Source organism: Apodemus sylvaticus, chromosome 1 (genome assembly GCF_947179515.1).
Source record: "Apodemus sylvaticus chromosome 1, mApoSyl1.1, whole genome shotgun sequence".
NCBI lineage: Eukaryota > Metazoa > Chordata > Mammalia > Rodentia > Muridae > Apodemus > Apodemus sylvaticus.
The window spans coordinates 206,789,723-206,924,283 of NC_067472.1; the positions used below are offsets into that span (position 1 = coordinate 206,789,723).

Here is a 134,561-nt window from a genome sequence, read left to right on the forward strand (position 1 = left end):
CAGGACAGCCAGGGCTACACAGAGAAACCCAGTCTAGAAATATTAAATATCTGACTGATTTATAGCTATTTACTTATAGTTAATCAATCTTTTTTTAAAAGACTTATTTATTAATATGTAAGTACCCTGTAGCTGACTTCAGATGCACCAGAAGAGAGCATTGGATCCCATTACAGGTGGTTGTGAACTCCCATGTGGTTGCTGGGATTTGAACTCAGGACCTTTGGAAGAGCAGTCCATGCTCTTAACTGCTGAGCCATCTCTCCAGCCCCAGTCAATCAATTTTTTTTTTTAAACTTCATAATTCTTTTTTTTTTTTCCTCGAGACAGGGTTTCTCTGTGTAGCCCTGGCTGTCCTGGAACTCACTCTGTAAACCAGGCTGGCCTCGAACTCAGAAATCTGCCTGCCTCTGCCTCCCAGAGTGCTGGGATTACAGGCGTGCGCCACCACCGCCCGGCCAGTCAATCTTAAAAGAATATGGGCATTAGCCAGGTGTGGAACGGGCACAGAGCTGTGACACCTCAAAAGGCTGAGGCAGGAGGGCTGCCTGATCATTTTAAATATGTCCATACAGAGAGGTGGGGGAGCTATGCGTAGGGGACACACCCACTCCCAGACCCCAGCTCCTGGGAGATGGGGTTGGCAAGTCAGGCTGAGTTCAGGGCCTTCCTCAGTTCCACAGAGCTCAGACTGGGAAAGAGGGTAACCATTCCTGCGTGTCCGAGCGTCTCCAAGGGCCTGTGGCGCGTAGGCCAAAGCCCTTCCCCTTCCCCTTCCGACCGCAGCCGCCTCTTGGCTGGAACAATATCCCCAGGGACCGACAACCTTAGAGAATAATATCCACTCCTGAGCCGAGGGTCGAACTCCTGGCCCATGCCTGCTCTGCAGGCAAGTTCTACCTCAGAGCCGCATCTCCAGCTCCTACACACCCATCGATCCACCCACTTTCCTAGTTCCCTCTCTGTAAGTTTTCATGTAGCCCAGGTAACTGAGGGTATCCCTCAGTGTCAGATCCCCTTGCCTGTACCCCCCAAGCGCCCAGGTTACAGATGTGCACGGCCATGCCTGGTTTCTGGGTGCTGAGCTGTAGCCTAGGGCTTCATTTATGCTAGGCACACGCTCTACCCACTGAGCCACACCACACCCCATCATTTCCTGTTACTTGTCTCCTCTGTCCCCACTACCGTGGGGCAGGGACACTCTTTTGTCCCCTGCTGTGTCCCCCTGGAGCATGGCTGTGCCAGAGATGAACACAGTCCTGGAGTCTTTCCTCTCAGGGTTGTAAGGGACAAAACCGGACACACACACATCACATTCTTCCTGCTGCGGATGCAGGTAGAGGCTGAAACCAAACCCTGCCTGTCCCAGTGACCAGGGCTACTAACGACCTCTCCAGGACTCTATTTGCCCACCTATGAAATGGGCATTATCTCTGGGATTAACCAATAGCAAAAGTCAAACCATGCAACAGGCAAACGCTAACTCACGCAATCCTCATCACTGTGTCCCGTAATGAACATGACCGGAAGATATAGCGAGGCAGGCCTGTGTTTCCAAACCCCAGGCTGAGGCAGGAGGATGTCTAGCTTCAGGCCAATATGAGCATATAACAAATTCATGGCCAGCTCGGGCTGCTCAGGGACACCCTATCTCAATAAAACAGGGCGGTGGTGGTGCACGTCTATAATCCCAGCACTTGGGAGGCAGAGGCAGATGGATTTCTGAGTTCGAGGCCAGCCTGGTCTACAGAGTGAGTTCCAGGACAGCCTGGACTATACAGAGAAACCCTGTCTCGGAAAAAAAAATCCAAAATAAAATAATAAAATAAAATAAAACAAAACAAAACAGGGTGGTTGCTATCACTAATAAATGTTATTTTGACACAGGGTGTGAAGCCCAGGCTGGCCTGGGACTCACGACGTAGAGCAGGCTGGAGATCTGTTTACCTCTACCTCCCTGGCTTTCCCCGCCATGCCGGGCTGCTACATGACTGTAGGTGATTCAAGCTCGGGTCTTGATGCTTGCACGTGACCTCTTCATGATTATTTAATGTGTGTGAAGCATGAGGTAAGCACACACAATGCTTTGTGTGCTGTGGAGGCCCGAGGACAAGCCTTCTCCCTCAGCAGTCTGTTGTTTACCACTTGACGGTCCAGGGTGGCCGGCCTTCGAGCTTCCTTCCAGGGAGCCTCCCCGTCCGTCCTCCCCGTCCGTCCTCCCCTCGGTCCGTCTCTGCCTCCTCCCGCTCCCCGGGAGCACGGGGGCCGCATATGAACACCAGTGAGCCGGGCTCCCGAGGGTCCTGAGGCCCAGGACGCACGTCCTCACAGCTGCACGGCAGGCCCACGGCCCCCGCACCAGCCCTCGTCTTGACTGGCCCTTCTTAGGGATACAGAACGACGTCCAAACATAACCAGGCGCTCAGAGTCACTGGGCAAAAAGAACTGGCCACGGAGTGACGTTCAGATTCAACCTGGCACCCGACGCCTGCCTCTGCCCGCAAACTGAAGGCGCTCCACACGGGACAGGACCCAGCTCTCATTCAGTGCAGAACAAGAATCCAGGGACTATGTAACATTGTGCATTTATTTACAAAGAGGTTAGAGAAACACACAGAATCTGGCCCCCCACGCGCCGGGGAGTCACCATTGTCATAATAAATACAGTAATTTCTTTAAAAAAAAAAAAAAAAACAAAGTAAAAAAAACCCACTGGATTGGAACAGCTGAGGGTCATTCAGCTTCCCCACTCCCCGTGGGGAGAGGCACGAGATTGAAACCATCTGCCTTTCTCTCTCTAACCTCCCAATCCTCCATGACTGTCCAGGGATGGAGCAGAAAGAGTCCTTTCTGGGTGTTGGCAACTCCTACTTGACCCTCAAAGCCCCTAAGACAGTGCCACTTCCTCTTCCAGGGCAGGGCACTCGGTAGGCATAACCTGAGTCAGACGGTGTCTGACTCAGGGCCCCAGGGGGTATCCTAAGGGTCCAGGGACATGGAGGGGCACTTTGTGAATGAGAAGGGAGCCCTATCTGGGCAAGGAAAAGAGGAATGAGAAGGCTATGTGGGAGAAGTGGCGAGGAAACAGACGAAGCTTTTAAACTTAAACCGGGAGCGGGGGAGGGGAGACCCGAACGGAATTACTGCATTTGCATACATGGACACCCATTGTACAGATGGGAAGAGTGTGGCCCTCGGAGGGGCGCCTCCCGGTGGGGAGAGGGCGGGGCGGCCTCTCCAGGACGGCTGTGGACGGCGGGCAGTGGGCGAGGAGGGTCTTTGGAAGCAGAGAAAACCGGTGGTCTTTGGAAAGTGGGTGTGGGAGGGGTTGGAGGATGAGAAGCGTGGGGTGCGGCGGCCATGGAGCTGAGGCTGACGCCCATCCGCCCCGACTCACACAGTCGTCATGACCTTCAGAGAACCCGACCTAAAACGAAGGATCTTCTTCTTCAGCGCGTGCGATGCCTTGATCTTCACGAAGACCTTGGCGGGACCGGCGGGCGTCCCTCCACCCGCGGCACCCCCGGGCCCCGACGGCGAGGCCCCGGCGGCCGCCACCAGTTGCTGCGGCCACACGAGGCCTCCGCTGCCGTCGGAGTCGCTGGAGGCAGAGCTGAAGGCGGGCGACTCGCCCTCGCTGGCGCTCGACTCGCTCTCGCCGTAGCCTCCCGGAGCGCAGGCCGACGGCACCCGACGGCCGAGCGGCACGGGCCGCCCCGCCGCCGAGCACTCGGAGTCGCTGCCCGCGCAACCGTACAGCAGGCGGCGCGGGGGCGCTGACGGCGAGGGCGCGGGGCCGCGCGGCGCGGGCACGCGGGCTCGGGCACGGCGGCCATCGGGCGCGTCGATCTCGGCCGTGGAGCGCCACCGACGGCAGGCCTGGACCGTCGGCGTGGGCGCCGGGCCACGCCGGGGCCGGGGCGGTCGGGGCTCATCGCGCTCGGCCGTGGGGTACTTGGGTGGCGGAGCGGCGTGCGCGCGGCCCAGAAGACTGGTCTCGGACTGCGAGCGCGCCGCTTTGCGCGCCCTCGGCGATCCCCGACGCCCCGACGGCTCTGCCAGGCGACCCCGACGGCCCGCAGCGCGCGGCCGCTCCCTGGGCGGGGACTGCTCCACGCTTCGACCCCGCGTGAGCGGTGGAGCCCGGCGGCGCGCGGCGCGGCCCGGGAGGCCCCTGGAGGCGGCGGGCGCGCCGGGGATGTACTGTGCCTTCACGAGGCGGCCCTCGGCCGGACTGGAGGGCGGCGACGCGGCGGCCGGAGGCGCGGGTTCGGGTGGAACCTCCGCCTCCCACGCCGCGGCCCAGGCGCGCTCGGTCGACGGCTCCCGCGCGGGTCGCGCGCCTCCGGGGGGCGGGGACGCTTCGGGCGGCCGCGGGCGCGCGCCGTTCTGGCGCCGCGCGCCCCCGTCCGCGCCCCCGGGACTCGTGCGCGGTTGGCCCGCCCCCCGGCGGCGGCGCCTGCGCAGGAGCGCCGAGATGTAGCCGTCCAGGGGCCGGCCGGCCGCCCCGTCCGGGGAGCCGCACGGTACGCGTCCACTCGGCCGTGGGCTGCGCAGAGCCACCGCGTGCAGCGGGCTCGGTGTCAGGAAGGGCCCGGCACGAGCCCGCCGTTCCGCGGACGAGCAGGTCTCAGCTCCGGCTGCTGCCGTCGGATAGGGAGCTGAGAAGGATCGAGGCACTGCAACCCGGGCACCTACCGACTCCGGAGCGCTGGGACTGGCGTCGCCTGCAGGAGAGGCAGAGGAAGAGAAAGGAGGGGTTCTCAAACCTAGAATTTATATATATATATAATGGAGATAAGACGATCAGGAATTTAAGATAGCCCTCAGCTACATAGCAAGTCTGTGGCCAGCCTGGGCTACATGCCAGCCTGCCTCAAACAACAATTAAATTGGGTGTGGTGGCCCACACCTGCCAACACTCCCAACACTGGAGAGACTGAAGCAAGAGAACTGCGGCAAGTCTAGGGCCAGCCTGGTCTACACCGGTAGTTTCAGGTTAGCCAGGTTACATAAAGAGAGCTGAATAAATCAAGCCCCCCCCCCGCCCCGCCCTTCCTGAAGGCCCCGCCTCACTCATCCCTGTCTGTATGGTTGAAGACAAAAATCCCTTCAGGTCTCCATCACTTGTCTTGCTCTGACCTCTCTCCCGCGGCTTCACTGCGCATTCATATTCTTGCATCTGCAGCTGCATTGGCCTAAATGCCCCAAATCGCCACACTCTGGCCCAGGGCCTTTGCGCTGGTGGTTTCTGCTTCCTGGCCTGTTCTCCAGTGTCAGTTCAGCCTATTTCTCTCAAATGTCAGGGGTCGGGCCCAGGGAGGCTTTCTTTTTTTCTTTTTTCTTTTGGTTTTTCGAGACAGGGTTTCTCTGTGTAGTCCTAGCTGTCCTGGAGCTCACTCTGTAGACCAGGCTGGCCTCGAACTCAGAAATCCACCTGCTCTGCCTCCCAAGTGCAGGGATCACAGGCGTGCGCCACCCCCGCCCGGCTCCAGCGAGGCTTTCTAAAGCCAGCTCCCTCCTGAGGACAGGCTTGGTGGTGCAAACCTTTAATGCCAGCACTCGGGAGGCAGAGACAGGTGGATCTCTGTGAATTTGAGGCCAGTCTGGTCTATCTAGTGAGTTCTAAGATAGCAGGACTACATAATAGACAGAGACCCCTGTCAAGGTGGAGAGAGATAGAGACAGAGAGAGACACACATAGGGTGTGCGTATTAGAGACTGGCCTGGAACTCGGAGACCTGCCTGCCGTTCCTCCTGAGTGCTAGGATTCAAGGTGCACACCAGTGTCTGGCGATGTGGCCACGCTTAGGACTGCATTAACTAATGGACGCTCAGAAGGAAGGCAGATGCTAAAACTGCACCCAGACTGACAGTCCAGCCAGAACTGGGAGTCCAAACTGGGCCCAACTTTATGTTCAAAGCTATCTTCTGTCACAGGGCCCCACCCATCCACCGTACCTAAGGACTTGGGTCTCTCGCTGGCATAGATGCCCCGGGGGTCCGAGGGACCCAGTCGCCCATACGAGCCAGATCCAGAGAAGCCACTGTCCCCGCAGAAGGTGGAGGGTGGTGAGTCTGGGCCTCCCGTGGAACTGGGGTCTTCATAGAAGCCTGGATTCCAGGAAGAAGCTGAGATAATTAGGGGGCTGGGGTGGGGGAAGGGAAGAGGTAGGTCTGGGGGAGAGGGACTGCAGAGATGGAGGATACGGAGAAAGACTGGGGTGTCCTGGAGAGACCCCACCCCTCACCTGAGCTGCGCCCACTCTCCTGGTCCAGGCCACCAGACTCCAGGCTCAAGTCTCCCAGCTGCTGGCCCAGGCCCCAGATGAGCCCAGGCAGGGCCTCCTGCAGCACAGGGGAAACAAGGCCGTTGTTAGAAGGCCCCAGAGCCCGCCTGCCTCCTCTTCGTGAATTCCTAGAAGAGACCCACTTGGGAATGTCAGCCCTCTGCCCCTCAGCCCCATTAGGAAGTCTAACTTCTAGCCACGGCCTCAGACTGGCCCATCACTTGCTCTTCTCTGTTATCTACGCGTCATCTGCTCCTGGAGCCCTGTTAGAAGACTCTTTGTTTTGTCTTTTTGTGGTGGCTGGTGGAGGTGGGTTGGGTTTGTTGTTGTTTTTTGTTTTTGTTTTTGGTTTTTCAGGACAGGGTTTCTCTGTGTAGCCCTAGCTGTCCTGAGCTCACTCTGTAGACCAGGCTGGCCTGGAACTCACAGAGGTCTGCCTGCCTCCTGAGTGCTGGGATTAAAGATGTGCACCGCCATGACTGGCATCTGTGTTAATTCATTCGTTAATTGGCTAATGAATTAATTATATGTAGATGGGTGTTTGGCCTGAATGTATGCCCGAGCACTGTGTGTGCAGTGCCCTAGGAGACGGGAAGAGGGCATCAGAGCCCTCAGAACTGGAATTACAGATGGTTGAGCCACCATGTGGTGGCTGGGAATTGAACCCGGGACCTCTGGAAGAGAGGCCAGTGTTCTTAACCACTGAGCCATCTCTCCAGCCCCGCTATCTTTTTATTTGGGGGTGGGACAACCACAGGATGATCAGGTGTCTTTCTCACTGACTCTCCACATTATTTTTTTTACACGTGTGGGTGTGCGCGCGTGCGTGATGGGTGAGCGTGCACATGCACACATGTGGAGGTCAGAGGGCAGCTTGTAGGAAAGAGTTAAATCTCAGCTCCTTCTACTGTGTAGGTCTCAGGGATTGGGTCAGGTTGTGAGGCTTGGCAGCCAGTGCCTTTACCCACTGAGCCGTCCACTGGCCACCCCCTTTTAAAGGATTGATCCCATCGCCCACACACAACTTTTTTTACATGCGCACGTTTTGCCCACACCTATGGCTGTGCACCAGGTGCCATGGAGGACGGAGTAAGGCGCCCGAATCCTTAGAACTGCAGTTACAGACACACGTGAGCCACACGGGCGCCGGGAGCCACACTCAGGTCCTCTCCAAGTGAGCCAGTGGTCCCAGCCCCTCCTCCCTCCAGCCCTGTTCGTGTGTCCATTATCAAGAGAGGGTCTCCCTATCTAGCCTAGAACTCCCTGTGTAGACCAGGCTGGCCTTAACTTGAAGAGATCCTCCTGCCTCTGCCTCCTGAGTGCTGGGATTAAAGTTGTGCGCCACCATGCCCAGCTCCCTTATTTTTTAAAACAATTATTTACCTGTGTATGTAGGTGTCTGTGTGTGCAACTGTACCTGAGTGTAGAGGTCAGAGGAGGGGGTAAGGTGTACTCTGTCACTCTGTTCCTGCGAGGCAGGATCTTCCCCTGAACCTGGGCGTCAGTTGCCCAGTGACCTTGCTGCCTCCACCCTCTTGAGAGCTGCGGTTAGAGGCACGTGGAAGGCACTGCTTACCACATGATGGTGGGATTCGAACTCATGATTGTGCAGCAAGAGTTCTGAAGCACTGAACCATCTCTCTAGCTCCATTTGCCTTACGGTTTGAGGCAGGGTCTCACCTTCTTAGGCTAGCCTTGTACGATGACCTCCACGGTCCCCCCAACTCTCCCAGGCTCACCCCAGCCTCTTGCCTGGCTCCTTTATTTATTTATTTATTTATTTATTTATTTATTTATTTATTTATTTTTGGTTTTTCCGAGACAGGGTTTCTCTGTGTAGCCGTGGCTGTCCTGGAACTCACTTTGTAGACTAGGCTGGCTTCGAACTCAGAAATCCGCCTGCCTCTGCCTCCCAAGTGCTGGGATTACAGGCGTGCGTCACCAAGCCCGGCCTTGCCTGGCTTCTTATGTCAGGTTTTCATGCTCAGCTGACAGGCACCTTATTGAGACAAACTCCCTAGATGTACCTCAGCGCCCTCTTGAGCCAGAGTCTCACTCGCACAAAGCCCAGGCTGGCCTCAACTTGCCCTGTGTGCGGAGCAAGACCTTCAATCCATGGCCTTCCGGCCTGCACCTTCCTGCAGGCTGTCGCTGGCACACTACACAGAAGACGAGGGCTTTAAGCTCAGGTCTTCTTGCTGTGGGAGGGCTCAGGGGTAAAGGGGTGTGCGCAGGAACAGGCAGATCCTTTCTGAGGTACTACACTTCCCTTTATCACCAAAGGGAAGTTCTTATGGAAGTCTCCTCTTAGTGCTTCCTGCTGCTGCAGCAGACTGGCTACCTCATATAAAAAACAAACAGTGCAATTCACACAACCACACCCTTCATGCCTCTGTAAGTCCCTCTGTACATCTAGCTTTCCTGGTGGCCTCAGCAGTGATTACAGACCAACATCCTCAGGACTGGGGTGGGGGAGGAGCTAAGTTGGAAGAAGTCATTGCCTGGCAGGACACGGGTTTTAGTCCCCGGTATTGTAGAAGAGACCTGCAGTCCTAGCACTGACAGGCAGCGGGTAGCGAGTTCAAAGCCATTCTTCCTACCTTAGTCTGAGGGCAGCCCGGTCCACAAGACCCTGTCTCTACAATCTAGGATTTTATCTTATTTTGGAAGCCACAGACGCAGGGCCAGGGAACGGCTCACAGGGGACGCAGTGAGACCAGAGGTAGCGGCTGCCAGGGGCAGACAGTTGACCCTCAGACAAAAGCGGCTTGTCTGGATGCTGGCGGGAGGGCGGGACCAGCACCCAGCCCTGCCTATTTAGGGCAGAAAGACTGGCCTAGCTCTAGGCAGCAGCCACAGTCCTCCCCCTCCCCTCCCCCCTTGTCTCTTCCAGGCCTGGCCTCTTCCCCCCACCCCGGAACAGAAGCCCCCATGTGGCCCTGTCTGTGCAATGAAGGTCAACAAACGTCTCCCACTCTGGGTTTGTTCAGATGCTCATGGCCTAATCAGTCAACCTTAATTTAAAAAGAAAGTAACAAGAAAACTCCGTGCATATAGTATCAGGAGGCATCTGAGAGAAAAAATACAAAAACCCCAGAGGCTGCCCTAAGTTTCCTGTGTCATGTGTCACGCCAAGTGGGGCAGACTGGTCTGCTGCCTGACCCTCTGGGCGCCACCGCACCCCTCGTGCAGTGTGAGCTCTGCCCCACCCCCATGCCGTGCCTGGGCTCCTCTAATGTGACCTCTCATCCTCCCTGTCACTCTGCCTTTTCTCCTGCTTCCTCACGCACATGGGCACACATCTAGCAGAGTGTCACTTGCTTATCTCATCTCTCAACAGGAAATGATTTCTCACTAGGACAGAAGTTTTTCATTCACAGTGGCAGTCTCCTCCCTTGGGCTTAGAGCTCAGGAAATGTCTGATGAATGAATGCCAGAATGTTCATGGTGGAATACTATACAGCCGTTAAGAGGGATGAGGCAGTTGTTTGTTTGTTTTTTTCCTGTGATACAGTACTAAGCAGAAAAAGAACATGCAAGGGAAGAATACGCCAGACTCACAGTCATAGGAACACATTCTTAGCAATGTATCATCCTGTAACTTTATCATGATGGGGGCATAGTAGACTTCACCCCAGTGAAGACAACTACAATACCATCTTCCTTTTTGGGTTTGGAGACAGTCTCAGGTAGCCCAAGGCTGACCTTGGACTCCCTATGTAGCCAAGGACTCCAATCTTCCTACCTTAACCTCTGGAGGGCCTGAGTGCTCATATGAGAGCCCTCCTGAGTGCAGACCCCCAGAGCTAATGGGGGGGATACACCATGTTATATGCATGCACCGCTGACGGGAGTTTGCAATGGTAATGAGCCTGACCAAACACGGAGGATCTTCAAAACCCGAAGTTACCAAGTCCCAGCTTGTGAGCTTCTGGACACACTTAGATTAGAACCCCCAAATGTGTGTATCTTCTGGTTGTATCTATCCACCTGTGTCACTTCCGGTTGGAGAGGTCACATTTCAACGACCATGGGCAAAGCCTTGGGATCTCACGCAAAAAAATGGAGTTTTATAAAACAGCAAAACCTTTGAGACAGGCCAGGGGTGGGGTTTGACATTCTTCAGTGCTCTGGGGAAAAGAAAAGCCTGCCTAGGAATCAGAAATCCAATCTCAAAAAGAGGGCTAGGGTCAGACAAGAAGCAGAAGCAGGAGGATCCCTGTGAGTTCCAGGGCAGCCAGGGTTTACACACTAGGATCTTGTCTCAAAAACAGAACCAAAACTAAACTAAAAATAAAAACGGAGAGAGAGCCTGTGAGGGGCTGGGGGCGTGGCTCAGTGGTAGAGCTCCGTGTAGAATCTCCAGGGAGGGGCTGGGGGCGTGGCTCAGTGGTAGAGCCCCTGCCTAGAATCCCCCAGGGAGGGGCTGGGGGCGTGGCTCAGTGGTAGAGCCCTGCCTAAAATCTCCCAGGGAGGGGCTGGCACAGCTGACTAGTCCAGCACTTGAGTATCCTGCGCCTCACCCTTAGTTCCACCCCTGGATTGGTACATTAAAAAGCAAAGCTTGGCCGGGTATTCTCCCGTTTCTTTCCTGGCATGGACACTGATTTTAAGAAAAGTCAGAACAGACTCAAACCAAATCAAACGGTAGTGGCCTTCTCAGCGTAGGAAATCAAATGGAAGAACTGAACTGTGAACTGTGCGGCCCAATGAATATTTAAGGTGAGACTTGGCACCCAGTGTCCAAGATTCAATCACCTCTTCCACTGCCCAGCTGTACGACCTCAGGCGGGTGCCGTGACCTCTCTGGGCTTTTCCTTTCCTCTTCTGCAATATGGCCTCACAGGACTCTGACTTTCATAAGCTTACTCGCAGGAAAAGATACAAGGAGTTGAAAGAGCAGTTTCTTTTTCAGCACTTCATCAAGGCCAGTTTACATTAGTACAAGAAAGTATCTCACAAGGGATAATTTCTAATAGTGCTGGCATAATTAAAATTAAATGTAAAACGATGGACTTTTTGGGGAGCGATGGATTCCACAACTGTCATTTCAATTTCTCCACCAGGGGGAGGAGTCAAGAGTTGGGGAGCAGACAGCCTGAGTTCATCTCTAAATGACCTGATGTCCCGGAGACTCCTTTGCCCAAACTTCTCCATATCTTTTTTCCTCTCCTTACATTCCAGTGCCCTTTCATCTATGTTAAGTCCGTCTGCAAGTCTAACCCAAGTCCTCCTTGCTGGAAGGGATCTTTTTCCTTCCTAGGAGCAAACAGAACCCCTCGGTACACAATACCCAAGCCCCTGTCTCTGCAATACCTCAGCTCTGAATGTGACATGCCCATACCACGTCTCACACAGTCACCATGTCTAACTTTGGGGTTTGGGTTTTTTTGTTTTGCTTCATAGGGAGCCTGTTTCTGAGTGGTGGATGGAGCTGGGGGTTATCTTATAAGACAGAAGGTTTCTGGAATCAGGGGTGACCCTACTTCCTCTTCAGAAACACCCAGGGACCCTCATCTCCAGAGATGTTTATATTTAGCTTTCCTACTCCTCCGGCAGCCAGGCTCCTGCCCCCGGCCGCCACCGCCTCCTCTTTGAGGCTGGGTTGAACCTTGACTGCTTACAGTGGGGATGGGGCGGAGTGTGAGGATCGGGTCCTCTCCCCCATGACCACGTCACGCCAGCCACGAGGAATAAGCCCTGAGAAGTGGGGCAGAGAGCGAGGAGGGAGAGAGGCCAGACCAGCCCTGGTCTGCAATGGCGCCTTTTCCTACCCTCTTAGTGGGATGGATGGGGGGTCTGGCAAAGCCCAGGGCAGGGGTAGCGGCTGACCACCTCCCTCGTCTGAAACTTTTGGAGGGGGCGGGGCCTCCCACAGCTGTTTCTGCTCGGCGAAGAATGTTTAAGGCCCTACTCCCTGCAGGGTCAGGCGGGTTGGGGGTGGGGCTGGGCGTCTGGCCTCAGCCCCTTTCCCCATCTCCCATCTGGGGAGGGGGCAGCCGAGGTCAGCAACAGCCAGAGCCCCCTCCCCACCCCCACAGCCTCAGCTCAGGTTTCCCTAAACGGGAAGCTCTGACCACAGACGCGTACACACATAGAGGCTTAGGGACCGGGATGGGATGGGCCAGGGGAGTGCGCTGGGGGAAGGGAAGAGAGATGGAGACAGACGTTAGGCAGAAAAACACCGAGGCCTACCGCGACCCCATCTCTAATCTCCCCTGGTTTTAGAAGCTTTACAGGTCTTGGAAGACCATAGAGACAGGAACAGGGTTAAGAAAATGAAACAGAGATGCTGCCTGCCGTATGGAAAGGTTGGAGCAACAACCGGAAAGGGGTCTCCAGACTCAGGGAGAGATGTAGAGAGGGAGAAAGAGCCGGGGCCTTTTCAATTTGAAAGTCATCATTAGAGTGCCACGGAATCTTACGCTCTCCCCCTCCCCAGTTTCCTTCACCTGGCCTCCGCATGTTACTGAGACACAGGACTAAGTAGTAGAAAGAAGTGTCATCGGGTTGATCAAAATGCCCCCGGGGGTCCTCCGGGACTGTAAGCTTCTCAGCAATGGGTCTGTCTCCCTTTCCAGAGGCCTGAAGATTCCCCTTCCCCCACCCCGCCCCCTCCAGGGATCTCCAAGCACCCCGAGACTTAAGGAAAGATGGATCCCGGGTAGCGGGGGCCCAGAGGGAGGTTATCTTTGAATGCCGGCTGTGTGACCTTGGGTGAGTCGCTTCCCGTCTCTAAGCCTCAGTTTCTTTCTCTGTAAAATGGGGACTTTCAAACCCTCATGAGATGGGAATTCTGCAAGAAGCCGAATGTTCGGTTTAACACACACTAGGCGTCCAGGACGGTGAACAAGGTCCATGCTGAGTCCGACCGAGGCCGTGCATCCTCCCCATCAGCTCTCTTTGGGGGTAGGGGAGACCAGGTCTCCAGTCTTATCTCTCGCCTTTCCCCCCTACCCTAGGTGTGCTGAGCATACGCTAACAAGATAGACAGACGGACACGCGAGCAGGGAGGTGGGGGAACGGGATGGGGGAGGGAGGGATGCATGGATGGACGCACGGACAGGCGACCCCTCACCAGCTGTTCCTCCAGGGCTGCCGCGGCCCTGCGCGCCGCAGCCGCATCCTCGTCCTCCTCGGCGTCCTCCTCGTCCTCGGCCTCGGCGCCCCCCATCCCGGGCTGGGCCAGCCGCAGTGCCTGCTGCACGCGGTACTCCTGCCTCTCCCGGAGCCAATGCAACTCGCAGAGCCCGGCCAGGCTGCCTTCCAACCATCCCCGCAGCCGACCCCGCTCCGGGCTCACCGGGAACGAGAAGGCCCGGATCATGGCTGCGGCCCCCCACCCCAGCCCGGCCGGGCCCCACGGCCGCCCCTCTCGCCGGTCCCACCTCCCCGCCCCAGCAGCCCGCCCGCCCGCTGGCCGGGCTGTCACCGTCTCATCTGCATAGACGCCCGCCCATTGGGCCGCCCACCCGCGCTCATCTGCATGACCACGCCCCTGAAAGCACGACAACGACCTACTATTGGCCGCTGCCTTCCGTGACACACGGCTCTGCCCCGCCCCATTTTTTTCCTCCTTAACGCATGCCCGTGACTACCTACAGGGTATCAGACTCGCCACGCCCCTTTGAGCGACGACTCAAGGTCTGTGGCCACGCCTCCTTTATATCACAATGAAACAAGCCCGCCCTTGCTCCAATTCCATTGGTGCTGGCCTCTTGCTTCTGGAGCTGCTCCCGCCCCCTTGCGGGCGAGCTCTGGCTGCCATTGGACTCTCCAGGTCGAGGGTGGTCTATAAATAGAGACTGGATCCACGTGACAACTCCTCAGCTGCACTTGCCGCCCCTCCCGAGCTCTCAGCTTCTGAGTCTGCGCAGAAGGATCATCGGCGAGGCTTGAATCCGGATCACGCCTCCTCTTCCAGGCAGCTTTCCTAGACCCTCAGAAGTAAAACGGACTGAACATCTTACGGTTCGATTATGCTTTTAAGTAGGATCGATTCAAACCGGCTCGGTAATTCCATCATAGGGGAGGCTGAACCAGGAGGAGAATTGAGAGTTCAAGGCCAGCCTGAGCTACATAGTGAATAGTCTGGATTACACAGAGAGTTTGTCTCATCAAAACAGCACACTTATGGAAATATTCTATGATTTGACCAGAGGAGACTCTGAGGCCCTTTTTGTCTTCCAGGTGCGGTGGAGCTGAGATCCACCAGTCCGAGCTCGCAGGGGTCTTTGTTCCCGGTTCTGAGAGGCTTTGTTCTCAGTCTTCTGAGATGCTCTGTTCTCAGCGCCCTGTGGTCCTCGATCCGGGCCTGCCCGCTGTCGAAGGCTGCATCCCGCCTCCCCTCCCTGGGCGCGCGGGGCTGGCGCCCCCTCACGCGGCCAGCCTGTGTCACTACACCCGGTGCATCCGCAACGAGAAAATGAGAGGACCACCGACTCCTTCAAAGCTCAGAAGATCTGTAAGGGAGGATGGGGCAGGAGAATCGCGGTGAGTTCGAGGCCAATCTGGGCTAACTATGAGAGCCCGTTAGAAAAAGAAAAATATAGTGTGAAAATGTCTTTTAAAATCTTTTATGATCGTCTGGCAATCAACCAACCTTGACACGGTGAGTCTGCCACTTTGAGACTGAGTAACACTAGGAAACCTGTTCAGTCTGTGTTCTTCATCCGCACCTAAAGAGTTATTCTGGACATTAAACAACTTAAATATGTTTTGTTTTGATTTTTGAGGGTCTCACTAAGTAACCCTGGCTGACCTGTAACTATGTAGACCAGGCTGACTTGTAACTTAGAGATCAGACTTCCTCTGGGTCTTATCTGACTTCCCGCTCCTCCAGTGCTCATATTACAGGAGTGGGGCTCCACTATAACACTGTTTATTAATATTTTTGGAGCAATGGCTTCTTTTTTTTTGGATTTTTTTGGTTTTTTTGAGACAGGGTTTCTCTGTGTAGCCCTGGCTGTCCTGGAACTCACTCTGTAGACCAGGCTGGCCTCGAACTCAGAAATCCACCTGCCTCTGCCTCCCACAAACTGAGTCCTGGGCGTGGTGGGTCATGTCTGTAATCCCAGCACTGGGGCTGGAGAAATGGCTCAGTGATTTAAGAGTGTTTGTTGCTCTTCCAGAAGACCTAGGTTCGGATCCTGGCATACAGAGGGGAAAGAGGCTCACAATCCTCTGTAACTCTAGCATCAGGGGATCCAGTGTCCTCTTCTGGTCACCTCAGGCAACTGCACTCTAGTGTGTGTGGCATACCACACACACACACACACACACACACACACACACTTTGAAATAGTTTTTTTTTTTTTTTTTTTTTAATTCTCACGGTGCCAAGAGTGATTCAGGTCTGCCACCCCAGTGCTCTGAATGATTAGGCCAGATGATCTGCAGGCCCAGGCTAACCTGGTCTACATGGCAAGACCAAGCAAGGCTGGAGTTGAGGCTCAGTGGTTGAGGGTTGGTCTAGAATCCTCCTAGTTTCAGCCCCCCAGTACATGAATAATCTGTCCAACGGATCCTCAGTTTACTCTCCACTGTTGGAGGGTTGAGGGCTAACAGACAGGGTGACCAAGCAACTGGAGAACCAGGCAGGGATCCTGAGTTTAAAAGGACAGCGTGATGGCACACCCCTTTAATCCTAGCCCTCAGGCAGCAGAGGCAGGTGGATTGTGAGTTCTAGGCCAGCCAGGGCTAGGTAGACTCTGTCTCAAAAAACAAAACAAAACAAAAAAAGGTCCCCACAGCCTGGGGACAAGATGGGGGGGGGGGATGGAAACTCAGATGCTCCCCAGACACACCTGTCCATGCTCTCAGGCGGCTTCCAGCTGCCCTAGTTCTTATCTTCCCCAGCAGCCCCACCCATCCCTTCCCTGCCTACGCGGGGCTGTCCCCAGGATTCTTCCGTGTGTCCATGCAGGGCCTGAGGTGTCATGGCCACCACCACATATCCAGACTCACTGAGCACAGTGACGGAGGTAAACAGGAGCGTCAAGGAGTCACTGTGATAGAAAACAGTAAGGCTAGGAAGGCAGCTCAGCAGGTCCGGTGCTCGGTGCTCACTGTGAAAACAGGAGGGTCTGAGCTCAGATCCCCAGGCTCCGTGTACAAGGTCAAATGTAACGGTTCCACAGTTGTCACATTAGTGCTGGGGATGGATGCAGGAGGCTCACTGAGGCTTGATGGGCAGCCGGTCTAGCCAGTTAGGGTGCTTGAGGGCCACCAACAGACCCTGTACTCAAATACAAAGTGGACAGATAGGCCAGCAAGATGGCTGTCAGAGGGGAGGAGATCTTGCTGCTGAGCCCAGGGACCCGAGTTCCATTCCTGGTACCCATCTCCACATGGTGGACAGAGCTAACTGACCTCTGCAGGCATGCCACCGTACAGGCCCTGCTCCAAAATCAAGTATAACAAAAAGTAAGATAGAGGGTAACAGAGGAGCAATCACAATATAGACATTTTCATTTTCTTCTAAAATAGGGTTTTTTTTCTGAGGAACCCTGGCTGTCCTGGAACTCACTCTGTAGACCAGGCTGGCCTTGAACTCAGAGATCCCCCTTCCTCAGCCTCCCCAGTGCTGATATAGACCTTTTGTCTCCACAAGTGCACACTGTACACACGCAGGCTGCCCCTAGGTGGCTCTCAGTGGTACAGGGCTTGCCTGGTATTTGGAAGGCTTGGGCTCCAACCCCAGAACCTCAAATGGAAGGACAAAAAGGAAGAGGGGGAGTTTTGACATCATCATGATGCAAAAAACGGTTTTAAAAAATTGCCTGGAGGGCTTGCCCAGTAGTTGAAGAACTTGCTGCGCAAAGCCAGGACTGGTACTCAGACCCCACGTAGCTGATGTGCCCAGAAGCCTGCCCGTAACTCCAGCCCTTCTGGAGCAAGCTGGCCAGACAGACTAGCTCAGCGGGGCCGCAGGGAAGCTCTGCACTCAAGGCATCCTGCCTGTGCCTATGGCTGAAGAGATGATTCAGCGGGCAAAGGCACGCACCAGCAAGCACACGACACTGCGGAGCCCAGAAGACTGCCCTCAGGAGTCGGGTCTCTCCCTTCAGTGTAGGTTGGCACCTGAGCTGCTGGTTGGTGGTCGGCACCTTCAGCCTCTCTCCTTTCAGTATTGTGTTGAAAGGGCTCAGCCAGGCAGTGGTGGCACACACCTTTAATCCCAGCACTCGGGAGGCAGAGGCAGGCAGATCTCTGAATTGGAGACCAGCCTGGTCTACAGAGTTCCATCCAGGACCCTGTCTTGAAAAACAAACAAACAAACAAACAAAAAATTGGGTGGAGAGGGAGGGAGGGAGAAGAATGGATACATCCCAGACTGGTCTTAAAATATAATTTAAAAATAATGCATGCAGCTATAGATGGTATTTAACTTTTTATTTTGCCAGTGTGTGTGCGCGCGCGCGTGTATGTGTGTGTATACGTGTGTGCATGTGTGCACATATGTGTGTGCGTGCATGTGTAGGGGGTGGCTGGCATGTGCATGCTACAGTCATCTGGAGGTCAAGGGACAAGCACAATTATTCCCTAAGTCACCTCATCTGCCCATGAATCCGTCTTCTAACCCTCATGTTGTACACCTGCCCTGTTCCAGGACTGTGGGTGTGCCACACACCCGCCTTGCTGTTCTTTCCTTAGTGTGAGTCGTTGGGTCAGCGGCCCTGGCACACTAGACCAATATCCAGTGGCCAAGTCACCTCAGCCCCTCACTGGTGGGGTGTAGGTCGGGGCTCCATCCACTTAGGACTTACAGGTTTCTCCATCTTGAGAAGTGTACCCACTCATCTGTCATGTCCCTCCTCACCCCTCCCTCCTCCTCCCTTTCCCTTCCTTCCTTCCATCCTCTCTTCCGCCTCCTGTACTCACAGATCAGGGCTGGGGTTAACGGTGTGGGATTAACTGTGGCTGCAGGCACTTCCTCCCTTTCTTATATTCTTCCCTACAAGTCTTCGCTGCCTTCTGTGGCACCCACTTTCCTGTTTTTGAGACAGGGTCTTAAGAGCCCAGACTGGCCTAGAACTCACCATGTACCTAAGTATAACGGTGAACACCTGGTGTTTCCGACTCCACCTCCCAAACACTGGAATTACCCAGCACAGGAAAAAAACAAAACAAAAAACCCAACAAACTGTCTCTTTTGAGATTCACACGCTCTGGCTGGCCTTGAACTTAAAGCCACACTCCTTCCTCGGCCTTTCCAAGTGCTGGGATTATAGATATACATCACCACGGCCTGTGGGAGCCTCATCTGTTATAAAAAGAAAAATCGCATTTATTGCCTGTGTTTGTGTGGGCACATGTGGTGGTCAGGGGACGAACGGCAGGAGTCAATTCTCCAAACCGGTTCATCCCAGGAATCAAACTCTAAGTTGTTAGGCTTGGTGGCAAGCGCCTTTACCCAGAGTCAATGCTCCAGCCTTATGGCTCCCAAGGTCGGAGCCTCAGAGACTAAGACCATGGCCCTGGGAAGAGTCTGTTTCAGTGAAGGGAAAGACAGAAGGTCCTGGCCCTCTTGCGTAATGCCCCATCCAGTCTGTGCAGGAAGCTGCTTCCTCTAGAACAGTTAACTTTTGGAATGATGTGCACGATTCCAAAGCATGCCGCCCAAAGGGGAACAGTGGCCTCAGAGGATGCTGATGCGCTCAGCGAGCCCCTGCATCTCGTGGTCCTGCGGCAGACAGGCACCACCCAGGTCCCCTTCTGCAGGTGCCCCATGGCGCTCTGCCACGAACTGATCCCAGCGCGCGTCGTCGCTCTCATGGGTGATATATCGCTCGCCCATCTTCCCCTCTAGCTCTCGGAGGTCAAGCCACGTCTGGTACTCCTGGGCAGAGAAGAACTGGGTTAGATTGGGGGCTACAAGCTGGGCAGAATACAGCAATCTCAGCAACAGCCTGGATCCTGCCGGGACCAATGGCCGCAAAGCACCACGCCCCACAACCTGCTCAGCCAATAGCAGTGCAGCCCCATCCCCAACCACAGTGCAGCAACAGGCGAGTCAATCGCGTTCCCTCGTCCAGCCAATTAGAGACCTAGTTCTGCCGCCTCCTCCAGGCCCCCTCCCTACGTCACCTGTAACCAGGGGTGGCTGAGAGACTTGTCCACGCTGTAGCGCTTGCGCATCTTCACCTGCAACAGGTTGTTGATGAGGTCGATGGCTGTGGGGGAAGGAGACAGTTCTGATAGACGGGCGGCCCCTTCCGGAAGGTCACCCCATCCAGACAGCCACAAAGGCAGACCTCTAGCACTGGCCCGGGGTACCAAATTCTTACGCTTGCTTTTCTCATCAAATCTCAAATCCTGCCACTTATGGTGGCCGAGCTGGTAATTCCAGGACTTGGGAGACGGAAGCTGGAAGATCAGGAGATCAAAGCCAGCCTGGACTACACCTGGCAATTACTGGGATTTTAAGTATGTACCGGTATGACCAGCTCTAATTTTAAAGAGATATTTTATTTTTGGATTGACTGTGGTAGACGAAGTCTATATTTAATCCCAGCACTCAAGAAATATATGGGTTTCTGTGAGTTCAAGGACAGCCAAGGTTACATAAGGAGACACTGTATCAAAAAAACCAAAACAAAACAAAATATCTTTATTTAGTGTGTGTGTGTGAGAGAGAGAGAGAGAGAGAAAGAGAGAGAGAGAGAGAGAGAGAGAGAGAGAGAGAGAAAGAGAGAGAGAGAGAGAATGAAGGTATCCTCTTAGGCTAGAAGCAAGTACTGTATCCTAGAGCAAGTACTGTATGCTAGAGTTACAGTTGCTTGTGAGCTACCAGACACAGCTGCTCATCTTCTGAAAGAGGTGCTAAGAGCCGTAGCAGCTGAGACATCCGTCAGCCCTTCTACCTCCAGTGTTTAACGGTATACCTTTTGGGGTGAAAACACATGTATTTCAAATGGAATATGATATTAGTGGGATCAGTAGGGAGCCAACGATGATGTGCCCTATTGACAAAAGGCCACTGCTGCCCGCAGAAGATCCTGAGAAGGAAGCTGGGTCTTTGTGGAAAGGATGGTTACTGAGCAGAAGGTATTCAAGCCAAAGCCCGGCTCAGGCTCTGGCAATGGCGGCACAGAGCTTCACCCGGTGGGCCTGTTAGCCTGGGGCAAGGTCTGCAGGGATTCCATGGATACCGATCCACAGATGTGTACACAGAGTTTGCAGAAAGCCTCCAAATCTTCTCCCTGCTTGTTCGGAACCATTTCTAGATCATCTACAATGGTGTTCTCGTTACATTGCAATAGAGGGAACCCAGCACCCTCGTTCTGTACTTGTCCTAGAGTCCCAAGTCACCGTGACACCAAGACTAATACCACTGACAGGCCAGAGACCCAGCTTTTCAGGACAGTCTTCTAGACATGTGTTCCAACACTGAGCCACCATCCCCCACCCTTCACTGCAAGAATCAGGACAAGGAGACACACCCCCAGCCCCTCCCTGGGGGATTCTAGGCAGGGGCTCTACCACTGAGCCACGCCCCCAGCCCCTCATTGGGGGATTCTACTGAGCCACGCCCCTAGCCCCTCCCTGTGGGAGTCTAGGCAGGGGCTCTACCACTGAGCCACGCCCCCAGACCCTCACGGGAGGGGGGGAGGGGAGAGGGGGTAATTCTAGTCAGGGTCTCTAGCCTGTGCTACGCCTGCAGCCCCTTCTTGGGAAATTCAGGACAGGGGCTCTACCACTACCCTATACTCCCACAATAGATTTCCTATGCTAACCCAATGGAAATGTTAGGGAATAATGGTTACATTGTGTTCAGGGAACAATGGAAACCAAAGCCTTACCAGGCTCTTCTAGCCTCAGCCTGTAAAGTCAGCATTGGGGAAGTGAAGGCAGGAGATCATGAGTACAAATTCACCCTCAGCTACACAGTCCAAAGCCAGGCAAACAAACCAAACCAAAGACCATTCCAACTCTCAGCCTCTCAAATGTCTACCCCACACCTGACCCCAGAGCTCCAGGCCTCAGTGCTAATCTCCCCCACCCCCACCCCGGCCCAGTGGCCAGGTGACATCCTTGTCTTAAGACCCAGGACCATTGTTGAGCCTCTGATGAAAACATCAAATGTCTCCCCAGCTCTGCCTCTGTCTTCCTCCCATCTCCATCAGGTCCCGGGTCCCCAGAAAGCACCTCTTTTCTGGACCACCCCATAGCTACACCCCTAGACCAAACTGCCTTCTCTCTGGACACATTTGCAAAGCTGCAGGCCCATCTCTGCTCCATCCACAGACTTAGGCTCCGGTCCCTTCTAGAGAGGCTCTCCCCATGCAGGCCACTCCGGCTTCCTCTGTACCATTCCTCTCAGGGCCCTACACAGACAAGCTGCATCCCATCCTCAAGGCCCGTGCATCTGTCTTGGGAATTCCAAACCACACACTGGTTAAAACTTGAGTCTCAGCCAGGCCCCGTAGCTCCCGGGCCCGCCATCCCAGCTACTGGCCAACGCCTAACTGAGCAACAAGATGAGTTCAAAGCTATCCTGGGCAATCGAGTGAGACCCCTTCTCAAACTAAAATAAAACAAAGGGGCTGCGGATACAGCTTAGTCGAGGAGGACTTCCCCTGCGTGAGACTCTAAGCTCAACTCCTCCTGCTACAAGAGAAAAACAATACCAAGGCCCAGACATGGGGCTGGAGAGATGGCTGAGTGGAGAAGAACACTTTCTGCTCTTGCAGAGGACATGGGTTCAAGTCCCAACACCCACATGGTGGCTCACAACCATCACTAATAAAAAACTGTTGTAAGAGATCTGATCCCCTTTTCTGACCTGTGTCACCAGGCACACACGGAAACAAGCAGGCAAATCACTGATACACATAAACAAATTAGAGGAAGGAAGGATGGAGGAAGGAAGGAAAACAGACAGACAGACAGACAGAGCAGCTGACCTGGCCCTGGAAGGTGGCTCAGTGGTTAAGAGGATTTGGGTTAGGTTCCCAGCACCTCCATGGAGGCTCACAACTGCCTGTAACTTTAGTTCCGGGAGATCTGATGCCCTTTTCTGGCCTTCAGGAACACACAATGCACATACATACATACATGCAGACAAAATACTCATACACATGAAATAAGAGAACCACAAACAAAATTTAAAAAAAAGAAAAGGCAAAAAAAAAAAAAAAACAGAAAAAGAGCGCTCAGGCTACCCGTCAGTCTATCAGGCAGCTTACCCGGTACCCTGCTGCTGTACTTGTCCTAAAGCCTTGAGACACCAGGACACCCCTGGGTACCAGGCCTACCTACAAGATGCTCCGGGGTTAACCCACTCCCACAGGCCAGCCTCTCTGACTGCCCTTCTCCCTCAGCCCCACCCACTCTGACCTGGGTCCACACCCACCCTTCACAGTCCCGCCCTCACCGCCTAGCTTTGCCCAATCCCCTACAGCCTCACCAGTGGGCGTGGCCCTGCTGTTCCCAAGGCCATGTTCTATCCCCACACTTACTGTCCCATGAAGCCTGAGGCCTGGCTTCTCCCCACCCTCTTGCCTCCTAGTCTGTCCACAGTGGCTCACCTCCGGATGAGATGTGGCTCCAGGGACTGGCCGGGTACATAAAGGCCGCGTTCTGTATCTGGTCATTGATGTCCTCGTCCTCGTTGAAGGGAAACGTGCCGCTGAGGCTCACATACATGATTACACCCACGGACCACATGTCCAGCGAGCGGTTGTAACCCTGGTTAAGCAGCACCTCGGGTGCCAGGTAGGCGGGCGTGCCCACCACGGAGCGCCGGAAGGACTTCTCGCCGATGATGCGAGCGAAGCCAAAGTCGCATAGCTTCACCTGCAAGGGTGACACGTGAGGTGTGCGGGGTGAGGACGCCACCTCCCCCGCTTGCCACTGCGTGTCCACACCAACGCCACCTCGGTATTCCAAACAATATTGAATGATGGTTCGAATCCAGTATTTGCCACTCCCTAGCTGAGTGATCTCGGGTGAGTGACCTCCCCTCTCTGTACCTCAGGACACCTGTCTCAAAGGTTAATCCGTAAGCAGTTCCTAGACTGGGCCCACTATGGAGAAGCCATCTATAGCCGTCTGTCTGCCTCCTAGGTTGGGTCACAGCCTCCACCTGACCCTTTGTTAATGGTCCCTACAGAACATATGGGTTATGGTCTGGAAGGGGGTACATAGACAACATTCTAGAAGTTCGTCCAGTCAGAATGGGTCCATGAGTTCCAACAAGGGCCCTGATTGTATCATTCTGGGGATTAAAGAGAAGCAGGCATACTGGTGCAGGCATGAGATCTCAGCTATTCAGAAGGCTGAGACAGGATCACCAATAAGGCTAGCCTACACAATCGGCAGTGCAAGGTTAGCCCGAGGGACTCTGTTTGTTTGTTTGTTAGTTTTGTTTTCTTTTGTTTTTGATACAGGGTTTCTCTGTGTAGCCCTGGCTGTCCAGGAACTCTCTTTGTAGACCAGGCTGGCCTCAAAGTCACAGAGATCTGCCTGTCTCTGCCTCCCAAGTACTGGGATTAAATGCCACCACTGCTTGGTGGATTTATGTACTTTTTAATGCAGAAAAAACACAGATTAAGAAAAATGAAGAAAACCTGAGCAAGAGATAGGTTCCAAAAAAGAACTATTGAGACTCTGTCACAGATAAAAATTAAAGGGTTTAATGGTATAAGACTTGTATAGAATCCCCCAGTGAGGGGCTGGGGGCGTGGCTCAGTGGTAGAGCCCCGCCTAGAATCCCCCCCTGAGGGGCTGGGGGCGTGGCTCAGTGGTAGAGCCCCTGCCTAGAATCCCCAGTGAGAGGCTGGGGGTGTGGCTCAGTGGTAGAGCCCCTGCCTGGAATCCCCCAGTGAAGGGCTGGGGGAGTGGCTCAGTGGTAGAGCCCCGCCTAGAATCCCCAGTGAGGGGCTGGGGCCGTGGCTCAGTGGTAGAGCCCCTGGGGGGTGTGGCTCAGTAGTAGAGCCCCTGGGGGCGTGGCTCAGTGGTAGAGCACAGGTCTAGCATAATCCCTGGAAGGTGAGAAAGACCAATGGGATGTGAGAGAAGTGATGTGGGCCACTCTCCCTCCTACCTCAGCGAAGGAAAGGGATGCATGTATTTCTTGTACCTCTTGTCTTTTTTCCTTTGTTTCGCTAGACTATGGACCAACAAAACTGTCTTAAATGTAATAGCAGAGAAGAGAGCCCAACATGTAGCAACTTTGTAGCCCCAGAGCGCATGTGGGTGAGAGAGCAGGCCCTTGTCTAACGAAGCTGGGTCACCTGGGGCGTGAAGCTCACTGGCATCCGGGGCATCACTCACTATCCACCCCCTTCGGTGGGAACCTGCCCTCCTCTAGGAGGGGATGGACCGACCTGAGGAAACGGATCGGCTGATGCCAGTAACACATTCTCCGGTTTCAAGTCACAGTGGACGATGTTCTTGAAGTGCAGGTGTCTCAGCGCCACCAGGATCTGCGCAGAGGAGACAGGGCCAAGTGAGCAAGGAAGGCGGGGATCGAGCTGACAGCCACACCTCTGAGGCCCACCAGGCCTTTTCCTGCATCCCTAAGGATGTTGCCTAGGTGAGGGAGTCCTTAAGGAAGGGATCCCAGAAACAGTAGAGCCACTTACTCCCAAGTTAAGAGCTCGATATAGAACTCTAGAAAGGCTGGGCTACAGTGGGGGAGGGGAGACGGCGCTTGGAACCCTAACGAGCTATTAAAACAGCAGGGACTCCCAAGACACTTCTTTTCTGTGGTACAATTAAAAACCATTTTTAGGTCTGATGTGACAGTACACGCCCTTAATCCCAGCACTTGAAGACAGAGGCAGGTAGACCTCAGTGGGTTTTTGCTTTCTGTTTAGTTTTGTTTTGTTTGAGACAGGGTTTCTCTGTGTAGCCCTGGCTGTCCTAGAACTCATTCTGTAGACCAGGCTGGCCTTGAACTCAGAAATCCACCTGCCTCTGCCTCCCAAGTGCTGGGATTAAAGGTATGTACCATCACCATGATTTCAGTGATTCTGAGGCTAGCCGGTTCTATAGAATGAGCTACATTGTAAGACCCCCATCTCAAAAACAAATCAAAACATTTGTTTTGTTGGCAAGATGGCTGAACAGGGGGAGGAGCTTGCCTCTACGCCTGTGACCTGAGTTCAATCCTTGGAACCCACACAGTAGGAGAGAAGCAAGTTATCCTCTCATTTACACACATGTATCGTGACGTACACCCTTCCCCAGCACACATATACAAACACATACTACATTTTTAGGAACTATTTAAAAATTCTTACCACTTAAAAAGCTGCACTGCTAAACTAGGTGTGGTGGGTGTGGTTATAATTCCAGCAGTAAAGAGGCTGAGGCACAGCAAGGACAGCCTGGGCTATATAATGAGTGCTAGGCTAGCATGGGCTACAGGGATAGCCTTTGCGGTTTTTGTTTTGTTTCTCAAGGCAAGTGTTGCTGTGTGTAGCCCTGGCGGTCCTGGAGCCCATTCTCTGGCCTAGGCTGGCCTCCAACTCAAAGATCTGTCCGCTGTTACCTCCCAAGTGCAAGGATCAAAGGCGTGTCCCACCCACACCCAGGAGAGAAGAGTACACTGTCTTAGAAAACCTAATAAGCCGGGGGGTGGGGGGGGTGGGGGGTGGGGGGGTGGGGGTGGGGGTGGGGGTGGCACACACCTGTAATCCCAGCACTCTGGGAGGCAGAGGCAGGTGGATTTCTGAGTTCGAGGCCAGCCTGGTCTACTGAGTGAGTTCCAGGACAGCCAGGGCTACACAGAGAAACCCTGTCTCGAAAAAACCAAATCCAAAAAACAAAAACAAACAAACAAACAAATAAACAAAAAAAGAAACCCAAATAAATAAATCTTATAATAGAAGGCGATACAATCAATAAACAGTATAAGCAAGACAGGGTAATGTATCAAATGTATCCAGCTCTGGTCTGGAGCAGCTGTGACTCCTCACCACAGTTCCTCTCCTCCTGGTGACCCCCAACCATAACACTATTTTTGTTCCTACTTCACAACTGTAACTGTGCTGTATCCGATCTGCAGGGTATCTGCTATTCGACCCCTGTGGAAGGACCCCAGAAGGGGTTGCAACCCACAGGTTAAGAACTGCTGGTCTAGAGCTCAAAAAAGCAGCTACTTGCTCAAGCAGAAAACCACATTTACTAAGAAGAATTTAAGCAAATTGTTGAGGCTCTGAGTCTCAGTTTGTTATTCTGTAAAATGGAAGCGACAATGAAACTATTAAGGGTTCTATGATATCTATTTAGCTACCTATTTACATAAGTCCAAATTCAAAGAATGGACTGACTTTGCAGTACCCAAAATGACCTTGAACTCCTCACCCCCCCACACCCCCCTCCACTTCCCCAGTGCTGGAATTCCAGGATGTGCCATGATTCCTGGGTTTTGTGGTGCCGGGGATTGAACCCAGGGCTTGGTACATGTACAGTAGCCAACTGAGCCACGCCCTAGATCCTGGGTCGGTTTTATGAGACAGGGTTTCACCCTAGCTTACGCTGTCTAAGAATTTCCTTTGTCACCGGGTAGTGGTGGCGCACGCCTGTAATCCCAGCACTTGGGAGGCAGAGGCAGGCAGATTTCTGAGTTCCAGGCCAGCCTGGTCTACAGAGTGAGTTCCAGGACAGCCAGGGCTACACAGAGAAACCTTGTCTTGAAAAAAAAATTCCTTTGTTTTGTTTTTATTTGTACGTTTTTATTTCATTTTGTTTTTTGAGACAGTGTCTCTGTATGTATCTCTGGCTGATCAGGAACTCACTATGTATACGAGACTGGCCTTGAATTCACTGAGATCCATCTGCCTGTCTCCTGAGTGCTGGGGTTAAACGCATACAGCACCATACCTGGTATCTGTTGTTTAATTTTTAAGACAGGGTCTTATGTGTCGCAGGCAAGACCCAAACTCATTATATAGCTGAAAGCTAGCCTTGAACTGGTCCTTGTATATCTTATCTTCCTCCTGGTGCTAGGGATACAAGTCTGTGTCACTATGACCTTTTGAGCGCAGGACTTAAGGGTACCTACCTGGAAGGGTAGTTGGTGAGGTCTAAAGTTCCTGAGGCAAAGAACTAGGTCCAGTACTTAGAGGTGGAGCAGACAAGAGCCCCAAGGACAGAAAAAAATCTGCAGAGAGAAGGGGAGGGAGGGAGGGAGGGAGAGAGAGAGGGAGGGGGAGAGAGAGAAGAGAGCAGAATAAAATGGAAAAATGGAAAATCAGAGAGAGAAACTGCTTCGGTTGTAAAGTACTCAGCTCCCTCTTCCACACAGTCAGGATGCAGCTGCCTCAGGGGACCTCTGCCCCATCTCCCAGCATGCCTAGCAAATCCGGGCATATTGCTGGGGGTGGGGAGAGGTCAGAACAGCAGGCATGCCATGCAGCCAACGGAAACGACCCAGAATGAAGAGAGTCTCAGGCAGAGGGGACGTCTTTCCAGGGAGGACAGAAGCCCAGAGCGCACCTGGGAACGCCTGACACCACGGAGGTTAAAATCCCACAGAGAATGAAGCCAGGGTGGGGTGACGGCCTAGCTAGCACAAACAAAGTTCAATCTCAGCACTGGGGACGCAGTGGTAGGGAGATCCGGAGATTCAAGGTCTTCACAATTTCAAGGCCAGCCTAGGATATAGAAGACCACCAGGTCTCAAACAACAACAACGACAACAGAAATAAGAACAAAAGAAAGAGAAAAAAAAGGGCACGCTGTAAACTAAGATAAATAAGAATTGAAGAAGCCTGCAAAGATGGCTCAGTTGGTAAGGCTCTGGCCAGCAAGCCTGACTTCAGTCCCTGGGACCTACATGGCAGGAAGGAGAAAACCAACTCCTGAAGCTGTCGTACGAGTGCCATACATGTGTGGCACACGCACACACTTACATATACAAATCCACCCAGTAAACATAAAAAAATATTTAGTGTAAAGGACAAATGAGCTCACATCTATCATATATAAAGAACACTTATAATGCAATAAGCATGCTTGGTGACCCATGTCTGTAAGCCTAGTTGTTTGACGGTGTAGACAGAAGCTTTGCTGTGTGAGGCCAGCTTGGTCTAAGTAGGGAGTTCCAGGCAAGCCAGGGATACACATTAAGACTGTGTCCAAAACCAAACCAAACCAATCAGCCAGCCAACCAAAAAACCAGAAAATCAAAAACCAAACCAAAGCAACAAACAACAACAACAACAACAAAACCCAAAAACAAGGGCTGGAGAGACACTTCAATGGTTAGGACCAGGGTTAGCTTCCCAGTACAAAGGGTGCTTCAACTCCAGTTCCGAGGGAACGCTGACACCTTCTTCTGGCAGCCAGAGGTACTGCATACACCGCACATCCTTCACATCCATGCTTGTTTTTTTTTTAAGATTTATTTATGCCAGTGCACTGTAGCTGTCTTCAGACACACCAGAAGAGGGCATCAGATCTCATCACAGATGGTTGTGAGCCTCCATGTGGTGGCTGGGATTTGAACTCAGGACCTCTGGAAGAGCAGTCAGTGCTCTCAACCACTGAGCCATCTCTCCAGCCCAAGGATGACCTCGAACTCCTAATCTTCCTGCGTCCCAGAACAGGCTGTTCTACCAGGCCCAGTTTATACAGTGCTGAAGTGCTACCCTAGGCTAGACCATGCTAGGCAGTCAAGCATTCTCCCAGTGGAGTTAGAGTCAGCTGGGGATGGCTCAGGGGGGAAGAGCACTGGCTACTCTGCCAGAGGTCCTGAGTTCAAATCCCAGCGATCACAACCATCTGTAATGGGATCTGATGCCCTCTTCTGTGAGTCTGAAGATTACTACAGTGTACTCACATACATGAAATAAATAAATCTTAAAAAAAAAAAGAGTCAGTTGCCCAAGTGCCAGTGAGGAGCTAGGCATGGTGGATACCCTGTGCTTCCAATGAGTGTGTGCTTCTGTCTTCTCTGTGGATCCCAGGAAGCCCTGGGTTTGAGTCCCAGCACCGCTTAAGCTGTGGTACAAGTCCATCATCTGGCACTCAGAAAACAGTCATGAGGATCCCAAGTTCAAGGTCATATTTATCTAGATAGTGAGATGTTCCGGGCTAGCCTGAGCTACACAAGAGCCTTTCTTAAGAAAGAAAAGGAAGCCGGGAGCAGTGGTAGACACCTTTAGTCCCAGCACTCAGGAAGATTATTAAAACTGTACCAATCAATCTTTTAACTCTTCACTCGGTTTATTTGACCAACACTCCCCAGTGACAATGCTAGCCATCCGCCTCGGAGGGTGGGTAATGGGATACATGGTGAACGTGGCTAACACAGGGGAACTAGAATAAATAATGCCACAGTACTTACTAAGCCCTAATTGTCGTTTCCCTTTTTTTGTTTCTTTTTTTTCCTCCTTCTTTGTTTTTTCCCCTTCTTTTTCTTTCCTCTTCCTCCTCCTCGGCCCTAGCTGTCCTAGAACTCACTATGTAGACCAGGTTGCCCTTGAACTCACAGAGACCCACTGCCTTTGCCTCCCAGGTGCTAGGCATGCACCACCGCACCCGGATTCTGTCCCTCTATCATGTACCTCCTACTGCTATTAATAAGATCTCCAACCTGCCCTCTCGAGCGCCCAGGGCACCAGTCTGTCCAGGCGTCCGCCAGGGGGCGCGGGAAGCCGCGGCGCGCCGCGTACCTGTGTGATAAGGAACTTGGTGAGGCGCTCGGGAAGCCGGCCCTTCTCGCTGGAGAGGATCATCTCCAACATGTCGCCGTGCAGTTTCTCCATCACCACGAATACCTTCTCAGGGGTCTCAAACATGCACTCGAGGTTCACGATGCCGGGGTGCCGCAGACTCTGTCAGGGGAAGGGGGTCAGGACAGAGGATCAGCATGGCACGAGGCGGGCAAGCGCCCAGCGGTCTTTGCGTTGTTAACTAAGGAAGCTTGGGGAAGTGCAAGCTTGCAGGGGACGCGTGTAGCTTTGGTTTCTATTTGTTTCCTTCTGGTATTCCTTCATACAAGCTAAGCAAGCTGCCCCGCCGATGCCCCAGCCCACAAAACCTTCCTATGACACCCTGGATACGTTCAGAACAAAGTCCTCCCACCCTCCTCCCGGCTTCATTCCTTCCATGGCGCGGGTTCCCGTCACCCTCACGGACTGGTCCTTATCCCTCTCTGCTCAGAACACCCCTCGGTTCCAGCATGTGTATCTTCCCTTCCAGAGAGACTAACTTGACGGCCCCTAGACTGTGGCTCACGCTGTACTTGAAAGGAGCAAGCAGGGACATGGCTGGGCCACGGTCCCTTCCGGTCACCTGGAGAATGGCCACTTCATTCCTGAGCTGGCTCTCCTGCTTGGTGGGGAAGCGCAGTTTGTCAATGACCTTTACTGCAACGTCTCTGCCAGTCTTCCGGTGTTTCCCTGAGGGCGGGGCATAGGAAAGATAAAGGAGCAGAGATCGAGGCCCAGTTCCTGCCCCTCTATGGAGACCCGGGAGGAATTGAGCAAAAATATTGGAGGCCTTCAAGGTTTCTCTGAGGAGTTCTCAATATGAGGGGTGGGATGGCAGGGCTGGGGAATAAAAGTGGGAGAGGCTAGAGGCGTGGCTCAGTGGGAGAGCCCCGCCTAGAATCCCCCAGTGAGGGGCTGGGGGCGTGGCTCAGTGGTAGAGCCCCGCCTAGAATCCCCAAGTGAGGGGCTGGGGGCGTGGCTCAATGGTAGAGCCCTGCCTAGAATCCCCCAGTGAAGGGCTGGGGGCGTGGCTCAGTGGTAGAGCCCCGCCTAGAATCCCCCAGTGAGGGGCTGGGGCGTGCCTCAGTGGTAGAGCCCCGCCTAGAATCCCCCAGTGAAGGGCTGGGGCGTGCCTCAGTGGTAGAGCCCCGCCTAGAATCCCCCAGTGAGGGGCTGGGGGCGTGGCTCAGTGGTAGAGCCCCGCCTAGAATCCCCCAGTGAGGGGCTGGGGCGTGCCTCAGTGGTAGAGCCCCGCCTAGAATCCCCCAGTGAAGGGCTGGGGCGTGCTTCAGTGGTAGAGCCCCGCCTAGAATCCCCCAGTGAGGGGCTGGGGCGTGCCTCAGTGGTAGAGCCCCTGCCTAACACTCGGACTGTCATAGCTTTTAGCCCTAGAAAAAGAAGAAAACTAAACAAGGCTGGTATATTGGTGCAATTCTATTATCCCAGCATTTGGAAAGTCGAGGATAACAAGCTTGAGGGCATCTTGGGCTGCAAATTAAAGCTATAGAGAAGCCGGGCAGTGGTGGCGCACGCCTGTAATCCCAGCACTTGGGAGGCAGAGGCAGGCGGATTTCTGAGTTCAAGGCCAGCCTGGTCTACAGAGTGAGTTCCAGGACAGCCAGGGCTACACAGAGAATCCCTGTCTCGAAAAAACCAAACCAAACCAAACCAAACCAAACCAAAAAAAAAAAAAAAAAAAAAAAAAAAAAAAAAAAAAAGCTATAGAGAGAACTTCAAGAAGGGCAAATAAACAGGTAGAAATATACTCCTAACCAATCAGAAGCCAGAATGCACATCTCCTATCTATAATATCAAGAAGCCCACCGATTTTCCTGATAGGAAAAAGGAGCCTGCCAGTCCTTGCACCTGGGGTCCAGCCTTCCAACCCAAACAAAGCAGGAGACGACAGGCAAGGAGGCTTGGTATCATCTGACCCCAGGTAGCCTCCGAGTCAGGTCCGCGGCATCCTTACCTCCATAGACCACTCCAAACTGCCCGGAGCCCAGCACCTCGTCTGGGAAGATCTGGTAGACAGTGGCGATATCCTGCGAGGTGGAGAGGTGGAGACAGCGGGGTCATGGGTGCAAATTGGAAATAAAAGAGGGTCGAGGAGACAGGGAGGCTGGAGGTTGCGTGGAGACAGGTGTGAGGGCTTTGTTGGCTGAGGTTGGTCTAGGGCAGGCGGGAGGGCTGTGGGTGTGGAAGGCCAGGCTGCCCGTCAGCAGCCCCGGGCCCTGGCTCTACAGAGGTTGCTGAGCAGTCGGCAGGCACTCGCGCTTTTCCGCCTCTGCAGACTGCGCATGCGGCCAGCGGCTTCAAGGTCCTGCCGCCCTGAGCTGAGCTGCCCGCGGGAGAGTCACCATAATCTGGGGGGGGGGGGGGGAAGGGGGGTCCTCAGGCTGCAGATACCGGGGCTTGAGAGCCATCTCATGGGAGTGCTGGGAACTCGGGTCAGCTCCTCTTTGGGGCAAGTGCTCGCACCTGCTGAGCCCCTGTGCAGCTCCCGGGCTGCTGTGAGCTCGGTATTTCATCTATTTCATCATAACGAGCTAACCTGCGCCGGCAGGCAGGAGACTTACCACGTTCTCTTGGATCTGACTGTTGGACACGGAGATGCTCAGAGACGCTTGTCCTGGAAGAGGGGAAGGCACACAGAGTGGGCTCCGGGCTCGGCACAGGGGTCAGCCCTGCCTCTCAAGGCTACACTGGGAACCTCAGAACCACCACGGGGGTAGAGCTGATGGACCTCACAATCCTATGCCTGCCATTTTACCCTCTGTCCTCGGTGCTGTAGAAAGGAGGCATGCTGGTCCCACTTAACAGAATAGGAAACTGAGGCTGGGGGGACAGTCACAACCGACTTCAGGTCTTCCCCAACCCTGCCCCATGACATCACAAATGCAACTGAAGCCTTTACAAAGTCCTGTTCCTTTGGCCCCTCCAATGCCTCTGTTCCTCCCCCACCCCTGCCTTCTCCCACCCCGATCTAGACTGCTGTTCCCTACCCATCTACAGCTTACCCAGATGCCTCCTTGTTCTGGCCCCAATCTTGTTCTTTCCTTCTGTTTTGTTTTTTATTTGTTTTATGTATATGCGTATGCTGTAGTAGTCTTCAGACAAACCAGAAGAGGGTGTCAGACCACATTACAGATGATTGTGGATTGCTGGGAATTGAACTCATGACCTTTGGAAGAGCAGTCAGTGCTCTTAACCACTGAGCCATCCCTTCAGCCCCGCTCTCCCTCTCCTACTTTCTTCTTTGTGAGAGTCCTGCTGTATAGTTCAGTCTGGCTTTGAAATCATTGTGTAGCTCAGGCTAAACTCATAGCAACCCCCGTGCCTCCACCTCGAGATTGCCAGAAGAAGCAGAGAGAGTTGCTATGCCTGGCTCAATTCTGTCCTTTCTTGTATATATGTCTTAGAGCTCCAACAAAGCTAGAGGGGTCTTATTAAATACAACCCTGAGGCTGGAGAGATGGCTCAGTGGTTAAGAGCACTGACTGCTCTTCCAGAGGTCCCGAGTTCAAATCCCAGCAAGCACAGGGTGGCTCACAACCATCTGGGATGGGTTCTGACGCCCTCTGCTAGTATGTCTGAAGACAGCTACAGTATACTCATACACATAAAGTAAAATAATGAAAACGGAAACAAAAAACCTAACCCTCCAACCCTGGCTCTGCCCGTCCTCTGCCACAGCTCTCCAGTCCCCTCGGGAGGACGCTCAGGGCCATCCAAGACTGATGGAAGCCTCATCTATCTGAAGTTTCAACCCACTCCAGGGTGTTCCTGACATATGGCCTCCCTCTGGCGCGCATGCGCAGAAACCTCCCCCCACCCCCTTTGGTCCACACTGTGCCAGGGACATACTTTCTCCTGTAAAGTGCCCTGCTTCCCAGCCGCTTCATCCCTGACCTGCCCGACTGACTGGCACAGGACAGGCAGGTAGAGCATTTCAGAGGCTAGGCTCAGACATAGCATGCCCAAGGTCATACGAGATCAGGTGTTTCAGAGACTCAAACCCAGGCCCACGCCCGGCCCACAGCCTGCCTTCCTCCAGGCCTGTTCCTTACCCAGGATGCCTTTCAGCCTCCCGAGTACCACCTCTAGCACCCCAGTGGGGACTTACGGTGTGGTGTGTGGCCTGGAGCACTGGGTGCATCTTGGAGGATAACAGGCATCAGCGCCTGGCGGATGGCTGTCTCCCAACCCCGAACGGCCTCTGTTCCCTGCCCGCTGGGCCCTCCCGGGGCCCCTCCAGGTGTCTCGCCCACAAAGTAGGTGACATTGGCTGTGATGATCTCGAAGCAGTGCGGGTTGGTGCCCGGAGGTACAAGGCTGAAGTTCTGAGCCGGCTCCACTGTGAGGATTTCAGACAGTGGGATCTCCTGGCAAGGGGTGGAACTGTCAGCGTAGGCAAACCATTGGGCCATCCCTGCACCTCCTCTGTACCCGGAGAGCTGGTACCCAGGCTACCCGTAAGAGCAGTCAGCTAGCAAGGAGAACATGGAACAGCACGTACCAAGGCCCTGAGGAAAGCCCGCCACGCCCATCACATGGGACAGTGCCCCGCTCTGCAGGCACTCGATAAATGTTTGCTGTATAAAGGACTCGAGTCTACACAAGGACACAGGGGCCACACAGTGTAAGGCCCTAGGGAGTCGTGGAAGGGTTTGGAACAAGGAGCGGTAGTTATGCCTCTGCGTGGAAAGTCCATGGGACAGAATTAGATCAAAGCAGTAGACACGAAGGAAGCTGTGGAAGAGAAAGTGTGGGACTATGGGGCAGGCAAAGTGCTGAGAAGGAAGGAAGGAAGGAAAGGAGAGGAAAGTCCTAGTCACACCGAAAGCTGCAGCAGAAAGTTCACAAGTTCCAGGCTGGCCTAAGCAACTTGGTCAGACTCTCCTTCAAAGAAAAAAGTAGAAAGAGGGCCGGGCGGTGGTGGCTCACGCCTGTAATCCCAGCACTCTGGGAGGCAGAGGCAGGAGGATTTCTGAGTTCGAGGCCAGCCTGGTCTACAGAGTGAGTTCCAGGACAGCCAGGGCTACACAGAGAAACCCTGTCTCGAAAAGCAAAAACAAAACAAAACAAAACAAAACAAAAAAAAAGTAGAAAGAGGGGTGGGGAACAGGCTCAGAGACAGAGCTCCTAGAATCCCCCAGAGAGGGGCTGGGGGCGTGGCTCAGTGGTAGAGCCCCGCCTAGAATCCCCCAGAGAGGGGCTGGGGGCGTGGCTCAGTGGTAGAGCCCCGAATAGAATCCCCCAGTGAGGGGCTGGGGGCGTGGCTCACTGGTAGAGCCCCGAATAGAATCCCCCAGTGAGGGGCTGGGGGCGTGGCTCACTGGTAGAGCGCTTTCCAGGCCTAAGTTGGCCCTGGGTTGAAAAAAATGACTTATGCAACAATATCTGTGATGAGACAGATATGGTAAGGTAAGAAAGCAGCAGGCCTGGGCATGACATGGTAGAGGCTGGGGAACCTGATCTCTGTTTCCAGATCAATGGCGTCACTGGAGCTCTGATGACTTTATGTGTGCATTTTACTTTGGAGACAGGGCTCACGTAGCCCAGGCTGGCCTTGAACTCTACCTCCTGGCGTGGCGTGATCACAAATGCATGTAATCACGTCTGGCTGACTCTATAGAACTTTAAGTAAGGACTTCTGGGTTCCAGAGAGGACCGAAGTCACACTACAGAGACTTCCGTAAAGAGCCAGAAACAGTGAGGGTAAGAAGACATTACCCCACGGGGAAGCCACGGCAAAGACAAACTATAGGCCACCAATTAATTTGAAAGTAGTAACAGGTTTGCTAGGCATGGTGGCACGTGCCTTAATCCCAGCACTCGGGGGTCGGGGGCGGAAGCCCGCAGATCTGAGTTCCAGCCCGGCACAGCTACATCATCAGGAGCCTTATACAGGTCAGGCCTGAGCTCACTGCTTTCTGCGGATGATTTCTGAGTTCTCACACCGGCCTGGGGCAGAGCTAGTATCTGAGCTTTCTTTGACACCTGAGACAAAGGGGCGCAGAGAGTCTACGGCCCCTGCCTGCTCTCCTGCCTGGAAAGCACGGAGGGAGGTGGAACCGGGGTGGGGGGAGGAGAGAGGGGCGCATAGGCCCACCTTGTAGTATCTGTTGGTCGTGTTGTTCTGGAAGAGGGTAATGCATTTACAGTCTAGGCGCCAGTAGTGCCGCTTCCTCTGTCAGAAAGACAGGAACAGGGTGAGGTTAACAGAGGTTTGGTTTGCAAGCGCCTATCCCAGCCGAGCTCCTCCCCTAGCTGGCTCTGGCTCTTCTCGGCCCCTCCCACCAGCCGCCCTGCCCTCAACCCAACGGGCTGTCCAGCCTACCCGGTCCCCTTCCTCTTAACACACCCTCTATTCTACCACTGCCCACAGCACCCCAGCTCCCTAGCCCTAAGGCACCTGGACCTTCCTGGCCCGCCCCTCTCTATCCCCGCCCCTCTCTATCCCCGCCCTCTCTATCCCCGCCCTCTCTATCCCCGCCCACCTGGACCCCACCCACCTGGCCACTGAGTACTCCATCACCAGAGCTTTTTCAGCAAACCTTTAAATCTAACCACACCCAGCTGGCCTCACCTGCCCACCCATAATTCTGGCTCCGCCCATGCCAACTCAAGTCCTTCCAGCCTACCCCAGGTCTAACCCCGCCCACTTGTCCCCAACCGCTTGGAACTAGCCATCTAGTCCATCCGAACTCACCAGCGTGTCCTTGTTGCTGTAATGGACCACCCAGCCCTCCCGCAGGGTGGTGCTGGATTTCCTGGTCGTGTGTCGAACAGACTGCACAACGCGCATCAGGGGGATGTATCCCAGCGAGCTGCAGGGAGTGGGTGAGATGTCACAAGTCACACGCAAAGCTCATGTCCTGCCTGGGGCCACGGGGACGGCTTCGAGCAGTCACGTGAGAATGCTGCTTCGTTCCCCACTACGTTTACAGACTTTCACAGCAAGGAAGCCTCTGGCTTTTTTAATTAAAATTGTATTTTTTTCAGTGTTTGTGTGAACATGTCACCTGTGTGGAAGGTGCCTGAGCTACGGTTATAGGCCATATAAGCCTCTTCACATGGGTGCTGGGATTCGAACCCAAGTCCTCTGCAAGAGCGCACGTGCTCGTAACTGCTCTCTCTAGCCCTCTCCCTCTTGACGAATTCTTTTGGCTATTGTGTGTGTGTGTTGCGGGGTTGGGGGTGGCGGGTGGCTTCTGTTCCACCTACGGAATGTGGAGGAAAAGAGCAACTGGCACCTTTGTGTGGCACAGGGGTCAAGTTCAGGTCAGTATGCTTTCTCAGGAAACGCCTTCACCCTCAGAGCCATCCTGATAACCTGGCTGTGCTTTTTATTTTTTTAAGATTTTTTTTTTATGAGCTAGAGAGATGGCTCGGCAGTTAAGAACACTAACTGCTTTTCCAGAGGTCCCGAGTTCAATTCCCAGCAACTACACGGTGGCTCACAACCATCTGTAATGGGATCTGATGCCCTCTGCTGGTGTGTCTGAAGACAGCAACAGTGTACTCATATACATTAAATAAACAAATAAATAAAATACATCTTTTAAAAAGATATTTATTTTAGTTGGGCACTGGAGTGCATGCTTTTAGTCACAGTACTCAGAAGGTGAATCTCTGAGTTTGAGGCCAGCCTGGGCTACATAGAAAAAGCCTGTCTCAAAAAAAACAAAAACAAACAAACAAAAAACAAAGAAAACGAAAACCCTAAACTCTATTTCTTTATATCATGTGTCTGAGTGTCTTGCTTGTCTAGCATGGTACCACAGAGGAGCCAGAAGAGGGTGCCAGGGCCGGGGAGATGGCTCAATGGTTAGCAGCACAGACTGCTCATCCAGAGGTCCTGAGTTCAATTCCCAGCACCCACACGGTGGCTCACAACCATCTGTAATGGGATCCGATGCCTTCTTCCGGTGTGTCTGAGGACAGATACAGTGTACTCACATATAATAATAGATAAATAACCCTTTGGGCCGGAGTGAGCGGGGACGGAGTGAATGGGGCGAGGGAGGCCGACTGGAGTCAGCAGAGGTTCTAAATCCAGTTCCCAGCCACCGCATGAAGGCGTGCAACATCTGTACAGCTACGCTGCACTCATACACATAAATAAATAAGTGAATATTTAAAAAAGAAGACGAGGATGTCAGATCCTTGAAATGGACAGCTGGGCCACGTGGGCGCTGGGACCCGCACCTAGGGCCTCTGGGAAAGCAGCCATCCCTCCAGCCCTTGGCTCTGCTCTCTGAGACAGCACTTACTGTGCTACGGCCAAAAAGCTGGGGTTTCTCTGTGCAGCCCTGGCTGTCCAGGAACTCCCTCTGTAGACCAGGCTGGCCTTGAACTCTGAGATCTATCTGCTTCTGCCTCCCAGGTGCTAGGATTAAAGGTCTGCTTGGCTCATGTAAAAAACATTTTAAAACAAAAGAGAAGAAAGAGAGAGAGAGAGAGAGAGAGAGAGAGAGAGAGAGAGAGAGAGAGAGAGAGAGAGAGAAAACCCAAAGATAAAAACTTGGGCTCAGGAATCTAGAACACGTACAACCATACACTGGCACTAGCCCCTCTTAAAGCCTGGGAGCCCCAACTCGCGGCCCCCCAAGGCCCCCAGGTACCTCTGCGCCTTGTGTCCCTCGCCGTCCTCTTCCTCGCCGGCATGGAGGGCATTCTCTGAGTGGGAGCCCGGGATGACGCCGGAGTCCTCCAGCTCATCCGAGAGGGAGCTCTTATCAGCCTCGCTGTAGTCAGCAGCCTCCTCCATCGGCACGTCTGTGGGAGCAGGGCCATCAGAACGGCCTGCCCCGGCCCCACCCAGTCCCCCTCAGAGGCTGATCACCTCACCTCCGTTGATGAGCGCCTCTCCCAGGCAGTCGTTAGGGACTCGGGCAGCGCAGCGTTTGTGACAGTTGAACTTGCAGTCTGAAGGGCCGGGGGCGGGAAAGGAGAGTTACTGTGCGTGAATATGTGCCTCTAGGACTCGGCCTCACTATGAAGCCAAGATTCTTGGCAATCCTCCTGCCTCAGCCTCAATAGTGCTGGGACTAAATGTGCATTCTAAAGATTGAGGAGATGACTCCAAGGGTTAGAGTGACAAGGACAGCTTAATTGCTGTTTGCTTGTTGTTTGAGACAGGGTCTTGGGTAGCTCAGCCTGGCCCAGAACCTATGTAGCCAAGGACGAGTCTCCCCTCCCCAACTCCAAGTGCTGGCTTTACAGGCACGGGCTGCCTTAAAGGGCAACCTCTTTTTTTTTTAAGATTTGTTTTTTAATGTACACAATAGTACACACCAGAAGAGGGCATTAGATCCCATTACAGATGTTTGTGAGCCACCATGTGGGTGCTAGGATTTGAACTCAAGACCTCTGGAAGAGCAGTCAGTGCTCTTAACCGCTGAGCCACCTCTCCAGTCCAAACTTTTTTTTTTTTTTTTTTTTTTTTTGGATTTGGCTTTTTCGAGACAGGGTTTCTCTGTGTAGCCCTGGCTGTCCTGGAACTCACTCTGTAGACCAGGCTGGCCTCGAACTCAGACATCCACCTGCCTCTGCTTCCCTCCCAGTGTGCTGGGATTATAGGCGTGTACCACCGCCGCTCGGCAACTTTTTAAATTCTATGTATTTATTTGTGGATCTCTGTGTGTGTGTGTGCGTGTGTGTGTGCGCGCGCGCACACACACACACACGTGCATGCATGCATGTGCCCCCATGTGTGCACATATGTGCCATAACGTGCATGCCGTCATCAGAGGGAAACCTGTGGAAACGGACTCTCTCCCTCCACCATGTGGGGCCTGAGGATTGAACTCGGGCTGTGAGGCTTGGGGGCAAGCCTTCACAACCTTTCCTCTTCCCCCCTCCAGATATTACTGTTGTTCTTTTGAGGCTCTCCTAAAGCCCAGCTCGGCCAGGGGCTGGCTAGGGCAGAAGGTGACTGAAGTCTCAGGCTAAGCGGATGAGATTACAGGCTGGTGCACATCACAGGGCTCACGGTGGGCACTGGGGACGGAACCTGGGATCTCCGGTGTGCTAGGTCGGCACTTTACCCAGTGAGCTCCAGCCTTTCAGAACATCTCACATAATTCAGGCTGGTCTCAAACTATATAGCTGAGGCTAGTCTTAAATCCCTGATCCCCCTGCCTCAGCATCTCAAGTACGGGGTGGGATTATGGGTGTGTAACTTAAGACAATTCCAGAAGTCTTGACTCTTACAGTCCTACGTCAGATTCTTGGCTTTTATAGTGGGAATTCTATTCTGTTCTACAGATCTAGATGTCCAAGGGTCTAGGGTCCCAGAACTCCAGAGACTTCCAGAATGGCTGGGGTTCCGGACATGGATCGGAGATCCTGCGTTCCTCTGCGAGGTGTTTCAGACCCACAGTCTTTCCAGCGGGTCCCACTCACCTTTGCACTGCAGGCCTTGGCGGAAAAGACCCTTGAGCAGTTTCTTGCAAGCCTGGCAGACGGTGGGCCGTGTGTAGCTGTGGATAAGGAAGGTGTGTGGCACCTTAACTTTGGACATCAGCATCTTGTCTAGCTCAATGGGTCGGCCTGTGTAGAAGGAAGAGGAAGAGGAGGAGGACGACGACGAGGGTGGTCGGCGAGGGAGGAGGTCGGTGGTGCTACGGCTCTACCCGGCAGGGCAGGGAAGAAGGAACAGATCAGCGTGTTAGCACCTACCGGGCGGGCGGGCGGGCGGGCGGGCGGGCGCCACCAGCCCTCAGCCCTCCCCCACTCTCCAGCCCCTCACCAGCTCTTCAGCGGTGCAGGGTAAGGACTCGGAGCTGCCGAGGCGCACAGAATGGCCACTGGCCAGAGACGTGGATGACAGGCGGCGCTTGCGAGCACCACTGCAGTTGTTCGGGATGCTGAAGGCACAGCGTTTGTGGTAATTCAGTCCGCAGCCTACAGAGGGCGCAAGACCATCAGAGCCAAAGCTTGCACCCACTATCACGTGTACCCCCACCCCCACCCCGTCTTACGAACCCCCTCCCCCCTTCAAGCATGAATGTCCTCTCCGCATCTCCCCATCAGCAAAAGTGGATGTAGCACTCCAAGATTTGGTGCTGCCACTGAAGGAAGCGTGTGCACTGGATTTGAGTATCTCGATGACTCTAGCCTGGTTGATAACCGGCCTGATTCTTCACTGGACTGGAAGCTTTAAAGAGATTCCCAGACCGCAGAATTCTGCCTGGGCCAGGCAGCCTGTGCCTGAGAACCCCAACCGGCTATCCTGAGGGTTCTGCAGCTGCCTGGCCAATTCCTCCAGATACATCGTTGCTGTTTCTCTCCTGTTCTTTCTTTGCTTCATCCCTGATTGACACCACACCGCACTGCAGTCAGAGCACTCGTCTTTTGTACAGGGCCCAAGTTCGGTTCCTAACCCCCATGCAACATTTGTGGTCCAACAGACAAATATTCAGGCAAAACACCCATGCACATAGCACAAAAATAAACAAAATAAATAAATCTCCACCATAAGAGTCCTATCCCCGTACCTGAACTCTGACCCCTCCCCTGCTCTGTCTGGGAACGCTTAACCTCACTTAGGCCAAGGGTCACATCCTAGGCTCTGCACTCGTTCCAGAGCCTCTCCCTATTTCCCAAACTTTGCCTGGAGTCCTAACTTTTCCCACCAGCTCCATGCCTGGGGGGCTCTGCCCACAGACCTGAACCCCAACTCCTTCCCAAGATCTCTCACAGAGCTTATGTCACTTCCTTCTTTTTTTAAAAAAAAGATTTGTACACTGTAGCTGCCTTCAGACTCTCCAGAGGAGGGTGTCACATCTTATTATGGATGGTTGTGAGACATCATGTGGTTACTGGGATTTGAACTCAGGACCTTTGGAAGAGCAGTCAGTGCTCTTAACCGCTGAGCCATCTCTCCGGCCCAAGGCTCCTCCTTCTAAGACCCACTCCTTGACCTTATCCAGCCCAGCATGCCTTTCCTAGCTTTGCCTACCATGCCCTGACCTCCCAGGCTCCACCCTGTCCCTTTGGTGCTCACCATCGCACTTGAGGCCCTGGCGCACAAGGCCAAAGAGCATCTCCCCGCAGTGGTCGCAGAAGGCGGGCGCCCGGTACGAGTGCACAGTGAGAGCGTGCGGGCGGATCTGGAAATCCTCGAAGGTGGCGGAGGCTGTGGGCAGCAAGGAGGGTGGATACGCTTGAGGCAAGAGGATGGGTGCCTGGCCTAGGGTGGCCGGGGCTACACAGAAACTCCGTCTCGAAACACACACACACACACACACACACCATAGTTCCCAGCTGAGCAAAACACCTATGTATCTCCTGATAAAGTGGGAGTTAGTGGGTTTTTTTTTAATGGGTAGAGGACGCACTATTTTTATTATTGTTGTTGTTGTTGCAATATTAAAACAGCCATAATGCTGGGCAGTGGTGGCACATGCCTTTAATCCTAGCACTCGGAGGCAGAAGCAGTCACATCTCCGTGAGTTGAGGCAGTCAGATCTCTGTGAGTTCGAGTCCAGCCTGGCCTACATATCGAGTTCCAGGTCAGACAGGGTGAGACTGTCTCAAAAATAAATAAAAGTCAACAAAATAAAACATTGCTGGGGCCAGAGCCACAGCTCAGCAGTTAAAAGGTTGCCACACCTGAACGACCTGAGTTCCATACGCAGGCCCGATTTGGTGACTCAAGTCCCACAAGTTGTCATCTAAGCTTTACACACACACACACACACACACACACACACTAAACGGAAAACAGTTGTGGTGGCTGAGGGTGCCGTTCACTGGTAGCGACAACGCTTGCCTGGCATGTGACATGTGCTGGGTCCCACAAGGGAGAGAGGGGGCTAACTAGCTGGGCGTGATGGTCTACATCCCTAATCTCAGTAGTCCAGAGGCAGAGGCAGGAGGATCTCTGTGAGTTCCAGGCTGCACAGTAAGATCGTTTCTCAAATAGACAGATAAACTAGCTGCTTTCCCCAAGACTTCTGAGGCACCCTCGGTAGGAAAGCCTCTCCCCCTCCTCTTTTGAAGATGCACTGATTTTTCTTTGTATGTGTGTGGCAGCTGGCTTAGATGGCTGTGGAGGTCAGAAGGGGCGTCAGTTTCCTTAGAACTGCAGTCACAGTCAGTTTGTGAGCTGTGTGGGTGCTGGGAATTAAACCCCAGTGCCCAGAAACAGCAACCACTGAACCAGCTGTCCAGCCCAAATGTTTCACTCTTTAGCCCAAGCTAGTACCTTGTGGTACTTAAACTGGATCACAGCCAAGCCCCATCACACTGACCCGCTACCACCTCTCCAAGAGCTCCACCCCCCTCGACCGAGGCCCCGCCCCCGGGACCGAGGCCCCGCCCCCCGGGTGAGGGCCCCTTCTCACCAGACAGAACCACCTCCACCAGGTCGCCCTCCTGGATATCTGCAGCTGATCGTACCAGCTGCAGGAGGTTGGCTGAGCTTGGGTCATGTTTGAAGAGCAGGATCTTGTCGTACAGGCCGTAGAAGCCACACTCTGGGAACTGGGGGGCAGGAGAAGAGGGGTGGGGTGGCGACGGAAAAGCTCAATACCGGCTGCAGCAGCTGCAGCCTACTGGAACCCTCTAGGGGGAGGGCCGGCTGTTTCCCCCGGAAACTGAGACCCTGCAGCCCACCGCTTCCTGCCGGTCCCCTCCCAACCCCAGTTTGAGCCAGCAGGATGCCTGAGGTGTGCTGGGGGGGCAGGGGGGGCTCTGGCCAGAGTCTGGCGGCGAGACTGGCAGGGGGAGGGGCTGAGGGGCAAAGGAGGTTTAGAGGCTTCAGGGGCAGAGTGGACATTTCCAATTTTCCAGAGCTGGCGGGACTCTGAGTGATCACCCCCTCCACCCCAGCTTCCTTCCTGAATCTATTGTCCGTGTTACCTGGCTCTTAGCCCAGCGTTAGGGCAGAATGAAACAAGAAAGGGGGTGGGGGGTTGGGGGGACTTTTCGGGGAGTGCTTAAGATAGCTAGAGGTAAGGAGGCCTCCCTCATCCAAGGCTCCGAAGACCCAGGTGTCCGGGTCTCAGCTAGGAAGGGGGCAGGAAATGACACAGCGGCGAAGAGAAAGTGAAACTGCCCAGGTGGGGCACAGGGAAGGAAGACTGGGCAAGAAGGGGCCCAAAACAGCACCTGAGCCCCCAGAAGGGCGGAAAACAAACTGGGCTTGGCCCGAGGAGGGGAGGCTGGGCGTCTGAACCCTAAAACAAAGAATTTCACTCCAGGGGCTATGTACAGGAGCCCCAGTCCTGCTTCCCACGGGCGGGCGGGCTGGGCTGATTTAGGAGTGGGAGGGGCTGAGCTAGATGGATTTGGAGAGTTGGTAGGCTCAGCTTCCCTTGATCTTCTGTAGAAAATCAGTATTGCCTTGCCCCTGACGGTGGCTTGATCTAGTTTCCTTTCCCCCCCTTGAGACAGGGCTTAACTATGTAGCTGACTTAAAACTCACCATCCTCCTGCCTCTGTCTTCCCAGTGCTGAGATTACAAACGCACAGGGACTGGGAGGTCTTTTTCTAAACTAGTTTTATCTGTTGGAAAAAACGGGAGGTGGCCGGCCCCGTTCCTGCTGCTTCCCCAGAGGCTAAGTATCCATTTCCAGGAGTCCAAGAAAAGCCTGAGTCTGGATGTTTGGGGGTCCCAGTGTGCTCCCACTATAAGCTTATACATTCTGGGTTCCACCTGCAACTGCCATATTATCCGTGTCATCTAGGATCCTTAACAATGTGGCAACGTGATAAACTTAAGATTCTAATATTTGAATGCTTTAGTATGAAAAGGTTTCAGTGTTCACCCACTCGGGACTCAGAACTTCTCCTGTTTGCCACCAGGCACTTGAGCTACTGAAAAGGCATCCTCCCTACCCCTGGGCTTTGGGCTAGACCCCCGAGGGAGGGGAGGCGCTTTGCTTGCTGGGCAAGCCCTCTGCCAGCTGGGTTGTAAATGTTAGCCTTCCTAGGATTTGGGCAGCTAGTATGCTTGGTCCCTTCTGACCACGGTGCTCAAGGCAAGGAACCTGGACATCTAAATCTAAGAGCAGCAGGAGGGGGATTGATTAGGAGAGAAGAGGGAGTCTGCAGGGATTTTGAGGAGTGCCAGGAGAAGCCTTGCTCCTTCACACCCCCTCTCAGGCCTGGGAAAGGATAGAGATTGTACCCTGAGACCTTGCTTGCCCCTCGGGGAGCTTGTCCACACACCCACACATGTCACCCGATCACCATGGCCAGTATGGCTTCAATTTCTACTGTTTCCAAAGACGGGAGGCCCAGGATGGGCCCATCGAAAGAGGGCTTCCTGATCAGCTGCTCCCACTAGCCCCCTCCTCCCCACTCCACACCTGGTAGGCCCCTCCCTTCCTCCCTGCCGCTGTAGAAAACAACAAGCAGCAACACGCAATTTGGGGAGGCCTCTGTGGCACCCCACCCCTATCCGGGCCTCTCTGAAACCGGCGGTGGAGTGAGGACACGACTAGGGGATCAGGGTGTAGTGCCCCTCCTCGTCTGTCACCTAGGCCCCTCTCTCCCCTCCCAACCACCTCAGGCCACCTCTGAAGCCTCCTCCCTTTATCATGAGAGCCCCCTATGCCCTCCCTCACCTTCTGGTCCACGATAGAACAGGCTAGTTGCTTCACATGCGCCAACTCCGAGGCGGCAGGCAGCAGCACGAACTCTCGGGTCAATCCGATCTGGATGTGGAAGGAGACCCCCGAGCCCGGAGCCGGGATCTGAGGCAGCAGAGGTGGCGGCGACTGGAGATCCAAGCCACTGGGGGGCGGAGGAGACCCGGGCCCCGGAGAGCCGGGGAGTCCGGCGGGATGGGAGGGGGCGGCGGCCATGGGGCCAGACCCAGACCTGCCGCCCAGAGCTCACCAAGGACCCTGGGACCTAGATCCGAGAGCTCTTGTGCGGTGGTGGTAAGAATGTAGGCATTTGAAAGAGAAATCTGTCAGGTTGAGAGACTCGAGGATGGCGCGATTCTGGGCAATGAGAGAAAAGGAATCTAGTGGGTCACACGCCGGGAGTCAAGAGAGCAGAGTTCAGAAAGAAAAACAGTGATTTGGGGAGGGTACCCAGAGGTTGGAGGGCTGCAAGAAACCAGAAAAGAAAGTCGAGTGGGGCAGGGTCCCTGCAATCAAAAGACACTGCGATCCAAGGCCCTGGAGAAAGAAGGCTGAGAGCGAAGCGGGGAATTCCAGGATCCAGTGGGTTTGACGGCAGGACCAAACTCAGAGCAGGCCTGAGGATGCTCTGCCCTGGGGGTAGAGAACAGGAGTCTGGCCAGGGATCTAGTGGATCGTAGGGACCCGACTGGCTCAGGATGAGGAGGAGGGTTTCCAGGGCCAGGGCTGAAAGAAGAGACTCTCACAGGTCGCGAAAGTTAGAGGAAAGTTGGATCGGGGGGGCAGCGGAGGAGGGAGCGTTACCGAAGGCGGGGCGGGTCGGGGACAAGGGAGGGTCGCACAGCGCGGGTAGCTCTATTTTTTTCCCCCTTCAAAGTTTAAGTCGGCGGCGGCGGCCCAGAAGGAAGTCTCAGGAGCGATGGCGCAGCTGGCCAATCAACGCAGGGTGCCGTGACATCACGGGGCGGGCCTTACTGGGACGGAAGGGGAAGGCGGGACTCTGCGCCAGGGAGTTGGGGGGAAATTTGGTGGCTGGGGGTAGAGAGCTGAAGGGTCAGCGCTTCCTTTGCACAGTCCAGCCTGGAAAGTTGGCTTTTCGCTGCAGTCCGCCGCGGCACGCGGGAGGGGCAGGCGCTTGGTCGTTGAAGGAGAGCTGTCAGGCTGGCACGCATCCGGCGCCCACCGCAGGGAAAGGGTCGGAAATCGGTATCAAGTCCGGTGGCTTTATAGTTTTTACTCATATCACAACCCCCAACACACACACACACACACACAGCTCAACAAACCCAGTATATAGGTGGGAAGTCGAGGCCTCAGGATGCACAGGAGAGCTTGTCTTCAGAGAGCTGAGGGTAGGAAGCCTGTCCCCCTACGCCCAACCAAGGTGGCATGCCAAAGGACATCACCACTTGATAGACCTCCCGTGAGACCAAGGGTCTACATGTTTCTGGCTGTGTGACTCGAAGTATGGGCTTCTCCACTGTGAGCCTTGGTTTTTCTGTCATGAGGCTGTATTCCAGTGGAATACAGGTAGTGCCTGGGCACTGCTAACGTTGAATTGATGTGGCTGCCTTTCATTTTTGCAGAGAAAAGGGAAGACACCGAAATCCCTCAGGGGCGTCTGGGTGGGGGTGTTAACTGAATCACCCAGCATGTGGCTGGTGAGGTGGCTCAGTGGGTAAAGGCACTTGAAGCCAAGTTCACTGGCCTGGGTTCAATCCTGTAGACGCCTGACCTCCACCCTTCTCTGAAATGAATAGTAGTGCAGTAACAGGAAATCTAAAAAGCTAACATCACCGATAGCCTGTGAGTCGGGCCTGTAGTCAACTCTGACTCCATCAAGAGCAGTTCTGACCTCTAATCCGACAGTCAGTCAGTGGCTACCAATCAGCTCTCACACCCAGGAAGCTGGAGCTTTAGAGAGCAGCAACTTGTCCACAAGGCCCCCAGTGCTGTTTCAGTGCTGCTGGGGGCAGCTGAGGTCGGTACAGTGCAGGCTGTCACCACATCCGGGGGCAGGGGCAGGGGAAGGAAGTCTGGGGCTGGAGTGAAAACCCAAACTACCACCTGGGGAAGCTACAAAGAGCCCAGAGGGACAGGGGGAGGCAAGGCCACATGGAGCTCACAGCCTGGCCGTGAGTGCCCCTAAAGATCACATGCCAACAAGGACCTTCTAGACAGGCATGTCCCCAGCATGTTCCTTTGCCTGTTTCTGGGACTCACAGCCTTTTTTGCCCCTTGACCCTGTGGCAGGGCTAGGTGGAGGTTGTGGGGCATGCTGTGCCTGCTGTTTGGGAAGTCAGCGGAGTGCCCCTTCGTGAGCAGACCATCTCCCTCTCCTGCTCTGTGGGCTGGGACTCCCAGTCCTACCCACTAGGGCTCTGAAGGCAGTGAGTAAAGGCCTACCCCCACCAGTCGACATTAAACATGAGTAAGGGGCCGAAGCTCTGTCCTGCTTTAAGGGCCAGGCGCCTGCACGTCCTATCCTGTCCTCTGCCTGGGCCTGGTGGGCTACCTTCCTTTTGTGCCAGTCCAAGAGTGGGCATGGGACAGGAAAGGGGCTTTTGTTCTCAGCCCCTGAGCAGGCAAGGGGTCTTCAACTCAACTGTTCATTGCTACACCGCAGCGTCTGCTCACTAGCTCACTGCCCAAGGGGAGCACATGGCGAGGACAGAAAGGAGAGGTTCATGACGATTCGGCCATGTGCTCCCACTTCCACTGACATGTCACCATGTCCCCTACCCCATTCTACCACAGAACCTCAATGCACCATCTATCCTTCTCCCCAGACCCCATTGAACCAAGGCAGAAGGAGTGGCCTTCCCCTACTATCCCCTGTCCCCTTGACAGACGGCCTGGAGATCCTATCTTACTCCAAAGGGTTTATTGAGACAACTTTCACATACAAGTTGGGGCAGAGAGGAAGGGGCTTATAAACAGGAACCTGAAAGGGGGCCAACCGAGAGCCCAAGGTGGGACCCAAAGAAAGAGTGAAATAAATAGAGGCCAAAGTGTGGAGCAGGAGACTGACAGACTATCACACAGTGATAACGTGGGGTGGGCGCCAATAAAATCCCATTCCTTTATACAGATGTACAGCGAGCTAGGGGCACAGGCCCGCCACCCTCTCCATGCCCAGGAGGGCCTGTGGCAGGACAATGCCCTGGAGGAGTGCAGGCCTTCCCAGGAAGGCCTGGCCCAGAGGCTTCGTTAGTGTTGGAAAGCAACAGGAAGGGCCTGAGGTCCAACAGGAGGCCCAGGAGAGCCCTGTCTGCACAGCCCTTCATCCGACACGACGGAGGGTGGCCCTCTGGGGTGGATCTGGCACCTTCCTTCATCCTGGACAAAGTCAGATCCCAAGGATGCCCATCCTGGGCTGTGTCAGGAGTTGGGAGGGGCATGAGCAGCAGCCCCAGGGGCCATCCTTGAGGGCTGATTCCTGGGGAAGGGCCTTTAGCACCACCAGGCTCCAGGGAGATGAAAGAGGCCAAGACTCAGAGCCTCTGAAGGGAGGCTGGGGGCTGCCTGCAGAGACAAAGGGAAGGCAGCTGGTCAGGAGTGCCCACGCTGGCGCCAGTTCCTCCCGCTGTCTTCTCAGAGAAGCCTCATTTATTCTCACACAACTGTGGGTTTTGGCACAACTCAAACTGACAGGCAAGCGGATCATGGGGGTGGGTGGGTATAGGGGTGTCTTCTGGGGCAAGGATACTGGGTGTCTGCATTCCTATCTAGAACACAAATGGCCCGGTCCTCACCTCAGCCCCACTGCCTGGCCCCACTCGCTGACACTGTGCAGCCAGGGCGAGGCCAGGTGGGATCACACGAAGACCTTGGCCAGGGCGTCAGCGCCAGCACTGGCGATAAGGGCCTTGCTGGGGTGGCAGGCCACTGCATGGATGGCCTCCTCGTGCTTCTTGCGGTGGGCCGTGATCTCCTGCACACATGTCTTGTTGTCTAGGCTCCATAAACGCAGAGAACAGTCATGGCCTGCACAGGTGTGGAGCAGAGGAGACCTGGGGTTTGAATCCTTCACCTGGCCTCACATAAAAGTCCCTGGGGCAGGAGCAGCTCAGTTCTCTTCCTCCCTGTCGTGGCTCCCTCTGCCTTATAGTCTTTCTGTCCCCATCCTGTCCACCAGTCTGCAAATCGTCAAGTTTCTATGTAAGGCCTCTGAGAGGAACGCTACACACAGCAGGCAGCTCACGGCCTGCAGGGGACTGAGCAAGAGCAGCTCAGAGCGGAAGGGTGTGGCTTAGGGGCTGTGCTGTGCTGGCTTGGCCGGCCCAGGGGCCTGGGTTCTATCCCTAATACGGGGGGGGGGGGGGGGGGGGAAGGAAAAGAGCAGACACTAGCTCCAGGTAAACAACCTAGATAAGCAACCCAGAGCCTTCCAGGTAGAGGGGTGGCCAGCAAGGGCCTGGAGCCAGTGGGGGTGATGGCTGCAGGGAGCTGAGGGTGGAAGTGGCGGGAGAGGCTGAGGCAGGAGAATGGGCATGAGAAGCCTGAGGCGCTACTCGTCACGTCAGCCCAGCTCTAGGACAGCCCAGAAAGCAGAGCCTCAGATGGTAAGATGGGATCAGGACTGGGTCTAATACCACGGGGCAGGGAATAAGGAGCCACTGTCAGGCAGAGCAAGTTGTGATTCCCTGAGCCTACCCCCAGCCTCCATTCCACTGCCTGCACATCTCTACAAGCACAAGTGCAGATACTCATTGTGCTGACCCTGGTTTGAAGGACCTATCCACCCATTCTAGAGTAGACGGCTGCTGAGCCTGTATCTGAAAGCAGAGACAGATCAAGTCTGACCCCATCCCCACATGCCTGCATCCTCACATGCCTGCATCCCCACATGCCTGCATCCCCACATGCCTGCAACACAACAACAAGCCCTCTCCCCCAGAGCTCCCACGGAGAGTCCATGGGGCTGAGGTGGGAACTTGTAGCACCCTGAGTGGAGTTGCCGGCCATGGCTTAGCCCCTGCCCTTTGCCTCCAGCCCTCCTGAGGCAGGAGCAGCAAGAGGCACCCAACTTACTTCCTGACATCAAGAACACGCCATTTGGGTCCACAGCTAGGCAGGTGACTGCATCCAGGTGGGCCACCATGGAATGCACAGATTTACCTGGAGGGAGGACACCAGGATTTGGTAGTCTGAATGTGCTCTGCCCTTGTCCCATGCCCCCCATACTCCAAAAGGCAATGAAGGGACAAATAAGGCAGGGCCTTACCTGTCCGATTGTCCAGGAACCGGATGCCCCTGTCATCATGCGCAGTGATGGTGAGAGGCTGGTTTGGGTGACTCACCACCTGGTTGATCTGTGTTGGGCCTGGAGGGTCCGTGGGAAGAGGGGGAGAGGACTGAGGGGGAGAGCAGACCCAGACAGAGGCAGGCAGGGCAGGCCAGGCAGGCCACTTCTGCAATCAGGACCATGCCACCCAGCCCTCTGTGTCTAGCTAGCTGGCTACCACTGAGCCTTGCTTCCTTCCTGCTTGTGGCTTACGGGTAACATTCTCATCTCCCTGATGGCTGGGTCCCCAGAACCACAGGAGGAACTGGGGTCCTATGGGCATTCAACCCCCAGTCTTAGTGGCCTGCCTCTCCAAGGGCCCTTACCACTGTTCCCTCGGGATTCCAATGTGAGAAGGGCGCTGGCAGCTTCCAAGTCATACAGAACGGTATCACCAGAACGAAAGGACGCCACGACATGGGCAGGTTCAGTGCTGGTGAAGGCCACTGAGGTGGGAATTCCATGTTCTGAGAGCACAGAGGAAAGAGGGCTACTCTGAGGGCCAGTCCTGCCTGTGGCTGGGCAGGGCTCCGGAGCCACCCAGGACTGGGCTCTGTATCCTGCTTGTGAGACACTGGGGTCAAAACTCACCTCCAGCCACGGGGAAGGTACAGAGGCAGCTTGGACCAGTGCTGCTGGGATCCCAGATGCGGACGGTACCATCGGCAGAGCAGGATGCTAGGCGCTGGGAGGTGGGGCTGAAGGCCAGGCCCCACACCGCATCCCCATGGCCTTCCAGGACATGGCTCAGCACACTTGGGTCTGGGCAAGCCGGGAGGAAACAGACTGTCAGGGACACAGTGACACTGACTGGCCCGAGGGCTGCATCTCTGCTGGGCCCTGGGTGGCTGGAGGCTGCCCCCTGCCCGCAAGCCCCTCTGACTCTAGAAAAGGCTTCCACACCACTGTCTCTCCAGGGCCAAGGGCAGCAGGTCAGGATTCCAGGGGAGCCCAAGGGAAAGGCTGCCCCCGCTGACCGAGTCAGCCCGTTAGCCCCTGCAAGGTCTTTTGTTGCTACTTTTTCAGCCTCTGCTGCTCATAGGACCTTCTGTGGTCTCTCTAGCTATGAACTCCACATGGTTCTGGGTCAAGTTCAGCTGACCTGAAGTATTCACGTAGGACTGATGCCTGACCTTCCCAGATGATTGTTTGCAAAGCAGGAAATACAATTGTGTATTCTGCCACAGCAAATTTAGCACAAGGCCTTGTTAGAGTAAACAGCACTCAGGAGGCTGAGGCAGGAGGATCTCTGTCAGTTTAAGGCCAGCCTAGGTCTACATAAAACTTTCCAGGATAGCTAGGACAACATGGCGAGATGCTATCTTTAGAAGAGGGGTGGGAGTGGGGCTGGAGAGACGCTTGGCTCCCAGCTCACGACCATCTGTCACACACAAATACATGTGACCGAGTCCAGCAAGCACTAACAAGTTAGGCAAGGGTACTGAGTGGGAGGGAACGCTGGGTTCTTCTCTGGGAACTCCTCACACAAGAAATAATTAACTACTTCAAATTTATTTATTTATTTATTTATTTATTTACTTATTTATTTATTTAATGGTCAGCAATGGTGGTGGCACACACTTTGAATTCCAACAATCAGGAGGGAGGCAGGACGTGGAGTTTGAACCCAGCTTGGGCTATAAAGTGAGTTACAAGGCAGACAGGGCTACACAGAGAAACCCTGTCTCAAAAAGTCAAACCAAACCAAATAAGAAACAAAACAAAATAAAAAACTTTTTTACTTAAGCAGAGTTGGAGTCTAAAATAAAGATTTCTTTTCTTTTCTTTCTCCCTTTAAGAAAGGATCCCACTGTATAGCCCAGCCGGCCAAGACCCCACCATGTAGCCCAGGCTGGCTGAGCTCCGCCTGTCTCTGCCTCAAGTGCTGGAATTAATGGTGTGTGTGACTACATGCAACCCAGAAGACATTTTTTTAAAAAATGTACTTATTTTTTCTTAAAAAAAAAAGTTTAAAAAATTTTTAAAAGACGTAAAGAATTTTTTCTTAAACTACATTGGTCGTCCTCCCCCCACCCCCAGCTCTGGCTCATAGGTTTCTGTTTTTTTGTTTTGTTTTTTTTTTGTTTGTTTGTTTGAGACAGGGTTTCTCTGTGTAGCCCTGGCTGTCCTGGAACTCATTCTGCAGACCAGGCTGGCCTCAAACTCAGAAATTCACCTGCCTCTGCCTCCCAGAGTGCTGAGATTACAGGCATGCACCACCACCGCCCGGCTCATAGGTTTTTTATTTGTTTATCATTACAGATGGTTGTGAGCCACCATGTGGTTGCTGGGAATTGAACTCAGGACCTTCAGAAGAGCAGTCAGTGCCCTTAACCGCTGAGCCACCTCTGCCCCGTAACTATACTGTGATTATCGTCTTCCCCTCCTCAGCTCTTCCCAGATTCTGCCCCCCTTACTGCCCATCCAACTTCATGTTCTGCCCACTCGCCGCTCTGTCCAGTCTTCCCCAGCACGAGGTCGCTCGATCTGTGTCCCGACCACTCTGGCACTCACCCTATAGACCAGGCTGCACTCTGATCCTCCTGCCTCTGCCTTCCAAGTGCTGGGATTACAGGCATGCACCATTATACCTGGCTGCCACCCAGCACTTTCACTTATTTACACGTGTGCATATTTGTTTATTTGTGTGTGTGTGATATGTGTGTATGTCCGCGTGCACAAGTATGTGAAAAGACAACTGGTTGGAGCTGGTTCTCTCCGTCTACCATGTGGGTTCTAGGGACTGAACTCTGATCATCAGCAGTGGTGGCAGGTGCCTTTACCTGCTTAGCCATCTTGCTGGTCCTATGTAGACCAGGCTGACCTGGTCCTTAAAATCCTCCTGCCTCAAACTCCTGAGCACTAGGACTATCACTTCCTCTTTACCTTTTTCTTGGGGTGGAGAAGAGTTGCTTTTTTCTCCCACTAAGGACTCACTATGTCCAGACAGTAGCTTGACTGACATGCAGCACTGCAAGTCTGAGACCCCAGGGCTGGTCTTGAACCTGTGACTGTGGCTATCCCTCCTGCTGTTACTGCTCCATGAGAAGGGGGACCAGCACCTTCCTTCTTTCCTTCCCTCTCTTTCCTTCCCTCTTTCCTTCCTTTCTTGAGACACTATGTAGCTCTAGTTGGCCTAGAACTTGTTATGTAGACAAGGCTAGCCTTAAACTCAGAGCATTGTTTCCTTCTGACTCCAGAATGCTGGGATTAAAGACAGATGTCTTGTTTGTCTGTTTTTGAGACACGACTCATGTACTCCAGGCTGGCCTCACACTCCCTATGTATGGCACAACGGCCTTGGAATTCTGACCCACCAGCTCCTGTGGTGCTACGAAGGCCCAGGGCTTTACCTGCTGACCCCATCTCCAGCTGCTCCACTTAACTCTTAAAGGGAAGGGCTAAAGGACAAAACCTAAACTCATGCCCATTCATGGTCCCACCAACGCATCTCAGCTCCCCTCCCCTGTCTCTGACAAACCCCTGACCCACCATAAGACCTCAGCTGGTCCCCAGCAGAGCCCACCAAGCTGACCGAGCCATTCTGGCCCCGAGTCAGGCCAGCCTCAGCTTCCCCAAACTCCAGCTCACACAGATCCTCAACTGCAGCCCAGCTCTGCCCTCACCAGATGACTCCTGCCTCATCTCCCTGTCCCACCCTACTGCGAAATCCGACCAGGAGCCCTGCAGCTGCTGCCCAGGGCTGACAGGAGGTGGAGTGGCAGGGTCGGTCCTCACCATAGCCATCATACGGGTCCATGTTGAGGTCAGGGATCTTCCAGCTATGGATCCTGGCATCAGCCCCACCGCTGTAACAGTACTCGCTGTGGCTGCCCATGGTGACTGCCAGCACAGGGCCCCTGCAGGGGGAGGGGAGGTGGTGCAAGGCAGCCAAGAGCAAGCTCCCCTGCGCTGGGGGGGGGGGGGGGGAAGGGCTCGCGGACTTCTCCTAGCTTTTAGGTTTTTGTTTTCTTTTCTTTCTTTCTTTTTCTTTTCTTATGCTTTGTTTGAATTTTGGTTTTTTCGAGACAGGGTTTCTCTGTGTAGCCTTGGCTGTCCTGGAACTCACTCTGTAGACCAGGCTGGCCTCGAACTCAGAAATCCACCTGCCTCCGCCTCCCAAGTGCTGGGATTACAGGCATGCGCCACCACCGCATGGCTCATGTAAATGTTTTTATTTCCATATCTAACGATGCACATATAGAGATCAGAGGACACCTTTCTGGAGTTGGTTCTCCGCCCACCGCGAGCTGGGGACCAAGCTTAGGTGTCAGGCTCAGCAGCAGGTACCTTTAGCTGCTGAGCCCTCCCGTCTCAGTCTCCTTTCCTAGGTACGTTTTAAGGATGCCATGAAGAATTGGGCATCTTTGCTCTGGGGGTTTCAGTGAAACCCACTGCAATGGGAACCGACATGGCCTCTGAGTGAGGGGGGGGGGGCAGGGAAGGAGAGTGCCCACTGCTGCGGGTCTGCAGGGCAGCAGGAAGCAACCCATCTGTGCTGCTGGGTCTGCACTGCAGGGCTCAGGGCGGGCTTGGCTGTCTCCCTACCTGTGAGCGCGGAAAGCGTGGATCGGCTCCACATCCAGCGCAGCACTTCTGTGGGAAGAAGGAACCCCGTCACTGGGACCTCAGGTCCTAAGGCCCCTCACCCTCCAGGGTGCCACCCTTACTTCTTGGCCGTAACTGCCTTCTGCAGGTTCCACAGTTTGAGTGTGCCATCCTCAGAGGCAGTGAGCAGTGCTGACTGGCTGTGGTGGAAGGCCAGGGAGCGGATGCCATCGTAGTGTGAGCGGAGGGTAAACTTGGGGTTCCATGTCTTCTTGAAAGCGTCTTTGCTGTCAGACAGCTGGGGATGGGGAGCTGCCTCAGTGTCCTCTTGGATGTCCCAGCACTCAAGGAGACACTGTCAACCACCCGTCTAGACTGGAACTGACTGGCCCCAGCCTGACATTACTTTCTGCGTGCCTCAGAAGAGTACCTCACACATATTCAGAAGGTTTTAGCAGCAAGGGAGGCTCTAGAGGGGCCAGAGGAACCTGACTCTTTGGGGCCTCACAGTTCAGAGGCCCCTAGGAAAGAGAGGCAGGTCCTTCCTAAACACAGAACCGGAAACTCTGGAGCACAAGGGACACCAAGGCACCCTAGGCTCCTCTGCAGGGACCAAGAGGTTCTCATGAGGTAGTGACACATATATAGGACCTAACCCATACCAGGGAAGGGGAAATTTAGAAACAAGGCAAGGATGTAAAGGCCCTGAGGCAGGAGACAGCAAGGCTGGGACACATGAAATTCAGAAGCATGCCACACAAGAGGAAGCCAGAAAGGCCAACGACAGGCGCAAACAGTGGGTCCTCTTTAGAAAGCGGCAATTTCTTTCATCCTAAGTGAAGCCCCAAAGGAATGGGAAGCCAGCAAGGCTGCAGAGCAGTGGAATGGCGGTTGGTCCGGCCTCTCTGAGGAGGCTGAGACTGGGGGAAGTCAGAGTAACTGCAGAGATAGGTCCCAAAGCTACAGTCACAGGGAACACCCTTGATGGTGGAGTAACCCTTGACTAGGGCTTGGGAAACAAGTCTGGGACAAGGGAGTCTGGGCCGAGAGCCTCAGGCCCGGGGAGAGCAGCTCTGGGCATGTCATGTCCCGCAAGGTGAAGCTGCTCACTCCTGGTGGAAGGCCAGGTCTGGGAGACACATGAGCTGTTAGGGGAGCCTCAACGCCCCCAGACCCCTCACCGTCATCCTCAGGCCCCTCACTGTCTGACCCTCAGGCCCCTCACCGTCATCCTCAGGCCCCTCACCGTCATCCTCAGGCCCCTCACCGTCATCCCCAGGCCCCTCACCGTCATCCCCAGGCCCCTCACCGTCATCCTCAGGCCCCTCACCGTCGCCCTCAGGCCCCTCACCGTCGCCCTCAGGCCCCTCACTGTGCTCTGCTGGAATTTCCACCATGATTCTTAGGAATGAGATTTGTGCCCAAGTGGGTGCCCTCTCTCTGAAGGGCCACTGCGGGGCGGGGCAGGTTGAGGAGTGCTCGCTGCCTACAATCCCAGGTAGACCCTGCCCAGCCTCTCTTCTACATTCCCCCATGTCCCCAACCTCACTGGGGTCAGAAACCTGATCTTCTACCCTGGGAATGCATCTGATCCCACCCACAAAGTCCCAACGACCCAGCCAAAGTGCACAGCACAGAAAGCCAGTCACGAGGCTGCTCATTCCAGCCCAGCTGTTCCACTCAAAACAGAGCGCCCTGAGTGGGAGGAGCATGGCTGCCAATCATCTCCCCACGTCCCCAAGGAGGGAGGGCATGGAGTGAAGACCTTGCACCACAGTGAGGTCTTTCCCTCTAGTAAGCCCGATGTGTGGGAGCTGCCAAGGAGCTGTGGGATGATATACAAAAGGGACGGAACCCAGGCCTTTCATAAGGTCAGAGCTGAGCCTGACTGATGGGGCACCCCAACAACTTACATCACAGCTGAGGTCGTTGTCATTGGTGACGGTGAGATCTGCCAAGTCCCCCAGGCTCACCTCCCCGCCCCCGATAGTGTCCATGATGAAGACGTCTGAGGAGAAGCCAAAGGAACCTGGTAGGGGGGAGGGGTGGGTGGGGCAGACAGGGCCGGGGAAAGAGAAAGAAACAGAGAGAGGCGGAAAGGATGAGGGGCAAGGAAGAAAGGCAGGAAGACAGGATCAAGAATTGCAGCTGGAAAGGAAGGCAGGAACAGACAGACAGACAAGGGAAGACAGACAAAAAGAAAGGGAGACAGACAGACAGACGACCTTTTGGGACAGGGAGGCTGCAGACTGGAGGCTGGGCCTTACCTCTGAGGACACAGAGGCCCCAGGCTTAGCTCTGCAGCCTCCCTCTGCCATGGACCCCAAGGGACTGGAATGTGGGGTTGACGATTACCTTCATGAGGCCGGGGCTGGGGTGTGCCAGGAGGTGGGACAGTCACTTTCGGGGGCAGCCCGTCCACATCCCGGAGGTCAGCAAGGATTCCCTGGAGTTTGACCCGACGGCTTTCTGCATGGAGAGGGTGAGCAAGAGCTGCCCCCAGGTCTACCAACCTCTCAGGGAGCCCCCCAGGTCTACCAACCTCTCAGGGAGCCCCCCAGGTCTACCAACCTCTCAGGGAGCCCCCCAGGTCTACCAACCTCTCAGGGGAGCCCCTCACTGCTGCTGCCTTCCAGCAACAGGAGAAGTTGTAAAGGCCTGACTCTGTCCAGGAAGGGGTAGACTGAGGAGACAGACTGGCAGGGTCCCAGTGAGAGGTGGCAGACAAACCCTGGCCCGGCCCTAGACCCAGCAGACCCCACGGGCCTCTGGCCAGGCAGGAAGAGAGTCCACCCCGTCCTTCACCATCAGTTTCCTCCTGTGCTCTGCTTGAGCTGGACGGCACTGGTCACCTGTGTAAGGACCGGAGCCTGACTCTGGCAGAGCTCCTGAATGCAGCTGGCGGGACTTTCCAGGGACGCAGGGCCTGGCTCTGACTTGGGCTTGAGCTCTCCTTGACCCCCCTCCCACCTCGGGAAGTACATCCGTCCGGGCGGAGCCCTGGGCAGGAAGCAGCTGGAGCAGCAGGGTCCTCAGTCAGTCCTCAACTCACCCAGCTCACGGGGGTTCCCCTCTGAAGCACAACGCCGAGGGTCTGGGGAGCCCTCTCCATCCTCTCCTGAGCCCAGGAAATCAAACTCATTGATGGCGTCTTCCGAGTCGTCTTCTTCGTCCTCATCCTCCATTTCAGGCACGAGGACCTTGGAGGGGAGCTGGCACGGGAAGACGGTGGGGGTGGGGTGCAGTCCAGAGAGCAAACCCACTGCTTCCCAGGAGCCGGGAAGCCACCAGCTCAGGTCCCAAAGCCTAGATCAGACACTATGGGCTGGGCCTCCTCTGCCTCCAGCACTGGGCACTCCCACATCTCCTCACAGCTCTGCCAAGGAGCTCCCCAGCACACAGCCCTCAGGAAGTCATATGGTGCAAGCCCTAGGGCTCCACAGAGACACACACTTGCAGGCAGACGAACAGAAGCCTAACAGTGACAACACACCCGTCAAGCAGCAGTATGTTTGAGTCTGACGGGCACAAATCAGTGACTCACGGAAAGAGCTTTCAGACAAGGCTTCACTCTGCTCCACAACTCTGAACAGACTCAATACAGCCCTTCTTCCCACCCTATGTGTGTGGGAACAAGCAGAATAAAGCCAATTGCCCCAGGTCCCCAAATTCAAACTGGGTCCAAACCTTGGGTAGCACCAATAGACAGTGGTACCCCAGGACACAACAGACTCCCCAGGGTGGAGCAGGGTCTGGATCTAGGTGTCCACACAAGTGAGCCCATGGGGCCCAGGGACAAGTACCGTGACCACAACAGGCCTCAACAATATACAGCAGGCAGGGACAGGATGGTTGTGATGGCTCATGCCTGAACTAGTACTCAGGAAGCTGAGGCAGGAGTATGGCTAGGATCTCTGGGCTAGCCTCAACTTTAGTATGGTACCCTGCCTCAGAAGCAAATAAACCGGCTCAAGTGGGGAACAGAGTGCTTGCCTGGCAAGGGTTGAAGCCCAGGGTGTGATCACAAGAACCACAGAAAACAAAATCAAAATAAAGTGAACACTAATATCTGCTGTGAGGAGCTAAGAGGATGTGAGAGCCACTTCCCAGAGAAAACAGCATTCAGGCTTAAAAAGTCCTGAGAGGTGCTCGCTTCGGCAGCACATATACTAAAGTTAGAACGACACAGAGAAGATTAGCATGGCCCCTGCCCAAGGATGAAACACAAATTCATGAAGCGTTCCATATTTAAAAAAAAAAAAAAGTCCCGAGAGGCCGGGGACAGCTCAGGTGACAGACATTTCTATTGTTTATAAACTGCTGACGGTTTATAAAAAATTACATGGAGCTGGGCGGTGGTGGCGCACGCCTGTAATCCCAGCACTTGGGAGGCAGAGGCAGGCGGATTTCTGAGTTCGAGGGCAGCCTGGTCTACAGAGTGAGTTCCAGGACAGCCAGGGCTACACAGAAAACCCTGTCTTGAAAACAAAACAAACAAAAAAAAGCAAAACAAAACAAAACAAAAAAGGCAAGCCTATTCCTTCAGTGGCATTGAGTCTACTTCTTCAGGACTATGGTCTATACTGAAGACCAACTGAAACATATACTGACTTCAGCATATACTGAAGACCATATACTGAGACATCAAGATTTGTAGACTGAGGAGCTAGAGAGATGGCTCAGAGGTTAAGAGCACTGACTGCTCTTCCGAAGGTCCTGAGTTCAAATCCCAGCAACCACATGGTGGCTCACAACCATCTGTAATGAGATCTGATGCCCTCTTCTGGTGTGTATGGTCAGCTACAGTGTACTTACACATAATAAATAAATAAATAAATAAATAAATAAATAAATAAATAAATAAATACTTTGAAAAAAAACAATAAATCTTTAAAAAAAAAAGATTTGTAGACTGAAAAACTCCTAGATTCTTAGACTTTCCATTAGATCTACCTACCTATAGATTTATTCGACCAGTTCTCTCCCTCTAGAGAACCCTGACTTATATAGAATAAAACACCCAAAATGAAAACAAATAAGAAAGCACATGATAGATAGGTCTTGAGGAAGCAGACCTCCAGCCTCCAGATGAAGTAGCACACACGCACGCGCGCGTACACACACACACACACACACACACACACACAACTCAAAGATGCCCTTTCTCCTTTTGCGTCCTTCAGCATTCCAGGTCTGGGTATTTGCTCGCATCAGAGTCACATCAGGACAGGAGCCTGTGCTAAGTCATGCTAGGAGCCCTAGAGACAGCAGAGGCCAAGCCTCCCCAGCACACACCCTAAAGCATGGTCAGAGTCTGCAGAGGGGACCCAGAGGCGCTGGAAGCTGACAAGACAGATCCCTAGTGCCCCAGGAGACCCAGGGCAAGGCAGAGAAGGGGAGCCTGTATGGAGTGGGAAAGAGACACAGAAGTCACTTCTGGGAAGCGGGGTCCCGGGAAAGCTGAGGTCGTCGTCCCTACAGCTATGTCTCTGCCTCCACCTCAGCACATCCCACAAGGGGCCAGCCCCGGCCACTATTGATCCACTGGTGGTCTAGACCTTCTTGTCCCACACCTGCTCAGAGCTGGGCTGTGAAGGGTTCAGCAGATGCTCAATAGGCAACTACGGCCACGCCCACGACCAAGGACAACATTCTGAAGGAAAAAGGACAGAGCCCAAAAGGTACAGCCACAGACCGGGCGTGGTAGCACACGCCTGTAATCCTAGCACTTGGGAGGCAGAGGCAAGCGGATTTCTGAGTTCGAGACCAGCCTGGTCTACAGAGTGAGTTCCAGGACATCCAGGGCTACACAGAGAAACCCTGTCTCAAAAACCAAAAAAAAAAAAAAAGAAAGAAAGAAAGAAAGAAGGAAGGAAGGAAGGAAGGAAGGAAGGAAGGAAGGAAGGAAGAAAGGAAGAAAGAAAGAAAGAAAGAAAGAAAGAAAGAAAGAAAGAAAGAAAGAAAGAAAGAAAGAAAGAAAGAAAGAAAAATTAAGGTACAGCCACACTGCGTGCTGGGAGCCAGAGGTGAGGTCACGCTGAGAGACCAGGATGCTGTCCAAAGCCAGTGTCCACAGGCAAAGGCTCTGACCACAGGAGCAGACCAGAATGCCCCAAGACATCACCCAGGCCTGGGTTCAGGCACATTGATTTCATTTACAAATCTTTACTGAGAGCCTACGCTTCACACCCTTTTCAGGATACAGGGACAAAAAGCAAGAGTCACTGGGGAAACATTCAACTTCAGGGTGGGCAGGCTGGCTGAAAGCAGGCGGCGTCAGTGGGCCAGGGCACTGAGCTGGCCTGCAGGACAGTACATGGGACGGTGGGAAGGGGCATTATCTGGGGTCCAGGAGGGCCAGGGCAGAGGTCAGTGGTGGAAGGCTCACCCTCACACGTTGCTTTTTATGCTGCACACTATCCAGTTCATCATCCTCATCGCTGTCTTCATCCTCACAGTTCTGCAGGAAGGGAATCTGCTCCAGTACCGAGCCACCCAGGCGCTCCTTGCCATCTTTGCCAGCTGCATTCCTGCCAAGACAGGGAAGTCGGCAAGAGAGACACTCAGCCTCGCCAGGTGACAGGATCCAGAGAGGAGACACTCCAGACACAGCTGCGCTCCCAAGCCCCAAGGAGCCTGGGCTTTGAGCGTGCACAGCCTCCTCTCAAGCCTCGGCCGTGTACCATCATCCCTGGGTCCCTGGTACAAGCCCGAGGCCGTGCCTCCCTCCCACAACACCGAGTTCCAGCTGCAGAGACAGAACGAGCCCCAAGCCTGAACATGCCTGCCCCACACCTGGCCAAGTCAGATATGAGCTGGCTGAGATGTCCCTGCCCAGCAGCCCCCTGCCCTAATCAGCCACAGGCAGCAGCCACTGACACACTCAGTCACCTCAACTCTTCACCCGTCAGCTAACATGGACATGGAGAGAGAGCCGTGCCCCACCATACAGCAGCATTCCTCCCCTGCCTCCCGTCCCCCAGGGGAGCCAGACCCCAATACCAAGTGCAAGCAGCACAGACACTCGGTACCCTCTCTCCTGCTGCCTGTCCACTGTCACACCAGAGCTGTGACCTACCAAGACACAGTCACTGCTTCCCATGGAAACCAGTGCAGAGCACCCTGTGTGGCCATCTCACACACTTTCTTTTGAGGACTTCCTCCTTCCACACCCACCTCTGCTTCCCCCCTGGCTGCTTCCTTCCTTCTGCCAACCTTGCCTTAGGAGCCCTCAGGAAGCACAGTTGGATCCCTTCCCAAACACGTCGGTGTGCCGCTAAGCTAAAACTCTTTAGGGCTCTTGTAGGGCGCAGAGCACCTTACCCTCCCCACAGCTGACAGCTCCTGCTGTTCCCTCAGGTTCCTGACCTTAAGAGATGCCCATCCGTTCCTCACACTGCTTTGTCCCTCCCTCCCCGAGTCTTTCACATATTTTGCACATTTCTCACCCGTCCATTGCTCAGGTCCACCAGCCCTGGCCTGGGTCACACAGGAAGCCCTGCCTGGCCTCCCTGCTTTCTCACTCTCCTCAAAGCAAACTAAGATGTCAGATGAATATCTCTGCTGGCAAGCACTGCTCCCCACAGCCCTGTGGGTAAGCACCCACTGTTTATCGTGGTCTGGGAGGCACTCTGTGATCTCCTCCTGAGATCTGGCCTCACCACAGGCCACAGGCCACAAGGCTTGTATGTTTACTGCAGCTGCAGCAGCCACGCCACACGGGTCGCCTGCTCTCCACACGCACTGAACCCTCTGCGGCTCCAGTACTTCCCTCACCTAGAGAACACTCTTTCCTGCTGCTCTCTACTCAAATGACACCCCCACAAAGTGGTCCTCCCTTGCAGCCCCAAGAGGGGCACTACTTCTGTTACCTTTTCTTTTTAAAGACAGGGTCTCATGCAGCCCAGGCTGGCCTCGAATGCGCTCTGTAGCCAAGAGTGACCTTGCATTTCGGATCTTCCTGAATCTACCCTCTGAGGACTGGAATTAGAGGCAGGAGCCTGTTTCCATGTCTGACTTATAGTGTGAGATAAGTGAGACCAGGGCTTCACGCCCCACTCGTCCTCCTCCTCCTCCTTTTTGGCCAGTCTGGTTTCTAGCCCCTGGGCTCAAGCAACTCCTGCCTCTGCCTCTTGAGTAGCTGTGACCCCACACACAGTACCTGGGGATCTCCTGCCACTCTCTCCACATGCTTCCTAGCAATTGGCAACACCTATGACATTTCTGCTTCTGAAGGGTACCAACTACTGATGGAAAGATGAACAAAATGGGCCCCTAAGACAAGAGTAGAGGCCTGGCATGTTGCCATCCTCTCCAGCCACCACCTCCCCCACCCCACCCTGAGGTCTGTCCTCAGCTAGAAGAGGTGGCAGTGTGACAACCTGAAGGGCCAGCAACCCAGCCAGGAGCACAGCCAGGGGCACAGCCAGGGGCACCTGCCTTCTGCCCAGCCTTCTGGGGAAGGAAGAACAGAATTCCTGATGAATCGGGCTCTCACCTCTTGATCTGCTCCTCGATCTGTTTCACCAGTAGAGACTCGCCACCGCTAAGTCCCCCTGGGCCTGGTGAAGCCCTGGGGGCCCCCTCGACAGGCTCACCGGCCCCATTGAGTTCCAGCGAACGGCCCAGAAGGGAACGCACACGCTTGGAGCGCATGTCCAGGATGGTGTCTGTGTAGCCCACCTCTTCCAGGTACCTGTGGAAGCAGAGCCATGGCAGGTAATACATGAACTGAGCTGCTTCTGACTGCTGGGGCCACGCAGAAGCCGGCAGCCTTCTGAGGGCCACCAAAGAGCAGATGGCAGCTTTTCAGAAGCAACCCCTGAGCAGCAGCTTGGCTTCTGATACTTATCAATGGAAGCCCTGGTCCCCATGCACGGCGCTACGGCACACGGTGTCCCCAACATGTAGGGGAGAGCCCACGTGCAGGAACAGCCAGATACGCGTCCACTGATGGACGCTAGGCAGAAGGTGACAAGGCAGAGTGCCACAGAGAGACGGCTATGACCAGCAGCACAGTGAACATGGTGGATGTCCATGTTCCCATGTGAGTCGGGTTTTATAAGAATGGGAAGAAGAGTGTGATGGTGTGTGTATGTTTTCATCACACAGTCACACCCTTGTGCTCGCTTCCTGGACGCCTAGAAGACAGACATGAACTGAGCAACAGTGACCTCTGCAGGGGAGGCTACAGACACAAGAGTACACTGTTTTTTCTGCAGTACTGGGGGGATGAACCCCAGGGCCTTGAGCATGCAAGGCAAGCGCTCTACCGCTGCGCTACGTCCGCAGCCTGCGGTCTACTTACTTCTACATCTGAGCATTTATTACTTCTGCAACTTAAAAAACTGAAGCCAGCTGAGACTGGCCTAAAGGAAAAAGAAAAAGAAGAGAAGATCAAAAAGTCACTCATGGGCTCTGTGCCCCACAGCTGAGGGACAGCAGTGCCCACTGCCCTGCTGCAGGGCCCTTGGGATGCCTGTGCCCTTCTTTGCCTCTCCTGCCTCTGCAACGCCTGGGTGTGGCCCAGGGGACAAAAGAGGTAGAGAAGAAGCCTGGCAATGTGGAGAGTGAGCTCTAGGGGTGAGATGTGGAGAGTGAGCTCTAGGCTGAGATGTGGAGAGTGAGGCCTGAGATCTCACTGTGACCCTCCATGCATTTATCAAACGGTCTCGGCACCAATGAGAAGCAGGGGCAAGCCAGCAGTTACACTGTACAGGTACCACAGGGTACCAGAGTATACAGGGACATGAGTATAGTGCCAGGCCCACGCTCCCATGATATTTGCTTTACAACCCTCTGGGGTTCTTTAAGCTAGCAGTGGTTTGCAGATAATGAGCTGAAGACAGTGAAGGTCTGTCACTCATCTTACACTCAGGTTTTTTTTTCTTTTAATTTTAGTTTTATTCCATATATTTTTTATTTACATTTCAAATGATTTCCCCTTTTCTGGTCCCCCATTCCCCGAAAGTCACATAAGCCCCCTACACTCAAGTTTTAAAGTAGCTCTCAACACACCTCAGGATGGATTGGCTCTGGAGATCTCCAGCTCTCCAGTGGGGTGCCTATTACAGAGTGGTGATTTCTGTGGTGCTGTGGAGAGACTCCAGGGCCTGGTCCGCAGTAACTAAGGGCTCGGCCCTTAAGCCACACACTCCACTCTTAACATTATGTAATCTAGCTAATTTGTATGTGGGAGTTGACAATACTTAGGAAAAGCATTACAAATCACAGGCACAGTCTAAACCTGGCTCATCCACAGCACGGAGCACACCACCTGAGGGACTCCCAGTACCTCTGCAAATGCTAAGACTGACAAAAGAACAGGCTCACATTCCTCAGAAATAAGATTATTTACTTCTAGGATGGCCTAAAATGCTAAAATCTTTACAGTAATTAAAAAAAAAAAAATCCAGATCTGGTTAAAGACTGGCAGGCAACTGATTCTGTGTTGAGGCCCTTCTCCAGTCAGGAGGCAGGCCAGCCCACCTCTCAGAGGGCAGGCCAGTAGAGCTTACCCTCTCTGGGTTGATCCCACAGCACCCAGCTACACTACCACTATTATTTAACTTCCCTCTACTAAAAATATTTTCCCCCAACAGTACTCTTTTAAAAAGGAAATATCAGAGAGGCATACAGGGTCAAGTTTGGGGTACGTGTGTTAGAGGGTGTCCCCTGCTGCAAGCTTTTCCTCTATTTCCCACTGAGAAACAGGTCATTCAGGCTCTGTCTGGGTGGAATCCTGATAGTTCATGTCCCAGCAGGGACAGGAAGGACTGTGGAGTCCTTGGGCCTATCTCCTGAGCCAAGAATGCTGTGAAGTCTCATGTCCCATCCTGTCCCTCCCCTCCCATCACTCACTGTCGCAGAAGCTGTCGCCCCTCCTTCCACACCAATGGGCTGTTCTCCAGTGTGACCGACTCTACAGGGCCATTGGAAACTAGAGAAAGAGAAGAGGAGATTGTCTCGGTCAGGGCACGACACTCTCCCGTCTCCCCTCCATTTTCTCACATCAAGTCTGAATGAATCTGCCACCATCAAGGGCCTGTCCCCATTTCCCAAGTACTCTCACCCACACTCCCTCCGAGTGAGTGACTCCTGTCCTGGAAGCTCTCCTCAGTGAGGCTCCTGACTGGCCCCTGCCACCCACCTGAGCCCACATGAGGACAGCAGGGCTGTGCCTGCACACATGGCTGCTGCTGCTTTCTTAGGCACACAGTGGGTAGCCTGGCTCTACCGCAGGAGCAGCAGGCTGGAGTCGGTCGCTGTGCACTTCCTGAAGCAGCCGAGCGCCAAGGGTCGCCGCTGGGAAACCAGCTGTGCGGTGCTCATCAGGTACCCACTGGACATCCACCCACAGGCCTGCCCGAATGCCTGGGCCTGGGCCACCCCAGGCAAGAGCTTACACCTCGTAGGAGAAGCACGGCATGACATGACGACCTCCCTTAGCCCTGCAGGCAAGCACTCCACAGAGCCCTGGGACCAAGCTCCCAACAACATCCCTGGCACAGCCGTGCACACCGGTGCCCTTGCCACTGGGCCCACCTGACTAGGCACTAGTGTCCCCTGAAGACATTCCCTCACTCCCATGGGTATCTGTTTCCTCCTTCCAGAAGCTTAAGCTGACAGTGCCCAAGGAATAAGCACACATCTATTCTGCTCTGTGACAGGAAGCCAGCGCCTCACATATCAATTTGGGGGGGGAGGGAGGGTGGTAAATGACTGAATGACAACCCAGTGCAAACACCGCCTCTTCAATGAGGTTTTTCCTACACTTTCCAGAGCACACTATAAATAGTTACACTGACTCTCCTAACAGAAGGATGCAAATGCTGGCCATCCACCATCCTGGGAGGACAGCAGGACGGCAGACAGGTAAGGCTGGACACAGTCTGGCACAGACCTGGTGGGAAGAGACCCGAGGATGCAGCTCCCCCAACCCTATGGATAGCAGTCTACAACTTCGCTATGCCAAGCAGCGCTCAGCTGGTGCTGGTGACGGAGGACGCCAGGGTGGGTACCTTGTTCTGACAGATCTGCCTTCTTCTCCCCCTGATTCAGGTCTGTACCAAACTTCAGTTTATGATATTTGGCCCTAAAAGAACAAATAACAAATGAGTAGAGAGAGGAGAGTAGACAGGTAAGAAACCACCTCAGGAAGCCCAGAGCCTCCTCCATCAGCTCCCTGACCCACAAGCATCAGCTCTAGGGTTCACGGTTGCCCTCCCTCCTCCTGAAGCCTCAGTCCCTCCCAGAGCCACAGCCAGCAACACCATCAGACTATGGCAAAACTAAGCAAGATAGCCACTGTCCAGAACCGGAGCACATAGTAGGTTTGCCAAAGCCCTAATGCTGCTACTGACATCTGAATCACACTCACGACAAGCTCCCCTATACACTCCTAGGGACGATGGGAAGAGGACAGCAGAGAAACTTCCTTTGCTGGCAAGTGTAGTTAGCAGCCCACCACCCTGTGAGAGCAGCAGCCTCTCCCGGAGGAGCAGGGCTCACCTCTCCTGCTTCAGTGCGTACTCCAGCATCTTGATCCGCCGCACCAGGTCCGTCTTTAGATTCTCTTGGCCTTTCCTCTCACCCTGGAGGAAAGCCACCTGAGCCTGGGACAGAAAAGGAGGACAGCAGGTTCGGGGCAGTCTCCCTCCTTTTTAGGCACAGCTTCAGCACCCCTCTACATCAATGTCAGGGTTCAGTGAGAAGAGATGATGTGCTGGACCTGCCTCCAGGGTCTCTAGGTATGTCACCCACAAAAGAGCTCAGTCTATAATCTCAGCAGTCAGGAGGCTGAGGCAGAGGGATTGCTATGAGTTCAAGTCCAGTGTGGGCTAATACTCTACCTTTAAAAAAGGGGGTCGGGGCCTGGAGAGATGGCTCAGCTGTTAAGAGCACTGGCTGCTCTTCCAGAGGTCCTGAGTTCAATTCCCAGCAACCACATGGTGGCTCACAACCATCTGTAATGGGATCTGATGCCCTCTTGTGGTGTGACTGAAGACAGCAACAGTGTACTCACATATGTGTACACACACACACACACACACACAAACATACACACACACAAAGGTGAGGAGTCACCTTTAACCCATGAAGTTCAAACAGGGACAGCAGGGCCCGACTTGGTTGTAGCCTTTTAAGGAGTTAGGTCAGGGATGGTGTTGGGGGGGTGTTATTAACAGCTCTGGACTCCTCCCCACCCCCATCAACTGCTGTCCCTATGGTTGCTGGTGGAGGTGGTGTCCCCACTATTCCTTCAGAGCATCTGTTGCTGGGAAGCGTAGGAAGCTACTTCTGGCACTCGGGGACAAGAGTAGGAGGCTGGGCTCCGCTCCCACTGAATGCAGAAGAAGCTGTTTGAAGCTTTATGCCGCCCAAGGCATGAGAAGATGTGCCACAGACATGGCCTACGGTTCCTGTCAAGGCATGAGAAGGCGCGCCACAGACATGGCCTACAGTTCCTGTCAAGGCATGAGAAGGCGCGCCACAGACATAGCCTACAGTTCCTGTCAAGGCATGAGAAGATGTGCCACAGACATGGCCTACGGTTCCTGTCAAGGCATGAGAAGGTGCGCCACAGACATGGCCTACAGTTCCTGTCAAGGCAGGAGAAGGTGCGCCACAGACATGGCCTACAGTTCCTGTCAAGGCATGAGAAGGTGCGCCACAGACATGGCCTACGGTTCCTGTCAAGGCATGAGAAGGTGTGCCACAGACATGGCCTACGGTTCCTGTCAAGCTCGTCTGTCTGCCTGCTAGCCTGAGCTGCCCCAGCAGGCTCCAGTCCGTCGACATGTCATTTAGAGACACTGGACCAACTGCCTAAGGCAGGTTCCCCAGTCATGTCTGAGGGCCTTCTACCAAAGCCCAGAGCCTGGCGCCCTTGCTGGCTTTCTCAGCCAGGCTTCACCTTCCAGTCCACGGCAGCCTAAGAGCCAGGCCTGGCTCTGCTGCACTGGTCTGCTGCAGACATTAAGGCAGTCAGGGTCTTCCTCTGCTAAGAGAATGGAGCACTGTGGGCACTGTCCTCAGATGCAGCTCCGCCTGCATGAGGGCTGCTGTGTCAGTCCCTGCCTCTGCCTCTCTTCATTTTCTTTTCTACTAATTCCATAGCCCAGCTAGTTAAGGGGACCTAATCCTTGAACCCCACCCCCAAAAAAAACCAAACCATCATCAGGAAGAGAGCATGGGAAGCCAGACCCTTGCAGTAGTCTGTCTTCCTGGGGCTCTACTTCCTGAACATCAAAGATCTGCTTAAGTGCCTCCAGGGCTCCCCCAAAAGCTCACGGCTGACCAGGCTGACTCCAGGCAGTGTCCGATGTCCAGCAATGTTGCTCTTTGTGCCAGCAGGGCCCTGGCCCATCTGCCCTGTCCCTGGGCCCCAGGCTTGCTGTCTCTCGTCTCCATTTGAACTCGGGGCTAATAGAGAACTGAGGCTAACCAGAAGCTAGGTGAGAGGACGAGGGAGGGAGAGAGCTGCAGGCAGAAGACAGAAACAAGGCAAGGCAGCCTGAAGAGACTCTTAGAACTGCATCAAAGGCTGCATCAGAACGAGAACGAGGCTTGAGGAAGGAGACGGGAAGAGCATGGCCACCAGGATGAACAAGATGTCTACTGGAAGGGCACAGGAAGTCCGCAGAAGAAAACTACAACTAGATGTGCAAGTTCCCAACGCCATTACAGCTGCAGTGGAGAGAACTAAGTGTGAATACAGCAAAGCTCAAAGAGGAGCCACCCCGTAGAAGGGGTGCTTACGGAAACCCCAGGACGGGGTGAGCATGTTAGCATGGTGACCTAGCATGCATGCAGTCCTAAATGTGATTTCCAGTACCACATAAAACTGGGTATGGTGGCATTAATACCCAACCACACATGAATAAAAAAAATGCAATGAAAATGTTTTTAAGGCCCAGAGCAACTGAGAATGGCTGAGTGGGGCCTCAGCAACACCCTCTACTCTCCTGCCCTCCTCCCAGTTCCTCTGGTAGAGACGAGGAAGGAGAACCCGGAAGATGTGGCTGAAGTGTCTTGGATCAGTGGAATCCCACCAAAAACCAGGAAGCGCTGGCACTAGCCTGTCAGTCTCCTGCATGAGGACAGCAGGCGCCCTGGGAGCTGAAGGGCCACGCCGTCCATCCACAGGAGCCACACTCTGAGATCTGACCTGGGGCTGCCATCTCCCCCAGGCTAAGTCCTCCAGCGGCAGGCCTTCCAGTTCTCAGGCTCCCATCAGTGTGTGGCCTGGAGCCTATAGCTCGCACAGCTCCAGGCAGGGAGAGCTTCCACAGGAGGCGGAGGGGACGAAGGGACTGCACAGTCCTTTTCCTGAAGTCTTATCTATTCTCTCCATCTCAAGAACATCAGGTTCAGACCTCTCCCCAAGAGCTCCCTCCTTAGAAGCACACAACGGAGCCCCACAAACGACTTTATGCATGAGTGCTAACAGTTCTCTGCAGTCTCCTGATGGTCTAGAAGCTTCTGAAGGGCAGAAGCCACCTACCCCAACACATTTCCACTTATTATCCCAGCGCACCTCCACCTCCTCTCCGCTCTGAGCTCTGGAGTCTCTTGGCCAGCCCTCTTCCTACCGCTAAGAGGCCTACTGGGCACTGACCGCACGGTGGGCCTCTTATCAACAGCAGCCAGGGCCAGCTCCTCAGGACCGACACTGCCTGGTCAGGAAGTTCTCAAGGAAGCTGCCCTTCAGAAGGTGTGAGTGCTGGGTAGAAGAGAGTTATGTGAGCAGGGATGCTGCTTGTGAGATGTGTTGGTGCACACCCATTACAAAGGATGGGGCTACTCCTGTAATGGTGCAGGATTCTAATTCTAGCACTCCAGAGGCTGAGGGCACAAGGACTGTGAGTTCAAGGCCATCCTAGGATGCAGAGTAAAGACCTGACTCAAAAAAAGGAGACAGATGAGGTACTGAGTACCTTTAATTCCAGTACTCAGGAGCCAGAGGTGTTGGGGTGCAGGGGACGAGTCCAGGGGAATTTAAGGCCAGTCTAATCTACCGATCTATATATGGAATTGCAATACAGCCATAGCTACATAGCAAGATCCTGCCTCAAAAATAAGCAAGCAAGTAAATAAATAAAAAGAAAGAATAAAAGAAGAAAAAGAAAGAAAGAAAGAAAGAAAGAAAGAAAGAAAGAAAGAAAGAAAGAAAGAGAGAGAGAGAAAGAAAGAGGTGTGTGGGCCAAGGAGATGATTCAGAGACTAAAGAAGCCAGCCGCCAAGCCTGCTGCCTGAGTCCCATCTCTCCTCGGTAAAAGGAGAGAATTAACTCTTGCAATTTGTCATCTGATCTCCACAACAATGAACACCTTTAATCCCAACACTCAGAGACAGAGGCAGGTGGCTCTCTGTGAGTTTAAGGCCAGCTTGGTCTACATAATGAGTGCCAGGACTACAGTGGTTGATCTTGTTTTAAAACAAAATGATAAAAATAAATAAACAAACAAACAAATAAATAAAATGCAAAAAGTACAAACAACAGAGCCATCATCCTTTTATAAACACACCCACTCCACTATCCCACATCACTCTCTCACAGGATAAACACTGCCAGCAAAGCCCTACCTTATGTGTGGACACACACGTGGGAACCCCATTCCTCAGGACTCTCCACTTTGTTTTTGAAACAAGGCCCCTGGAGCTAGCTCTCTCTCATGTGTGTTCTCTGACTGTGTGTGTGTGTGTGTGTGTATGTGTGTGTGTGTGTGTGTGTGTGTGTGTAGGATGACTAGCCAGTGAGCGCCAGGAACCTACCATGATGGATTACAGTGTGTGCCACCAGTGTGGCTTTCTCATGTGGGCTCTAGGGGATCAAACAAACTCAAGTCCGCATCCTTCGCAGCATGTACTTTACCAACTGAGCTGCTCTTGAGGCCTCAAAGAGCATTTTGGGCAGGGGGAAAGGTGGAAATAATCCTGAAAATCCTTTGACAAGGGTCAAAATAAATAAGCTATGGTGAATACTACCCAAGTTATCAAAAATAAGTACTCTCTGTGCTGATGGGGAAAGGGAACTAAAATGTATGACTTATGGAGTGTCAACTGTGGTATATTCTAGCACATTCCAGGCATGTATACACACACACACACACACACACAAGAGACCCTGATGTTTGATATTTGACTTGTAATGTAACCAAAGTAGCAAAAGCAGGAAGTTAGGGACACTAGAGCCTTACGGAGTATTCTCTGTGATTCCACAGTAGGTTACTCAGTGAGTGGAAAGGCCGCTCATTAGGAGGGAGCACATACTGTAAAGTCTGAGTGGAGTCTGGGCTACACAGCAAGGATGACACCGTGGATGCTGTCGGTTGTACTCCTGCCAAGCTCCAGAGGCCAAGGCTCAGCCCGCACTCTGCTGCAATGGCTTGGGTGGCCTGGTGAGCCAGGCCTCTAAGCTTGCCTAGAGACTGTCCTCACCTGTTCTCAGTGCCAGAGAGGGAAAAGACACAGGTGGGCACTGCCACCACTGCTGTGATCCTCCATAGCTCCCTCCCTGCTTACTACAGAAGAGAGGAAGGGATACCATTTCCCCTCTCAGAACGCCACGAGAATTAAATGATAGCATTTAATATCATAATACTTAATACAGTGTCAGGCACATAATATGCCTGACTAAATAGCAGCTGCTATCCGATTGCTGAGTGAGGTAATGACGTGGGCCCTGCCTACATAATGGGGTATTGAGAAGATCTGAGGAGACGGATGCTGGGTAAGAGCCCGAGTTAGAGTTGGGCACAACACGAGGAGCACTTACATAAGGATTTCTCTCAAGGATGAGAGCTACATACACAAACGTCAAGGGCTCTCGGCAGTCACCCCGTGGACAAAACCTGCACCAGTCACTTAGCTGGGGCTCTATTTCAATCTGACAGGAAAAGCACATTGGAAACAGAAAGATGGGTTGCCAGAAACCAAGCACTGACTGTTTCTGTTAATAACATCCCAGCCTAGCAACCATTGGACTCCAGGGGGCCATCCCTGAAGGTCTTGAAGTGCTCACCTTTCTGACCCCCTACATCTGAAAGGTCACTCTCCACAAGCAGAACCTTGCTCAAGGTCACAGCGCCCAGCCCAACTTCTACTTCCCGAACTATCTATCACCTGGCCATTCTTCTCCACAAACCATGAGTCCCTTTACAGGACCTTACACAAACACTTCCCTCACGGAGTCCCTCCTCATGCTCTTTCTCCTTCACTCACGATCCAAAGGCACCTCATTCCTCTCCACCGTGTGCATGCATCTCAGGAGCTCCTGTCCGCACACTGGATATACCCAACAACCCCCCACTACCGCTCAGTGCTTTCTTCGAGCTAACATCCCCAGATCTTTCATACCGGACCTCTAATCCCTTCAAGCACCCAAACTGTCGCTTCCCACTCGCAAGCTCTCCTAGGGGAGCCGAAGGTATGTCCTCTGCCCTCTCCGTGATTCCACCCAAACGATCGCTCCCCTACTTTGTAGCCACGCACGCCCAAAGTGTCCTTGGACACCCTGGGATCCCTCCCACCTCGGAAGCCCTCGCACTGCCACCTTTCAATTGCTCCCGGCCAGCCACTCCCCCAAGGTACACCATCCCAGCCTCCAGCCTTCCTCTCTCCACCCCTGCACCCAGTGGGTGTTGAGAGCGTGTTACCCCACCAGACACCGAGTCCACTCCACCCTGACGGCCAGCATCTGGTTAGGATCCGGAGGCAAATGTGTTCGCCCAGACCCCATCCACTTTCTCAGCACTCTGGCCCCGAGGAGCCCCGAGGAGCCCCGAGTCGCAACGCCCAGACTGTCTGGGCTCGGGCCCGTCACTCCCACTCGCGGCTCCCGGCGGACCCGGCCCGGCCCGGCCCGCGCCCGCCCCGAGGCCCCGGGGACCCCGCCGCCGGCCGGTCGCCGTCCCTGCCCGCCCCCTCCCGGCCGTCCCGGCGGCCATTGCTCCAAGATGGCGGCGGCGGCGGCGGCGGCGGCGGCGGCAGCGGCGGGTGAGGCGAGGCCGGGCCGGGCAGGACTGGGGCGGGGGGCGCGGTAGGGCGGCGGCGTTGCTCACCTGCAGCTCGGCGCGCTCGGCCTCCCAGCGGGCCTTCTCGGCTTCGAAGCGTGCCCACTCGTGCTGGATAAAGTGCAGGATCCCAGGCAGGCTGAGGGGCTCCGGGCCCGCTGTGGGGCCCGGGCTGCCTCCGCCGCCACCTCCTTTACCTACCGGGGCGGGCCCAGGAGCAGGGCTGGAGGCCGGGGCCGCCGCTGTCGGGTTGGGAGCCGTGCCCGAGCCCAGAGGGCGGCAGGAGGAGGCGGCCGATGCGACCGCGGCGGCCGCTCGCTCCTCCATCATGGAGGCCCCGGGGCCGGCCCGCGCGCCCGCTGTGCCTCGCGCGCCTGCGCGGACGCGCAGCTTCGCACTTAGACACCCCCGCCTCGTGCGCGCGCGCGCGCTGGGCGAGCGAGGGGAGCGGAGGCAAGCGCGGGGCTGGGCGCGAGCCTCGCCCACCCGGGTCGACCCCGGCGGTGCGCGCGGGCGGGGGTGCTGACAGGGAGGGGCTGCCTCAACGGAGGCTAAAGGACCCAGGGCCCCTCGCAATTGTCTCCTTTGCGGGAATGAGACCAGACCGGACTTTTTTTCTGCCTTCTCCCCAATGTCAGAGTCCTATGCCCTCCAAATGCAAATACACCCCATCTCTTTCACTTACTGGAAAGAAAAAAAAAAAGACGACCTGAAGTAGGGAGTGGGCTCTGTCCCGAGGAAGTCGGTTGTCATAGTAACCCTATCCAACCTGGAGGCCCCTTCCACCCCCTTCCCATTTTGCATATGTGGCGATCCCAAACCTCTACTATCATTGCACTAGGAGGAGGTTGCTAAGGTAACCCAAGTCCCTGGTGGTTCTTCTGACCCTATCCTCATCAGTTACTATAGCAACCTCCCCTCACCTAGTGCTCAGGTAGAAAAAAGACCCAGCCCCAAAGACATTCCTCTAAGAGGAATGCCTCCGCCCCACTCCTCCCCCAGCCAACCCAGTTGGCATTACCATGGTAACCATCTACCCTTCCCATATGGACAAACCAACCAGGTGTTTTTATTTAGAAGACAAGTGCTGCTGTGGGACAGTTGCTATGGTTACAGGGCCTGGACCATTTCTAGAGAGATGAGAAACAGTCAAAGCTATGCCCTGGTTACTATAACAGGGCGAGCTCCTACCGCCTGGTGATCCTAGGAATCAGGTCCAGTAAGATAGGGGATGTTTAGGATTAGCTCCAAAGGATGCATGTGTCTAGGGAAGAGGTTGTCATGGTAACAGCTGCTTCTGGACACCATTATGAAAGAGGGATAGTTACAGCTTACAATTGATGACTGCTGCCCTGCACTCCACTCCTGAGGCAGCTGCGGTGGTGACCAAGCTTTATGGACTTCAAACGGACAAAAGAGTCCGTGACTTCATAAGCCGCTTACATGGGTTGGATGAAATTGCACGTTGTTGTGAGGAGTTGGCTCATTTGATATTTTCTGGTTCCTCCTTCAGCAGGGCAGATGCCCCAAGGTGAAACCACTCTTCTTGATCACCCTCAGCCTGAAACCTAGGGAGGTAAGAGTCCCTTGATGTCACAGTAATCACACGGAGAACTGCCCTTTCCGTGTCCTTAAAGGCTTTCCCGAATAGGTCTCCGTTTTGTACCTACTGTGGTTGATAAGGCTCTGGCGAATTCCAAGTGAGACACTTACATACACTTAAATTTTTTCACGTTTGTTTATCGGGTGTGTTGTGATCATAAAAAGACAAAGAAATATAAGAATATTTTCTATGGCGGTGTGGTGAGGTGTGGGGAGGGGGTGCCTCAGCGGGCCCACGCCCAGGCATCCCTTCCCGGGGGACCAGCCACACAACCGTGTAGCATAGAATAGAGTTTATTCAGGGCCTGGGGAGGGAAGTCAAGAGGGTAGTAGAGGGAGAGAAAGGCAGAGGAAGGAGAGAGTAGAGAAGCAGAGGCCAGTGGAGGGGGGGAGGGGATGGGGAGAGAGGGGGACAAGGGACAAGAGAACAGAGTAGGAGAAGAAGAGACAGAGGAGGGGCAAGCCCACCTGGGTGTTGCCAGGTAACTGTGGGGTGGAGCTTAGAATCCTAACAGTGTGCAGTGTGGCGGTCAGAGGACAAGCAGCTGGACTTGATTCTTTCCTTATATTGTTTGGGTCCTGGAGTCGAAACTCGGGTCTGCCTTGGTGTCAAGCACCTGCTCGGCCATCTTTTCTTTCTTTTCTTTCTTTCTTTCTTTTTTTTTTTTTTCAAAACAGGGTTTCTCTGTGTAGCCCCAGCTGTTCTGGAACTCACTCTGTAGACCAGGCTGGCCTTGAACTCAGAGATGCGCCTGCCTCTGCCTCCCAAGTGCTGGGATTAAAGGTGTGCACCATCACTGCCCAGCTACTACTGGGCCATCTTTAAACACTGTTTTGTTGTTGTTTGTTGATTTGTTTGTTACACACACACACACACACGCACACACACACACACAGTCTCATGTAGCCAGTCTGGCCTCAAACTCAAGCACTGGTCAAGGATGACCTTGAATTTCCAATCCTGCCTCCACCTCCCAAGTGCTGGGATTACAAGCATGTAACACCAGACCCAGCATACATAATGTGTGGGGAGGAACTGAAGACTGGGAGGAGCTCAGCCTCTCTCTCTCTCTCTCTCTCTCTCTCTCTCTCTCTCTCTCTCTGGTCCCTGACCACTTTTCCTAGGCAAGGCCCCCTGCTCCCTGCTGGTCTCCTACCTTACCACTAAGTTGTATGCGCCTGTCTTCTCAGCTCTGCAGAACACAGAAGCTGAGGTTGGACCTGCGGAGACAACTCTGCTGGTAGAGCGCTAGTGGATGATGGTGGTGTGCGCCTGCGCCTGTAACCCCAACCCGGCCCTTGCCTTGTGGCAGTCACCCCTCAGCTACTTACCTAGTTCAAGGTCAACCTGGCCCACATCAAGACCTTGTCTTGAAAACAAACAAACCCAAAACACCCTGGCACAAAGTACCTACTTGGCTGATATGCTGACTTTCGGCTGGTAGTCACATGTCACATTCAGCTCTGAGAGCACCCATCAGCTCGGCTGTAGTGTATGAATTGGGAGCTGGGTGGACAGTGGCATACGCCTGTAACCCCAGCAGTCAGAAGACAAGGGGTTCTTAGTTCAAAGCCAACCTTCAATACTTAGTGAGACCCCCATCTCAACAAAAGTTTCCTAGGAGGTTTTGGTTTTGAGACAAGGTCTGTGTACCCCAGGCTGGCATCAGAGCCACAGAGACGCCTCAGTCTCTGACTCCAGGGTGCTGGGATTGAAGGTGCTTGCCACCGGCTTACTAGTTTGAAGCCAGCTTCTCCTCGCATCAAATCCCATGTCCCTTTTCTCAGATGTATGACTTTAAACAAGTGACCTCCCCTCTCAGTGCCTCAAGTTAACGTTATTTAAGAGTATGAGTATTTTACCTGCATGTATGTCTGCGTACCACATGCATGCCTGGTGCCCACAGAGGCCAGAAAGGGCACCAGAGCCCCTGGGACTGGAGTTGCAGAGGTTTATGGGCAGCTGTGTGGGTGCTGGGAATTGAACTCAGGACCTCTGGAAGAGCAGCCAGTGCTCTTTGCCGTCTCTCCAGCCCTGCTTTGTGTTTGTTTGGGGTTCCCCCTTCTTCGTGATTGAATTGCGTATTAAACATAAGATATCAGCCAGGCGGTGGTGGCACACGCCTGTAATCCCAGCACTCCGGGAGGCAGAGGCAGGCGGATTTCTGAGTTCGAGGCCAACCTGGTCTACAGAGTGAGTTCCAGGACAGCCAGGGCTACACAGAGAAACCCTGTCTCGGAAAAAACAAACAAACAAACACACAAACAAACAAAAACAAACAAACAAACAAAAAACCTAAGATATCTTTTCACCTTATGCAATTATGCGGCTAAAAGCCACACCCCCAGGGGACCCCTTGATGGTGAGTTTTAGACTAGCCCTCTGTCTTGGGTAGGGTTTTTACTGCTATAAACAGACACCATGACCAAGGCAAGTCTTATAAAGGGCACCATTTAATTGAGGTTGGCTTACAGAATCAGAGGTTCAGTCCATTATCATCAAGGCAGGAGCATGGCGGCATCCAGGCAGGCATGGTGCAGGAGGAGCTGAGAGTGCTACATCTTCATCTGAAGGCTGCTAGGAGCAGACTGACTTCCAGGCAGCTAGATAGAGGGTCTTAAGCCCATGCCCACAGTGACACAGCCACTCCAACAAGGTCACACATCCTAATAGTGCCACTCCCTGGCCCACGTACATACAAACCATCACACCCTCTACTGCAAAGCCATGCCCCCAGCCCTGTTTTAAATATATATATACATATATAATATTTATACATATATATAGCCTATAGCCCTGGCTATCCTGGAACTCAATCCATAGACCAGACTGGTTTCAAATTCATGACCATCTTCCTGCCTCTGCCTCCTGAGTGCTGGGGTTAAAGGGAAGCCACTGTTGTTTCTTCCCTCCATTTCCTCCTTTTGGATTTGTGTGTTTTGGTTTGGTTGGGTTGGTTGAGTTTGGCGTGGATTTTTGAGACAGAAAATCTCACCACGAGGCTCATGGCTGCCTTGAATGTCCCACCGTGCTGCCCCCTCTCCGAGGGATGCCTTACAGGATGTGCTGTGGCTTTTAAAAACTGTGATCTTGCCGGGCGGTGGTGGCGCACACCTTGAATCCCAGCTCTTGGGAGGCAGAGGCTGGTGGATTTCTGAGTTCGAGGCCAGCCTGGTCTACAGAGTGAGTTCCAGGACAGCCAGGGCCACACAGAGAAACCCTGTCTCAAAACAAAACAAAACAATCCAGGACTAGAGAGATGGCTCAGAGGTCAAGCACTGGTTACTCTTGGAGAAGTCCTGAGTTCAAGTCCCACGATAGCTCATATCTCATCTATAATGAGATCTGCTGCCCTCCTCTGGGTTGGAGCCATATATAGATATAGATAGATATAGAGAGAGATTATGTGTATATAATAAATATATTTTTAAAAAATTGTAATCAAATATACCTAAAATCAAATGCATCACCGGCACACACGCAGTTCAGTAGTACGGAGTACATCTACAACCGTGTAACTGCAGAAAGACCGACAGTCCAAGGCTGGCCTCTGCCGCATAGCCTGGGACAATGTGTGAAACTACACAGTCCTCTAACCACCCTCACATTGTTAGGCAAATAAAGTGCCTGAAGTGTTTCACCTTGCAAAGCTAAAACTGGGTGCGGGGGGTTGTACTTAAACTGCCTTCCTGGATCCACCAGGGCGGGGCTGGGAGTGCGGCTCAGTGGTAGAGCTTTTGTCTAGCTTGGGGAGGGCCCCAGGTTCAAACAGTTCACAGCGCCCCCGCCAGGTTCTGGCGGCAGCCAGCATTATGTGTTCATTTGCAGGGGTGTTGGGTTCAATTTTCGGTTTTAGGTTTAAACAGGCCCTCATACATTAATTTAAGGACTCACTGTGTATTTGAGTGGAAACGGGGACCACCCCCCTTCCCCAGATGATGTGACGTTTTCAAGTGGTCTGCCTAGGGCAGGGGCATGAGCCAACCTAGGAATCCCTGGAGGGCCTGAAATCAGACCCAGGAAGAGGCACTGGGCTTGATGGTGGGGGATGCTGACAACTCCCTTTTCATCCTGTCTCCCCAGGATGCCCTGGACGCCCCCGCTAGGGTCTGACGTCAGGCCCCATGCGGCTCACTCGCTGCTGGGCTGCCCTGGCAGCCGCCATCATCCTCAACCTCCTGGTCTTCTTCTATGTGTCATGGCTACAACACCAGCCCAGAAACGCCCGGGCCCGGGGTCCCCGCCGGACTTCTGCCATTGGTCCCCGAGTCACCGTCCTAATTCGGGAATTTGAGGCTTTTGACAACGCGGTGCCAGAGCTAGTGGATTCCTTCCTGCAGCAGGACCCAGGCCAGCCCGTGGTAGTGGTGGCCGACACACTCCCTTACCCACCCCTGGCCTTGCCTCGCATCCCCAACGTTCGCCTGGCCCTGCTCCAGCCAGCCCTGGACCGGCCAGCGGCGGCCTCGCGCCCGGAGACCTATGTAGCCACCGAGTTTGTGGCCCTAGTGCCTGATGGGGCGCGGGCCGAATCACCAGGCCACCTGGAGCGAATGGTGGAGGCGCTCCGGGGGAGCAGCGCGCGCCTGGTGGCCGCCCCTGTCGCCACCGCCAACCCAGCGCGGTGCCTAGCACTGAATGTCAGCCTGCGGGAGTGGACTGCGCGCTATGGTCCAGCGCCCAGCGCGCTCCGCTGCGACGCTTTAGATGGCGACGCCGTGCTGCTGCTGCGCTCCCGCGACCTCTTCAACCTTTCAGTGCCCCTGGCGCGGCCGCTGTCCACCAGCCTCTTCCTACAGACCGCCCTGCGTGGCTGGGCGGTGCAGCTCCTGGACTTGACCTTCGCCGCAGCGCACCAGCCCCCGCTGGCCACCGCCCACGCGCGCTGGAAGGCGGACCGCGAGGGGCGCACACGGAGGGCGGCGCTGCTGCGCTCGCTGGGTATCCGCCTGGTGAGCTGGGAAGGCGGGCGGCTCGAGTGGTTTGGCTGCAGCAAGGAGAGCGCGCGCTGCTTCGGTACAGTGGCGGGCGACACACCCGCCTACCTGTACGAGGGCCGCTGGACACCACCTTGCTGCCTGCGCGCGCTGCGCGAGACTGCGCGCTACGTGGTGGGCGTGCTGGAGGCGGCGGGCGTGCGCTACTGGTTGGAGGGCGGCTCCCTGCTGGGTGCAGCCCGCCATGGTGACATCATCCCTTGGGACTATGATGTGGATCTGGGCATCTACCTGGAGGACGTGGGCAACTGCGAGCAGTTGCGAGGCGCCGAGGCTGGCTCCGTAGTGGATGAACGCGGCTTCGTGTGGGAGAAGGCAGTGGAGGGCGACTTCTTCCGAGTGCAGTACAGCGAGAGCAACCACCTGCACGTGGACCTGTGGCCCTTCTACCCCCGCAATGGGGTCATGACCAAGGACACTTGGCTGGACCACCGTCAGGATGTTGAGTTCCCAGAGCACTTCCTGCAGCCCCTGGTCCCCCTGCCCTTTGCGGGTTTCATGGCACAGGCCCCTAACAACTACCGCCGCTTCCTGGAGCTCAAGTTTGGGCCTGGGGTCATCGAGAACCCGGAGTACCCCAACCCTGCACTCTTAAGCTTGACAGGCGGCTGAAGCTCGGGTACCCACTTCTGGGGCTAGGTGAACAGCAGGGTACAGGAGTCTGTTCTTTGCCTTGGGTTCTGCATGGATCTGAACCAGTTTGTGACTGGGCAGTGGGGCTGTGCACTGGAGGGAAAAAAAAAGGGTGAACTAGCCAAGGAAGATTGGAGGGAGCACAAGACAAGTCCAGCTTTGGCAGGAAGCAGAACCTAAAGACTGGAGCAACACTTAGGTTCTTAAGCCTCGAGACGGAGCCCTCCTAGTCCAGCCTCACGAGGGAACAACATGGCGGCATTTGATGGAAAAGCCCAGTGATTTGAGTCCAGTCTTTAGGGTTCTGCATAGTCTCTGCCCTAGCCCTGGGAAAGTGAGGTCTGGAGAACAGACCAGCCAGCCTCAGTCTACCACATACAACTTAGGCATCCCTGGACCAGTTAGTTACCCAGTCTCTGTTTCACTTGAGATACTGACTGCATCCATTGGTGTTTAGAATCCTCAGGACTCTTAGCTCTAGTGCTTGCTGTTTCCACTAGAGGGCGCCTCTGTGCCACTTCTTTTAATGTTTGATGACCGCTGTCGGTGGCTCTGCTTCCTCGCCTTCATCTCTGGTTTTCCTGGGAGTGGCTCTGGGAGGTGGGACAGCACTGGCCACCTCCTCTCTTCCCTGAATATTGGCACTTTTCTTTGAGAGTGCTGCTTGATGTATCTGCTGCTTCTAACCCCATCTTGCTCTTGGAAGACTGGCTGGGCTCTGGTTTGGGATCTGCCAATGTATTTATTACCTCTTTCTTTCAGTCCGCTGCGCCTGTTCACCAGCCCCACCCCCACCTTCCGGGAAGGGACGAGCCTTCTCCACAGCTCACTTTTACGAAGAGTTTGCTGTCACACAGGAGTGACAGCTGCCATTACATCCATTTTCCGGGGAGGAAAACTGAGGCCAAAATGACGGTTACTTGCCAATAATCAGATAGTTTAGGGGACTTGAATTCAGGTCGCCGTTTCAAGGCCCACAGTTCGTTTCCTCTTTAGGTCGCGCTGTAGAAATAGTACCCAAGTGGAGCCTTGCAGTGGCTGTGCCACTTAAACGGGTTTTTTAAAATTCTCATTTAATTATGCATATAAATTATGTTCAAACTGCTAGTACCAGTCTGTATATTGTTAAATAAGGCTTAAATTATGCTCCTTTAAAGTTTAAAAATTCAAGATAAATAGAGCCTTTTGTTTTCTTGCTTCATTTTACAGCTTGTTCCACACACGCCCTGTATTTACACACACACACACACACACACACCACACACCATGCACCCCATTCATTTTACTTGGAGGAACAGGAGTTTGAGGCAGGGTCTGTTTAAGTTTCTAGCCCAGACTGGCTTCAAACTTACGGTCCTCCTGTTCCTGCCTGTGGAGTGCTGGGATTACAAGTGTGCACCACAGCATCTGGTCCAAAGGAGGATTTTTTGTTTGTTTGTTTGTTTGTTTGTTTTTGGATTTGGTTTTTTGTGAGACAGGGTTTCTCTGTATAGCCCTGGCTGTCCTGGAACTCACTCTGTAGACCAGGCTGGCCTCCCAGAGTGCTGGGATTACAGGCATGTGCCACCACCGCCCCGCCAAAGGAGGATTTTTGTTGGCAGTCCTTGACCCAACATCCATCCTTCCTACGGGAGGCTAGCCTGCAAGTCGTAGTCCTCCCTCCTCGGTCTCCCAGGTGCTAGGATCATAGGTCTTGTGCCACCACACCCTTGTCCTGACTTATTTGTTTGTTTACTTTAAAGCTCAGGAACAGAGATGTTGGTATCAGGTTTTTCTAGGCTGCGCAGGGCTTAGACTTGGTCACCTGTACCACAAAATAAAACCTCATAAAGAACCCAGGAGGCAGAAGCAGGAGGATCTCTGTGAGTCAGCCTGGTCTACAAAGCTAGTTTCAAGTGCTGGGGCTACGCAGAGAGACCCTGTCTCTAGAAAAGGAGAAGGGAAGTCCTTTAAATATTGTAAAACGAAAATTTTTTAAAGACAAAAAACAAAGATCAGGCAGTGGTGGCGCACACCTTTATTCCTAGCACAAGGGAGGCAGAGGCAGGCAGATGTCTGTAAGTTCGAGGCCAGCCTGCTCTATAGAGCGAGCTCCAGGACAGCCAGGGCTACACGGTAACACTGTCTAGGAAAACAAAACAAACAAACAGAAAGGAATAAGGTAAAAGGAACTATTGAGGGACATCCCGAGGTCACGACTGAGCAAACCCTTCCCCACACAGTCATAGGGCCAGCAAGATGGCTGAAGCGGCACAAAGGCCTGCTGGCACGCCTGCCAACTGGGCTAGACCCCAGGTCCCACTGGTGGATGAAGCATGGATGCCTTCCCCAGTCCATTTATAAAGAATATGGAAACTTACTTCACCAGTTACCAGCCAGAAGAGAAATTATTTCTACATTTTAATAACCTATACGTCAACATCAGACCAACTAAGCGTGATCTTCCTCGCAGGTGAAAATACTGTTGACCTTCACCCCACACTGAAGTCTCCGTTGTGAACCCAAGGTCTGCTGTGAGACTCTAATGGCCTCTGGGTTTTCCAGGAAGTGTAACAAGCATGTAAAACAAGGAATCTCGTGCCTGCCAGTGTTCATTAGAAACTTGGCCAAGGCTTGCCTATCACATGGGAAAATCTCGTGGCCCACAGCACTTGGTAATTAGCCACCGGAACACCTTCCAGCACATTGGGAGCTGCCAGTTTAGTGGGTACCAGTGTTAGACTACCTCCTGGGGCATCGAGAAGGGGAGCCCACACACGTGCATAGTATTACAAATGTCCTTTGGCTGGGACGGTAGTCAGGGAGAGCAGTAGAGTGCTCGCCTCGTACGACTAACACGTTAGGCTCAACTCCCCATCACTTAAGGAGGTGGTGGCAGAGGCAGCAGGAGCTCAAGGGCAACCTTAGATGCGTAGAAAATTCTAGGCCAGCCTGGGCTACAGGTTGAGTTCTCAGCCAGCCTAGGCTACAAAGCAAGACACTGTCTCAAAAACCAAAACAAAAGCGGACCCAAGAGACTGCCAGGTAGATACAGGTGTTTACCTCTGGGCCTCTAGGCCTGGGTTTGAGGCCCACAGCCCACACAGGCTGGAAGGAGAGATCTGAGATTCGTCTTCTGACCTCCAAATGCAAACACGCATGCCAAATGCACAAAAACAACCAAGTGCGCTGGGCGGTGGTGGCACACGCCTATAAACCCAGCACTTGGGAGGCAGAGGCAGGTGGATTTCTGAGTTCGAGGCCAGCCTGGTCTACAGAGTGAGTTCCAGGAGAGCCAGGGCTATACAGAGAAACCCTGACTCCGGAAAAAGCAAAAAAAGAAAAAACAAATAAAAAACCTGGCAAGTGTAAAAAAATAATAAAAAGTACCAAAATAGCTAGAGTAGGTGACAGGTTAGTAACAGCGGTGCATGGAGTGGGGTGGGGGCAGGGATTGCATTAATATGTCCTGAGATGAAGAAAGACCTAGAAGATGTGGGCCAAAGGTGTCTGGGGGAAGGGACAGGCAGAGCAAGGGCTCTGGGACAAGGCTAGCCTGGCGTATGCAAGACATGCTTGCCACCAAACCTGAAGACCTGGATCCCACATGGTAGGAGAGGACGCATTCTCTGTCTCTCTGTCTGTCTCTGTATCACACACACACACACACACACACACACACACTGCTGCACTTGAATGTGTAGGAGCAGCACACACATACACTTGTTTTTTAAGTAGAGGGAGTAGAGGAGAGAGCTAAATTTGGATATGATCAATATATATTCTATACATTTAAGAAATTGTCAAAGAATGCCGGGCAGTGGTGGTGCACACTTGGGAGGCAGAGGCAGGCAGATTTCTGAGTTTGAGGCCAGCCTGGTCTACAGAGAGTTCCAGGACAGCCAGGACTACACAGAGAAACCCTGTCTCGAAAAAACAAACAGAAAGAAAGAAAGAAAGAAAGAAAGAAAGAAAGAAAGAAAGAAAGAAAGAAAGAAAGAAAGAAAGAAAGAAAGAAAGAGAGAGAGAGAGAGAAGAAAAGAAAAGAAATTCAAGGTGGCTGGGCAGTGATGGTGCATGCCCTTAATCCCAGTACTTGGGAGGCAGATCTCTGAGTTCAAGGCCAGCCTGGTCTACAGAGGGAGTTCCAGGACAGCCCAGGCTACACAGAGAAAACCTTGTCTTGAAATAAAAATAAAAATAAAAAACACACACGAAAGAGAGAGAGAAAGAAAGAAGAAAGAAATTCAAGATCATTTTCAGCTACAAATAAGAAGGAAGCTTGGTAATGGACATCTGTAACCCCAGCACTTAGGAGGCTGAGGCAGGAGGATGGAAAATTCAAGACTAACCTGAGCTAGCCATCACCTATGTCCTACTCTCCCTTCTCAAAGGCAGCCCACTCTGCAACGATTCTGAAAGCACGGATGTAAGGCTATTGTCCAACCACGTCACAGGAGTCCCCTGCTTACTCCTCTTCTGGGGCAAGGTCTAATGTAACCTAGGCTAGCCTAGGACTCACTGGGAAACCTAACACTCCCGACCACACACACACACACACACACACACACACACACACACACGCACACACACACAGAGGGAATGGCGATCAGAGGGCAATATGCAAGAGTTGGTTCTTCCCTTCATTCTGTGGATCCTGGGGATCGAACTCAGATCATCAGGCTTGGCCGCAAACACCTGTACACACTGAGTCAGTTCACTGACCCTAGGCTGTTATTTTGACTTTGTAAAGGTTTTACATGTATGTATGTTTTGCTCTTGTGTATGTATGTGCATTGTGTGTATGTGAGTGTGTGTGTGTGTGTGTGTGTGTGTGGTACCTGCAGAGGCCAGAATAGGGCCCAGATCCACTGGGACTGGAGTTACTGACTTTTTGTGAGCTGCCGTTTGGGTGCTAGGAACCAAACCCAAGTCCTCTACGAGGTCAGCCAGTGCTCTTAACCACTGAGCCACCCCTCCAGCACCTCCCACAGTTTTTGTTTTGAGACAGAGTTTCAGCCGGGCATGGTAGTGCACGCCGGTAATTCCAGCACTTGGGAGGCAGAGGCAGGCGGATTTCTGAGTTCGAGGCCAACCTGGTCTACAGAGTGAGTTCCAGGACAGCCAGGGCTACACAGAGAAACCCTGACTCAAAAAACCAAAATAAATAAATAAATAAATAAATAAATAAATAAATAAATAAATAAATGAGACAGAGTCTCATTCTATAGTCAAAGAAGTCTGTACACTCATTGCCATCGTAGCCTAGCCTTCGAAGTGCTAGTGCTGCGCTACTTTTTCTGTGTGGCCCATGTACTGGGGAGCCTTCTGCCTCTGCCTCCCACATGCTGGGATTACGGGCACACCACACCCCGCCCTGTTTAAAAAAATCCTCTTGCACTCTATTACCACTTAATAAGATTAGGACTTAACAGAAAGCGTTAAAGACATCAGTTCCATAAGGGTTCAACAGTAAGTTCATTAGTAGTGTTTGTGTACACCACAGGATGGGCCACGGAGCAGGGTGTAGACCGTAATGACCACGGGGAGTAGCAAGCAGAATCACACTGGAGAGACTTAGGATTCCTTCACGCTAAGACCCAGGAAGATCCGGGAAAACAGAACGAGTCAACAGAGCGCCTAGCATGGGGAGGAAACTGGTGCTGGACCGCAGCAGAGCTCACAGCCTGCAAGCACGCAAGGTTTCACGGGTCAAAGCACACAGGAGGCTGAGGCCACAGGAGCCACGCAGCGGGACGCTGAGTGCCACGGCGGAGCTGGGTTTCCAAGACGGAGGAGCATCAGAGAGCAAGTCAAGGTCAGGCAAGCGGCCGGGCCTTTCAGTTCTACCGCTGGGGAAGGCGTAAGCAGGAGAGTTGCTTTGTTGGAGGTCAGCCTGGGATACATAGGAAACTCTGCCTCAAAAATCCTAACACGGGGCTCGGAGTGAGGATGGCTCAGCAGTTCGGAGCACTTGCTGCTTTTGCAGAGGATACGGGGTCCCATGCCAGCACCTACATGGTGACTTAGAACCATTTGTAGGTCCAGTTCTAGGGCTCCACGTGCCTCTTCTGACCTCTGCAGGCACCAGGCACACGGCACACTGCACACGGCACCAGGCACACGGCACCAGGCACACGGCGTCGTGCATGCGGGGCATTGATACACATGAAGTAAATCTAAAAACAAGTCACAGAACATGGGGCTGGAGACATGATGGCTTAGCAGTTAATATTTGCTGCTCTTGAAGAATTGGGCTCAGTACTCAGCACCCACTTCAGAGTGTTAACACCTGTGTAACTCCAGGTCTAAGGTCGTCTCTGCAGGTGACACACCACACACACACACACACACACACACAGCATACATCCACATAGACAGATACACATAGAAATGAATATTAGGCTGGACATGGAAGCAGAGGCAGGTGGGCCTCTGTGAATTCAAGGCCGCCAGAACTACGTAGAGACCCTGTCTCAAAATTCCAAAAATAATAATAATAAAATAAAAATTAAAATTAAGGGCTGGAGAGATGGCTCAGCGGTTAAGAGCACCGACTGCTCTCCCGAAGGTCCTGAGTTCAAATCTCAGCAACCACATGGTGGCTCACAACCATCTGTAATGGAATCTGACCCCTCTTCTGGGGTGTCTGAAGACAGCTACACTGTGCATATAATAATAAATAAATCTTTTAAAAATTAAAATTAAAAATAAAAACAAATTTTTAGCGATGGCCCACACTTAAGAGCACTGGCTCGTCTCCCCCAAAGAACCTGGATCAATTCCCAGCATCCACACTGCAGCTTAAAACTGTCTGTGATTCCTGTTCTACAGGATCTGTTACCTTCTTTTGGCCTCTGCAGACTCCAGACGTGCACATGGTAGAGATATTCAGGCAAACCTGACTTAGAAAAGGATTGCAGGACCTGGAGCAGTGAAGGACATCACAATAAACCCACAGAATCAACTAACCTGGGCTCCTGGGGCCTCATGGGATCGAATTGCCAACCAGGGAACCCGTGCAAGGCTGCCCCAGGCCCTCTGCACAGGTTGGTCCTGCAGCTCGGTCTCTCATCAGACTCCTAACAGTGGGAAAAAGGGCTGTCTCTCACTCTGTGCCTGATTTGGGGACCCGTTCCTCCTGCTGGGTTGCTTCATCTAGCCTTAACAGGGGAGGAAGTACCAAGTCTTACTGCAATATGATATGCCATCGCTGGTTAATATCCGCGGGGAGGCCCGCCCCTTTCTGAAGGGGCAGTGGAGTTGGGGGAGGAACCGGGGACAGGGGAAGGCGGGGAAGCTGTGGTCAGGATGTAAGAATTAATTAACTAACCAATTAACTAACTTATTAATTAAAACATGCTAAACCAGACTTGGTGTCATGTACTTTTGATCCTATCACTCAGGAAGCAGAAGCAAGTTCAGGACAAGCTGGAGCTGCATAGAGAGAATTTGTCTTTAAAAAAGAAACAACCTAAAAGAGCAAAGTTATTTGGATAGTGAGAGTTCAGGCAGGAAGTCACAGTGGTAAATGAACTTTCTAGAAGTTGTATAAGACACCTCCCACCACCCCACTGCTGGGGTGAAGCCAACAACCACATGTATATTAGAAAGGCTCCACTACTAATCCACATCTTTAGCCCCTCACTGGGGGATTCTAGGCAGGGGCTCTACCACTGAGCCACGCCCCCAGCCCCTCAGCAGGGATTCTAGGCGGGGCTCTACCACTGAGCCACGCCCCCAGCCCCTCACTGGGGGATTCTAGGCAGGGGCTCTACCACTGAGCCACGCCCCCAGCCCCTCAGCAGGGATTCTAGGCGGGGCTCTACCACTGAGCCACGCCCCCAGCCCCTCCCTGGGGGAATTCTAGACAGGGGCTCTACCACTGAGCCACGCCCCCAGCCCCTCACTGGGGGATTCTAGGCAGGGCTCTACCACTGAGCCACGCCCCAAGCCCCTCACTGGGGGATTCTAGGCGGGGGCTCTACCACTGAGCCACGCCCCCAGCCCCTCACTTGGGGATTCTAGGCGGGGACTCTACCACTGAGCCACTCCCCCAGCCCCTCACCTGGGATTCTAGGTGGGGCTCTACCACTGAGACATGCCCCCAGCCCCTCCCTGGGGGATTCTAGGCAGGGGCTCTACCACTGAGCCACACCCCCAGCCCCTCACTGGGGGATTCTAGGCGGGGGCTCTACCACTGAGCCACACCCCCAGCCCCTCACTTGGGGATTCTAGGCGGGGACTCTACCACTGAGCCACGCCCCCAGCCCCCTCACTGGGGGATTCTAGGCGGGGCTCTACCACTGAGCCACGCCCCCAGCCCCTCACTGGGGGATTCTAGGCAAGGGCTCTGAACCTGAGTCACCCTCGCCCCTGTACAGGATTTGTTAAGTAGAACACAGAACAAAATGCACCAGTTTTTACAAGCACAGGTTCATTTATTTTTCCAAAGGTAATGCATTATTCATCTTATCCACAAGAGTCTAGTACTGATGTCACTAAGCCAGGATCAATGGTGACGTTTAGCAATAAAAAATTAAGTGTATTCGAGTATAGTGGCACATGCCACTAATGCCACCATTCAGGACACAGTGGATTTCTGTGAGATTACAGTCGGTCAGAGGTACACAGTGAGACCTCATCTTTAAAAAAATGTTGTGGGTATTTGGAGTTCAGAAGACAAATTGGCACTGTCAGGTTTCTCCCACCTTTGTTGGGATCCAGGGACCAAGCTTATACTGTCTGGAACTGGAGTTGGAGATGGTTGTGAACCAGTTGTACCGGGAGTGGAACCCAGGCCCCCTAGAACATCCAGTGTTCTTAACTGCTGGGACGCACACTTCTCCAGCCCTGTTTATTTAAATTTATCACTTTGTGTGTAAGAGCGTTTCGCCTACTGTGTTGTGTATGTGTATCACACGCATGCTTGGTACCCAAAGGTCAGAAGGGGACACCTGATGGGAATAGGGCGTTAAGGACGGTTGTGAGCCACCAATGTGAACGCAGAGACCCTAGTCCTCTGCAAGAGCAGTGCTCCACGCCCTTCAGTCATCCGGCTGTGTGAGTGTACACCATGTGTGTAAGTGACCAGAGATCAGGTGTGGCATCCCTGGGAACTGGATTTAGCTGTGAGCTGGGTGCTGGGAACGGAACCTGTCTTCTAAAGAGCCCAGTGCTCTTCTCCTTACCACTTGGGTCCCAGGGATGGAACTCAAGTCATCCTTTGCAATAGGTACCTGTACCCCTGAGTTGCCTTACTCAGCTCACAATTATGGTTGTTGTTGTTTTTTGAGATAGGGCTGTGTGTGTGTGTGGGGGGGGGGCAGGCTTGGCTGTCCTAGAACTTAGTCTATAGATCAGGCTGGCCACAAACTCAGAGATCTGCCTGCCTCTGTCTCCCAAGTGCTGGGATTAAAGGCGTGCACTACCATTGTTTGGCCACGATGATTTCTGACTAGTAAAGTTCAGTGCAATCTAAACTTGACTTTGGTGTTGATACGATTTTCATATTTAGTCAAAATATTAAAACTGTTTTTGGAGATATGGTCCCACTATGGAGCACTGGCTGGCCTGAATCTCACTGTGTAGATCTGGCTGAGGTTGAACTCAGGTATTTTCCTTTCTCTGCCTCTGGAATGCTAGGATTATAGGTGTATGACACTATGTCCAGCAAAAAATGCTTTCTGAGACAATGTTACAGGCCAGGCTGGCCTTTAGCTCCTGATTCTTCTTCCCGTGTCCTTCCCCCAGTGAGACCCTTGAAGTTGCCTCCCAAATGCTGAAAATAAAGACATGTGACAATACATCCAGTATTACTCAGACTCTAAGGCCATGGTCAATACATTTGACACCATTTTATTGCTTAAAAAAAAATGTATTCTGGAGTGACATTCTCGGCTTTCCTTCAGGACTCATTGGAGTGTTTGTTGTCACGGAGGGACTACCAGGAAGGTCACAGTATGCACACACACACACACACACACACACACACACAGCAGGGACATTAAGATAGTATTACATCACAATACTTTTGCCTTCAAAAAGAGAACTCTACAGGGCAACCCACTCCAAGACAGGTAGGCCAGAGACAGAGAATGGTATTCCTTGACTGGGGCGCAGAATGGGGGAGATCTGTGGACACATTCATATATGAGCATAAGCACCCCAGCAACAGGCTTCTAATAGCGTCTCCAGGAAGGAGATAGGGATCCCCGCCCGGAGTGTGTAAGCGGCCACCCCAGAGCCCTTATCCAGTCCACTTCTCCAGCGTCCAATGTGAAGTCCCTCCTGATATTCACATGACAGACTCCTTTTCGCACGTGGCACCGGCGTCCCCGGCGGGTCCCGGGTACTGTTTCAGGAGGGGGTTCCCCTCCTCTGTGGCCAGGGGCAGTGGATTCAGAGACGCCTCGTTCTTCACCTGGAGCAGCTCAGGCTCCGAGCTCGGCACCTTGGTGCTATCCACGTAACTCTGGAGCAGCCCGGCTCCGAAAGCATCGCCTTCCACATTGAGGACAGTACAGGACCTGTCCCTGAAAGGGGACACACAGCAATGTGAGATGGAAGGAAGAGGAGGCGGGTGGCCAGGGCCCAGGTGGCCCGCCCTCGCCCACTGCAAGGCTTGCTTTAGGAGACGGTCTCTACATAGCTGTCCTGGAACTCAGTATGTAAACCAGGCTGGCTTCAAATCAGGCTCTCCCGCCTCGGTATTATCGATGTCTAGTCCACACCTTGCCACACCAACCCCAGTAGAATCTGTGTGGCAAGTTCCACAGACTGAGGCATTAGACTTCAAAAGAAGGAGGGCTCCCGGAACCGGTTGTGAAACTCTCGGCTGGAGAAAACATATTGAGCCGTAGTTCTCATAGCAATTTTTCTGTTTTGTTTTCTTTCATTCCTTTCCTTACCTGACAGCCTAGACCATGATCTTAAGCAAGAAAGATGAGTACAAAACCAGCCCTAGAGATGGGGGGTCACTAACATGACCTCATCTCCAGGGAAACCAACGCTTTACTTTTCAAATCGTTTACAAAATTATGATGGATAAAAACTTTCCCAACAATAAAATTGCATATGGCTACACGTGTATCATCAGAGGTGGGTCTCAGTATATAGTAAAGAAAGCCTTAATAAGAAAGAATTAAAAGTTTAAGAGCACTGACCATAAATATTTATTAACCTGTTCTTGGGAAAATGCTGCTAGCCTTGGAAAACCACCTTACTGAATGCATTCTTTTAGAACTGTTATATTTTGGTGATTTTATATTATTAATGATGATGTTACCTGTTCTGTTTGTGATTCACTGAACATGTAGTTTTGGAGTTGTATAATGCTTGGATGATTTTTGTATTTTACTGTGCCAACTGATTTTTGTTGGTATTAGTGATTGTTTCACAGGATAAGGTTTCTAAGAGTTGCAGTGTTTGGTTTTTTTAATGTATAAAATCCCCTGCTTGAGAGCTGCAAAATACACTCAGATTCAAACGCCTCTGTCTTTGTTTCTGTTTGTCACTGCTGAATCCTTACCCACCTGGACTTCGAGAACCCCATCCCAGGGAGCCCCATACCTGGCTGGGGTGGTCCATGGCAGCTCGCCCCCAGTGTGGGGCTCGAAGCAGGTAAGCTTTCTCTCTTTTTCTAAAAATCTTTTTCAGGTAAAGGATAGGACCTCATCAAGAGTGCTGCAGACTCCTCGATAGAGACAGATCGAGTTAAGATGACGAGAAGGTAAGAATCACGGGGCACTCACAGTCCAAGAACAGAGGCCTGTGCCTGGCAGGGTTGAGTCATACGTCAGAAAGTAGAGGTGTTAAAACCTCAGAGAAGAGTTTGGCAGCACTTTATGACTTTGTACTGAGTGTCAGTCAGTGGTTCGCGGAGGAAGGAAGCCTGTCTTTAGAAGACTTTATTGCTAGGTTGGAAGAAGGACTAGGCAGGATGCTTCCTCCCTCTGAGGGCTTGGACATGTTATTGAAACAACAAGTATGAGAAAATGCCAATCCTCTCTGCCAGGAACCAATTAGATCAATCAGAAAAACTGGGACTGTGCAGGATTGCATCAAAGCATGCGGAGATGCCTCACCAGCTGTGGTCCAGGGCCTGGCCTATGCTGCAGCAATGCAAGGGCAATGCTATGTTCAGAACTTAAAAGGAGGAAGAACCCGAAAGGTTTTGTGCTTTCCTTGCGGCCAGCAAGGATATATGAGCCGCGATTGTAAAAAAAAAAAAAAGAAGAAGAAGAGCAGACTTCAAAAAAATAAAAATAAGAAAAACCAACCTCAAACTCAGAGATTCTTGTCCCTGCCACCCCAGTGCTGGTGTTAAGCGCCAATACAATCAGACTTGGCTGCTTATATATTTTTAATTTAACTTATGTATTATCATTTGTGTGTGGGGGTGACAGGGAACAGGATGTGTGTTTCGTGATGCGGTTGGTTTCTTTCCTCCAACCATCTTACCATTTTGTTTGTTTGTTTTGGGGTGTGTCTTTTGTTTTTTGTTAGGTTTAGCTCTGGATCTCAGGATGTAACCCTGGTCATCCTGGCATTGGCCCTGTAGTCCTTCCAGGCAAGCCTCAGACTCTCCTCCTGCCTTTGACTCCATGGTACTAGAAACACATATGTGAGCCATGAGCAGCTATGTCTGGCCAGTCTTTGAGGTCTTACAAGGAACCCTAGAAAGGCAGTGAGTCCTTGTAGCTTGCAATCATGACTCCTAGGAAGCTCAGTTCTGTTGTAGCTGTGGGACCTTAATCCTCCGGCGTCTCAGTTTGTCCATCTGTACAATGGGGAGTAGTAAAGTGGCTGCTACGTGGGAATGAGGCCCTCCCTGGACTTAGATCTCTCGCACGCATGACCCCTGGACTCGGCAGACAGGTGGATCTCTGAGCCAGTCTGGCTGACTGATGAGATCGTGTTCAGTTCAGAGAGACATGCTGTCACAAAAATAAGGATGTCAGGTGTTGCCACGGACCACCCAGTGATGAGGGGAGTAGTAATGGCCACTAGATTTTTAATCTTTGAAGCTGTATCTTAAGATTTTTTGTTTTAAAGATTTATATTTTATTTATATGTGTTACACTGTAGCTGTATTACAGATGGTTGTGAGCCACCATGTAGTTACTGGGAATTGAACTCAGGACCTCTGGAAGAGCAGCCAGTGCTCTTAACCACTGAGCCATCTCTCCAGCCCGTATCTTAAGATTTTGATGAGTCCTTTCCATGACAGCCTGACCTTGGGGGTGTATGGAATCGCCCTGATGGATCTTAAGGCTTGACCTAGAAATTTCTGACAAAGAGTTGGACTATTGTTTATGCCTTGGGGGAGAACTTTCCATTGATACCTTTGAAATGGTTTTTGAAAATTAACAGAAAGAATGCTGAAAGAAAATCTTTGTGTTTGAGGCCAGCCTGGTCTACATTGTAAATTCTGGGCTAAGCAGGGCTTCATAGGGAGACCCTGTTTTTTAAAAAACAAAAACAAGCCGGGCGGTGGTGGCACAGAGGCAGGTGGATTTCTGAATTCGAGGCCAGCCTGGTCTCTGGTCTACAGAGTGAGTTCCAGGACAGCCAGGGGTATACAGAGAAACCCTGTCTCAAAAAAAAACCCAAATAAATAAATAAATAAACAAATAAATAAAAAACAAACAAACAAATAAATAAGTACATGAAAAACACAATCCCTAAATTGCCCTTTCCTAGATTTCTCAGCACCCCCAAACTTCCAAAGCCCCACTCACACTAGCCAGTCCACGGCCAAGATCAAGGAGATGTCCTTGGCAGGGAGGCTGACTGCTTCCAGGATGATGGCCAGGGTGAGGACGCCCCCTGCAGGGATTCCTGCCGCACCGACGCTGGATGCAGTGGCTGTGACCCTGGGGGAGAGCGAGAGAGAAAGAGGTGAGACGGTAGAAGCACAGGGGCGGGGCTCCTGCCGCAGCGCAGCCCCCCAGCACTCACAGGATGGTGATGATCTTCACGATGTCCAGGGACACATGGTTCAGTTGCGCAATGAACACTGCAGCCACGCACTGGAACAGCGCCGCCCCGTCCATGTTAACCGTGGCACCGATGGGCAGGATGAACCGGCTGATGTGTTTGGCCACGCCATTCTTCTCCTCTACACACTTCATCATCAGGGGCAATGTGGCAGAGCTGATGGAGTTCAGCACACTGAGTTTGCCCGGGCGAGCACTCCCGGACCGCAAAGGCTAGGCCCACCCGCCTGCTCAGCCCTACCCACATCATCCAGAGTCCCTGCCCACCTCCCAAACCTCCTTTCCTCACCCCACCCCGAACTTCTAGTTCTCAAATGTCTTTCCCTTCACAACGCAGCAGGCTCCCAGGGTCCTGCTGAAACAGAGCACTCCTCAACAGCACTGGACTGTAGCGTGCTACCGCCGCCAACACCCGCGGAAAGCCGGGTGCACTCACAGGAGCTCGTAAAGACACGGGAGGCTGAGGACCAAGTTTCTTTGCGTATGTGTGTGTGTGTTTTTTTTTAAGTTTTGTTTTGTTTTTCTTTGAGACAGGGTCTCACTATGCATGCAGCTAGGGATGGCCTAGAACTTGCTACATAGGCCAGACTGGCTTAAATAGAGATCACACCCACCTAGGACTGACTGCCAAGAACTGGGATTAAAGTGCCACGGGCCGGAAAGTTTGAGAACAGCCTGGGCTAACCCGGTGAGAGCTTGTCTCAAAAGGAAGAGGGCTGGAATGTAGGTCAGTGGTTAAGCCTGTGGCTAGAACCCGCCAATAAGGGCCGATGGGCGTGGCTCTATGGTGGGGCCGATGGGTGTGGCTCTATGGTGGGGCTGATGGGCGTGGCTCTGTGGGAGGGCTGATATGGTAGGTCTCATCCTTAGCATGCACAAGGCCATGGTTCCAATCCAAAGTCCCACAAAACAGGAAAAATGGTCTTGGGTATTTGCTGCAAAGCTGAGTTCAACCCCTAGTGTAGAAAAAGAAAGATCCATCCTCCAAGTTGTCCTCAGACATTTCTCCATGGATGTACAAATACATTCAAGAATAAGCGTTCTTTTTCGTTGGTTGGTTTTGGTTTGGTTTTTTCGAGACAGGGTTTCTCTGTGTAGCCCTGGCTGTCCTGGAACTCACTCTATAGACCAGGCTGGCCTCGAACTCACAGATCTGCCTCCCTCCACGTCAACACTGTCCGGCTAAAAATAAATGTTAAAACAAAGCCGGGCAGCAGTGGCACACGCCTTTAATCCCAGCACTCGGGAAGCAGAGCAGGTAGATCTCTAAGTTTGAGGTCAGCCTGGGCTACAGAGTGAATTCCAGGACAGACAGAGCTGTGTAAGGAGAACACCCCCCCCCAAAAAAAACGAAAACAAAACGGCTGGGACGATGGCTGTAGTTGTACAAACATGAGGACCAGAGTCCCCACACCTATGCAAAAATCAGACCCACAGTACAACGTCTACAATCCTTAGCAGCCCTACTGAGATGGGAGAGAGGGATTGCAGAAGCTCACAGGAAAAACAGAGACAATCTCAAACAGGTAGGAGGTGAGGAGGGACGCCTGCAGGGGTCCTCTGACTTACATGCACACTGCACCGTGAGCTCACACACAAAGAAAAGGAAAAAATGACAGAAAGAAAAAAGAAAGACTGCATGGAAGCCGGAGAGATGGCTCAGTGGTTAAGGCCCTGGGCTCAATCTCTGGCACCCACATGGTGGCTCACAGCTGAAACTACAGACCCAGGCACCTGGGCACACTGCAGACACACATTCAGGTAAAACACTGATACACACAAAATAAAAAAATAAGGATTAAGAAAGAAAAGAAAAGACGGGCAGTGGTGGTGCACGCCTGTAACCCCAGCACTCTGGGAGGCAGTGGCAGACAGATTTCTGAGTTCGAGGCCAGCCTGGTCTACAGAGTGATTTCCAGGACAGCCAGGGCTATACAGAGAAACCCTGTCTCGGGAAAAAAAAAAATCCAAAAAAACAAAAAACAAAAAAAGAAAAGAAAAGAAAAAAAAAAAAGAAAGAAAAATTGACCAAAAAAAAGTAAAATAAAATAAAAAATAAAGACATCTGACGACACACCAAACGACCCCAGTCATAACCACAGGCACCCACTCCCGGTTCCTTTGTCACATTCGGTAACAGGCTCACCTCGACGATGTCCCGAAAGCTGTGGCCAGGGGGGTCATGATGCCCCACAGGAATCGATAGGGGTTTTTGCGGGTGAAGAGGAAGTAGATGAGAGGCAGGACCAGGAGCCCGTGGATGGCGTGGCCCAGCAGGCAGCACAGGATGTACTTGCCGAGTCTGATGAAGAGCTCACGGATGTCTTCCATCTCCACGATCTTGCCGGCCACCAGGAACAAGATGCCGACGGGGGCGTACCTGACCATCACAGAGACAGATCATGGCACTGTCGCAGCCACGCCTCATGCGCAGCACGTCAGCGGGCCACACTTCCCAACCTTTCCTAAAGTCCGGAGTTACGCAGAGCACCGCTCCAAGTCTGTCTGCTGAGAGCCTCAGAGAATCGCAGACCCGGAGACCGCACAGCTAGGAAACCACAGCCCGCGCATGCGCACACGCACACGTTCCCATCCCTACCAGAACAGCGACCTCAGTTGTAGACTTGACAGTGAATTAGAGAAAGAAGCACCCACCACTCTGAGTCATTTGCTTTTGAGGTTTGCTTGTTAAAGCAGCTGCTGTCACTCTCAGTAAAAAAAAAAAAGTGTGTCTGGGTCACTCTAAGTCACGGGTCTGTGGCACTTACAACATATCCCCACCTAATCCTTTGATCGAGGATGACTGACAGCCCACCAGACACTTCGGAAGTTAAGCGATGAGGGTCAAAAGGCCAAGGCCAGGGGCTGCAGAGGTGGATGGCTCAGCAGGTAAGAGCACTGGCTACTTTTCTACAGGAGCCAGGTTCGGTTTCTAGGACCCACACGGCGGCTCACAACAGCCTGGAACTCCAGCTCTAGGGGATCTGGTGCTCTCTTCTGACGTCCACAGGCAGTAAATACACATGGTGCAGACATACATGCAGGCCACACGCTTATCCACATAAAATTTAAATATATACATACCTATACACACACACACTCTATGTATCTATGTATCTATCTATCTAATTCAAGGCAAGAAAACCCTGCCTCAGAAAGTAAAAGGAGGTCCTACAGGTATGGTTTAGTGGTAGAGCCCCGCCTAGAATCCCCCAGTGAGGGGCTGGGGGCGTGGTTCAGTGGTAGAGCCCCGCCTAGAATCCCCCAGTGAGGGGCTGGGGGCGTGGCCCAGTGGTAGAGCCCCACCTAGAATCCCCCAGTGAGGGGCTGGGGGCGTGGCTCAGTGGTAGAGCCCCGCCTAGAATCCCCCAGTGAGGGGCTGGGGGCGTGGCTCAGTGGTAGAGCCCCGCCTAGAATCCCCTCCCCGGTGAGGGGCTGGGCTCAGTGGGAGCTCAAAGACCTGCTTTTGATCTTCACCACAGAATAAATAAAGAAATCACCAACCAGGCAAGGTAGTAATGCAACTCTAACCTCCAGGAATTGCCACAGGATGACGCTAGCTGGGAGGCATTTGTACACAGTCCCACTTCTGGTGCAACAACTCTCTGCGTGTCCTACAGCAAAGACTCCCATGATGCACCTACTGTCAGCCACGTCTCTCAATACCCTCCTGCCTTTTGGCTGTCTCCTCAGTTCCTGGTCCTTTACACAAAAGAGAGGCGCCAGTTCCCTGCCACCTGGGCAATAAGGGAGGGCTGGTTGGCCAAGTCCCAGCCACTCAGACGTGCCCAGGAATTTTATAAGCACAAATGCTTAAATAAATACTTGCCATTGTTTACTCTGAGCATATGGGACAGAGCAGGCACTAGCCCGAGAATGTGTATCGTTAACCCTTTGGTGACCTCTGAAGCAGCGGTCACGGCACCATTTTCTGCAGAGAAAGACTGATGCCTAGGAAGTTAAGTCTAACTGAGAGTCACCCACAGAGCCGGGAGAGTGCAGCACCAGGAGGGAAACCACGCTGTGTGGGAGGCTGCTCTGACCCACGCCACATCACCTCATCTCGCAGCACCAGAACCGATTATCTTCTTACTGATCAAGACACACTAAGGGGCAGGGATGTGGCAGAGCCTAGACACGCCCCACCCCCTCAAACCCCGACTCTCCCACCTCCCCCACCCCCGAATTAGGGGCTGGGGGCGTGACTCAGCCAACGAGTACTCGGCTCTGGGCTAGATCCCCAACACCATACACACAAACAGCACTGAATGTGGTGGTGGGTGCCCGTGTTCCCATCACTTGGGTCCAAGAGTGGGGAAATTCTGAGTTTAGGCAAGTCTGGGCTACATAGTGAAACCCGATTTCCAAAAATCTACAACAAAAAGGCATACATACCCAATGAGCAGAGCTGCTTTTTGTTTTGGCTTTTTGATGCAGGGCTTCGTTGTGTAGCCTTGAACTCACAAAGACCCACTGGCCTCTGCCTCTCTAGTGCTGGCATTAAAGGCATACACCAAAACTTGGCATTTTGTTTTGTTTTTCTTGAGACAGGTTTTCTCTGTGTAACCCAGGCTGGCCTTAAACTCAAAAGCTCCGCCTGCCTCTGCCTCTCAAGTGCTGGCATTAAGGCGTGTGCCACCACTGCTCTGTGCGTTTTGTTGTTTTTTAAGATAGTGTCTTACAGTTTGCCTCACTACTTTGGTACTGATCACGTAGAACAAACCAACCTTAAACCCACAAAGACTCATCCACTGTCTCCTAACTCCTAATATTAAAGGCATGTACCACCATGCCTGAATAAGATATTTCCACTTCATTCTAGGTGTATGAGTGTTTTACGAATGTCTTCTCATCACGTGCATATCTGGTGCCCTAAAATGCCAGTAGAGGGGCTCTGACCATGAGGATGTCCGAAATCAAACCTAGGTCCTCTGGAAGAGCATTGAGTGCTATTAACCCTGGAGTCACCTTTCCAGCCACTGGAAAGTTACTTTTTTTTTGTTTTTTTGGATTTGCTTTTTTCAAGACAGGGTTTCTCTGTGTATCCCTGGCTGTCCTGGAACTCACTCTGTAGACCAGGCTGGCCTCGAACTCAGAAATCCGCCTGCCTCTGCCTCCCAGAGTGCTGGGATTACAGGTGTGCGCCACCACCGCCCGGCTGGAAAGTTACTTTTCTTAAAGATTTATTTTTATTTTCCCTGTTGGGGGTTTTGCTTGCATGGCTGCATACCACATGAGTGCAGCTGCCCACACAAGCCAAAAGGGGACCACAGAGTCCCTGGAACTGGAGTTAGAGATGCTTGCAAGACACCATTTGGATCCCGGGTACCAGGAACAGGTCCAGTGAAGAGCAGCCAGGGCTCTTAACCACTGAGGTCTCCCCAGCCCCAGAAAAGTTCTATATGTTCGAATCTAGGGAGTTGTTATTACATTACTTTTCTTTCTTCCTTCCTTCCTTCCTTCCTTCCTTCCTTCCTTCCTTCCTTCCTTCCTTCCTTTCTTTCTTTCTTTCTTTCTTTCTTTCTTTCTTTCTTTCTTTCTTTCTTTCTTTCTTTCTTTCTTTCCTTCCTTTTTTGGTTTGCTTTGGTTTGTGTTAGTAGCCATCTTGTCTTTTCTCTCAATTTCTGATCTTTAGATCCAGGCCAGGTGGGTGGAGTTGATGTGAGACCAGATAGACAGGAGGAAAGCCAGAGGCCCCTGCACGTGGTTTTCGCTTTCATTTTCTAAAAGTCATTTATGAAAACCCAAAGGAGCCGGGCAGTGGTGGCGCACGCCTTTAATCCCAGCACTCTGGGAGGCAGAGGCAGGCGGATTTCTGAATTCGAGGCCAGCCTGGTCTACAGAGTGAGTTCCAGGACAGCCAGGGCTACACAGAGAAACCCAGTCTTGAAAAAAACCAAATCCAAAAAACCAAAAAAAAAAAAAAGAAAGAAAGAAAAGAAAAGAAAAAGAAAAAGAAAACCCAAAGGACAGTATTTATACCAGGGGCTCCTCAATCGTTAGAACCAGGTGCAGGGTGCTCGGCGCACCGGGGAGGCAGGCACTCTCCGGCTGGGTGACACCCTGGCCCCAGGTAAACCTCTCTCCCGTGCCTCTGTGGTACCTATACCCTATGGCAACCAGGTAAGGCAGGCACTGTGTCCATCCTCAATTCAAGAGGAGCTATGCTATTACATTAAACGCCCTGGTACATCTGCTTGGCTGTCTTCCATCATCTTCTAGTATGATCAAGGCAAATGTATCCCCTAGCACCCACAGACCACAGGAAGCTCACCGTTTACAAACGGGGAAACTGAGGCACAGAGACGACAAGTCCCTCACACAAAGTCACACAGCCAGGGAACGGTGGACACAAGATCTGAAGGCAGAAACCCTTGGACTCTAGGAAGCACATTGGGGGAAGCTCTCTCCCCCCCCCATTGTATCACACAATAGACATGGACACCCCTTGTCCCCAACACCTACCACATAATCCAGGAGACCAGGATCATGGTGGCATCGTTGAAGGAGTTGAAGAAGCGAATGAGCAGCTCACCCTCGGGCCCCAGCTTCCGCAGAGCCACGCCAAAGACGATGGCGAAGACCACCAGGCCCAGGATGTTCATTCCCTCCACCTCGCAGCCAAGCTTCAGGAAAGAACAGAGGTGGCACGGGGAGTCAGAGGTCAACCGGTCTGCACGGCCATTGAGTGCCCAACACTGGAGCGCGCGCATGCCCGGAAGGGGATAGGAACCCCACAGGAAGACCAGAGTCAACCAACCTGAACCTTTGGGCTCTCAGAAACTGAACCACCAACCACAGGCTAGACCTAGGGCTCCCTGAGACCAGGCTGGCCTCGAATTCAGAGATCTGTCTCTCTCGTGTGGTTAAATGTATGTACCACCACTATCATTTTTCCTTCATTTTATTTATTTTTTATTTATTCACTTTATATCCCAATCGCTACTCCCCTCCCAGTCACCCCCTCCTACAATTCTTCTGAGTTCCAGGACAGCCAGGGCTACAAAGAGAAACCGTGTCTCAAAAAAAAAAAGTATCCAGAGATAATCTTGAACTTTGACCCCTTTGCCTCCCACATCCCCGGTGTGGGGGTCGCAGGCGTACACCACCACTCCTGCTTATGCGCTGTCAGGGACTAAACCCTGGGCTTTACTCACACTAAACAGACACGCCAGACTCTGAGCTGTATCCCTAGCCCCAGAGGCAGCAGGCTTTTTTTGTGTTGCTTTTTTTTCTGACTCAGGGTTTCTCTGTGTAGCCCTGGCTGTTCTGGAACTCACTCTGTAGACCAGGCTGGCCTTGAACTCAGACATTTCCCTGCCTTGGTGTTCCGTGAGCCACCACAGCCAGCTTGGACTGCAGACTGGAATTTTTTAATGTGCTTCTGCATGTATGTATATCTGAGTGAGGGCATCGGATCCCCTAGGACTGTAATCAGACAGTCGCCAGCCGCCACATGGGTGCTGGCACTTGAACCCAGGTCCTCTGGAAGAGCAGCCCCGTGCGTAACCACTGAGCCATCCCTCCGGCATTCACACCGTATGTTTCTTTTGGAGGAAGACTCAAACAGCAAAGGGTGGGGGAGGGTAAAGTGCAAAGCCACACTCTTCCTCTGCCCTTGTCCTGCTCACCTGGACCATGGTTCCATTGATCTCTCTCGTCATACAGGCTTGCTGCAGACAAGGACAGAAGGATTAGCATCAACTCTCATCATGACGCCCCACTCCTGTGCTAGAAACAGCAATGCCCAAAACCTGCTCTACTCCAGAGCCCCCAACCCCTCCACCCCCAACTTTTAAGACAGTCTCTTATAGCCTAGCCTAGCCCAGAACTCCCTATGTAGCCAAGTACTCCCTATGTATTCCGGGAGTAACAGGTGTGCGCCAGCATGTCTGGTTTACACGGTGCTGGGGACGGCACGCAAGGCTTTGCACAGGCTAGGCAAGATCTCTACCACTGAGCCGCAACCCCAGGCTCAAGGACTGCACACTAATCAATCCCAAGTTTAAATCTAAATTTACCTTTTGGAAGATTCAAAAGACAAAGAGGGGAAGCGGGGCGGGGTGGCTACACTGGGCCAGGGGCAAGGCTGTTGGGCCTCCGCCCATCAGCTCACCTGTGCGCTGTTGTCTTTGGTTGCGCAGCTGTCTTTGGGTACATATGAGGTAGAAAACTGCAGATGGGGTGGGAAAAGAAATCAGTGTCAGTTGTCACCAAAACCAGTGTTCCTCACGTCACACTGGGGACAAAGCCCCAAGCCAGCCCAATCACCCTCAATCCTCCCGTTTAAAGACGAGGCCTCTGGTAGCCCAGACTGACGTCTAGCTCCCTATGTAGTCAAGGATACCCTTGACCTCCTGGTCCTTCCTCATCCACTTCCCAAGCACTGGGCTTACAGGTAAGAGCCATTCATGGCCGTTTCCTTTACTGAGACACTCGCTCCTGTGTAGCCTGAACTCTCTCCTCAACCTCAGCCTTTCTGAGCTAGTATTCCAGGTTCCACCAAGCATCTCCCAAATTCTCATTTCTTTTTAATTTGTGGGTGGTGTTTGCACACACTCACTAAGACACACGCCGCCCCGAATGTGTTTGGAGAACAACTGTGTGTTCTGAGAAGCACACTTAGGCGGCCGGCTCACACAGCACAGGGCTACCTGTTATCAGACCAGCCCCTACAATCTCACTCCCTAATGAGAAAGGCATGGATGGGTCTCAGTGCAAACCCAGAGCTCTCTTGGCAAGCCCTACATGCATTTCCCTTTTCTTGACCATCACCACTCCTCCCCTAAACCCCTTGCCACACCCCAGAAGACTCACGGAGCGGAAGGCGGCAGACACGAGATTGGAGGGGAAAATATTCCTGCAGAGATAGACACTGGTGTTAGATGCAGTCATGGGAGGGTGGGGGGAGGCAGGCAGGCAGGCAGAGAGGGACAGGGCTGGCCTCCTAGAGGGTGGTGATGGGAATCTCCCTTGGTTGCTTAAGAAAGGGGATCATGAAGTACTGGATTACAGTCACATTCTTCACACACACAACCCCACCCTAGATACAATTTTCCTTTGATAGCATCTCACTATGTAGTCCTCGCTGACCTTGAACTCAGAGGTCTGACTGCCACTGTGCTGAGATTAAAGGCGTGCGCCACCTGCCTGGCCATAAACATTTAATTACTTGGGGCGGGGGGAGCATGTGTGTCCCTACTTGTGTGCAGAAGTCTGTTTTCTTCATCTATTTTGTGGGTCAGAGAGAGAGCAACCTCAGGTCATCAGGTTGGAAAAAAAAAGGGTGCCTTAAGCCCTGAGCCCCGCCCCACCGCCAGAGCCCCACCCACTACCTCCTGCCCACACAGGGAACTCGCCCACTCTTCTACTGAACTACAACCTCAGAGCTATTTTTATTTTTTGAGACAGGATCTTGCTAAGTTACTCAGGCTAGCCTTAAACTGTTTAAGCCCAGCCTTGCCTCAGACCCGTGGTCCTTCAGCCTCTAGGGTAGCTGGAGGTATAGACAGTCTAACCCCAGCAAGCCAGCACACCTTTTCCAGGGTGTAGGGGTTTCAGTTGACCTCTTTCTGGCTCCAGGAAGTTGGTGTTTCAGAACCAAGGGATTGTGGGTTAGGGAAACACACACACACAGACACAGACACACACAAACACTAGGCTTTTGAGAGGCAGCAAGGGCAGGATCACACCGGGCCTCAGCTCCACCCCCCCGCAGCCATTTAATACCCTGGGCTCTTGCTTGAGCTACTTCCTGGAGGGCTAAGGACAGGACAGGGTGATCCCTAAGAAGCAGACTGGTGGGTGGGAGCGGGGACCTGGCATGATGAGTCGTGGCCTGGAAGGCTAAGCCACATGGCCTAGAACGGCTACTCTGGTCATGAATATGCATCTGTCCTTGCATGGCCACCCACGTGTGGCGGGTGTCTGCCACCTGTATGGCAGGTGGCACAACTACTGCTTTACAGAGCCAAGTCCTTTTTAACGGAAGGGGACTCCAGGTGTGTTGATGCAGGCGTGGGAAGAGCTGAGAGGTCAAGGTTTCGCAATATGACCCTGTCTAAAAACCCATAGAAAAATATAAAGGGAAACCGAGGCACAGAAAAGCAAGAAACTTTCTCAAGTGAGAGACTGTCCTTGTTCTTGGGAGGAGAGAGGTCCTCATGTGGCCCAGAACAGCCTAGAACTCTTGACCCTCTTGCCCCCCTCACTGTGCTGGGCTTGGCAGTGTGGACAACTATGTCTGACTTGTACTACCTACCTACCCTCTTTTTTCCCCCCAGGGCTACATAGAGACAGGGTTTCTCTATGTAGCCCTGGCTGTCCTGGAACTCACTCTGTAGACCAGGCTGGCCTCGAACTCAAAGATCTGTCTGCATCTGCCTCCCAAGTGCTGGGATTACAGGTGTGCGCCAGTCATCAACGCCCGGCACTACCTATCCTCTCACACATTGGCTTAAGCACTCACATGGCTGGGGGCAGCATTGAAGGTGGCATCCAGCCAGTGGTGGTGCATGCCTTTAATCCAGCACTCAGGGGACACGAGGCAGGTGGATCTCTGAGTCTCAGGAAGAGAAAAACCCTAGCTCAACACCCGCCCCCCACAAACACAAAAAGTAAGTGTTCCCACTAAGCATGCCTATGTGGGAGACTTGGGGGTCAGGGGAGCTAGGCCAGCATACATATGGCAGCTTACAACCACCTCCAACTTCAGTCCCAAGGAATCCAATAACCTCTATTGGCATCTGGCAGCACCAGGCACACAGGTAGTTCACACACATACATGCCGGCAAGACACTCACACACGTAAAATAAAAATGTGAAGAAGGGGCTGGAGAGGTGGCTCAGCGGGTAAGAGCGCCGACTGCTCTTCCAAAGGTCCTGAGTTCAAATCCCAGCAACCACATGGTGGCTCACAACCATCTGTAATGAGATCTGACGCCCTCTTCTGGTGTGTCTGAGGACAGCTACAGTGTACTTACATATAATAAATAAATAAATCTTTAAAAAAAAATATGAAGAAAACCTAATCCCTCGTGGGTCCGTGTGCCCCACAGCTAGCTTAAGGCCACGTGGGCTTGAAAGCTGGATGTGAAGTATTGTGGCTAAGAGAGTGGTCGGCCAAGTGTGAGTTCCAGCTGTTTTGAGCAAGCCTCAGCTCATAAACAGCCTGAAGGTGGGTGTGCCTGCTTGCCAGCCAGGGCAGGGCCCAAGTCCCAGCTAATCTCCACCAGCCAGAAGGTAGCCTCCACATGGACACCAAAGGCTCAGCCCTCTGCGTCATCCACACTACGGCCCAGAAGCAGAGGATGCCCTGTTCCCTGACTCACTGTTTCCGCCTCCCCCCCCCCAACCCCCCTCACCCCCCCAACCCCCGCTTCTCTCTTCCTTCCAGGAAGTCCCCAATCCGAAGATACTGAATCAGAGGCTCTCATGCCAGGGCCACGTGGACCCGGAGTCTGGAGTCCTCCGGAGTGAAGAGGGTACAAGAAGGATAAATGTCACTCTCCGCTTTGGGGGGAGGCACTGAAGGGCGCATCCAAGAGGAAATGAGCCGGTGGGGCAGGAGGGGGAAGGCACCGGAAGGCTGGCTGCCTGGCCCAGGTGAACTAAGTAGGGAGAAAGGCAGGGAACGAGAAGCTGTGACCTTCGAGGGAGGAGACTATCCTCGCAGGGACACATTCCTGTCTCTGGGAATCAGGCAGCCAGCCCCTCATCACTGGGCCTCCGACGGCTCGTAGGGGTAAAGGGGCAGCAGACCCTGAGTCAAATCCTTGGCCAGAAGCCTCATCTCTGCCCCCTTTATACCCAGAGAATCCCTCCGAGGAGTAAGCACAGCGTTTTGTCTGTTTTTGTGGTTCTCCATGGAGAAGGAGGGGGGCGGGAGGGCTCTGGCTCTTCTTAGGGGAAAACCTTGTATCTCTTATAACACGTCCCTTGCAAGCCGAGGAAGGAGGCCGAGGCTGAGGCGTGGAGAGTAGTCTGAGCCACTTGTAGCAGACGTGTTTCCAGTAAGCAAAATAATAATGCTCCTTCATCCCAGCCGCTTGGGTGATGGATGTAGGGCGCTAAGGAGTTCTGGGCTGTGCTTGTCTGTACTCTTGCCTCCAAAAAGCACAACACGACTAAGAGAGTTTACTATTTTTCCTTCCTCTAAAAGCCCTCCATGTCTAGGCCCGCCCCCAAATTTAGAGAACTTCCGTTAAATTTCCAAGAGATGTTAGCAGTCCTGTCACCATTACCTGGTTTTCCTAGACTCTAGCAGGCAAGTCTCAATTAGGAGGACCCAACCTCCGTCACTAGTGGCGTCACACTCGTGTAATCCCTGCACTCCAGAGGGGTAAAGCAGAAAGCCTGCACGCTTGCTCCGGCCCCTTCCCACCCCACTGCCTGGCGGGAACGCACCTCGCGAGATCCAGAAAGGAATCCAGCACCTCTTTGGTGGCTGTATTGTGGGCACAGGGGTCTACAACAGAGTCGTTGATGGCGGTGTAGGCGGCGCCCGGCTTCAGCACCAGGGCCAAGCCCACGCCGAGCGCCGACGCGAGCAACGTGGTGACCAGGAAAAAGAGCAGCGCCCAGGCGCCCACGCGGCCGAGCGCGCTAGGGTCCAGGCTGGCTGCGCCTCCGATCAGGCTACACACCACGAGCGGCAGGATGATCATCTTCAGCAAACGCAGCAGCAGCTCTCCCGGGAAGGCGAAAGCGGCCAAGCGCGCGGGGCCCAGCGCGTCAGCACCGCCCGCCGCCGAGACCCCGAGTCCTAGCACCACGCCGGCCACCACGGCAGCCACCGTGAGCAGCACCAGCAGGTTGGCGCGAAGGCAGCGGCGCACTTGGTCCCGGGAACCGCAGCAACCACCTGCTTTCGCACCCTGGTCCTCTCTGGATCCCAGCGCGGGGCCACCGTTTGTGGTGGGATCCACCGCCACCACCCCTTTGGGGTCAGCCTTAGGGGGATCCACTGCCATGCTGAGCCGTAGCAGGGGCGTTCCTTGTGCGCCTAGAGACTGGGTGTGACGTCCTTAGGACCTAGAGTGGAGGCTGAAACTTCGCAGCAGTCCTTGAAGTTGTGCGTCTACCGGATCTCGGAGACTGGAGGGTCCTAAGTTGTGTGCAGAGAGCTCTTTATTTTTCCCGGTGATGTCGAATCCCCGAAAACTGGGAGTTGAGAGCGCCTGGGTAGCTTTTTGTTGTTGTTGTTGGGGTAGGGAACAGCTCTTCAGACCAGCACGTAGAGGGTCTTTGATTCCCAGGAGGATTAAGGGCGCTCAGGTAGCTGAGGTCTTCAAGCTCAACCCAGGTGGCGTGGATCCGGGATGCCTGGCTCCTGGAGCCCGAGATCGGTGATCCCAGGACTAGGGCGCCTGGCTCTCGGACTCTTGGGTACTGCAGCCCTAGAAGGAGTGGAACGTTTAGGGCTCTGGAGAGAAAATCAGATTTCCAGATGAAAATAGGAAGCAGCCCGGAGATATGGAAAGTGGCGCCAAGGAGCCAATGTGCCACCTCCCATGCCGTGCCGCGTTGCTCTGAGGCTGCTGGACGGAAGCGACCAGGATTAAAGGCGGAGGGCGGGACTTGAAAAGGCGGAGGCCGGCTCGCCAACGCTGATTGGTTATGGAACATTCGGCGCCAGGTGGTAAGCGAGGGGCGGAACCAAGATCACAGAGGGCAACCAAGGCTGAATAACAATGCATAGCCAGGGGCGGGGCCGGGAAGAGGGCAGGGCCAGAGGGTGCAAAGGCTCCAAAAGGGGCGGGGCGTTGGGAAACTATTCAACCCACACCGCCCCCCATACGCACCTCACCCCCCAAACCCCCACCCCCCGTCAAAAGAATCTAATTGTGGGTAATTATCTGATAATCCTCAGCAGGACCCTAGAAAGGGTGGACAGATAAGTGACACACACCTTTAATTTCTGCTCTCAGGAGGCAGAGGCAGGTAGATCTCTCCGAGAGAGAGAGAGAGAGAGAGAGAGAGAGAGAGAGAGAGAGAGAGAGAGAGAGAGAGAGAGAGAGAGAGAGAGAGAGAGAGAGAGAGAGAGAGAGAGAGAGAGAGACCTCTGAGGTCCAGGTTCCAGGCATTGAATGCGGGGTCGGGGGGGGTTTGAACTCAGGTCAAATTAGTCGCTTTTCTCAGATAGTCACAGATAGGGTGCTCCCCAAAGGAGCATGGCACATGCAACACACACAGACACACAGACACACACACATACACACACACACAATAAATATAGCAAAAAATTTTTAAATAGCCAACTCACCACAAATTCCATTCTTTTTAATTCGGCATATTCTTTATTTACATTTCAAATGATTTCCCCTTTTCTGGCTCCCCACTCCCCAAAAGTCCCATAAGCCCTCTTCCCTCCCCGTTCCCCCCACAAACTCCATTCTTAGTCTAGACACAGTTACCCTCCAAGGGTAAGAATAACAGACTTAAAGAGAGAAGAAGGAGGAGGAGATGGAGGAAAGAGGCCTCCTGAACCCAGAATCTGGGTAAGGTGAGTCTGGGCCAGGAAAATGAGGTTAAAGTTAGTGGATCAGGATTGGCTGGGAGTGTTCTGGCCCCACTGCCGCCCCCAGTAAGAGAAATACTCAAACTGGTTCCAGCCAGCTCTTCGGCCCAACCTCCTACCCGGATTCCTTGGGATTTCATCAGTGGGAGAAAGGCCTGGGGCTTCCCAAAGGGTGAAGCAGGGCAGTGAGAGGCTGGGCTGAAGCAGGAGGACAGCCAAGAGTCCCTTCCTGAGCTCTGTTGACCATTTGGGAAATGCCCTGAAAAATGTCTCTTTTGGAAAGTCTGGTGCACGCCCGAAGGCAGAGCCGAGGGAACCACAGGGCTCTGTCTGTTCTACCCGGACCTCTCCGCAGCTCTGCAATCCTGACTATGGAAGGCTTCCAAGGTCATCGCCAGCCTGGGCCACAGACTTCAGGAGTAAAGATGGGTTTGAGGGGCTGGAGGGAAAGGCTAGCCTGAGAGAGGGCAGGAGGGCTTGTTGGAGGAGGAAGCAGGGCTTCTCTGTGTAGCCTTGGCTGTCCTAGAACTCTCTCTGTAGATCAGGCTGGCCTCAAACTCCAAGATCCACCAGCCTCTGCCTCCATGCTGGTATTAAAGGTGTACACACACACACACACACACACACACACCTGGCTTTTGAAGGGTAATGTCATTCACCCACTGGGATGATGACAACAAGGCTGAGGCAGAACTGTAACTCAGAAGAAGCTACCCTAGGCCACCTGTGGTGAGTGGCACTGTGACACCCTGTCTGAAACCAAAAGTTTAAGGAGGATGTATATAGGTTTTATTTAAAAAAAAAATTTTTTTTGGTTCTTTGGATTTGATTTTTTCGAGACAGGGTTTCTCTGTATAGCCCTGGCTGTCCTGGAACTCACTCTGTAGACCAGGCTGGCCTCGAACTCTGAAATCCGCCTGCCTCTGCCTCCCAAGTGCTGGGATTACAGACGTGCACCACCACCACCCGAGGACTACTTTGGTTATCCACAGGCTCTCTGCTTCTATCGTGTCGACCCTAGGACTAGAACTCCGGTCTTCAGGCCCAGCAGCAACTGCCTTTACTCAGAGCCTTCTCAGCCACCTGCTTATGGAGTCTTTCCGGCAACCGTGTTTCCTGACTTAGGAAGAAAAGCGGCACTCATCTGCACATGGTTCTGTTGTGTATTTGTTTCGGTTCCCAGAATTCACTGGGTTAAACCCAAGTCCACCCACTGGGCTGTACACAGTTCTGCTGCCAAAAGCCCCAGAGCTAGGGGTTAACGACTTAAACATCACTTCCTGCTGGCCTTTCAAACCCAGCTCTTTCGGAGGAAAAGGTGATTTCAGCAAGGTCAAATAGCTCCCACTGGGAGACGGGAAGCCCCCATAGCCACAGGGCTCCTGCAGAACTCTTACCTACAGATAAGATATTTGCATACAGATAGTCTGTGCATTCAGCAACTGGGGAGAAAAGAGGCTGGAATATGCAATCAGAAAGGACCCATTTTAGAGCCGGGCGTGGTGGCGCACGCCTGTAATCCCAGCTCTCTGGGAGGCAGAGACAGTCTGAGTTCGAGGCCAGCCTGGTCTACAGAGTGAGTTCCAGAACAGCCAGGGCTACACAGAGAAACCCTGTCTCGAAAAAAACTAAATCCAACCCCCCCCCCCCCAAAAAAGAAAGAACCCATTTTTACCAGTACTGAACCATTTTGCCAGTTTTTTTTTTTTATCATTTTGCCCGTTTTGAACTGTTTAGGAATTTAACTACACATACTGTAAAAGAATATATTATTATCTTTATTCTGGGAAGGGAGAGAGTGGGGAGGAGGAAGGAAGGAAAGGAAGAGGCGAGGGAGGAGAGAGGCAGGGCAGATCTATTTGAATCCTGACAGGTAACATGACTGAGCAATAAACCTTTGCTTCTGTATTTTATTTTATTAATTTCATGTGTATGCTTGTTTTACCAACATCTGCATCTGGGCGCCATTTGCACGGCTGACGTCCCTAGAGACTGAGAGAGGGTGTTGAGTTGGTTGGTTCTGTAGTCATAGATGGTTGTGAGCCACCATGTGGGGACTGCGACGTGGAACAGGGTCCTCTGGGTGAGCAGCCAGCTCTCCGGCCTCTAACCCCGCAGGAAGTCGGACCCTTTGTGATCGCTGTGGGACCTAACTCATACCCACTGACGCAGCCTGACCTGGCGACGGATGGGATGTGACCACGGGCTTCTCCCAGGTTCACAAAATGACGACTCTGAGATTGAATTTTTATTATTTTTGCCTAGGCCAAAAGCTTTGGCTTGTTCCCACTGGCCCATAACTCAGTTATCCTGTTTATCTTCTTCTAAGTGCTGCCACATGGTTGCCTAGCTCTCCTTGGGTTCATACGACCCTCTTCCTGAGAGTCTGGGGCAAACCTGCAGTGCCTGACTCTACCCCTGAAATCCTGTCTCTGTACAGAATGTCCACCTCCCCGTGTCCTGCCTAAGCTGATAGGTCAACCACGTTTTATTGACAGGTGATGCTCCCATACATTGCATAAGATTCTCCTTTTAAATTAGTGTGCCTGTGTGTTCAGACTGTGTGTGTTCACATTGTATAGATAGGTCACAGGACAACTTAAAGGAGTCACTTCTAGTCCCGGTGGTTGTGGCACACGCCTGTAATCCTATCACTTGGGAGGCAAAGGCAGGCAGATTTCTGAGTTCGAGGCCAGCCTGGTCTACAGAGTGAGTTCCAGGACAGCCAGGGCTATATAGAGAAACCCTGTCTCAAAAAAGCCAAGTCCGAGAAAACAAAAACAAATAAACAAGCAAAAAACCCAAACAAAAACCCTGGGCTCTTTCTTATGTAGCCCTAGCTGGCCTAGAACTCAACATATAGGCTGGCCTTGAACTTACTATCCTCCAGCTTCTGCCTCCTGCTGAGCTTTTGGGTGTGTACCAACAGGCCTGGTGCAGCCCAGCTCTAAGGTCCAGCTGTGGACATGTCTGAGATGTGGTTAACAATGGCTTCTTGACTCCAGCCTGTGTGCCTGGAGCCAGTGCTACTGTTTCTCCTCTTGAAAAATTCTTTAAGAGTTACAAACTAGGAACGACTATAATCAAGCACTTGAGAGGCAACTGAGAGTCTAGCCTGGGATACACAGTGAGCATTTGTTTAAAATAAGAAAGTAGGGCCTATAAGTACAGCTCAGTGGCAGAAGAGACGCTTGCCTTGTGCTCCGCCCTGCGGTCCATATCATCCTTGGTACCAGCTAAATAAACAGCTAACAAAGAAACAAAATAACAAGAGAAAGAGGCCATTGTTTCAGACTAGGCTGCTACCCTGGGCCCCAAAGACCTATGAATGGAAATGCGGTAAGAAGGCTAAGGAGAAAGCTCAGTGGGTAAAATGTTTGCACTAGGGCTTAGTTCGATTCTGGGCACCCAAATGAAAACTTACAGGGCAGGGCTGGAGAGATGGTACAGTAGTTAAGAGGACTGGCTGCTCTCCCAGAGGTCCCAAGTTCAAATCCCAGCAACCACATGGCGGCTCACAAGTGTCTGTAACTCCAGTCCCAGGGGGTCTCTTACCCTCAGACAGGTAAAGCATACATGCACATGAATTGAAAATAAATAAATTATTAAAAAGGAAAAAAAATTATGGGATGGGCAGTGTCCATTTGTAATCCCACTTCTGGGAAGGCAGAAAACCCATCCGGGGCCAGATCAGTTGCTTTTAGGCCAATGACAGACCCTATTCCCAAAACCAAGATGGATGGCTCCTGTAGGACAAATGTTTGCACAGTCCCCCACACGCACACAGAGAGGCGCATCTAGCATCAATCCTATGCAGACCGCCCCTGGCCTGCCCCTCACCTGGCCAAACCACTCTCTGTGGCTCCACTAGTTTCAGATTCTCCTCAGGGACCCTGAATCTCCCAGTGCCTAGACTATAGCCCCCCTAGTAACCTGGAGTCCCCCATTCCTCCATTCCTCACCCTGCTTGCCCCTCTCAGAGGCCACACCCACCCCTTCTGCAGGACTGTGGGTAGGGGCTCTTTCTGCCTCCTCTGTGTCCCTACATGGGCCAGCGGTGGTCTAGCTACACAGCAGGGACTCCTGGGATATGTGACTTAACAGTAAGGAAGGCCAGGTGTGATGGTTTAGAATTGCAGTCCCAGGACTCTGGAAGCTGAGGCAGGAGGATAAATTCAAGTTCAGGCTAGGTTACACAGTAAGACCATTCTTTTTTAACTGCTACATTTGATGGTAATGGTTTATAATCTCAGTGCTTGGGAGGTGAAAGCAGGTCCAAGGCCAGCCTCTGTGAGTTGGAATGCAGACTGTGACTCTGTGGTACCTAAGATCCCATCTCAAAAGCCAAAACCAGGGGTGGGGCTGTAGGTCAGTTGGTAGAGTGCTTGCCTAGCTCACACAGAGCCCCCGGCTCTGCATACAGCAGACACACACACACACACACACACACACACAGAACTATATAAAACTTGCATGGTGGTGGACTGCCTTTAGCCCAGCACTTGGGAGACGGAGGCAGGAGGATCCTGAGTTTAAGGTCATCCTTGGCTACATAACAAGGTGGAGGTCATGAGAAAGGAGGGAAGGGAGAAAGAAAGAAAGAAAGAAAGAAAGAAAGAAAGAAAGAAAGAAAGAAAGAAAGAAAGAAAGAAAGAAAGAAAGAAAGAAAGAACAAGTCAGGACAGAAGTAAAGGCAGAGTCCAGAGGACCCTTTGGTTTGCTGAGGTAAGGCAGGGAGCCTCCTGCCCTTGGTCTGGCTGGCCTCTAACCTGGGAACTGGAGCCGGTCCCACCCGTCCTTCCTACCTTCCTACTTACTTATTTACAAGCTGGCTTGTAAAGTGCCCTGCAGGCCTCTCCCAGCTGTAGCCTGCCAGACCCTGTGCTTTGTGGCAAAGTTGTCTGTGACTCCTTTCTAGGCCTCAAGGCCCAGCACTGGGGTGTCGGGTATTACCCTCCCCTCCTACCCCCCACATCCGAGGGTGCATGCCCTTGCCACTGCTCCAGGGCCAGGATTGGACCCTGGAGGTGTCCTTAGGCTCAGATGACCTGAATAGAGAGACATTTGATGCTTCTGAGACAGGACACTAGAATGGTAGAGGAGTGGGGTCAGACAGAGGGACTGGCCCTCAGACTCATCAGGGACTTTGGCTGAGAGGGATTCTCCTGAGCCTCTCTGGTCCTTATCCATATGACTCAGAAGGATTCAGTACCTGCCCCACTCAGGAAGCTGAGGCAGGAGGATTCCTGGGAGTGTTAGACCAGTACTAGACTATAGTAACTTGCTTTTGTCCTCAAAAAGAAAAACCAAAACCAAACAAACAAAAACCAAAACCCAGGGGCTGCAGAAATGGCTCAATGCAAGAGTGCTGGCTGCTCTTCCAGAGGACCAGGGTTCGGGTCCCCAGCCCCCACTTTCTCTTTTTTTCTAGATTTATTTATTTATTATATGTAAGTACACTGTAGTTGTCTTCAGACACTCCAGAAGAGGGGGTCAGATCTCATTACAAATGGTTGTGAGCCACCCTGTAGTTGCTGGGATTTGAACTCAGGACCTTTGGAAGAGCAGTCTTAACTCTCCAGCCCTAGCCCCCACTTTCTCACAATTGCCTGTAATGCCCGATCTGACCCCCTCTTTCACCTCCAGGGGCACCATACAGCCCAGACAAACATGCAAATACCCCACCCATACCTAGAATATCAAATCAAAATTAAAATTAAATTAATGACAAAACAACAGACACCCCCGGATGCTAGACAGCTGACTTGGTGGTTTAAAGTTGGTAATGCTGTTCAGAGGACCCGAGTTCAGTTTCCAGCACTCGGATCAGGCAGCTCACAAACACCTGTAACTCCTGCTCCGGGGGAGCAGATTCCTCTAACTGCGATGGGCTCCCACACTTGTGTGTATCTGACCCCGCCACCACACACACATAGACATAATTAAAAATGAAAACCTTTGTAAAACAAAACAAGCGAAAACCATTACAAATCTCCCAGTCTTCGGTGCCAAGCCTGACAGCCAGAGTTCGAGTCTCAGGACCCACGTGGGGGAACTAGAGAAGCCTCTAGCAGGCTGTCGTCGGATCTGACATCTTACACTGCGCGCTGCGCGTGTACTGACAGACAGACACAAACTAAATAAACAGAAGCCGACAGACGTTCAGACAGACAGACAGACAGAAGCTAAATGAACAACCGTCCAAGAGCAGCCTTTCTCTCGCTGGGAGCAGCTCACTCAGGACTGGGAAACCTCCACCACGCCTTTGGCTACAGATGGGCTCCACCTCTATCACTGGAAGAGGAAAAGAAAAACCGCGAGAAGCAACAGCGAGTTCAAAGTCCAGATGCTTACTTCCTGGATGTAAAAGGGCCTGGTCGCCACAAGAGAGCCAGGGTTTGCAGCCACGCGCGTGCCGGCCCAGGAGGAAAAGCCAGGCTCACGGAAGGCTCTTCAGGCAGCTCAGCAGAACGTCTGCCAACTCCAGCTCCAGGGACTCCAACGCCCCTGGCCTCTGTGGGCACCTGCACTCGCGGTATATACCCGCCACATACACATAGTTAAAAATGAAACCCTTTAAATCAAAAACCACTGCATGAGCTGCACAACCTCCTGGCTCTGTGTTTTCTCACGCAAAGCCTCATCATGAAGGTCAGCTACTCTATTGGTACAGTATGACTATTATGTTTGTTTTTATAACACACACACACACACACACACGGATACAAAGACATAGTTGTAATAAAAATAACTCTTTTTGAAAACAAGGTTCAGCAGTTTCTCGGTGACAAGGACTTAAGCGCGAAAATAAATCGCCATCTAAATTTATTTCAGCCTCGCTCACGGATGTGGCTCCGCCCACTCGACATTGTTCACAAAACAGACTGGAAAGCTGTGGAGAAGAGACCGAAATCGAAATTGCTGCCTAACTGTCCTTCCAGAGAGCAGGGCATGGTGGCACGTGCCTGTGATCCCAGCACATGGGAGTGGGAGTAAACCTGGGTTTTGTATGAGTTTGAAACCAGCCTGACTCAACAACACCCAAACCAACCAACCAGCTTAGCAACCAACCAACCAACCAGCTAACCAACCAACCAGCTAATCAACCAACCAACCAACCAGCTAACCAACCAACCAATCAACCAGCTAACCAACCAACCAACCAACCAGCTAACCAACCAACCAACCAACCAACCAACCAACTGAGAACCATTTTCCTTTAGGAAGCCTTGTTCAGAAGCCAGCCAGGCCATACCTGGGGAGCTCTGAGAGAACACAGCCCTGTGACAGGTGGGAGGGGGGACATTCTGTCTCTGTTCTGGAGATTCTGAAGAAACACAGGTACCTGTCCTGAGGGAACCTGAGGGCTATAACCTTGTTAGTTGATTCAGAGAGTAGACAACAAACCAATTCAAAGTAAGGCTGTGGGTGTTCGCCCTGAGGGTGTCAGGCCTGAATGAGTACCTAGGACATTACTGTCTGTCTGGGAACACTTGCCCTAACTGCTACAGGACCCCAGAGTAAGATATAACTTCCACTGAGCTCTCTCTCTCCCTCTCTCTCTCTCTCTCTCTCTCTCTCTCTCTCTCTCTCTCTCTCTCTCTCTCTCTCCCCTCCCTTCCTTCTTTCTCCTTTGTCTTTCTTGTATGTTCATGTGTGAAGTGTCATGTATCATGTATGTGCCTATGTGTGTGTTAAGATCAGAGGAAGTCATTCTGTGTGTCTTTTACTCCAAAGTTTTTTTTTAAAAGACTTATTTATTTTTTATATGTGAGTACACTGCAGCTGCCTTCAGACACTCCAGATGTTGTTATAGACGGTTGGTTGTGAGCCACCACGTGGTTGCTGGGAATTGAACTCACGACCTTTGGAAGAGCAGTCAGTGCTCTTAACCGCTGAGCCATCTTTGAGGCAGGGTCTCTCTCCCTCAACCTGGAGTTCACCTTTTTTATTTTTTTCTGGGTAGACTGCCCCCGAAGCACTCCACCTCACTGCCCCACCCAGCCTGGGCTGATGGAGGTGAGCAAGACCACGCCCACCTTGCTGTGTGGGCACTGAGAAGGAAACTCAAGTCTCATGCTTATTCAGTAAACTTATTTTTTATGACCACTGACCTGTCTCTGTCTGTCTTTTTCTTTATTTTGGGGAGGGGACAAATAAATCACAGCATACCTGTAGAGGTTAGGGGACAACTTTTTTCCTTCTCTCTCTTTTTTCTTTTTTTTCTTTTCTTTTTTTTTTTTTTTTGTTTTTTTTTGGATTTGGTTTTTCGAGACAGGGTTTCTCTGTGTAGCCCTGGCTGTCCTGGAACTCACTCTGTAGACCAGGCTGGCCTCGAACGCAGAAATCCGCCTGCCTCTGCCTCCCAGAGTGCTGGGATTACAGGCATATGCCACAACTACCTGGCTTAAATTTATTTTTTATTTTGTTATTATTATTGTGTGTGAATATTGGCAAACACAAAGTCAGAGGGCGACTCTTGGGACTTGGGTGTTTTTGTTTTCCACCAAGTAGGCTCTAGAGAGTGAGTTTAGGTTTTCTGGCCTTCTTCCTCCTTGAGTGTGTATGTGTAAGTGTGTGTGTGAGTGTGTGTCTATGTGTGCGTATGTATGTATGTGTGAGTGTATGTCTGTGTGTGTATGTGTGTGAGTGTGTCTGTGTGTGAGTGTGTGTGTCTGTGTGTATGTGTTTGTGTCTCTATATGTCTGTATGTGTGTGTGTATATGTTTGTGTGTGTGTGTATATGTTTGTGTGCGTGTGTGAGTGTGTGTGTCTGTGTGTATGTGTTTGTGTCTCTATGTGTCTGTATGTGTGTGTGTATATGTTTGTGTGTGTGTGTATGTGTGTGAGTGTGTCTGTGTGTGAGTGTGTGTGTGTGTATATGTTTGTGTGACTGTGTGTCTGTGTGTATGTTTGTGTATATGTGTGTGTATATGTTTGTGTGTGTGTGTTAGTGTGTGTGTCTGTGTGTTAGTGTGTGTGTCTGTGTGTTTTTGTCTCTATATGTCTGTATGTGTGTGTATGTGTGTGTATGTGTGTGTGTATATGTTTGTGTGTGTGTGTATGTGTGTGAGTGTGTCTGTGTGTGAGTGTGTGTGTGTGTATATGTTTGTGTGACTGTGTGTCTGTGTGTATGTTTGTGTATATGTGTGTGTATATGTTTGTGTGTGTGTGTTAGTGTGTGTGTGTGTGTGTTAGTGTGTGTGTCTGTGTGTTTTTGTCTCTATATGTCTGTATGTGTGTGTATGTGTGTGTATATGTTTGTGTGTGTGTATATGTTTGTGTGTGTGTGTGTGAGTGTGTGTGTCTGTGTGTATGTGTTTGTGTCTCTATGTGTCTGTATGTGTGTGTATGTGTGTGTATGTTTGTGTGTATATGTTTGTGTGTGTGAGTGTGTGTGTCTGAGTGTATGTGTTTGTGTCTCTATGTGTCTGTATGTGTGTGTATGTGTGTGTGTATATGTTTGTGTGTGTGTATGTGTGTGAGTGTGTCTGTGTGTGAGTGTGTGTGTCTGTGTGTATGTGTTTGTGTCTCTATGTATCTTTATGTGTGTGTATGTGTGTGTATGTTTGTGTGACTGTGTGTGTCTGCGTGTGTATGTTTGTGTATGTGTGTGTATATGTTTGTGTGTGTGAGTGTGTCTGTGTGTGAGTGTGTGTGTCTGTGTGTATGTGTTTGTGTCTCTATGTGTCTTTATGTGTCTGTATGTGTGTGTGTATATGTTTGTGTGTGTGTGTGAGTGTGTCTGTATGTGAGTGTGTGTGTCTGTGTGTATGTGTTTGTGTCTCTATGTGTCTGTATGTGTGTGTATATGTTTGTGTGTATGTGTGTGTGTATATGTTTGTGTGTGTGTGTGTGTGCAGCATATGTCATGTTCTAGTGCACACATGGCTTCAGGTGCCCGTGAAGGCACAAGCTCAGTGCTGTCTCCCACAGCCAAGCTCCACTGTTATTTTTGTGAGGCAGGGTCCCTCCTCTCCCTCAACCTGGATCTTCCTGACCGGCTGGGCTGGCTGAGCCCAGGGCACAGATGCACCGAGCCACATCCATCTTTTATGTGGATCCAAACTCAGGCTTTCCTGCTTAAGTGGCAGCCACATTACTGACTGAGTCATCTCCCTGGCTCTATTTTGTATTATTTTAAGGATATTTTATTCCGTGTGTGTCGGGCTGGCTGGCTTAACCTTGCTGTGCAGCCAAGTTCATCCTGAACTATTGATCCTCTTGCCTTCAACTTCCCAGTGCTGGGATCGCAGGAACCAGGCACCAGGCGTGGCACCCATGAGGGTCCAGCGCAGGCGCTTGCTGGCCAGGTCCTCTGACAGCCCAGCCACCTCCCCAGCCTTGAATTACTTTTTGGCTGAGGTGAACGAATCAACTCCAGAGCTCGTTGGGCGTAGTTACAACAGGGTTTTCAGCCTCACAAGCAGGTCCAGATGTGACAAGGGTAAAACAGAGTTAGCCTGCCGAGAGGTCACAGGAAATCAGGCCCTGAACCCCCTCCCCTTCCCCTGGAGAAAGCGTGAACACTCCAAGTGGTTGGGGGGCAGGGGACAGGGGACAGGATGTGGCCCGTCTCTGAGAACAGACAGCTGTCTTCTGGAACTGTCCACGGAGAGTTTATAAGGAGTCATGATGAGAAGTCTTACTGCAGCCTTTTCAAGTTGAGCTATGAAATCCTGTCCAAAGGCTTTGTCCCATCAAACGGTCTGGGCGGTGAAGTTGGCCTCAAGAGACACCTGTGTCAGTCCTCTGACAGACACGCTTGCTCGCAGGCGCGGGCGTGGAGAAGGGTCCGGCCTCCTGGGGACACTGAAGGCCGCCTGGCAGGTGTTCACAGCGGGACAGCCGCAGCCCTTGACCCAGCAGTTCTTTGAAGGATGCCTGCCTGTTAGAGCTGGAGTCCGTTGTTGTTCAGCCGTTACTGAAGCCCTTGGTGGGAGCAGAAAACCAGAAACAAGGGAAGTCAGGAAGGGACTCAACACGCCTGAAATCCCAGCACTCAGGAAGCTGAGGCAGGAGGATGGTGAGCTCACGGGAAGCTGGTGCCCCATACCTTTAATCTCAGCACTCAGGAAGTAAAAGGCAGGGGGGACTCTTCATGTTTGAGGCTGTCCTGGGAGTGAGTTCTGGCCAACCAGAAGAACTGGTTGTCCCAAGAAGAAAACCAAAGAAAGGGAGGAGGAGGAGGAGGAGGAGGAGGGAGGGGAGGAGGAGGAGGAGGAAGAGGAAGGAAGGAAGTAAGTAGGAAAGGGAAGAGGAAGAAAAAGGAGGAGGAGGGAGGAAAAGGGAGGGGGAGGGGAAGAGGAGGAGGGAAAAGGAGGAGGGGAGGAGATAGCTCGTGGTAAAGGCAGTAGGATTGAAATCTTGGTGATCCTACCTTGATCCCCAGAAACCAGTAAATGACTAGATGTGGGGACTAAGGAGGTGCCACAGCGTGAAGACAGTAGGGTGGAGTGACCCACGGACACGTCCAGCTTTAGGAAGCAGAGATGGGGATGCCCACAGCAAGATGGTTTGTTAGACTAGCCGTGGGGGCAAACTGGCTGGAGGGGAGCGCCTGGCTCAGCCGGAGCACGGAGGGTGGCTCTCCACAGCAAGCCCAGGCCACGCACACACATAGTCAAGTGAAAGTGCCTACACACATGTGCCCATACACACGCAAATACATGCATTCACACATGTGTGCATGTGTGTGCACATACACACACATGTGAAAATGGGGGGAAAGTTGGACGATGTATCATGCAGTCAACATTCTCAGGGTTCTTATCCCGAGGTGGGAGGTGGAGATGGGTGAGTTGCCTAGAAGCTGGGGGAGGGAGGGGAGGGGGAGGGGGAGGGGGAGGAGAAGGAAGGGGGAGGGGAGAGGGGGAGGGGGCCGGAGCACACAGCACAGTAGCAGAAACAAGAGAGACCCAACATCGACAGAGTCGAGGCAAGAACTGGCTTCTCCCCCAGTCGCCCTCTGAGCACATGCATGCCGTGAAGCCTCGCAGTAAAAATAAATAATACATTTTAAAAAATGGATTGAAGCCACTCTCTGCCGCCTTGGGAACAGAGAGCTGGCTCAGCGGTTGAGAGCACTCTTGCGGAGAATCTGAGGGTGATTCCCAGAAGCCGCATCAGATGGCTCACAGCTGCCTGTCACTCTAGCTCCAGAGGGTCAGGGATATCCTTGGCTACCTGTGCTCATGTGCACAAACCCGCCCTCATCTCCCACATAATTAAAAGTACAAACTTCATACATGCATACACTGAAATAAGATCATATCTTCCCCAGTTTCCCTCCACCTTTGCCCGTGTCCCCCTCTCAAATTAATCTTTTTGTTGTTGTTGTTGTTGTTGTTGTTTGGTTGGTTGGTTGGTTTTTTTGAGACAGGGTTTCTCTGTGTAGCCCTGGCTGTCCTGGAACTCACTCTGTAGACCAGGCTGGCCTCGAACTCAGAAATCCGCCTGCCTCTGCCTCCCAGAGTACTGGGATTACAGGTGTGTGCCAGCACCGCCTGGCTAATCTTTTATTTTTAATATAACTAAGTCCAGTTAATGCTGCCCATATGGGCATGGGGTGGAGCCATTTGCTGGATCGGGAGACTTATACCAGTGGTGATATGTTCAAAGAGCAATTCTCCCTTGCTACTGAGATGGTCCAGTAGGTAAAGCTACTTGCCTCCAAGCCTGAGGACATGAGTTCGATTCCCCAGGCCCCATGTGTTAGGAGTTCATGAGTTCCTGACAGTTGTCTTTTGATCTCCATACATGTAACTGAACATGCACACATGAACAAATAAGTAAATATAATAAAAAATGTAAATCAATTCACACACACACACACACACACACACACACACACACACACGAGTTCTGGGAATGGGCTTACTTGGTGTAGTGCCTGCCTGTCTAAATGCAGGAAGCTCTGGGTTCCAGCCCCAGCATATCATAAACTGAAATGTCAGCAGCGAAGAGGCTGAGGCAGGAGGATTTCTTTGAGATTAAAGCTAACTGTGCTATTTAGCAAGACTCTTTGTTTTGTTTTGTTTTGTTTTGTTTTGTTTTGTTTTGTTTTGTTTTGTTTTGAGACAGGGTTTCTCTGTGTAGCCCTGGCTGTCCTGGAACTCACTCTGTAGACCAGGCTGGTCTCGAACTCAGAAATCCTCCTGCCTCTGCCTCCCAAGTGCTGGGATTACAGGCATGTGCCACTACTGCCTGGCTTTAGCAAGACTCTTGCACTAGCATTTCTGAGACACTTTGGCTTCAGTCCTTATAACACACAAACACATACACATACATGAAAACTCACACATATACATATATATTCAAACATATACACACTCACATATACACATATGCAGACATATATACACATTCACACAAACACATACGCATATATATATATATATATATACACACACACACACTTACACATACATACATATTCACACAGACATACATGCATACATGAGGATCCACACACAAAGTTGGATTTGTAGATCAGGTGACCAGAAGAGTAGGTAGCTCTTTATATTTTCTTTCTCTCTCTTTTTTTTTGGGGGGAGGGCAGTTTGAGACAGGGTTTCTCTGTATAGCCCTGGCTGTCCTGGAACTCACTCTGTAGACCAGGCTGGCCTCGAACTCAGAAATCCGCCTGCCTCTGCCTCCCAAGTGCTGGGATTACAGCTGTGCACCACCACCGCCCGGTTCTCTCTATTTTTTTTTGAGACAGGGTCTCCTGTAGTCTAGGCTGACTTCCTGCCTCCAGAAAGCTGGGGTTACAGATGTGTGCCCCAACACCTGGCTCAGAGCCGTGTTACTATAAGATAGGAGATGGGGTGCAAACTTGAGGTTTGCTTTATAAAGTAGTTAGAGAAAGCTTAGCCAAAGGGGGCCTATGAAGAAAGGCCACAGGAAGGGAGAGAGTGATCCACGGGGGTTACTGGGTAAGGATGGGCACACGGCCCACAGTGACAGGAAAGGTCAGAACAGTGCACTGCGTGGGGAGAAACGAGACACAGTCCTAGGGCCACGTGATCACGGTGGGGGCCGGGAACATAGCTGCGTGGTTAAACAAATGAACAAACAAAAAACCGCTTGCCTGGTTTGCATGCGACCCCAAGTTTAATCCCCCAAACAAAATAAAACCTGTTGGCATCTGCTTTCTTATCCTGGCGTTCTGTCAGCTGGGGTCCGGCCTGTGCCGGCTGGGATCCACCCTCTGTTCTCCAGAGCATTGCTAAACTTTTAGGAATTTCACAAGCTCGTTGACCCCGCCCCCTTCGTCTTGTTCTGTAGCCCTGGCTGTCGACCAGTCTCGCTCTGCGCTCTGCATTTATGGCCATCCTCCTGCTTCTGCCAACTGAGTGCTGAGACTAAAGGTGTGCGCCATCACGCCCGCCTTTTCAAGGCGGTGGATGAACAACGGATCGTTGCTCCTGCTCCTGCTGCTTTGACACAGGTTCTCCTCTAGGTTTAGTGATGACCTCAACCCCCCTCTAGTGACTGAGGTGAGGTTGGCTTTGATCCTGTGATGCTTTGGTGTTTATCTCCCAGTGCCAGGATAAAGGTTTGAAACACTGTCTTAGAGGTTCCATTGCTGTGAAGAGGCACCATGACCCAGGCAACCCTCATTTTTTTGTTTTGTTTTGTTTTTTAGATTTGGTTTTGTTTTTTGTTTTTTGTTTTTTCCCGAGACAGGGTTTCTCTGTGTAGCCCTGGCTGTCCTGGAACTCACTCTGTAGACCAGGCTGGCCTCAAAGTTAGAAATCCACCTGCCTCTGCTTCCCAAGCGCTGGGATTAAAGGTGTGCGCCACCACAGCCCTGCACAGCAGCAAGTGTTCTTAATTGCTGAGCCGTCTCTCTAGCCCAGAAATCCACCTGAGGCTCAGGGCCTGTGAGGGTCGTAAGCAGAACTGTCTCCGTCTGTGCTTACATAACATCTACTTTGAGAGCAAACACTTGGCACTGGGACCCTGGACTGGGCCTGGTCCAAGTGTGCAGGCTCTGCCCTTCCCTACTAGTGGCCCTGTGAGCTTCCTGCAGGGAGGCCCAGCCTGCTGGGGGCCTCTGATGTGGGCACTTCAGAGCCTCAACCTCCGGCCCACAGCCTAGCCAGCTGGAGTCAGCTGGCTCCCAAAAAAGCCTTTGAGGATGGGATAAAACAGACTGGGGTACCTCCTGGGAAGAGCCTCAGGGCATGGGCGAGGGGAAGGAGAGTGAGAGCGAGAGAGAGAGAGAGAGAGAGAGAGAGAGAGAGAGAGAGAGAGAGAGAGAGATTTTCACTGCCTCTTCCTGTCCGGTGCAGGCCGTGTGTCTTTAATTATCAATCCCCATGTATTTTTTAAAGTGTTCTATAAAAAGTACCAGCCTAAGGGGTCCTGTCAGAGATCAGGAGCCGGGGGTGGTGGTGGTGAACAGAGACAGAGACAGAAACAGAGAGACAGAGAGAGAGAGAGAGAGAGAGAGAGAGAGAGAGAGTCCCCAAAGAAGGAGGAGGCGGCTGGAGCGAGGAGTGACCGACCCAGCCTGAGGGCAGAGGAGGCTGCCAAGCTTCCCCAGTGTGTTCCAGAAGGCCCTGCAATGGAATGTTCTCCCAGCAGCCCATAGAAGGCTCTGGGAAGCAAGGGCTGTCGTCCCTCAGGCTGGGCCTCTGGAAACCGCTGAAGAGTCCCTCAAAAGGGCATACAGACCCCCTCCATCCCTAAGTACAAAGATCCCCCACCATCCCCGCGGCCTCCAGGTGTCCTGTGTGGATGAAAGCTGTGTGTGCCCTGGGTGTGAGGGAGGCCGGGACCCACAGCACCCTTGACTTTCCCAGCATGCCCTTCTCCATGCCTCCTGCCTTCCAAGTTCTCCTCCCTGTTCTGTCTAACCTCTCTTCCTCCCACCTCCCTCCTTCCTCCATTCTCTTTCTCTTTCTCAGAGCTTTTTTGGGGAAACAGACAAACGCAGCTGGACCTCTGTGAGCGCCAGCCAGGCCTATCTCTGTGTTGAGTTCCAGGAGAGACAGAGCTACAATGAGACTTATTTATTAAAATATCATCACAAAGGCCGGGCAGTGGTGGCGCACACCTGTATTCCCAGCGCTCAGGAGGCAGAGGCAGGTGGATTTCTGAGTTCGAGGCCAGCCGGCTCTATAGAGTGAGTTCCAGGACAGCCAGGGCTACACAGAGAAACCCTGTTTTGGAAAAACCAAATCCAAAACAAAGCAAAACAAAACAAAAAATATCATCACAAGCTGGGCGTTGGTGGCACATGTCTTTAATCCCAGCACTTGGGAAACAGAGGCAGGCAGATCTCTATGAGTTTAAGGCCAGCCTGGTCTACCGAGCAAGTTCTAGGACAGCCAGGGCTGTTACACAGAGAACCCCTGTCTTGAAACACCAAAAAAAAAAAAAAAAAAAAAAAAAAAAAAAAAAAGGCTGGAGAGATGGCTCAGTGGTTAAGAACTCTTCCAGAGGTCCTGAATTCAATTCCCAGCCGGTGTCAATTCCTACACGGTGGCTCACAACCATCTGAAATGGGATCCAATGCCCTCTTCTGGTGTGCCTGAAGACAGCTACAGTGTACTCATATACATAAAATAAGTAAATCTAAGAAAAAGAAAAACCAGAAACCAGCTATATGTATATGTGTGTGTGTGTGTATATATGTATATGTTTTTCAAAAAACATATATATGTATATAACATATGTATAGATATATACACACCCACACATATATATGCTTTTTTGTAAATAAACACAGTATGGTCTCCCTATGTAGCCTAAGCTGGCCTGGAACTCACTATGCAGCCACAGATGACCTCCAACTTCTCTTCATGTCCGTATCTCCCCAGTAATTGGGTTATCGACATGAGCCAGCGAACCTGGTGTCCTGAGGTGCTGGGACGCACCCAGGCCTTCCCGTGCACCCAGGCCTTCCCGCGCACCCAGGCCTTCCCGTGCACCCAGGCCTTCCCGCGCACCCAGGCCTTTCCGCGCACCCAGCAGGCGCTCTACCACCTAAGCTGCATCCCCAGCTCTTTTCCACAAAAAGATCTTGTGGCATGGAGGTGGAGGTCGGCCTCAGAGCTGAAACTATCCTCTCACCCAAGAGTCCCAGGTGCTTGGGGAACCACCACGCACACCAAGCCCAGATTTCTTCCTCTCTCCAGTCTGCTCCTCATCCTTCTGTCAGCTAGTCCTCCCTCCCCAGCTGGGCCCAGGCTTCATCCCCTGCTCATGCCCTGAGCCTCTCAGCACACACTGCTCCCCGGCCTGGACCTCCCTCCCCATTGGGCCTACTGTGATTGCTTCTGCATATTTCGCCTCTGTGGCCTGACTTCCCCTCTCCTCAGGCAACTTGCCAAGAGAGAAAGCAGAGCCAGCTCCTAACGGGAAGGCTGGATACAAAGGCATGGTTGAGAAAACCTGCCATTGCAGCAGCCACTGCCCTGATAGGGAAAGAAGCAGCAGAGGCGGGAGGATCAGAAGTTCAAAGCCACTCTCAGCTGCATAGAGCGTTGGGGAGAAAGAGAGAGAGATAGAGAGAGAGAGGGAGGGAGGGGAGGGGGAGAGGTGAACTAATAGCAATAGGTTGGGACCTTTGAGGGACAGAAGAGATAGCAGTGAAGGGAGGAGGGTGGGGGTGGGGCATGCCGTGATGGGGAGCCGGTGGGGGAAATGGGGGCTCCGACTGTAGCGAGCATGCGCAGCAGGTGCTAGACCGAGGCGGTGGAGCCTCCAGCTTCGTTTCTCTCTGCACTTCTATTTTTATCTCACGTCGCTTTAATGCTGCCCAGTGAGCATCTGGCCGGTACAGACCAAACACCATGGGGGGGGGGGGAGAGATGTCGAGTCGTCATGGCAACCACATGTTTATCACTTTGGGCTGAATGATGAAGCCTGGCATCTATCTCCATAGAAACGGAGAGAGCCGCAGGGTAGAAGGAGAGGTCTCTATGCAGATAAGGACTGTTGTCTTTTTCCTTCCTTCCTTCCTTCTCTCTCTCTCTTTCTCTCTCCTCTCTCCTCTCTCTCCTTCATGTGTGTATGTGGTGCATGTAAACGATCATGTGTGCATATGGGTATACCCACATTCACATGTGTGCCCATGCTTATGGTTAACGCTGAGTGATTTCCTCAAGAAACTTATTTTTCAATTAAAAATTATTATTTATCAAAAAAAAAAAGTCATAAGAAATTACTGTGAGTATGTGTGCCCGTCATGTGTGGTCATAGCACAATTTTGTTTTGTTTTGTTTTTTCGAGACAGGGTTTCTCTGTGTAGCCCTGGCTGTCTTGGAACTCACTCTGTAGACCAAGCTGCCCTTGAACGCTCCACCTGCCTCTGCGTCTAAGTGCTGGGCTTAAAAGTCGTGCAGCACCACTGTCCGACTGGAAGGACAGTTTTGTAGAGTCTCTTTCCACCTTTTAGTGATTTCTGAGGACCAAGCTTAGGGGGCCAGGTGCCCTGTGCGGTCTGTTGTTCATTTGTTTGTCATCTTGTTACAAGCTAGAGCCATCTGGGACGAGGAAACCTCCACTGAGAATTGCCTTCCATTCAGACTGTCTGTGGGGCATTTTCTTGGTGGATGTGGGAAAGTCCAGCCTACTGGGGATGGTGCCACCCCTAGATGGGTGGGGCTGCGTGCTATAAAACAGTAGGCTAAAGCCAGATTGAGGTGGTGCACGCCCTTAATCCCACCACTCGGGAGGCAGAAGCAGGTGGATCTCCGCGTTTAAGGCCTTTCTGGTCTACAGAGTGAGTTCCAGGATGGCCAGGGCCACGCAGAGAAACCCTGTCTTGGAAAACCCAAAGGAAGAGAGAGAGCAGGCTGAGAGCGATGCGGAACACGCCCGCCCATAAGCATCCTCCACCGTCTCTGCTTACAGCATCCAGCCACGTTCCTGCCTCGCATTCCCCTGACGGTGGATTGTAAACTATAAATGGAATAAATCCTTTCCTCCGCACATCGCTTCTGGTCATCGTGTTTATCGCAGCAATAGAATCCCGACTGTGACACGCATTTACCTCCTGAGGCATCGCACTGCCTCACCCACTTAGGTTTTGAGACAGGGACGGTCTTAGTCACACAGTCAGGGTCTCCATTACAGTAAACAGACACCATGACCAAAGCAACTCTTAGAAAGGACAGCATTTAACCGGGGCTGGCGTCCAGGTTCTGAGGTTCAGTCCATTATCATCAAGGCAGGAAGCATGGCAGCATCCAGGCAGGCGGCATGGTGCTGGAGGAGCTGAGAGTTCTGCATCTGTTCTAAAGGCAGACAGGAGAAGTCTGGCTGCTAAGTGATTCAGAAGGACTCACTGCCCACCCGCAGCGTGATACTCCTCCTCCGCCAAGGCCACACCCCTCCCCAAGGCCACACCTCCTCCGCCAAGGCCACACCTCCTCCCCAAGGCCACACCCCTCCCCAAGGCCACACCTCCTCCCCAAGGCCACACCTCCTCCCCAAGGCCACACCTCCTCCGCCAAGGCCACACCTCCTAACAGTGCCAAGCATATTTAAACCACCACAGGGTCTCTCTCTCTCTCTCTCTCTTTCTCTCTCTCTCTCTCTCTCTCTGGCACCGCCACACTCAGTTTTAAAAAACGTTTTGTGTACACTTATATTTAATTTAGTGTATATATGTAGTGTGAGTGCTTTGGTGTGAGTGCTGTGATGTGAGCGTCATGGTGTGAGTATCTTGGTGTGTCTTGGTGTGAGTGCCTTGGTGTGAGTGCTGTGGTCAGGAGATAATTTGAAGGAGTTGGTTTTCTTCCTCTACCCATTTGCAGGTTCTGGGGATTAAAATCATGTCATTAGGTTTGGGGGCAAACGCCTTCACCCACTGATGTCCACTGTTTCCATGGGCTCTAAAGATTTGAACTCCTGTCTTCATGCATGCACAGCAGGTACTTTGCTGATTAAACCATTTTCCCAGCCCGGAGAATCAAAAACAAGCCAAATAAAAAAACCAAAACATGTTTGAGGTCAGCCTGGTCTATAAAGCTAGCTCCTTCACAGAGAAACCCTGTCTCAAAAATACCAAAGCAACCAAACAAAGCACCAACAACAATAACAAAACAACTAACCAAACAAAGGTAACAGTAACAACAAAATCCCCCAATTATTTATTTATCTAGTTGTGGTACCACTGGGGATTGAACCTAGGCACGGAACTCCGAAGGCAAGCACTCCACCGCTGAGCTGCAACCCCAGGTCCACGACAAAAGTCTATGGAGGACTTCTGATGTCCATGAACAATATTGGTACTAGGGTACAGTGGTAAACAATCAGAAAACAAAATCCCAGTTTTCTCCCTGCTTACATTTCTGTCAGCATAAAGAAAAAGGATGATACAGCAGAAAAAATGGAAAAAAGAGGCCAGGCTGTGGTGGTGCACGCCCTTAATCCCAGCACTCTGGGAGGCAGAGGCAGGCGGATTTCTGAGTTCGAGGCCAGCCTGGTCTATAGAGAGAGTTCCAGGACAGCCAGGGCTACACAGAGAAACCCTGTCTCGGAAAAAAACCAAAAACCAAAAACCAAAACAAAACCCCCAAAAAACAAAAAACAAATGGAAAAAAGACTCATAGTGATGTACAGTTGCTTACAGAAACAGAATGAAAGAGAACTAGGGCGTGGCTCAGTGGTAGAGCCCCACCTAGAATCCCCCAGGGAGGGGCTGGGGGCGTGGCTCAGTGGTAGAAGCCCGCCTAGAATCCCCAGAGGGCTGGGGGCGTGGCTCAGTGGTAGAGCCCCGCCTAGAATCCCCCAGGGAGGGGCTGGGGGCGTGGCTCAGTGGCACACCACTTTTCTTGGTATATGGAAGGTTCTCACTTCAACATCGCAACAAGAAAAAGTAAAGCTTCTCTGCTTTGTTTCGGCACTAGGGCTGGAATATAGGACTTGTACCTTCTGGGCACACAGTGAGCTGCAACCTAGCTTGCATAGGCAATTTAAAAAGAGAAATGTTTTATTTTTAATTCCGTGTATATGCGAGTCTATGCGTGAGCGCGCGCCCATGAGCGCGGGTATGGAAGCCTGAAGAGCGCGTCAGGTTCCCCTGCCGCTGGAGTCACAGGGAGTCGTAGATTGTCTGATGTGAGTGCTGCGAATCAAACGTGGGTCCTCTGCAGGGACAGTGTGATCGCTCAGCTGTTGAATCATGTCTCCTGGCCCCACGTGGGTGATTTTACATTCTGAATGCGATTAAAAAAAAGAAAATTTTTATCTCATTCAAAAAAAGAAAAAAAAGTCATTTTGAGGGCACCTTTTTTTTAAAAAAAATTTATTTTTATTTTATGTGTATTGGTTTTTGCCTGCATGTATGTCTGTGTAATGATATCAGATACTGGAATTACAGACAGCTGTGAGCAATGCTCTCCGCCCTGAGAGCACCTTTTATATAATATAACTATAATTATAACTATAATATAACTTTGGGAAGCAGAATAACGTCTGTAGGAAACAAATCAGCTTCTTCAGCAAGAGGAAGTGTGAAGGTAAGAGAGAGGTCAGGCTGCTTCGTGGGAGGTTGTCTCAGATTTTCGGATTTTGGGTCTTCCAGGGTAGGGGGTCATTGCATGACAGTAGCACGTGGACTCCCTTGACCACCGCAGCCTGAAGAGGTCGCTTTCCTCACAGGGAGCTCTACTCCGGCCAAACTGCCTTTGGTAGCTTCTGTGAAGCAATGAATTTCAGAGTAAACAATCCTGAAGCAGAGCCGGTGTTTATGAAAGAGAATCAGGCAAGTTGGCACCGCACCGTAGGATACGCCGAAGGAGAGGAGGCAGGGGGATCATGAGTTTGAGGCCATCTTGGGCTACACCTTTTCCTTCGCGGACAGAGCTTAGGAGCAGTGGTTAAGAGCAGCAATGCTCTCGCAAAAGACCTGAGTTCTGTTCCTAGCACTCGTTGGCTCACGATGGCTGGAATTCTAATCCCGGGGCACTCGACACCCTTTTCTGACTTCCTTCTCCCACGTCCGCCAGGCCTGGTGGTGTGCTGACAGCTGTGGGAGGCTTCGTTCCGAAGCTCTAAGGTGATTGTTTTAGTCTCACTGGAGATGACGGGGCTGGGGTAGCTGCTGTCAGGGCTGGTTTGTGTTTCCAAGGCTGAATCAACAGGATTTCCTGCAGGATGGGATGTGGAATGTGAGTCAGGAATCCCCTTAGAGACTCCAGGCTAACGGCCAGAGAGGACAGTGGTTCCCCGTAGCTCCGGAAAGCAGGCTCCACCCAGCCCTAACTTTGCAGCTGCCGCAGGGGCGCCCTACCTGTGCTGTATCAGTTCTGGTGGATGTTGCAGCCAATTTGGGGATTGCATCATAGGTGAGGCCTCTGGCTGACCCTGGTTAACCTGAACAAGGCTCCAGCAGGTGTCAGGCCTGAGGCCAAACTTGTCTCCCGACTCACATTCCCCCTCTGTGCTGGGCCGGATTCTTTCTTCCCCTAGGCCCAAAGAAAAGTAATCTCCACTATCTTCACTTTGAATTCACCTCACCAATGGGGAAGCACTTCCTGACATTTCTGTTAGAGCCTGCTCCTCGGTTCTAAGGAGGGAGAGCGGGCAGCTACGTTGTAGATGTGAGCCTTCTCCTCAGCCCTGGTAAGTGGAGTCTGGACAAACATTCAACGCACCCCTGCCTGGAGGAGGCGGGGGGGGGGGGGGCGGGTGCAGCTCAGAGGTTAAGTGCTCTTCCAGAGGACGACTGTCTAATTCCCAGTTCCTACTGCTCACATTGCTTCTAGGGGGACCCCAGTACGCCCTCTTCTGCCCTCTGTGAGCACCAAGCACACAGGCATGCGAGCGGAACACCCACACACATAAGATAAAACAATTAAGACAATTTAAATGAATAATAAGGAATTCCTTTTTTATTAGTTTGTTTCGAGACAGGGTTCCTCTGTGTAGCCCTGACTGTCTTGGAACTCACTCTGTAGACCAGGTTGGCTGCAAACTCACAGGGACATGCCTGCTTCTGCCTCCTGGGTGCTGGGATTAAAGGTGTGCACCAACACTGCCCAGCTAAAATTATTTTTTTAATGACTTATTTTTATTTCATGCGCTTTGGTGCTTTGCTTGCACGTGTGTCTGTGTGAGGGTGTATGATCCCCTGCAAATGAAGTTATAGATAGTCGTGAACTGCAGTGGGGTTGCTGGGAATTGAACCCAGGTCCTCTAGAAGGAGGACCTCTAGAAGGGCAGCCAGTGGTCTTAGCTGCTAAGCCATCTCACTAGCCTCTAAAATAAAATCACACACACACACACACACACACACACACACACACACGCGCGCGCGCGCGCGCGCGCGTGCGTCCCCCCACCCCCCACCAAAGGTCCATGCAAGTTAGATCTCTGAGAAGGTAAAGCACTTGTTTTTCAAGCCTGACAGCCTGAATTTGATCTATGAACTGTATTTGAGCCGGGCATGGTGGTGCACTCCTGTAATCCCAGCACTCTGGGAAGCAGAGGCAGGCGGATCTCTGAGTTCAAGGCCAGCCTGGTCTACAGAGTGAGTTCCAGAACAGCCAGGACTACACAGAGAAACCCTGTCTCGGAAAAACCAAAAAAAAAAAAAAAAAAAAAAAAAGAAGTGTATTTGATCCTCAGTGGAAGGCGAGAGCTCTAGGAAATTACCTGGATGCTTGGGAACGCCCACGTCCACATACATCCATTATGCATTACACACAAATGCATAATTACACACAATAATAATAGATAAAAAGTTAAAATTAAAAAGAGAGGCTGCAGCTAAATATGGTGATGCACACTTTTTAATCCCAGCACCCTGGAGGCAGAGGCAGGGGCATCTCTGTGAGTTCAGGGCCAGCCTGGGGGGCTCTAAGACAGTCATGAATACATAGAGAGGACCTGTCTCAAAACAAAATAAAGCAGGACTGGAGAGATGACTCAGTGGTTTAAGACTGCTCTTCCAGAGGTCCTGAGTTCAATTCCCAGCAACCACATAGTGGCTCACAAACATCTGTAATGGGATCTAATACCCTCTTCTGAAGGCAACTACAGTGTACTCCTCTACATGAAATAAATAATTCTTAAAAAATGGCGACGACAACAACAACAACAACAAACCAAATGGAGAGAAAGAGAGAACACAGACAGCTCAGAATTAAGAACATTGGCTGAAGCTAGGCGTGGTGACACATGCAGAGGCAGGTGGATCTCTGTGGGTTCGAGGACAACCTGGTCTTATAGAGTTCTAAGGACAGTCAGGGCTACAGAGAGAAACCTTGTCCCCCAAAACTAAAACCAAAACCAAATAAAAACCCAACCAAAAAAAAAAAAAAAAAAAGGTTTTATTGGGGGCTAGAGAGATGGCTCAGTGGTTAAGAGCACTGACTGCTCTTCCAAAGGTCCTGAGTTCAAATCCCAGCAACCACATGGTGGCTCACAACCATCCGTAATGAGATCTG

The 134,561-nt window shown here is 52.6% G+C and overlaps 5 protein-coding genes, 1 long non-coding RNA gene and 1 other non-coding gene across 11 annotated transcripts; 3 read left to right on the plus strand and 4 right to left on the minus strand.

The window, feature by feature from the left end:
- Positions 1 to 2,963: 2,963 nt before the first annotated feature.
- On the minus strand, positions 2,964 to 13,676 carry Dact3 (dishevelled binding antagonist of beta catenin 3). 2 transcript variants are annotated; one of them, XM_052172169.1, is made up of 4 exons: positions 13,369 to 13,676; positions 6,252 to 6,348; positions 5,962 to 6,114; positions 2,964 to 4,727 (listed from the first exon to the last, which is right to left on the minus strand). In XM_052172169.1, the coding sequence occupies exons 1-4, from the start codon at positions 13,615 to 13,617 to the stop codon at positions 3,394 to 3,396; spliced, it is 1,833 nt and encodes a 610-aa protein (XP_052028129.1). In that variant the 5' UTR covers positions 13,618 to 13,676; the 3' UTR covers positions 2,964 to 3,393. The 2 variants fall into 2 exon arrangements, with proteins under 2 accessions (XP_052028129.1, XP_052028128.1); XM_052172168.1 differs by having other exon boundaries at positions 5,962 to 6,132.
- A 4,880-nt stretch (positions 13,677 to 18,556) lies between these two features.
- On the minus strand, positions 18,557 to 46,478 carry Prkd2 (protein kinase D2). The gene is made up of 18 exons (XM_052172170.1): positions 45,544 to 46,478; positions 43,318 to 43,456; positions 41,976 to 42,107; positions 40,719 to 40,873; positions 40,373 to 40,598; positions 38,816 to 38,893; positions 38,590 to 38,743; positions 36,675 to 36,792; positions 36,075 to 36,152; positions 34,086 to 34,344; positions 32,539 to 32,591; positions 31,932 to 32,004; positions 30,543 to 30,649; positions 29,921 to 30,082; positions 24,623 to 24,721; positions 22,823 to 23,090; positions 19,380 to 19,465; positions 18,557 to 19,131 (listed from the first exon to the last, which is right to left on the minus strand). Exons 1-18 carry the CDS (start codon positions 45,781 to 45,783, stop codon positions 18,931 to 18,933), a joined length of 2,628 nt encoding a protein of 875 aa, XP_052028130.1. The 5' UTR covers positions 45,784 to 46,478; the 3' UTR covers positions 18,557 to 18,930.
- Positions 46,479 to 48,434: 1,956 nt separating this feature from the next.
- Strn4 (striatin 4) lies at positions 48,435 to 74,794 on the minus strand. 2 transcript variants are annotated; one of them, XM_052172172.1, is made up of 18 exons: positions 74,467 to 74,794; positions 67,913 to 68,016; positions 67,423 to 67,496; positions 66,263 to 66,341; positions 63,900 to 64,097; positions 61,791 to 61,932; positions 58,455 to 58,614; positions 57,758 to 57,871; positions 57,316 to 57,410; positions 55,525 to 55,700; positions 55,403 to 55,450; positions 54,593 to 54,714; positions 51,446 to 51,616; positions 51,181 to 51,321; positions 50,795 to 50,893; positions 50,602 to 50,688; positions 49,323 to 49,554; positions 48,435 to 49,092 (listed from the first exon to the last, which is right to left on the minus strand). In XM_052172172.1, the coding sequence occupies exons 1-17, from the start codon at positions 74,746 to 74,748 to the stop codon at positions 49,385 to 49,387; spliced, it is 2,262 nt and encodes a 753-aa protein (XP_052028132.1). In that variant the 5' UTR covers positions 74,749 to 74,794; the 3' UTR covers positions 48,435 to 49,092; positions 49,323 to 49,384. The 2 variants fall into 2 exon arrangements, with proteins under 2 accessions (XP_052028132.1, XP_052028131.1); XM_052172171.1 differs by having other exon boundaries at positions 57,316 to 57,431.
- LOC127676599 (U6 spliceosomal RNA) lies at positions 59,548 to 59,654 on the plus strand. The gene has a single exon (XR_007976055.1). It is a non-coding gene; the product is annotated as a U6 spliceosomal RNA (small nuclear RNA).
- Positions 68,881 to 69,087, plus strand: LOC127676294 (uncharacterized). The gene is made up of 2 exons (XR_007975823.1): positions 68,881 to 68,976; positions 69,022 to 69,087. It is a non-coding gene; the product is annotated as an uncharacterized LOC127676294 (long non-coding RNA).
- On the plus strand, positions 74,347 to 82,831 carry Fkrp (fukutin related protein). Of its 3 annotated transcripts, none has more exons than XM_052172173.1 (3): positions 74,347 to 74,401; positions 75,932 to 75,994; positions 80,105 to 82,831. In XM_052172173.1, the coding sequence occupies exon 3, from the start codon at positions 80,146 to 80,148 to the stop codon at positions 81,628 to 81,630; it is 1,485 nt and encodes a 494-aa protein (XP_052028133.1). In that variant the 5' UTR covers positions 74,347 to 74,401; positions 75,932 to 75,994; positions 80,105 to 80,145; the 3' UTR covers positions 81,631 to 82,831. The 3 variants fall into 3 exon arrangements, with proteins under 3 accessions (XP_052028133.1, XP_052028134.1, XP_052028135.1); XM_052172174.1 differs by having other exon boundaries at positions 75,935 to 75,994; XM_052172175.1 differs by lacking the exon at positions 75,932 to 75,994 and having other exon boundaries at positions 74,358 to 74,401.
- An 8,641-nt stretch (positions 82,832 to 91,472) lies between these two features.
- On the minus strand, positions 91,473 to 109,181 carry Slc1a5 (solute carrier family 1 member 5). The gene is made up of 9 exons (XM_052172176.1): positions 108,036 to 109,181; positions 104,448 to 104,490; positions 103,747 to 103,803; positions 103,262 to 103,303; positions 102,096 to 102,256; positions 97,777 to 98,010; positions 95,593 to 95,787; positions 95,373 to 95,507; positions 91,473 to 92,165 (listed from the first exon to the last, which is right to left on the minus strand). Exons 1-9 carry the CDS (start codon positions 108,599 to 108,601, stop codon positions 91,928 to 91,930), a joined length of 1,671 nt encoding a protein of 556 aa, XP_052028136.1. The 5' UTR covers positions 108,602 to 109,181; the 3' UTR covers positions 91,473 to 91,927.
- Between the last annotated feature and the right edge of the window lie 25,380 nt (positions 109,182 to 134,561).

Excerpts from the sequence above, each read along its gene's own strand:
- Fkrp (XM_052172173.1), top strand. The coding sequence starts at position 80,146 with ATGCGGCTCACTCGCTGCTGGGCTGCCCTGGCAGCCGCCATCATCCTC.
- Prkd2 (XM_052172170.1), bottom strand. The coding sequence starts at position 45,783 with ATGGCCGCCGCCCCCTCCCATCCCGCCGGACTCCCCGGCTCTCCGGGG. Across the intron at positions 36,153-36,674 it reads ACAGCAACAAGGACACGCTG|AGGAAGCGGCACTACTGGCG; the intron begins GTGAGTTCGGAT and ends TCTTTCTGACAG. Across the intron at positions 30,650-31,931 it reads GTTTGGAGTGGTCTATGGAG|GGAAACACCGGAAGACTGGC; the intron begins GTAAGGATGCCG and ends CCCCGCCCTCAG.
- Dact3 (XM_052172168.1), bottom strand. The coding sequence starts at position 13,617 with ATGATCCGGGCCTTCTCGTTCCCGGTGAGCCCGGAGCGGGGTCGGCTG. Across the intron at positions 6,133-6,251 it reads GGAGAGTGGGCGCAGCTCAG|CTTCTTCCTGGAATCCAGGC; the intron begins GTGAGGGGTGGG and ends TAATTATCTCAG. Across the intron at positions 4,728-5,961 it reads CGAGAGACCCAAGTCCTTAG|GCGACGCCAGTCCCAGCGCT; the intron begins GTACGGTGGATG and ends CCTCTCCTGCAG.
- Strn4 (XM_052172171.1), bottom strand. The coding sequence starts at position 74,748 with ATGATGGAGGAGCGAGCGGCCGCCGCGGTCGCATCGGCCGCCTCCTCC. Across the intron at positions 50,689-50,794 it reads GTTCCTGGACAATCGGACAG|GTAAATCTGTGCATTCCATG; the intron begins GTAAGGCCCTGC and ends TCCTCCCTCCAG. Across the intron at positions 49,555-50,601 it reads CGTGTTCTTGATGTCAGGAA|GCCATGACTGTTCTCTGCGT; the intron begins GTAAGTTGGGTG and ends ACACCTGTGCAG.
- Slc1a5 (XM_052172176.1), bottom strand. The coding sequence starts at position 108,601 with ATGGCAGTGGATCCCCCTAAGGCTGACCCCAAAGGGGTGGTGGCGGTG. Across the intron at positions 104,491-108,035 it reads TCCTTTCTGGATCTCGCGAG|GAATATTTTCCCCTCCAATC; the intron begins GTGCGTTCCCGC and ends CTATCTCTGCAG. Across the intron at positions 95,788-97,776 it reads GCTTTCGGGACATCGTCGAG|CTCTGCCACATTGCCCCTGA; the intron begins GTGAGCCTGTTA and ends GAACTCCATCAG.